This window comes from Macrosteles quadrilineatus, unplaced genomic scaffold (genome assembly GCF_028750875.1).
Source record: "Macrosteles quadrilineatus isolate MER2022 unplaced genomic scaffold, UCM_ALF_1.0 Scaffold_4__1_contigs__length_99947679, whole genome shotgun sequence".
In the NCBI taxonomy this organism is placed as follows: domain Eukaryota; kingdom Metazoa; phylum Arthropoda; class Insecta; order Hemiptera; family Cicadellidae; genus Macrosteles; species Macrosteles quadrilineatus.
In genome coordinates this window covers 82,552,162-82,663,945 of record NW_026542597.1, presented here as the reverse complement: position 1 = coordinate 82,663,945, position 111,784 = coordinate 82,552,162, and the positions used below count along the sequence as shown (strand labels likewise).

The 111,784-nt window shown below is 34.9% G+C and overlaps 3 protein-coding genes across 5 annotated transcripts; 1 reads left to right on the top strand and 2 right to left on the bottom strand.

Annotated features, from left to right (window-relative positions):
• The first annotated feature begins 6,319 nt into the window (after positions 1–6,319).
• LOC128993387 (isocitrate dehydrogenase [NADP], mitochondrial-like) lies at positions 6,320–28,948 on the top strand. The gene is made up of 9 exons (XM_054417262.1): positions 6,320–6,662; positions 13,164–13,276; positions 13,846–13,990; positions 18,234–18,568; positions 19,312–19,415; positions 21,510–21,667; positions 23,097–23,190; positions 23,536–23,646; positions 26,858–28,948. Exons 1-9 carry the CDS (start codon positions 6,560–6,562, stop codon positions 27,045–27,047), a joined length of 1,353 nt encoding a protein of 450 aa, XP_054273237.1. The 5' UTR covers positions 6,320–6,559; the 3' UTR covers positions 27,048–28,948.
• A 1,774-nt stretch (positions 28,949–30,722) lies between these two features.
• On the bottom strand, positions 30,723–41,610 carry LOC128993087 (nuclear receptor subfamily 2 group E member 1). The gene is made up of 6 exons (XM_054416844.1): positions 41,607–41,610; positions 35,548–35,688; positions 34,687–34,782; positions 32,908–33,039; positions 31,994–32,263; positions 30,723–30,916 (listed from the first exon to the last, which is right to left on the bottom strand). The coding sequence occupies exons 1-6, from the start codon at positions 41,608–41,610 to the stop codon at positions 30,723–30,725; spliced, it is 837 nt and encodes a 278-aa protein (XP_054272819.1).
• A 5,856-nt stretch (positions 41,611–47,466) lies between these two features.
• LOC128993389 (GATA-binding factor A) lies at positions 47,467–109,001 on the bottom strand. 3 transcript variants are annotated; one of them, XM_054417266.1, is made up of 6 exons: positions 108,826–109,001; positions 56,000–56,089; positions 52,564–52,803; positions 51,428–51,612; positions 50,396–50,672; positions 47,467–48,231 (listed from the first exon to the last, which is right to left on the bottom strand). In XM_054417266.1, the coding sequence occupies exons 2-6, from the start codon at positions 56,064–56,066 to the stop codon at positions 47,966–47,968; spliced, it is 1,035 nt and encodes a 344-aa protein (XP_054273241.1). In that variant the 5' UTR covers positions 56,067–56,089; positions 108,826–109,001; the 3' UTR covers positions 47,467–47,965. The 3 variants fall into 3 exon arrangements, with proteins under 3 accessions (XP_054273241.1, XP_054273240.1, XP_054273242.1); XM_054417265.1 differs by having other exon boundaries at positions 52,564–52,808; positions 56,005–56,089; XM_054417267.1 differs by having other exon boundaries at positions 50,396–50,669; positions 52,564–52,808; positions 56,005–56,089.
• Positions 109,002–111,784: the final 2,783 nt, after the last annotated feature.

Sequence of the window (111,784 nt, the reverse complement as noted above, 5' to 3'; positions counted from 1 at the left end):
AATTGTTTTTTCTATTACTAAACTTTTGTTACATGACTTCATTATCAGCAAGTTTGGTTAGTTCGGTTAGGTTATGATAGTTTAATTTTATAATTAGAAAATAATAAAATTGAATTTGAGGCATTTATAATTTTATTTTATGAACAGAACTATTTTTGCAATTAGTTCATTGCCAAAGTGCTCTCTCTACTACAGCGCTGTTCACGGAGGAATTTTGAACTAATGCCTCAATCGTACCTCCCCTAAGTCAGACCCGTCTTGCTGGATTAATTTCTAACATAAACCACAAAAAAAAAAAACTTTTTTGTATGTGTAAATTGACAACATGCCTTCATTAATAATTTATAGGCCTATAAGGGTTTTCAGTGTGGTTGCCCGTTGGTGTGTATAACAACCACGCACTGGAAGGGCAGAAGCTCAAAGATCGAATGCCGAGTAGAATTCAAACCGATTCGAGTAGAATTTAATTTATTATGTTAAATTAACAGAATGATTAGTAATAAAGTACTCTCAATTGAAAATATAGCCTATTTAAAAGTGATTTAGGAGCGGACATGCTAACCCCCACGGACACCTGCGGGGGAGGGAATGTTTAGCGCGTAACCGCGGCTCACCGACTCTTCGAGCTCGACTGACTCCTTGTATCGGCGGTCCTACACGTCACACAGAATGATGACACCTCATGTCAGCAGAACAATCAGGCCACGCATTCTATGCCACGATCCAAACAACTGAACGTGATGTAGCAATCTGATGTACTCAATACTTTGTGACACTCAACAAACCCCCAAATAAATTGCAAGACAATGCTGGCTAGCGGAGTTGTGACACGATTGCCAATATTGACGGCAAGAGCCAAAAATTATATCATGAACCAAAACAAGCAAAGCAACAACCCAAACATAGGCCTATAACAGAAAATATGCAAACCGTAACTGCCATGATAATTAACAAAACAAAAAATGGCAGAAGAATATGTGTAATGCTATACTCATTGATGCGTTCATTTACTCGGTAAGAGGATGACAGATTATTTATATATCTATATTTGAAACTGTTTTTCTTTGTCATAGCTATTTTGAGAGAACGGCTGGGTGTAGAAACTCGGTAGAGGTGTCTAAAGAAAGGTCTTGGTCTGTAGATGAGCCATCAAAAGAGAAACATGGTGAATTCCCTTGGGGCTCTGCCCCAGTGGCCTTTCAATTCCCATCCCATGTTATTCTTATGGAGGAAAACGGGGTTTTTGTCACAGTTAATTTGAGAGCACGGTTGGGTGTGGGAACTTGGGTCTCTAAAGAAAGGTCTTGGTCTGTAGATGAGCAATAAAAAGAGGAACGAGGTAAATTCCCTTGGGGCTCTGCCCCAGAAGCCTTTAAAGTTGCCTCTTCAGATTTGTTTACATTACGACCGTCGACCATATGCATAGTTCTACACTACTTTTTAATGAAACAGCTGTTAATATTTAAATTGTGATTTATTGAAATTGTCAAAATGAAGTACAGTATTTGCAATGGGTTTTTCTGATTTTAAATTGGATTTTCTTCTGCACCGTGTCATGTTTTGCAATGTAATGTTCTATTACCAAATCAGTGGAAAATCCTAATATCACAGTAACTCTTAAAATTATTTCTTTTGGAGTTAACTTATATCCAGTGTATGGGTTGGTTTCTGCCTTTTAGCGAATTTCCCTATAGGGAAGTAGCTTTTACCGTATGTGGCACGGTTAGACCTAGACCCGGGACCGATTTACTTTTTCATTTTGAGAGAGGCCAAAAACACCATTCGTTTTTTTATATATGTATATATATATATATTGTTTTGATATATATATATATATATATATATATACGTCCGTGAACGCGATAACTTGAGTAATTTTTGTCAGATTTTGATGAAATTTGGTTTAAAGGTGTAAAGTGGGATAAACTTGAATGAGTTCGCGAACCAGCATGATCGGACCATGGGAACGGGGCTTTATGGGGGGTTTTATGGGGTAAAAATTGGGTTTTCTCACTTTTGACCCTCAAAACACAAAATTTCCCAATTTCTCTTTAGACCTATTTAAAGAGCTTAAAAAAACAAAAAATTCAAAATAACAAATATAACAAAATAACAAATAATAAACAAAAACTTTCTTCAGGATTATATGTTTTTAGGCCAGTGTCGCTAATGTAACCTGGACATTCTAAAATAAAAATATTTTGTCTTATGGTCTGGCAATCTAGGGAGGATCAACTAAAAAGTTTAGATACAGTTCTGAAACTCTAAAAATGCTATAAGAATCATGCTATACTTAGACAAACGATAACTGTAAAAGATCAATTTTCAAAACTACACATTTTTACTGTCTGATCAATAAATATGTACTATAACTAGTGGCCTGTAGGAGCTATAGCCCCTAATCTAGACTACAATAAAAACCATATATAAAAAGACAAATATTAGAAATATGTTTTTATAATAATTATCAATTTTATGTTACTTAAAATTAACAGTGTTTCTTTTTTTATATCTTGGTTTTCCTTCCGTTGGAGTCGTATATTAGATGCTTTTGATGTGTCAATGAAATACAATTGTAAAATAATGATTAAATCAATAACACAACATATTAACAAATGGAAACGTGCACACGGTTTGGCCTGAGCCCGGAGAACGACGAATCAGAGCTGAAATCATACTGCCAAACATTGCACATCTTTTCTAGTTTAAAACTGAAGATTTGTTTTGTAATCTTACGAACCCTGTTACAGTTTCCATTTTGAGAACCAAATGTATGTAAAGGTTAAAATTATTATTAATTATTATGAAGGCAACTCCCCATTTCGCGGTAGTAAGTCAGAAATATATCTATGAATTTGTCCCTAAATTTTAAAACAAAATTTGGAAATTAGAAAAAAAATGTCCATTCATATGATACTAGTAATAAAATTTATATAAATTTATCAATCTTAGCTTCTATGAAAAAACTAAAAAAAGGAATTCTTCATGGGATCAAAATTTTTAAATCATTTTCCTACCAAATTAAAAAGTAAATTAAACCAAAATTATATCATAAATCTAGTGAATCAACTGCTAAAAAAAAGAAAAGAACTATTATTCATTTGAAGAGTTTTTTTTTTCAATTAATGTAACAAAAAAAATGTTGAGATGCTCTGCTGGAAAAAAATAAAAAATACCCCCGCCGCAGCAAACCTGCCGACTAAGCGAATTTCCATTTGTCTTAATTGATTTTCAATTAAATATATTTTAATAACATTAGGTTTAACCAGTACCTAGGTTTGCTGCTACAAGGAAACTAATAAAGTGTGTTTTTTTTGTAAAATATTGATAGCTTAGTACAAAAAAAAAATATTTGATCAAAATACAAAATATATCCATAAACAAGCAAACTACAACATTTGACAATATTCTCCATAAGAATAACATGGGAATTTTAAATTAACAATTTTTTTAATTTTCTCCATTACTATTAACCGAACAAAAATACTTTTATATACTAAATTAATTGTTTTTTTAAGCTCTTTAAAAAGGTCTCAAGAGAAATTGGGAAATTTTGTGTTTTGAGGGTCAAAAGTGAGAAAAACCAATTTTTACCCCATGAAACCCCCCGTAAAGCCCCGTTCCCATGGTCCGATCATGCTGGTTCGCGAACTCATTCAAGTTTATCCCGCTTTACACCTTTAAACCAAATTTCATCAAAATCGGACAAAAATTACTCAAGTTATCGCGTTCACGGACGTATATATATATATATATATATATATATATATAAGTCTATATATATATATATATATACATATATAAAAATTTGAACGAATGGTGTTTTTGGCCTCTGGGAACATCAAAATGAAAAAGTAAATCGGTCCCGGGTCTAGGTCTTACCGTGCCATCTACGGTAATAGCTACTTCCCTATAGGGAAATTCGCTAATAAAAACGACTCGATGACCCAAAGTGCCGCTCCAGAGATTCTTTTAAGATTTGTTCACTGCAACTACTCTACTGGCTGCAAGAATTTGCAATGCTCCTGCAACAAAGTATGGGTTACCTTGTACTACAGCTTGTGGACTTTACCAGCTTGGAGAACAATGTGACAGTTCGTAAATTGATCATAACAGTGTACAACTTGATGAAAATTATGATTTGTATAATGCTCTACTACTAACCACAAGAAAGTGCGACTATATTATACTAATATTATAAATGTGACAGTTTGTTTGTTTGAAGTTCAATCACGCATTAACTACTGGTCGGATTGGGTTGAAATGTGGCTTTATGATAGCTCAGATTCCCGATATTTATTTAAGTAAATAAAATATGTATGTTGAATTTTAGCAAGCTTGTGATCTTTATTTTAAGACCTATTATTGGATTTTTCAAGCAAAAAATAGTCATAAATTAAAATACCCCCGCCGCAGCAAACCTGCACCCTAAGCGAATTTCAATTTGCCTGATTGAATTTACACTAAAATATCACATTTATCCCTATTTAAATAGCAATACTTTAACTAGTACTTCGGTCTGCTGCGACAGGGAGGGTAAAAAGTGTTTTTAGTAAAATGTTAAATAGTTTAGTATAAAACAATTGCATTTTCCAAATTTGATAAAACTATTTTCATATACAGGCTAACTACAACAAGTTTTCTTATTCTCCGTAAGAATAACATAGGGATTTTAAATTTAATTTTTTTTTAATTTTCTCCGTAACTAGGTATTAGCACAGAAAACGTACTACTATACCCAATAGTACGGTTATAGTAGTACGTTTTCTGTGGTATTAGGCCCATGACAACGCTTCAATGTACTAAATTGTTTTTTTTCTGCCCCAAAATGGTTTCGAAATAAATTGCAAAATTTTACGTTTTTAGGGTCAAAAATGGGGAAAACCAATTTTTACCCCATAAAACCCCCCATAAACCCCTGTTCCCATGGTCCGATCATGCTGGTTCGCGAACTCGTTCAAATAAATGTAGGTTTACATGTTTGTACCAAATTTCATCGAATTTGTATCATTTTTGCTTGAGTTATTGTGATACAAGCCGAAACATGTAAACGACCTTCAATTAAAAATGAGCTGTTTGTCGGATTTTTATAAGGTATGTAACCTATTTATTATATTGGTGTTTTTGGCCTCTAGGGACACCAAAACGAAAAAAAATCGGTCCCGGGTCCAGGTCTTACCATGAGTACTACGGTAAGCTTATTCCCTATATGGGAAATTCGCTAAAATGATAGTCATTTTCTGCGGCTAAGCTCTGTTTTACGTAAAAACGTGAAAAACGCTTTTTTGCCCAAAATCCATGTTGTGGGAACTCAAATTGTGCGAAATTTCACGACAAATTTAACAGTATATTTCTCATTATGTTGGCCGTGCACCATCAAAGTTTTCTTCAACCGTAACAGATCACACATTCCATTTGATCACATCATTGCGTTAAGAATACTTACAAACATATTCGACCGGTCACCGGTCCGACTATGAAAAAATATTATGACCCTGTTACCCAGCGCCGTAACCACGGCCGCCTTCGCCTTGTCGTATAACCGGCCTACCATGTCGAATTTCACTGCATTACACGTACACAAACCCTCTAACTAGTGAAATTCAAGTATCCTTTTCCGTATACTCAATCAATATTGCCATACGTGTAATGCTGTCTAATATAAAGTTTGTATCAGGCCGGCGTGGCATCCAGAAGTAGGGGTCGGCAAACTACTAGTTACCCAGCGTGTCGTAACCGTCGACGACCTACCTTGTAAAATTTAACTACATTTTTACACGTACACCAACTCTCCAACTATTGAAATTCAAGTCATTTTGGACGTCGTGACACTGACTATTGAATGCGTATTTTGACGTCGTGCAATCATCGGTGCAAATGCATCCTTGAAAATCCTTTATTTTTGAAGGTTTAAAGCATTTTAAAGGATTTTTCGACACTGTTGTTGGCTAAGTAAGTTTTACACTAAACAGTTTATACTGTTTTTGCATAGACCATAGTGCATGCATTTTCTGCATGATTTGCTTTGTATTACTTTGTGCATGGTCATTTTTAACTATTTTGTACGTTTTTTTTATTGAATCTTACTTGGTTTGATTATTTAACACATGATATTTATTTTATGCTTGTACACTACTTTACATAGACTGTAATAATGTATTGTTGATCGGCCAAATAAAATCATTGTACCATTGTAATGTCGGTCAAAGAATTTAGAAGCATATGCTTTATAATCAATGGCATCGCAGTCATTATCTCCAATCGCCACTTCTTTCGTCACTGGCGGCAGACTAATAAACGAGACTGAACACTGACAGACACCTGACAGTCCTATTCGAACTCGAACAACTGCGGTACTGCTTAGACCAGACCGGCATTCGTGGGATTTTTCATTGTTCGTTCCGTTTTTCTACTACTGTCAGTTGGTGCGTGGGTGATACTTTCTCAAAATATAGTTTACTCGTGTACGCTGTAATATTCGTCTTGATACATTATCCTTCAGTATTGTCACTAAGAAAAATAGTTTAAAACTATTTGTTATTTATTTCACTTGTTCAACATGGCTAGCTCGGTTACAAAAGTTTGCAAAGCAATTTCACAGGCGGCATCAAAATCATCCTCAACTGGCACAGTACCTCTGTTTGTATCAAGCCAACGAAAATGTAAGTATGCATTATTTATGTTCTTATAAAATTGTAAATCAAAGAAAACATTAAGAGAGAGATATAAAAAAAAATTACCAAGCCAATTCAGCCTAGACTTACTCATGATCACTGTTTTACCTGAAAACAATGGTGCAAACATTTTCTGCTGTCACAAAAGCTGAATAAACTACGATCGTTTGAATTTATTTTAATGTTGTAGGCTATTAGAAACGTTCTGCACATCAATATTTACACTCTAACAACTAAGTTAATACACCAAGTCACATTTATTGATTGATTGTAGGCTCTATGCCATTTTAAAGCAATTACCCTCACAACCCGCACTTTTAAACAGATAAATATCCCCGCCGCAGCAAACCTTCCACTTAAGCTAATTTTAATTTGTTTGAATTGATTTTTATTAAAGTCTGTATTTAAATTGCGTAACATTGGCCGGGTTTAACAAGTTACTGGTACCTAGGTTTGGAGCTACAAGGATACCTATTTAACTTTTATTAAAGTTTAATTTTTAAGTTAGTAAAATATTAATTAATAGCTTATTATAAATAAATAAGCTTAAAATAACTGAAATAAATTTGCCAAGTTTGATCAAAATATGTCTATAAACAAGCAAACTAATAAACATTTTAGGCTACAATAGGCTCTCCATAAATATAGCATGGGAATTTTAAATTAACAATTTTTCGAATGTTCTCCGTTAATGTAGGCCTACTAATAAATAGCCTAAGTCATAAGTCATTTATTTGGCCAGATTTACATTAATGCATTGGCTAAGTAAATAAAAATATAGGCTAGGCCTAACTTAAGTTAAATTTAAGTTAACTTAACTTAACCGTACAAAAACACTTTAATATAACTTATAGGCTACTAAAGTATTTTAGAGAGCGATTCATGATGGACTGCTGAATAGGCCATTGCAACTTACGCCTTGCAAGAGTTGGACAATGAACCCCTTTTTGTAACGTGACACGTCCGCCATGAAAAGTTTATATAGATATTTTTTATGGTGTTTAGTAAATATGTAACTTAAATAGAAATAACTTAAAACATGACGCAATCTATCCGACATGTCGGTCAACGATGTAGACGACAAGTATCAAGTAAGTAAGTAGGAATTCTCTAGTTTTTTAAGCTTTTTAAAAAGGTTTACTTAGAGATAAATCGGGAAAATTTGTGTTTTGAGGGCCAAAAATGAGAAAACCCAATTTTTACCCCGTAAAACCCTGTTCCCATGGTCATGTCGGCTCGCAAACTCATTCAAGTTTATCCCGCCTCACACCTCCAAACTAAATTTCTTCTAAAAATCGAACTAAAATTATCCTCCACATGGTTACCTAAGTTAGATAAGTTAACAGATTTTAGCCTTTAATTTGATAGGTTAGGTCAAGTCAAGATTTACACAGACCCCTAAACAAAATAAACTTCACAGAAACCTTCGACTACCTCATTAAATTAATTAGAATCTGCTGTGTTACTACTTCCATTGAATACGGTACCTACGGTACTTTGTTGGAGACGAACAATTCCTTGCCTCTCTAGGTTCCTTTGTGTTGGATAATTATTTTTGCCATTGAGTCATAAAATGACCCTTTTCTCCCTCTTTGGACGTTTCTGGCTGTTGGTTTAGTGGTTAAGTTCTGGCGCACATACTAGCTTAGGCCAGGACACACTTACCGGCGAAACTGCTGGACGCCGGATCCGGTGGAACCACCGGAGGTTGAGATCCAGAATATTTGTGAAAACTATTTTGCCGTAGCCGGCGACAATAGAGTGCAATGAACTCTGAATCAGTTGTACCTATCTTAGAAATAGTAGGCTATTGTCAAGACCTCAAAAGTTGGCCGTGCCGTGTTTGATCCACCACAGAAGGAAGAGGAAACACCGCCGAAGTATTTGTGTTCATCCAATTCGGGAGAACAGACGCCACATACTACACAGACAGCATTTTATACTCTATTTTTACAGTTGAGTAATGACAAAAATAAGTTTATAGGCCTAATCATTTTTGGATGTCTGTCCCCTCATTCGACGAGCTATTATCAAAGATTAGAGTGCAAATACAAGAACAAGACACGTACATGAGACACTGTATTTATCCGCAAGAGATGCAGCACAAATTTGTCTCCATCTGTCCCTCGTATTGTTTTTGTCTTTGTAAATTTCCAAAGCCCAAAAACCAACTTAGGTTTGAATGGTCAATGAGGTAAGGTAAGGTAAATTTCCAAAGATCTAGGCCCCTATCCCAAAGTTCTGGTTTCTCATGAACCTAACTAATAAGTAAATCCATATCAACATCGACCATGATGATGTAGAAAACTAAACACTCTAAAAATAAAAACTAAACTAAATACACCACTTGGACACTGCGCTAAAATCAAAAACAACCACCACCCTTGAGGGTTGAACCACGACTGAGGAGTGGGGGCAGCCGCAGTTCCGGCTGTTTCGCCGGTATGTGTATCTCCATAAGGTAGGCTACTAACCCCCGGGTGTGTGTGCTGGGCCGTTGAAACCGGCGGTCCGGGGAAGTAGAGAATATCCGACGGATTCGCCGGAGCATTTTCCCGCCGGACCGGCGGTTTTGCCGAACCGGAGAAGTGTGGCCTTCCCCATGCATTTCGGTGTATCTCAACTTGCTCCGGCGTCCGGCGGTTTTGCTAGTAAGTGTGTCCCTGGCCTTACCAATAATCTTATCAAGGATTTTTTAAGGTTCAAATCTTGCATTGATCGGTAGCCCCGCATTAAGTTAGTCAAGTGATGTAATCAATAATCCATTTGTTTTCAATTCATTTCATTTTTGTACTATCTTGAGATTCAGATCAACAGACCTAGTGCAAATGAAGCTAAGTTAATCTTACCCTGTTTTAGTTAGACTTGCCAAACACGTTTAAGTTCAAACCTTAGGTTTGATTGGGTAAAAAAAGTAAAATATCAAACCATCTAATTGGGGGGGGGGGGGGGGAATTATGAAATGCTGTTTATTTCAGCATTTTAATGCTGGCTTTGAGGATCTGGATTATTAGGGACAGAAGTTGTAACAATGTATTTGATTGGATTTGGAACAAAGGGGAAACCTTATGTTTTTATTGAAAACTCCTCCAACCTGATCCTGCATCCTGATCCTGATTAACTGATCCCTTATTCCTTCCAGGCTTCTAAGCTATTTACTATGCCAACCTACATTTAATGTTGAAACAGATTGTTTGGATATCTGTAAATTCTGATAAACTTAGCTTAATTTATTTCGTTTTCCGGACTAATTTGTTTTCCAAATGCTATTAATTTTAATGAATACAATTTTGGTTACCATTTAGGAAAAACAACTATAGAAAAAACTAGCGTAACTCATGCTTTTTTGTAAGATTTAGATACCATAGCGATTGTGTCATCTAATTACTACAGTACTGATAAGAGTTTGCAAAGCTGACTGAACGATTGTACTACCGGGGTCACGACGTGATAGTTACACACAGTCCAATGGGCACAGCTTCATTGACTTCCTGTTCCTGTTTTAGCAAACCATCCTAAAAAAGAAATACAAATAAATATATGTTGAGACAGGTAATGCTGTGTAGCCAATTAACACCCCTATGTCATTTAAACATAAACCTATATTTTTTCACTAGAACTGATTTATATTGTTGCACTGGTCCCATGCATATTCAACCATTCTTTTAAATTAGGCTAATATTAGTTACCGCATAATTAAAGTGAACCAACTATTACCTCTTGCCATTTGTATAAACTAAAGTATTAAATCTATGATTTAGAGTTTAAAATAGGTATACTTTAATGAGTGTTTGTTACAAAAATCATAAAAAACGTCAGAACATTATCCATCCAGTAAAACATACAGCCTACACCACTGGCAGGCAATCTTTGAAAAACTCTTAAAAAGGAAGGAAAAAAAGATATAGACCTACCATCTACATGTTTTCTTTTTCAAATAATAAAAAAAAACTTTTAGCCTACATGTTTATTTATTTATTCAAACGAATATCTCCATTTTATATGAAAATCAATTAGTACTGGTATTATTCCAATAAACAGATCATAAAAATTCATTGATTGAAAATGTGGTGGGACTGAAAAACCCTCCAAATAAGTATGTTTTGCTTTTAATTTATTAGGACAATATTGACCCATTTTTCACAAATCTCTTACATTATCAGCAATTATAGGTGATATCTGACATAGCCATGTGCAGGACAAGTGTGATATAATAGCAACAAGGTTTTATCATTTGAAGTCAATGCCATGATAAGAGACTGACCTTGGCTCAGTAATCTAATTTAACTTGGCAACTTTTGTAAATAAGTTCTAAATAACCCAAAAATACCAGTTAGGCAATTTTGTAGATTGGTTTTAAAAATAAAAAAAACTATTTTCATGGGTTGAACAAAGTATTATAACAAAGATGCGCCCTTCTCTTTATATTAGAGATTGGAGTGTCTGTCCTTTATGTGTTACCAAACCGGCCATCCGATCGTGATGAAACTCTTGAAAAAGTTGTTCTATACACCACCAAGAAGGTTTCTGTCCCATTCCCATTCTTAAAAACTCCCTTGGAGCTCCGCCCTAGTGGCTCTGAAGTTTCCATGTTTACCTTATGGGTATTACCTATCCTAAAAATTATTGGGATTACTTTTCCGAGTCAGTTTGGCTCTTCTATCTGACCGATTTTCATAGTTTTGGTCTTAAATTAAAGGTATGCACACATAGATCAAGCATCGTCATTCTATTATCTGACGCATATTTCGAGTTATGAGCAGGAGCAACTTCCTCTCTGTACATTTCTTATGAGAGTTAAATTTTGTTTTTCTTTTCCGAGTTTGTTTGGCTCTTCTACCCGACCGATTTTCATAAAATTTTTGTTTTAAATTTAAGGTATGCATACACAGATTTGCCATCAAGAATCATGATTTATTCATCTATTGTTGTCCATTTTACCGGTACCTACTGTATTAATTGACCAAAAACATTAATTTCATTATTCTTAAATTCTTGATTCAATTAAAGAGGTATTTCACCAGTTTTAATTACCTTATCCTATATGTTTTGGTCCAAGAACAATCAGTGAAATACCAGCTTTCATTTTTCTCTTTTAGCGAATTTCCCATGTAGGGAATAAGCTATTACCGTACTCATGGTAAGACCAGGACCCGGGACCGATTTACTTTTTTGTTTTGAGGTCCCTATAGGCCAAAAACACCATTCGTTCAAATCTATAAGTATAAAAGAGGATGTTTGTATATTTGTTTGGCAGTGATAAACTCAGACACCGCTGAACCGATTGCCACGAAACTTGGTACATACGTGTAGAATTTCATGGAATAGGTTTATACACCATCAATTTCGTGATCCGTCCAATCGGCTCCGCCCCAGTGGCTCTGGAGTTTCCCATGTTAACCTTATGAGAAATGGAATTAATGAATCTTAACAGCTGTAAACAAGTTGGTTCTGTTCTATGATGTTCAATAGCATTAAAGTTACAAGGATTACCAACAGGGTGCAGCACTATTATTTCTTTTACATTTATGACAACAGCTAATTTGCAACCAAAAGGTGAGTGAGCGTAGCGAACGAACTTCAAACTGGAGGCGAGTTAGCGTAGCGAACGAGCTAACCTGAAGGCAAGTGAGCGTAGCGAATGAGCTAATCTGAAGGCAAGTGAGCGCAGCGAACGAGCTCCAACCGAAAGGTGAGTGAGCGTAGCGAACGAGCTCCAACCTAAAGGTGAGTGAGCGTAGCGAACAAACTTCAACCAGGACGTGATTGAGCCATGCGAACGAGATCATCTTGAAAATTAAGAAGTTAAACGGGACAAAGCCCGCGGGTTACAGCTAGTACATATATATATATATATGTCCGTTAGTGCGATAACTCAAGCAAAAATGATCCGATTTTGATAAAATTTGATTCAAACGTTTAAACCTACATTTATTCGAACGAGACACCGAACCAGCATGATCGGACTATGGGAATGGGGGTTTATGGGGGGTTTTATGGGGTAAAAATAGGTTTATCACATTTTTGACCCTAAAACACAAAATTTCACAACTTATTTCCAAACCATTTTGTAGAGCATAAAAAAAACAAATAATTTAGTATATTGGCGCGTTATTATGCGCCTAATGGTTACGGAGAAAATTCCAAACAATTTTAAATTTAAAATTCCCACGTTATTTTATGGAGAATAAGTCAACTGTTGTAGTTTGATTGTTTATGAACACATTTTGACCAAATTTTGAAAATACATTCATTTGTTACTAAACTACAGTATTAACATTTTACAACAAAAAACACTGTTTTACCCTCCCTGTTGCAGCACTCTAAGTACTCGTTAAACTAATTCTATTTAAATAGGGAATAAATGTGATATTTTTAAGGAGACATTTTATTGTAAATCCAATCAGGCAAATGAAAAAATGCTAAGTCTGCAGGTTTGCTGTGGCGGGGGTATTTGGTACTGCAGTAACACCCGATTGTAAATTTCAGATGGAACCGGCCGCATTGAAGCCAAAAAGCCTGTTGTGGAGATGGACGGAGATGAAATGACCAGGATCATTTGGGCGAACATCAAGGAAAACCTCATCTTCCCTTATGTTAAGGTGTGTTACTTGTAGAGTCTAGTGTTTCGGAATTTAATAATTAGATAGAATAAAGAGTAGGCCACTGGCCCTTACCTAAGTACCTTAACGGTGACAATCATATTTTAGACTTCTTAGTTAACTAGATTTAATACATTATAGTTTCATTTTCAAGCCTTGTCCTCTTATACAAATATTTTAATGTATTGTCCCAACTCAAGCAATTTTAATTACGAGATTATGGCTTTGAAATGAAATAACAGTAAAATGTTTTGAAACTAGTCTCCTGAGACTGAAATAGCATTTTAGGCATTAAAAATATATGTCATAAATCAATTCTGGAAACAGTGTTGAATAAAATGGCAATAAATTTACCATAACCATTTAAAGGTTCTCCTTGTTGATTAAAATGTTATTGGTTCTATCTAGTGTTATTCATCCTTTGAAAACGTTTGTAGCCATATTTTACCTTAGAGTGAGTTTGAATACTGCTACAGATTGAAAGCTGAATAGGTTGAGCTCTTCTAAAATTGTAAATATTCAATTAATGAATTACGTTTCTTTTAAATGTTGTACCTTTTTTACTCTAGGTTGACTGTGAGTATTACGACCTGGGACTGCCTTACAGAGACGCCACCGATGATCAAGTTACTATTGATGCGGCCAACGCCATCAAGAAACACAACGTAGGCATCAAGTGTGCAACCATCACACCTGACGAGGCCCGTGTCGAAGGTACGTGTACAAATTTATGGTGAATGATTATGTCAGATGATATAAAAGATTATGTGATCACACGTCTCTAACTTTGATTCAAAATCATGAAAATTCATCCTCACTTGGTACAAGGTGTGGCAAAACTGATTAAGTAGATTCACTCGTAAAGTTCTCTGGCTGTCGAGGTGGTGGTCCATCACAATTTTGGCCTTGTTGTCATCTCATACCACTCATACCATTTAATTCAATATCATGGTTTTAACCAGAATACACAGAGGTTAATCAGCGTGTGCTTATTTCTAAAACTCTAAGTCATACACCAGCTCTTTGCTGGTTGGTTTTTTTGTCCAACGATACTATTTCGTGTGGAAACACAATACAAACATTGAAGAAAATGGTAGCACTCTCAAAACAGACGACGAAGATTAATGAGAACTGCAGAAAATGTTGAGTTAGAGCAGCAGAATTAGTTGAGTAGTCAGCAAGAGGTTGGCCAAATGCTTGTGCAAAATACTCCTGAAGCATATTTCAATACAAATTTCTGTGTTTTTCACAATCGGTCCATATTAGTTCTTGGGCACTTATAGTTTTGAAGGCCATGGATGTGAAGGCAATTAACATTTTAAAATTCTTCTCAAACTATGATCCGACATTCTTACTGCAACAGTATGCAAGATTATGGAAGATCTTGGCTACCGCTTAAACGCTGCTCTAACCAACACTTGCGGTGTTATCACTGATCTTCGTCATCCGTGTTTCTCAGTTTTGAGAGTTTTACCACTTTCTTCCAACTTTCTGACCAATCGTTTTATTTTGTGCACTAAGAACAGTGTCATTGAGCAGAAAAAACTGCTGGCTGAAAGCTTTTTGTGTTGCAATCACTGATGAAATTAAATGAAATGGAATAAAAATGAAATGAAAAATGTCTTTATTTAAGAGGCAAAGTTAGGACTTGTAAGTCCTCTCTACCACTTAACCTCTAAAACATAAATAAAAACTTATTCACTCATATAAGTAAATTTAAATAATCTAAAGTAGGCCTAATCCAAAGTAATACATTAAATGAATAAACATGAAGAAATTAAGTTTTGTTAAGAAAAAAATCCCAGTCACACAAGCCGCCAACAACCTCTCACACTAGCGCCATAGACTCACTCACGCCTGCTGCTCAATATATAATAGATTTAATCTCTGCCCCAAACCACGCACGGTTTCCTATGGATTTGATATGGTCAGGAAGAGAATTCCACATTTGAATTGCAGATACCAAGAAGGATTTGCTAAAAACTGTTGACCGGCGAATTGGTGTAGATAGTGAGAGCTTCTATGAGTGGCACGGGTGCTGATGTCAGAAATAAAATGGAAGTTGTCTAGTAAATAAAAATAATTGAGAATTTTACTATTGATAATGGAGTGTAGAAGACGGAGGGTGTGAAATTCCCGAAGTTCATTTAACTTCATCATCAATGAAAGCAGATTGAAATAGGGAGTTACCATGGTCATATCGCCTAAGGCCAAACATGAATCTGATACAGGAATTCTGCGCTCGCTGAAGTCTACTAGAAACTTCATTTATGTCATTGATCACCACATCACAGTAGTTGAAATAAGTCAAGATGAGAGTTTTTACTAACATGATTTTCAAGTTCAGTGGAAGGTAGTCTGCATAACGTTTGATAGTGTGAATAGCTCCAAAGACCCTGTTACAAGTGGAGATGGCTTGGTCAGACCAATTCAAATGTTTGTTCATTATGAGTCCTAAGTTTATCACTTTGTCGCAGTAGGTGAGATCCTTTCCGTCGAAGCTAAATCGTGGTGCAGTGAGTAAGTTGATTTTAGTCATTAGTCTGGGGTAACCAACAATCATTGCATGTGTTTTGTCAATGTTGAGTTTAAGTCCGTTGTTTGTGGCCCAGTGAGTTATCAATTCAACGTAAAAATTTGCACTGATCTTGAAAATCAAAATTTACACTGATGTGTAGTTTTGGAAATACGCACACGCTGCATAAAGATGATGGCGACTAAAATAGTACAAATTACAATTTAAACATCTTTGCCACCAAGACTGATAATTGAATATAATATAATAGGTTACGTACCTTATTCCGTCTTCAGTCTTAACTTAGTCAATGCTGGATGACTAGTTTCGGGAACAAAGTCCCATTATCAAATCCTTATTTAAAACATCAATTGAATATGGTCAAATATCCGACGTAAGTCTTCATCAATGTATACATGTAGGTTGACGACACATAAAGTTCACACATTTTACATAAATATAGTTACAAAAACAATTACGATAGGCCGGCCACATTGAGTACGGGACAAACCGACGCAGGTTACACGGCGGACACGACAGAACTATCCATTGTCCAGTTGGTGACATTGACCTTGGGGGAGGGGGTACGTCAGCTGATAAAGACGTCTAGTAGCTCTGATGTCAATGTTTTCAATTCTATCAAATAAAATATTTGAACCATAGTTTAGTTTTTCATTCAAAACGTCTTGAGAGGATTTTTTATTGGCTTTATAAATTTCAAGACTTTCTAAGACGTTCATGAGCGGACCTTTACTGCATTTGTGCAAGATTTGTAAATTATCTTGGCAACTGTTTACATTGTGATTGGCATTTACTAGATGTTCTGCAAATTTGGATCGTTGTAATGACAGTTTAGGTTTATGTAGGTGTTCTTTAAATCTGGTATTAAAGGAGCGTCCCGATTGGCCTATGTATAATTTGGAGCAATCATTACAAGATAGTTTGTAAACACCTGTGCCATTTAAATCATTATCATTTTGTTTACGGTTGGACTGGCTCAAATGACGTTCTAGCTTGTTTGATGTTTTACTAGCTAAGGTGATTTGATGTTTTTTCAATTCATTTTTTAACGTATAGTGTAGGTTGGCTCCAAATTCGACGGATACAAAGTTGCTGGGTATATCAATTTGTTTACCAATTTTGCGCTTTTGTTTGTCAACTATCTTATCGATAATACTGCTGGGGTAACCATTGCTAACAGCTATATATTTCAGAATGAGGTACTCTGAGTTGTAGTCTTCTGGGGACAATGGGATTTTTAACATTCTGTTTACAAAACTGTTGTAAGCTGCCATTTTGTGAGCTTGGGGATGATTAGATGAGGCATGAATGGTGTGGTCAGTAGTCGTAGGCTTCCTGTAGATTTTGAATTTTATTATGTCATTATCTTTCGTGAGCGTTAAATCCAGGAAGTTTAAAGATTGGTTCATTTCGATTTCCAGTGTAAACTTTAAGTTAGAGGATATGTTATTTAAATAATTATTCAGAAGCTGCAGTTGTCTGGAGTTGCCTTTAAAAATTAAAAATATGATGTTTTAAAGTTTGATGTTTTAAATAAGGATTTGATAATGGGACTTTGTTCCCGAAACTAGTCATCCAGCATTGACTAAGTTAAGACTGAAGACGGAATAAGGTACGTAACCTATTATATTATATACAAATTACAAGACCAAAAGAGTACCACCTTCACACCTAGAGTAATAATACGTTTTGCCACACCCTGTCCTTATCTTAAAATTGACAAACCTCAATGATGAGTAAGATAAATAAAGTAAAAATGTTAATCGTAAATTAAATTTTGACCTAGAGAATGTTGCCAAAAACAGTAGGAGGATAACTGGGTATTTATGATCCTTCAGATTAATTGATTTGGAGTTTATGATGATGTTTTGATAGAAGCCGATACAGTTCAGTTGAAAGGTACAGTAAACAGTATACAGTTAAAAAGTATAGCCTTTGAGTTGTTAAAAATGTGCAGTTGAAATGAAAGGTATCCAGTTTGTAACAAATTTAAGGTGCATCATATCATATTAAATATCATAACAAACATAAACCAAGATTTAGTTCAATCTCTAGTTTTAAACTTAAGATACAATTCACACTTAACAAGTTGTCATCTACAAAGTAATTACCTCAGTAAATACTTTTTTGGAATTAAATATCATATTCTGCTTTCTCTTTGAGTTCAAAGCAATTTATAAACTTATACTATATTTGTATCCTAGGCCATATTTAGTTCAATGATATACAATAATTGTATTAAAAGTCAAAGGTTCAGTTTAATTCTTTAAAACGGCGACACTAGGGGAGAAAAGGCAAAGTGAATTGTAAAATAAACTAATTCGATAAAGGTATAATATTTTCATATTCCTCTCATATGACCCACTTACTTATACTCAATAAGCATAAAACATATCTTTAACTAACCATTTAATTTTCCAGAATTCAAGTTGAAGAAGATGTGGCTCTCGCCTAACGGTACGATCCGTAACATCCTGGGCGGTACAGTGTTCCGAGAGCCAATCATGTGCAAGACAATCCCGCGGCTGGTGCCGGGTTGGACCAATCCCATCGTGATCGGCCGTCACGCCTTCGGAGACCAGTACAAAGCTACTGACACAGTCATCAGCGGCCCCGGCAAGCTGGAGCTGGTGTTCACTGGCAAAGATGGCAAAACCGTTACCAACACTGTGTATGAGTTCAAGAGTCCGGGCGTGGCTCTGGCTATGTACAACACGGACGAGAGTGTTGCCGCCTTCGCTCACTCCAGCTTCCAGGCGAGTTAATAGTAGCCTATAGTATGTTAGTTTATACATTAGAGGTTAGCAAATCTCATATTTGCAACAAATATGAATTATTTATTGCTTTTAGTTCTTGAGTATGTTTGTACATTATGAGGTTCTGCTCTATGGGGATAAGCAAAACCGGTGGACCACATAGTATTAATTTAAAATCGCAACTGTTTATGTTATTCAAAGACTTTACAAACATTTAGCTATGAATATAGTTGCCCCCGATTATTTTGCTAACTAACCTCTTTCTCTCATTAATTTAAATATTTTTTCACCCTTGAACTTAAGACCTGTATTTGCTTCAGAAAAGAAATTTGTTTTGCAATATTCTACTAAATTTCAAAACCATTTTGAGATATGAGCAATTAAATCTATTAGTATTATCAGTTTTTAGTTCCTTGTTAAGATTGCTTGTAATTATTTGAAGTAATCACTTCGTGCTGATGGTTGGTCAATTATTATAGCAATTATAACTGATAATATCCCTTAATTATCTGAACACTCAATGATTTAAATTGGTCTAGAAATAAATTTATTAGGCCTAGAGGAGATAAACAAAGCTCACTCTTTCAATAAGTAAATCACAAACTATCAAATATAATTTTAAACGATTAGATAATATTACAGTTTTGAGTTTAGTCTGTAGCATTAATTATGTTTGGATAAGCTCATTTCCTGGTGGTGTTAATGCAAATTTGAAGTTTCCTAATTGGTTTTCATCTTTGTAGGTAGCGTTGGGCAAGAAGTGGCCCCTCTATCTGTCAACCAAGAACACCATCTTGAAAAAATACGATGGAAGGTTCAAAGACATTTTTCAGGAAATTTATGAGAAGTAAGTACATGTGTAGGCCTATACTCACCTTTTACTCGTACTCGTTCACTCGTAGTAAAATTATACGTGAAAAAGAACTAAAAAAAACAATCCAAATTAGCGTGTGCATTCCGACGAACTATAAAACCAGTGTTTTAAATTTCAACACCATTTTTGTAGGGCATGTCCAACTTAATTTAAACTTTGTAGAATTGTTTTTCTCTTCTACAGGAAATGTAATGTAGAAGTTGTATGATTTCAATAAACATACATAGAATTGAAAATGTAATTCTACGAGACATAGTCATAAGTGATCCAGATATTGATAGCAAAATCATTTGCAGTTAATGCTAGCTGAATCATTATACTTCGTTCACAAAATATAGGTGGTTTCAGGGGGGAAAAATCTATCCCCTTTACCTTTAAAAGAATAGCTCAACAGTTGGGGTTTGCCAAAACGTCTATCAGCTGCAATATATAGGAAAAAAAAGTACAGTAGACCCCCTCTTAACCGACCCTAATGGGACCGGACCTAGGTCGGATAACTCAAAAGGTCGGTTAAAACGGGCAATCCCTAAAATCATGACATAATGAAGTGCTATTCATTTGGAATTATATTATAATTCCAAATGAATAGCACTTCATAATTATATAATCATTATTTTGAAGTCATACTTAAAATATTTATAGAATAAACTTTTCTTATCTCCTTTTTCGTATTGATAGAAAAGTCACAAATAAAAACAAAACACGGTTAAGTCAAATAGGCTTACTTTCAGTGGAATGTATTATAATACTACACAAGAGTCAATAAAAATTCCTATTTTAATAACTTTAGTACTGTAACGTACTAATTGCTGCTTTCCAAATCCATCGTAAAACAGTACAGAACCGTTTGTCGAATTTAAAGATACAAGTAACCATTTTGTTACAAGACAGGATGTTTATTTATATCCTCTCACTGGGGGCTCGAGGCACAAAAACTATCTTGACCTTGGAGTTGTTAACCCCCCTTCCCTGCCCTCCCTACAAGTTGCGTTGTTTGTTTACTCCAGCGATAAGATAATCAGTTTTCAAAATCGTAACGCACTTTGTGATGTTATAAATTTGCCGTACAGATAACAAATCAGATCAGATGTGCTCGCGCTACGAACCATGATGACAAACACTGACAATAGGCTATGCTATATTTTTTGTGATCAATACAATATAACTTATCTTAGTCATATCCTGTGGAGATTAGTGTAGGTATGGTTCAGTTCTCATCGCCCAGTGTGGGAGCGGAAATGCCGAGATTCCTAGAAAGCGGCGGTTAAACCGAACTGCTCTGAAAGCAAGGTCGGTTAAAACAAACTGTATTATTTTACGATCGAAGGCAGATAATCCGATTATCGGTTAATACGAGGTCGGTTAAGAGGGGGTCTACTGTAGTGGGGAAACTTCCCTCAAATTGCTTAAAGTTTTTGAATGGACTATATTGTATCAGCATGTGTTATAGAATAAGAGTTTTTGCAATCAATGGTTAATAACAGAACCACAAGGGTTGCGGCAAATTGTTAGCAGAATCTTAAGTGTTGTATCGATTACTAGGATCATAAATGTGATGCAATTAACACTGATCACTGATCAACTGATCAATGAATATTTTTTCTGACCGATGAGAATGCATTTTTAATTAATTGTCTGGGTGGCTGTTGGTGCTTGTCTTAAAATCTGAAGGTTTGCTGGTTCGATTCCAAGCGAGATAGTTACTTGACCTAGATGTCATTTGACCTTGAGCTATCAGTTAAGTAATAAGACCAAGGTTTGGACCATTCTCTTACAAAAACATTTACAAATCCCATGCCGTAGATAACATAAACAAGTTTAATTGTGTATCAGCAGTTAACAAAGAAACGCTAGATGCTAAGGCAGTGGCGTTGATAATTTTGCAAAATTAATTGGTGACATATACTGTGCTAGAGCAATAGAGTTTTATCAAACTGTTACTTTAGGCCTTATTTTTCAAAGACTAGAAACCAAGTCTGAACATAACTATATGTTCAGTAATCAAAAACAAATACCCATGTATACGAAAATTACAGTACAAAAATGCTAAGTAAATCCATGTTGCAGGGAGTACAAGGCCAGTTTTGAGAAGATTGGCATCTGGTATGAGCATCGTCTGATTGATGACATGGTGGCTCAGGCGCTCAAGTCTAACGGAGGTTTTGTATGGAGCTGCAAAAACTACGACGGAGACGTACAATCAGACATTGTAGCTCAGGGCTACGGTGAGTGACTATAGACTAACACAAGTAGACTTCTTGTCCCATTGTAAAATCTGGAGCTGGTTTTTAGGCTCGTTTAACATCCAACCCGACTTCTAACCGGCGCCAGCAAGGGTGCACTGTTCACATTTCGCCGACAACGGCACTTTAGCAGTTGTACTCCAGCTTTTGAAACGTGTCCTAGGTATAGAAATGGAACATAATAGAGAAACTGCAATGTTACTTTGAAGTTTAGACGTTAGACTCCCGCAGTCACGGAAACGTCATCGTCGTCATGCTCGATCGTGGCAATAGACATAGACATATTTTATTTGCACATAACATTCTTTACAAGTGTTGGTACATATAGAATAGGTGCATTGTCAGAGTTAAATTATCAGAATATAAAAAATATAATAAAAGATAATGTAAATTAACAAAATTTAATAATAAAACTATTCTAAACTAAAGAGGTATTATGAAAATCTGCAATTAAATAAAAGGCTCTGGCAATAGCGGTTTCCGATCGTGCGATCTTCGTTGAAGTGTTTTTTAAGTGTTTTTATTGTTAGCATTCCAGTAATCCGGCATTTTCACTAATCCGGCAATATCACGGTCCTATATCTGCCAGATTACTGAGAGTACTGTACAAACAACAGAACTAAAAGTACACCTGGTACAGACGACAGGTGCTGGTTGTATGTGAATTGGGCCATTATACCCACTGCTCCAGCCGGCTCGTTTACCCGTCACTGGCAGCCGGCCTTCGCCAAAGGGGACACCCAGCATCCCTCGACTAGTAGCCTACACGGCAGCCGGGTTAGTGAATAACAACCATATATGAACGGTCCGATATACTTCTTCACCCCACTGTCAGTTAAACGGCACTAGACAGCCCGTTAGATGAGAAACAGACCTTATGATTGGTTCATGTTGGTGATGTTGAGAGCTACTGTCGACAAAATTGTGTCCAATAAATATGCATAAATAGGTTCCTACGTTTATATGATTTAGAACATTGCACTAGAGCAACTAGGCCAGTACTTGATGTCTTGTTGGTTCATTTGAAGGTCTTCAACGGTGATTGAATAAATTTATCACATAAAAACACTAAAACGAGAAAAAACGCTGGGGATAGGCAGGGCACGACGTTATCAGACAGAAGTTAACTAGTATGGTAAGTAACTAGTTTGGAGACATCCGATGACTATTGGTAACCTTTGACTGTTAATGGACATTCCATCCCTATGTTAAAATTAACACCGGTTTTTTTAATCATAATGATTGTAGTTGATGTGAGCCACCGACAGAGATTGCTGATGTAAATTACTAATTTCTGTTGATTGTTGAATACACAAACATTTTTACTAAGTACACTGATAGGATGACTTATTAAGCTATAGAGTCTTTTATGCCACATCAACTATCTTTTACTGAGTGATTGTTTTAACAGGATCTCTGGGCCTGATGACCTCGGTACTCATGTGTCCGGATGGTAAGACGATAGAGTCAGAGGCAGCTCACGGCACTGTCACCAGACATTACCGGTAAATATAGTAAATATAAGTTAGTTAACATTCTGAAACAGTACAAGTATCATCAATGTATTAACAGCATCACACTGTTTGTTTTAGATAGCAGGATTTTCTCAAACAATTTTTTTAATTTCTCAAAAGTGAATATGTTAGTCCCGTAAAACTGAGGAAACATTAACTCTACTTAACCTAAACAGACAATAACAGTAACATTTCAGAACCAACGTCATAATAAATTTTTAAAACTATGTAGTATTAATTTGTATTGACCTCTCTGTTAAATCAAGAGTACCAACCAAGGTAATCACAATTCTTGTCAATTAAAAAGTGCCTAATTTGTGTTTTTCCCCTTAACAGTCAACACCAACAAGGCAAGGCCACGTCTACCAACCCGATAGCTTCCATCTTCGCCTGGACAAGAGGCCTAGAGCACCGAGCCAAGCTTGACAGCACTCCAGACCTGGCCAAGTGAGTTCATCTTGTTAGGTTGGCATTGTAATACCAGGCTAGTAGTTGATTAGGTGCCCTAATTGTATACAGGATGGCAAAAAAGTTTCAGAATGGTTAAATATAAAATATATATATATATATTACAGAAAGCTACAAAACTGGCACAAAGTTACTGGGCATAAAAATAATATTAACACATCATTCACTATTCAGTGATACGCTACTCTTCAGGGGGACAGCCCTAAAGGAGTCAGAAGAAAATCTTAAATGTAAGCATAGGTTTATATGCACATCAAATTAGAGGTCTTTGTTAGTAAAATACAATGCTTGTTGTCAACTTTACCACTGAGGGCGCCTCATCATAGAATGTAGAATGTAGACGTAGTTCTCATTGGATGACTGAGAATTCAGTCTTTGTTAGGCCGGGCGCACACCTGATGCGGCACGGCACGGCACGGCGTGACGTTTTGCCTTAAGGCGCCTTATGCGACTAGATTTCTATTATTTCAAATGGGGGTGCCGCACACATCATTGGGCACGGCAAGGCAAGGCAAAAGAACGCCATACGGCGCTTTGTTCTGCCTTTTCAATTTTCGTCTTTTGGGCAAAAGGCTTGAGGCAAAACGATGTGCGCATGCGCGAGTATCGACACCACGTTCAGCGCATTGACAGCCCCTACCAAAATCAGTGTGCACTTTCAACGATTAGTAACTATGATTTTTTCCGGATCTGCTCGTAGTTCTGCAATGAATGGTTTCAAGTTCCTTTTTTGGTTGATGGGATGCACCCACGATTCTCTGTTAGGGAGATCATCCATTACATTCATTAGGTACCATCATCCTACTAATATTATAAATGAGAAAGTTTGGATGTATGGATGTATGTTTGTGACAAGTGAACGCATTAACCACTGGATGGATTTTGCTGAAATTTGGCATGATGATAGCTCACATTCCCGATTAACATATAGGCATATTCTTACCTCAAAAATCCTTTCGGGCTCCGCCCCAGTGGCTCTATAGTTCCCCATGTTAACCTTATGAGTATTCATATTAAAAGGGAATTAAATAATTTAGTCAGTTGTTTCAACTAAAAAGTTGATTCTATGATATGCAAAAGCATTAAAAACTTACAAGGATTACCAACAGGGTGCAGCACTATTATTTTTTTTTATCTATGACAACAGCTAATTTGCAACCAAAAGGTGAGTGAGCGTAGCGAACGAACTTCGTCCTGGAGGCGAGTTAGCGTAGCGAACGAGCTAACCTGAAGGCAAGTGAGCGCAGCGAACGAGCTCTAACCTAAAGGTGAGTGAGCGTAGCGAACGAACTTCAACCAAGACGTGATTGAGCCATGCGAACGAACTTCAACCAGGACGTGATTGAGCCATGCGAACGAGCTCACTTATGAAGTAAAACGGGGCAAAGCCCGCGGGTACAGCTAGTTGACTATATAAACACAACAGTCAATGGTACCATATAGCAGCGATGGCAGCAGCCTCTTCTTCGCCTTCTGCATCCATTCTCACAAAATGTGTGGTACAAAGTGTCACAAAATGTACAAACAACCTCATAACACACAGTATCTCACTTTACTGAAACCATGGGATCGACCATGTGGGTGCTCAAGTCGCCTTGCCGTGCCGTGCCGTATGCATATCAAATCTCCATCGGGCACGGCAAGGCGAGGCAAAGACATCTCGCCTCGCCTTGCCGTGCCGTGCTGTATCAGGTGTGCGGCCGGCCTTATCGTTAAAGTGTACTAAAGCCCCGTTCACACGGGGCGAGTTTACAAGCTACACGCCGGCTTTTTTACACGCAGCTAGTAAAATAGCTCAGTGTGAACGACGTACTCGCTCAAAAGCTGCTTGTAAAAAAGCTCTGGAAAAAGTTGACGGTGCCGCTACTTTACACGCCAACTCGCCAGCTTTTGCGCGAGTAGGCGTGTAAAGTAGCCCAGTGTGAACACAGTTGCTTGTGCTTGTGCGCTTGTTACTCAAAGATGTTGGAGGATTTGGTTCAAGCCAGCTACTGAGCGAGTGGAAAAAGCGTCGTGTGAACGACTACAAGCGCACTCGCCGACTCGCCGGCGTCTTTCTCCACGTCGGCGAGTTGGCGAGTGGACAAGCTCCGTGTGAACGAATACAAGCACACTCGCCAAATCGCCGGCTTCTTACACGCTGGCGTGTAGCTTGTAAACTCGCCCCGTGTGAACGAGGCTTTACTTTAGAGAAGAGGCCGAGACTTTGATTAGACCAAACCATACTTGACTGACTAAAAATCCTTGACCCTTCGACCCCCCCTCACCTTCTAATTGTCTTCTTTTGATTGAAACTGGCTTTAGTTGTCGTCGACATTCTCACAACGCATTTAAGTTTTCTTTCAAATAATTAAGGCTAAAATATTCATTCCCATATTCAGTTTTTTGCCCTTTAAATTACGTAGACTGATAACAACCAGGTCTACGCAGACACCTGCCCATATAGGTCTATCCCATAAGTATGGCAGATTCATCTGACAATGAATTTTGTACAAGTTAATCTTGCTCTCTGTTTTATTTATCTTTCTGTAATGAAATTGGGATAAATAAACGTATTTAATTTTTATTTCCTTTAAAATAAAGAGATAATTTCTAGTTTCTAGTTGGGTCCGTTTTTTAGTTTTGTTAGTTAACTAATGTTTAATACAATTTTACAAATTTTACTTTGTTTTCACTAATATGGCACATCCTCTAGCGACATTGAGAGGTACCATCTGATAATCCGGGATATCAGAGTAATTTGGCATGGGGCCTTGACCGAGCCAGATTATCGGAAGACCACTCTAACAGATACAGACGACAGATAAGTAAGGTACAGAGGAAAGACTCAATGGTGCACTAAGGTTTTCAGCACTAGTTGCTGGTGCCTAGGACAAAGTCCATCACCACCCCCATACAACTGACCCCCCTTGCATCTGCTACAACTTTCACTTTCAGTGGAGGAAGTTCCTGTGGCCTGTATGATAGGCATTTCTGCACAGTGCTCTTCCTCTGGCTCGAGCTCTTTCTTGCTTGTCACAGGTATTCTAGCACTACACACTAGAGGTGAAAGCGTACAATCATCCCTTACACAAGTTTCCTTTGTACCTTACTTCTCTGTGTTCAGACATTACGGGGGCCACTAGCCAATACAGAATCCATCATAGTGTTGTTACAAATACAAAATTTTGATAAAACATTTTATTCGTAGATTCGCCACAGCGCTGGAAGAGTCATGTGTTGAAACTGTAGACTCTGGTAAGATGACCAAAGACTTGGCAGGTTGTATCCATGGACTGCCTAACGTCAAGGAAGGCATGTACCTACACACCGAGGACTTCCTGGCTGCCATCAAGGAGTCACTCGACAAGAAACTGAAGGCCAGAGGCATCGTCAACTAGACATTCCACACGTCTCCTGGGTTGTAAGCGTAACTCACCCCTGTTTAAGTAAGTTGTGAGAATCGTTGAATTAACTTTAGCTTTTGCTTACTTTGTGACTTAGGTCTTTAATTTATTTACTTGCAACATAAATTGTAATTGTATTACTATTCCGTAAAATATTTCTTTACCGGAAGAGTGTAGTTGTTCCCTCCCAAATCGATCGAAGTTGGACAAACACACATTTTGGATGAGTAACATATGATATTTTTCCGTACTGCCCTAACCTGACAATAAAAACTGACAAAATCTGTTATATTTTCCCACCAACTCAAGGACTTAATAATCATCACTCACAACCTCTCTTAGAGGTTATGTTTCCATTGATAACCACTCACTGCCATTAAAATATTATACTATTTACTATAAAACTGCAAAATTGAGTATACAAAGTTAATTAAATAACGACTTAAAAATGTAGTTGTTGTAAATCATTTATCTTATAACTGGTGCAATAATTACAAGGCCATCTTGTTGCCATCCAGAACGTTAGACTGAAAATTAAAAATGTTCAATTAAGTAGAAGATATGGAAACTTATTATTCTTGTAAGTTTGATTGTGATTGTGTTGAACGATTGTGGTGCTATTTTGTGCTAAGTTTCTCAAAATGAAATCATACAATTTGCACAAACAGTATACTGTTTTTTTTAACTGACTGAGGCAGTTTTTTTCAAACTCTCACTCTCATGCCAATGTCCAATTTTGTACAAACTTTGTCAAACCGCATTTAGTGGATAAGTCATGTTAACTGTAAATTTATCTTTAGACAAATTCTTCTAAATGGTAATACAAAATTACCTAAATTTTAAGGGCCTTATTTTAACATTTTTTGGTAGTGGTGTTGTGCCTTATAGCCCAAGGAGCGTGAACTTTATTTAACATGCACTTGTCAGTGATATAATAACTTACATCGGTTTTAAAACCGGTGACTTTGTGTTTAAGGCCAGTAAAAAATCTAGGGGTGGACTATTTTGAAAATAAGTTAAGATTTAACACACAAACCAAGTTAATTGTATATTTGTCCACTTCTAGAAACTATTGTTGAGCTTAGATAAGTAAGTTTTATGTTAATTTAAGTTTAAATGTACTTCAGTCAAGTTGCCAAGAAAGTTTTCTTTTCTTGTGAGACTTATATTTTGTGCAAGAGAAAAGATTAAAATTAATTGTGAATTAATTTTGTGAAGACTGATCATGTTTCTACTTAAAAGCTTGTTGTTCCTGTGTTAGCAAATTTTACTATCGAGTTTTTTCATCCAATATTTATTAAAATTGTTTAGGTAAATGATGGGAATATTTATTCTGGCATCGTTCTTACTTAACCACTGCTTCTTTATTTTCATTTCAAATGAATCAGAGTCAGAACCATTCTAACTTATGTGAAAGAAGTGGAATAATTCATCATCAATATTTTGTATTGATTGCACTCTTTTATACCTGGTATTTAAATTTTTTTATTGAGTTTGTTGAATGTTGAGATGCTGTTTTGTTTTTATTTTTGGCTTTTCGTGTTTGATTCTTGTTTTGCGTTTTCATCAGCTTCATATTATGTTCATACATTATGACTATTTCTGTATATTTTGTCATATCTATATTTTAACTTTGCTCACATTTTTGTTGATTTTTATATATTCTTTATATACATATTTCATATATAAATATTTCTTACCAATTTATCAAGAGTTTTAGAATTATCAAATCATCATTAATTTTGTTTTAACAAATTCTGAAAGTTATGAATTATGAGATTTTGTTGGAGAATAATAGTCTTCTCACACAAATATTTATGACTGATTGTTGTGCCATTGTTGTAAAGAATGTGATTGAATAGACTGATGTGAAATAAAAATTTATTTTAAACAAACTTTTGTATATTTATCAACCCTCTAGGATTTTACCATCCCATCATCATTATATGCATTGTACATTGTAACTTACATGTTTGGTCCCAGATATGTTTCCAGATTGTAGAGTTTTTAATTTTTTTAATTTGTTCAATGCGGCTGCGCATTGGCAGGCCACTGCCAGGCACAAACGAGAGGCATATACTGCGTCCCAGTTGTTGTGGGAGTAGTTTTACAACAAGAACCCAACATATAGCAGCACTAAACAATACTGCTAGCCGGCCCTCAACATTGCCAAATGGAGGGAAAAAGCAAGTGTGAAGTACCTGGATACACCATCAAAAAGTACCGCAAAAAAGCGGTACAATTCAAGCACAATTTTGAGGTTAGGTTCCTTCTACAATGCTTCAGTACATTCATTATCGTTATTTCTATTGCATTTCATTGGATCCAAGCCTAAACCCTAGACTACAATATTTTTTTACAATCCCTACCACCAATAAAATAGTCGGATTTGAAAACGTATCATACCAGATTGAACTATAAAAACTGGCACAACAAGCGGCAAGCGAAACAATGTCTCACGGCAGTGGCTAACCTCACACTGAAAGACTGAAACAATAGTTTGTAAACGGTGCTTTGACGAGTATACTCGTCGCTGGAAAAAGGTAGAGTTGAAGAGATTACTAGTCATCCGCAGTGAACGTGTTATAATTTATAAATTTCAAAAGGGATACTATTTGAATCTACCAAGATAAAATTAATACCAACCAATAAACATTTACTTTATTTAATACCTTCAGTGTAAGCACATTGAAATGGTAAAAACGAAAAATAAGTGTACATTGTTTAGTGATTTTACAAAACATGTTTAAAGTACACAATTTAAAACTGTTGGTTATATAACTCAATTTTTAGGTTATTTTAAAGGAAAGCCAATTGTCTAGTAAAGAATTTTTGAGAAGGAATAGAGTTTATCTGGCTTAAACCTGATTGAGCAAGAGCCCATGACTGCCAGACCTTCGTTATTTTATAAAAGCTGACACTTTCTCAGCACATTCTCAAAATTCAGTTGAGAATTATCAGCAACCATGAAGTTTAGATCTTGGTTAATTTGGCAACAAAAAGGTATCAAAGGTCTGAAATTTGCAAATAAACTTCGTTATCGTATAAAGCTTGGTTCTTTCATATTTTCTTCAGAGGAATGTTAGAAATCATTTCCTCAATTGCCATACACTTTGTGCGGGTTAAACCCTCAGCCAGACAACCCTTAAACTTAGGTATGACGAAGATTAATTTTCGTCATTTTATAAAAGTTGAAATTAATACATGTTTGGGGAGCTATCAAAAGACGTTCACTCAAAAGCCAGACACTTTCTTTAGTTTATTCATCATGCCAGAAACTTTTAAGTCTGCCGTGATAGGCTTAACTGTTACATGTAAACAGTGAATTCAGTTCCAGTTTGGAACAGGTTTCTGTGCTCTTGACTGCTCTTTGAGGAAATTAAAGAGTCTAGGGACTAATAGATACACAATGAAAGAACACAAAACTCTTCAATGAAAGAATAAGGCACTTCCATATCTCTTTCCATCCATTTCTTTTCAATCTATTTTCTGTAGAAGTCCTACATCAGAACGAAATATTGTTGTTTTCTGTTATTTTATTGTGTATCTGTTAGCCCCTGGACCGTAATGTTCTCAGGTTAGCTAGCTGAACTCTATTGCTTTTCAAAAAGTTCCTTAAAACAGTTTAGATATTTGTGGACTTATGTACATTAATGAGGCTATACGGTTTTAAATTATTGCAATAATGTCTTGCATGGCGACATTTCCGATGATGGGGTCGAGTAGTAGGGAGCGCAGTCTGGCAGCATTGATACCCTGAAGAGCTGATAACACTAGTAACAACATAGTGTAGCGGTTAACTCCGGTGTGGTGAGACAGAGCTAGCCGAGCTCGCTCGTAGTGAGTCATCAGCTGGGCTAGGTCTGCGGATGAAACATAAAGAAATTAGGTAACTTATAACATAATAAAAGGTTTTTTTAATTTTTGGCCTCGATACACCAGCAGCTGGTTTCTGTAATCTTTTTAGACAAGGGCGTTTACAGCTGGGACGCGGTATGGTTAAGTCAGCTGGAGTATGGTATACTTACCAATCAGTTTTACAATAGGCACTAAAGTAAGCTAATTTCCACACAAGAAATAGACACGTCCATTGCAACAACGCTAATATTCTTTTGCCTGGAAGATGATCAGTTTATGTGTGAAGTTGTGTGTATTTAACAGTGTTTTAATTTTCTGTATACTTTACTTACCCTGTATATTTATTAATGTTAGTGTGGTGGAATGTATTGTATGCAACTCGTCTGGGAAGTTGTTTACGGTACTTAAATAAAATCCTGCAGTGATGCTCTAATACTTTTAATACTTTTCAATGAAATGGCGACCATACAAAGTAGGTATTTTAAGCCAAGTATATTGTTAACCCCTACTTTCCAGTCATGTATTGTAATATTCTATAACTAGAGTTTCTTTTTATAAATTTAAGTCTTCTATTGAGACCCTGTCGTGACCAAACGAGCTAGTTCAAGTCTAAACTCAGTGTTTTTAAATTTTAACCTCATCCACTATTATTTAGGTTCTCGAAAATTAATTTCGTCGTGGGTGAAAAAAATGAGAGAGTAGCCTAAATTGATTAGGCAACAGAGTTAAGAACCTAGTAAAAATAGATTTGCTTTCTTTTGTCAGAAGTGAAATTATTTTATTTGAGGGATTTTTGGGATTTTCTGCCTTCTTAGGGAAAATCTGTTTTTGATTTTTTATTGTTTTAGATATTTTCTCATTGCCTTGGCGTGCGGCCTTGGGCTGCCTCATGTTAGGGTGGCGAGGACTATAATTGAGATAGGGAAGGTCAATAATCCCTTAATACCATGTGCGTTTTCAGAAAGGAAAAAATGCAATGCTGTTGAAAACCTGTAAAAAATGTGTACAGTTGAAGATTACAAGAATTCCAATAGATATTAAATCATTATTCCTTATTTTGTAGACACAGCCACAAAAGTTACCATTTTTGCAAAGCAGCAGTGTCTCGAGCAAGTTGGTTTCTATTGGGTTTAGTTTGAGATCCTGGCAGGCCATCATCAGGTGACAGACATCAGGACCACAATCAGCTGTTAAAGGAACAGACCAGCTGATGCAATGTAGTAAGAACAGCTGACTCCAGGTGTGGCACAACACCAGGTCCTGTGTGTACCTGGGCAGTGCTGACAACACAATGTTCTGTCTGGCAGAGCGAATACTCAGGAGGAATACCTGGGCTGCGTGTTCGTGCACTCCTATAGAAATAAGGTATCATTAGACGCACACTTTCTCCAAATTTATATAATTTTATTAGGAAATCACAAAATATTTAATAATTGTTACAGTGTGGGGGTTTGTGCCATTTGGTTCAGAGTGAATAGGACTATGGCATACTAAATTTCAATCAAAATTGTTATAACCGTTTTTGTGGAAAATCTGACTTTTCCGTTATTTTATGGGGTTTGCACTTTCAACTGATTGTTTCTTCAATGTATATAAATCTCAGTTTTGACTCCCAACATTGACTTTTGGTTACTGAAGTAGATGTATGTACAACCAGTTCTCGCCAATTTTCAAATAAAAAAACAGTTGAACCAACTACTTACAGTTGTATCACAGTCTAAACTCAAGTTTCTCCTTTAATTTTTGTTTGTAGATGGTTGATGGACTTTAAAAGTACTATAGCTTGCAATAGTTTACCTATGAGCTTGACTTGGTTAAAAAGTTGGGGTATTCAACAGAAATCAGTAATTTACAACAGCGCACTCTGTAGGTGGCTTACATCAACTATGTCCCGTTTGACTAAAAAACTTTAAACAACTTCAACATGAGCTCCCAATTAATTAATTTCACTGACTATATAAACTGCTTGCCAGAAGTAATAATTGAAGTTAAGTACCTGGAGTGAAGTAGTTGAGAATTGTTGATTGTCGAGGACTTCTAACAGATCTGAAGGCACTCCTGCCTGTGCTTCTCAGACTGAGAGTCTTCCTCATAGAAGATCTCCTTGGACCACGCTCCTCCTGAACAGCTGACAAAATAAACATGTTTTTAAGAGCAAAGCCCAATATATGTATTTGTTGTGTCACTCAATATGACACCTTAAACATGTTAAAAGAGTAAAAATGCATGAATGAAAAAAACCTTGTGTTGCAGAATAATTACGTTTTGACAGTGATTTAAATATTGGATCTGAAGTTTTATATTAGTAGTAGTAGACTTAGCATTGACTTTATATCTACACATTATTTTACTTTATATCTTCTACATGTGTGGATATAAAGTCAATGCTTATAGAAAAGCAGTAATAGATATCTAGGATTTGAGGTAATTGAACGGAAATTTACAATAGATGCTATATGACCTCACTTATTCATATTTCACAAATCCTCAAATTCCCTTATTTTCAAATAAAATTGTGTTAAAGCCTAAAAATGTAACACTTGAAACTCTAAAAACACTTTCTCTATAGACATAGATTCTAGAACGTTCCACTGATTTACCTCCCAAACTGAGCTTTGAAATAAGTATCAGTAATTAGAGAACAATGTTTTGTTAACTTGTAAAGAAGGTTTCCTAAAGCTAGCCGCTATTCCTGGTTATTAAATTAAACTAGTACATATGATAGCTGGGAAAAATTTGAAACCTCCTAGATATGTTAGCTGTCAGAAAATTCGAAACATTAAATTTCTCTCATACTTAATAAACTAATAAGTAATCCTTAATATCATCCATAGAGTAACTAAATACAGAAGATAGATTTATGGCTATGTACAATACCATAGCCTCCTTAACAAGGCTCCGTCCAGGTCAGCAATGTGGCAACGCCGCTCTCACAGGCACATGATAATAACAAACGTGGAAGTAGCATAGCACAGACATTCCGTATGAATGAGTGCTACAGGTGGGTTCGGTAGGACGGAACTGCGGCGTTGCCGTATTTGCCTCGCGCTGAATTTTTATTTCAGGATTAGTGTTACCTACAGTATTATTTTGAGGCTTCTGATTGGCTGAGGGAACATCTTCACCGCAACGATACGGATGATGTCAACGGCCTCGGTGGTTTAGTGGATAGAGTGTTGGGCTGATGATCCGAAGGTCCCGGGTTCGAATCCCACCCGTAGCACAATTTTTTATTGGATTTTTTTCATTATCAACAAGTTTGGTTGGTTTGGTTAGGTTATGACGGTTTAATTTTATAATTAAAACATTATGAAATTGAATTTGACCCATTTATAGTTTTATGAACAGAAATATTTTTTTAGGTTAAACCTTCATTTAACTTTTCATTGTTAGCAAGTCTGGTTAGTTTGGTTAGGTTATGATAGTTAAATCTTATAATAAAAAAATTATAAAATAGGATTTGAGGCATTTATAATTTTATTTTATGAACAGAACTATTTTTTCGATTAATAAACCTTCATTAGATTTTTTCATTGTCAGCACGTTTGGTTGGTTAGGTTATGACGGTTTAATTTCATAATAAAAAAAATATAAAATTGAATTTGAGGCATTTATAATTTTATTCTATGAACAAAAATAATTTTTCAATTACTAAACCTTTGTTATAGACAATCAGAAGCCTCCAAATGACACTGTTGGCAAAATTAATCCTGAAAAACAAATTGTGCTTCCCTCGCCGCGGCCTTGTATCAGAGGAGGTTATGACAATGCTTACCATTGCTGTTCATGTGCACCAGGTAACACCTCTGTAGTCTGCAGTGAGGACACCAATTGCGCCGGGCCTTGTCAATCACACATGTTCCTGTCCCGGCTGCATGTACATAACCTCAAACTGTCAACTGCACAAGTCATATTACGCACTATAACCTATAACACTTGAGTAAGCTCTTTACAAAGACACTATCCAATTACTTATCTATCATTAGTGATAGTTTTATAATAAAATCCCTGTTTCTGGTCCGTTCAAAAATATAAACCATTTTCTATTCATGCATGATTCTCAAGCATTATATTTACTGTATTTTCCAATCAAAGCAACGGTAGATAGTACCCTGACTGTCAGTTGAAGTCATATCATCCAAACATCATGAAGCTAATTGTCGATAACTTTTTCTGAAGCCAATAGTCTAAAAACTTTAAAAAAATTGAACTGGTGAAAAGTTTGAAACCGAATATCATTACTTAAGTCTACGATTTAATTTGTTAGCGTCTCAGATTTCTGCGTAAGAAGGGCTGGTTGGATTCTGGATAAATTCACAAAATGGGTTTGGGCTGCTTGCCCTAAAGCGTTCTGGGCTGGGCTACTTCATTTTGAAAATGCAACCAGCGTGGATAATTAAAAATTGAAAACCCGTGGACATTTTATAAAATTACGAAAAGGTGTAAAATTGTTATACTAGACAGTTTTTGATTTGTGGTATTATTGTAAAACAACCTCGGTTGATGACTTATTTTACGTCTGTTAAAGCGAAAGAAAACTTATGTCTCAAATCTTCTGGAAATGCCTCTCCTTAGATCTATCTTCAACAGAATGTAACCCTAGCAACAAGAGACGGGTGAAGTTAAGTCGAAGTACCTATGCAGGAGTAGTTGGTCCCTCGACGTACACTTCTCTTGAAGAAGCACGAACAGCCGTCGCAGCAGTAGACACCATAGTGTTTACCATAAGCTTTATCACCGCAAACTCTGCAAGATACAGGCACTGGCAATGTGCGACCTGTAGACAATATTACATTTTGTAGAACTTGTTACATAGGTACATTAAACATATTCTTTCAGAAATTAGAAGCTGACTTACACTGTCAAAGTAAACTTTCAAAAGACCTGCGAGAACTGCGAGAATATATTATGTTGAATTGGTGGAAATACTGTCCGACCGAAACGTTTTGGATTTTCTCCTCTATAAGTTCTAGCCAGGAATTGTTTTCCACATTACTCCAAGTTAGGCCATTTAGGCTGTAGCATTATTACTTAGATAACATAAATTGGCGATTGGCGGGATTTGAACGCGAGACCTTGGGGAGCGATGTTCAGTGCTCTGCCACTGGACCAGTTCCATCCCCTTGATCAACTAAATAAAGATATTTGACTGAAAGTGTAGACTTATAGACTAAGTGTAGATTTCCCTGAAGATGGTTTTCGGCAGTACATCATTCGTCATTCGTCTATTGGGTCTGATGATGATTGGAGTGTCCAATCGAAATCGATCACCACTTACCATCTTTTTTGTATATTAACCGTCTTGTGAGTAACAGTATAAGCGTAAATATATTTTTTAAGTGTTATAAAACGTTTCTTTTACTTTCCGTAAATTTAATAACACGTACAATGCTGATCAAGAAGTTATCCAACGAATACTCAAACAGAAACTGACAAGATCGTAAACATAAACAAATGATGTTACTGGTCTGAAAGTAAACTTATTTAACATTGCTAAATGGATCTATCTAAACAATAAAAATGTTGATGTTATAGGATGCGGGCCAGCTACGTTATTTGTTTATGTGTATGATCCATACCGCTATCTGTTCTTTGTGATATACAACCGAAACACAAAGACAAATTTAAAGAAAATTTTGAGTTTATTAAATTCGAGAAATTAAATTTAACCTAAATCCAGCTCTGTTATTTTTTTTAAATAAAATTATAATTTTGCCTATACATAGCATAATTAATTTAAAACTAAAATTTCTTTAAATTAAATTACGAGTTTAGTACTACAATACCTACAATGCAATGATAGTATCACAAAATCAAGACCCGGGTAATAATAAATTGAATTTTAGTGAAATAAGATTGCTTAAAGCCTGTAGATTACAGTACCTACCGTTATTATAACGAAAACTAAAATTTTTCATAATGGGTTATTTATCTAGGTTAGTTATGTATTCTTTATTAACGAAGATCCCCATTTAAATTACAATAATAAGTAGACTATTTTGTGTTTTAGGATAAGACAAAGAACTTATTATTCTTGAATAACCAACTAAATATTTCACTTAAAAAGTAAGAATATATAAACATACTACAAGTAACAACATGAACAAAATTATAAAACAATAGGCTATATTACAAAATAATAACAACAATGTCGTATACAACAATTAAACATAATAAGTAACTTAACTTCAAGGTTGTGTGCAAGTGGATCGAACAAAAAAAATAGTGGTGGATATAATAGTATACAGTTAACAATTAATTGTAGCGTATGCAAATGTTGGCTAGTACACTAACCAAAAACCTTTATTCTTAAACAGCTGATTAGCAAGTCATCTACTCGCATGATGTCATAATTTCTTATTGGTGTTGTTTTGTGTCGTTGAAAATTACAACGCATTTTCATGTTGCTTCGCGTTAGTTAGTGTTCGTTTGTGTTTATGTTGTGAGTGTTTGTTAAAAATATTCATTTATCATTCATATTTAGTATCTCGAGAAGTGTTCGTGACTGTATAGTTCACATTTATCTAAAAGGATTAGTGTCAAGTGACTTTTCCGTAATATTATTAAGGCTGATTTTCCTGTGTTGACATGCATCTTTGTTCTGATGATTCATTGCAGTAATTCTGGTTAGTATTTTCATTTAATTATATTATTTCATCAAGCTTACTTTCCGCAGAAACAAAATGGAACAAAATTTAACTATGAAATAGTACTGTAACCCCTTTTGATGTACTCTATACCGATAATATCCTAGTTTACCTTACATCGTGATCACTAAATAATAGTTCATAACAGAGTTATCATACAAATCATAGTGGTATGATTCATATAGGTAGCATATTGTATTCTGTCTTACAAAATCTTTTGTGGCCACAATTTTATTGGAACATGTTTTAGAATTATAATATTTCTATTTTACAATTTGTATTTTGTGTTATAATTTCGAGAATTCAATATGAAATAAACATATAATAAATGCCTTTTGTACACTACATGCTATGTGTAGGCCTACAGACCACATAAAATGTAGGGCTTAATAGCTTTAAGCCCAGAAATAATGAAAACTTTTCTGTTTGCAGGTTAGTGGTTGCAGTCGTACCAAAGGTAAAAATTTAAGTTTGTGTGCATGCCTTGTAGTTTTGGTTTGGACTTTCACATCGTTGGTTTCGGAATTATTCTACCTCAAAGACAGAGTATAGTTAGGGATTTTTACAATTGATTATTAGTTGGTCCTCAGCACTTTTTGCAACTTAATTAATCTTTTTTCTAATATCTGAGATAGTGGTTTAAAATTTACGTAAAATATGTACAATAACATACGTTGTGGAGATGTCTTAAGTTTATAATTTTGTTAACATCGGATCCGTCATTAATGGGACGAAAAAAGTTTTTAGTTGCAAAGTTTAGTTGATATTGAAATATGAAACATACTGGGATGTCATCTACTAAAACAGGTATGTTACATAAGTTTAAATTACTGCACATTTTCTTATTGACATTTAACTAATTATTTGTATAGGTTGGTATCATAGCCTTAGTGATAATTTATATTTAGGCTATACTAAACTTAGTAGGTATTATTATTTTCAAGCATCAAATCTTCGTAAAGCCAAATAGTATTCATGTACAATTGATTTTGTTAGGATGTTAACTCGATGTATTTAATTTAAATTCGAAGTTAAATTAACTTATTTTATTCGTAAAGCTTAAGACCGTAAAAATATGACTTGAATTACTTGATTATTGAACTAAAATACTTTTAATCATTTCGAACTTTAAACTATTTACAGCACCTAAAATAACTGTGTTGTTTTAAAACTAGGGTATTCGACTTATACTTTTGTAAAATTTTATATTATAGAGAGGAGGAATTGAACTAGACTAATTTTTGATGTAGGCTAATACAAAAGTGACTGTTTCGTAAACATTACAGTACTGGGCTATCAGCCAGCTAGTATAACACCAATATTGAAATTTGCTATTTTGAATATTTAAGTCTAAAAAATATTAAGATTAGGCTATATATATTCTATTACTAAAATATGTCACAAATACACACTATACGAAATGAAATTAAATGAATGGTTTATTGTCGTTGAAACTAAAAAGTTCATGACAATCGTCAAAATAAAAATAAAAAATCAAGATGGCTCTAGCATTAAAACTGAAATAGTCTAACTAAAACTCTAACCCAAAGTACTGTACTGTACTCTTCATGTTTGTACAGGCAAGCCTGGAGAGTAGTTTTTAAGACATGTTTGAATTTTAAAACACACCGGTTTTTGATGGAGGCAAGAAATTGTACATTTTAACACCTTGGTACTCAAAACAGTTTTGAGTGGTTGTATACTTATGCCTTAGTTTTGACAGATTATCTTTTGATCTAGTACAATAGTTGTGCACATCAGACATCTTCTTTAAGTGAGAAATGTTTTCTTTAAAAACATATAAAGATGGAAATGTAAGAGTGTTAAGACTCACAAAATGGGGCTTACAATGTGTTCTTCTATTTGCAACACAAATTAACCTCACCGCCTTCTTTTGTAAAGTAAAAAGCACCCTGTTAGCATAAAAACTGTAGGCCCACAGCGAGGTACCATAAGATAAATGGCTATGAATGTGCCCATAATATATACAAATATTACAAATACACCCTATACAATGAAGGTCTAGTTTTCCATTGTTACTTCTAGATTCAAAAGTAGGTCTAGTTCTCCGAAAGACCATACTGCTGATGTACGGTTTAGTTTGCTGACTCTTGATTCAGCAACTAGATCAGCTGTTGAATGTGTACGGTATTTCACTATTGAATCTAGTTTACACTCTTTTGACAGTATGATTGTTTTGCGTGGTTTCGTGGCGTCGCGGGTTTATTGCAACCCTTTTTTATGTGTTGAACAATTGAAATTTGACAATGTCGAATTTCAGGGATGTTTACAAACAATTTGTGTGCGTAAGAAATCCTGTTGACATTCATGTAATATTAGGCACTTTTGCCAATCGTATTTTGTTAATGATTAGAGATTATTGTAGATATTTTCCACAGTTCGCATTTTCCATTACTTAGTTTGACGGTGAAAATAAAATGTTAAGTTGAAATAATTCTTTGCTATTTTTAGAGTCTAAATTTGTACGTTTTGACACGAAAGTGATAGAAGATTTTGGATGTTCGAACCCAACGATATGGTATGTAATTATATATTTTATGTCGTAGAACGGTATGTATCGTAATCTATACTTATCTAATACGCAAGCAGGTTTTTTGTGACAATTACTACTCCGAAACTACTGAACCGATTGACATGTTTTTGGTGTCATTGGAAAGAGCGTAACGTGAAGTTGTGCAGGAAACTTTCTTTTTAGGGAAATAATTAGAGAGTGAGGCCCTGGGGTCCTTTAAAGTTTTGTATTTCTCCATAAGATTAACATGGGAAACAAACATTGTTATGAAACTCCAGCTGATGTCAGAAATGCTGTTCTGCTATTTAATTTAATTTGTTTACAAGGAGAATTGTTTCTTGGTGCCATGTGTTCAATGAATTATTATTTTACATATATTTTAAATGCAATACACTATATAAAGTGATTGTAATACAAAGAGATCTTAATTTAAATAATCAAATAAGCACGATTGAGCCTTTGCCTATATGTTTCCCGGTAAGTGTGTTTTAACTGGTTCTTATAGTATATAATAGTATCTTATAGTAAAACCAAAGTATTCTTTTCTGCATTCTCACCCCGTAGCGAAGCACGGGCACAGCAACTAGTAAGTATTAAAATGTTTAAGTGGGTTTTCTCAATCTCACTATTCTTAAATGGTAACGCAATTTGTATCAGAATACAAATGTTTGATTAGTCCAACTTATCACAAAATGTCGTCATATTTTTTCAATTAATGTTAACAAAGATCTACATAAGAACATAAGTTGTACCTCGAAGTGCCATTAATTGCTGATTGGTTAATCAGGCTATATCTTTTGTATTTAGAATGATGTAAAAGGAAACTAGAATAAGTCAAAATTAGAACACAATCCGGACTTATATTTTAGCTAGTGTTTATAGGGAAGTTAATAGCTCGAGTATTCGGGCTGTGAGTTGGTAGCAGTGTATTTAAGTGAACATTGACAGTTATTTATTTTACATTTCAACGGACAACTCCATTTTTACAGTTTTGAACAATATGAATGAACTCAAGACACCGACGAACATGCGTAAATGTATAAACCAAAATAAAATGCGTGAGGTATAGATGGCAATGACAAATGACAAATTAATTTTAGTGCGTGCAGTTGATGATAAATTTTGTAATGTGTAAATTGTGGGGTCCCCTTCTACCCTTTTCTTTGGCTTTTTTTAGTTTTGATAGCAATATTTATTAAAGGGCAGATAAGGGGATTACAATGGTCCCTAATGGGTTTCATGCAGTTTAATATTTCTCTTTCCCAAATTTTACCTTTTTTATTTAAAGTTTGGCACTTTTTGTTTTCAGCTTTTGTTTCCCGATTTTCCCTGGTTTCTGTACTAATCCAGTTGTACTATAGCCTACGTTTCTCTCCTAAAGATGTCGAAAGTCGTATAAATTTGTGTGGTAATTTTATTAATCAATTAAAATAAATTATTCTCAACTTTTCAAAATACATAGGCTTACTAACCAGAAAAAAGAAACTCACGAAGACATTTAGTAAGTTTACTCACCCATTAGTACTTCCACTGATCTGATCTCTCTGTACCTATAAACAAATAATTTTTGAACATTTTAAAAACAAAAGCCGATGTGTATGATTTTAAAAATCAGTTCAAATAAATTACCTCGCAAAATGTAATAAACTGTAGCCTAACATATGACCTAATGTTTTGACATAATCAGTTTTTCCAGGATATGGGACTGATATGAATATAAATGAAAACTTAACTATACATTTATTGCCGTAATACCATTGACTATAGGTATATTATCGTAATGAAAATACGTTAGAAGTAGATAAACTTCACCACCGTGTTAAAGTATCGGTCAGTAACCGATTTAAGAAGAGCATAGTTTAATTTTTGTTTGATGGCATTTTCTTCACTGAGTATTTTGACTACACAACGTTCCAGTAAGGGGGCTCCCCCCGTTTTCAAGTGACCTAAATGTGTGTATGTGTTATAGGCTATATTTATATCAAATAACCTTTTGGGAGTCCCCTTACCTCCCAAACGTAGTCAAAACACTTAGTAGGAAAGTTCCATCGAACTAGAAATTATATAGATACTTTGGCAAATTTAAGAACCTTCTTGGCTCTATTGAGCCAGGCTGCAAACATTTTAATTTTCATTGTTGTCCAAAAAACCATAGCAAATTGATAGGGAATATACTATTAACTATAGTATATTTTATGTGTCCAATAACTACAATTGTAGAATAAATTAAATGGAAAAATGAATCTTAAATAGTAACATTTTCCATAAGATGCTCTTTCAACTGATGTTTTCTTCGATTAAAACATGACTACAGCCGAACCACTTAAATTAAACAATTTAATTAAAAGGCCAGATTTGTTGATCCAGAATATTTGAATGTACAGTACAGTTAATTGGAATCGAAACTATAATTTGGATTAAATTATTTGCATATTAGCTGTTCATTATTTTAGGTAACAATATGATTAATAACAATAACAAAATTTGAAACCATCTGCCATTAAGCGTTGTTACCTAACATTTAGGCTAAATACTTGATAACTACTTCTGTCAGTGGTGGTTTCCAATAGTTCCTACATTCTATAGTTAAAGATACTTTAGGGAACAGCAAATTCAGTTTTCAGAAGGTTGTATAAAGTAAATTATAGTTTTCTACAACTTGAAACCTTCTTTTACTGATAATAGCAAATTCTCCAAAAAAATCTTTTAAAATCTTAGTTTTGAAAATTCATTTTCTAAAAGAAATATTGGAGAGTTGAGATACCTAGTATATAGCCCTTTGATTATAAGATCAAACCCTGTTTGAGTTTAAGTCGGTCTAACCAACCTACCCTTAAAAAAGCTAAGGCCGCTTATGATAAAAGTTCTCACCTTGTCAATCGCCCAGAAGATAGTGTATACTGTACACTGTTAGAAGGGGTCTGCTCTGAGGGGTGGGAGGGGTTGTTAAGGGTGGAATTGCTGTCTCAAGCTGTCATGATGTTTTGATTCCATTGACACAAGCAAGGCTAGTCGGTGACCAGCGAAGTCGTCAAATATTCATACTCACCTTAGCGCGGCCCTTTCGAGCGCAATTTGGCTTTTGAAGAGAATAACTCGTTAGGGGGAAAACTGTTCAAAGGGTGCTATCTTGCCTTCGTCTAGTACATCAATGAGTGTAAGGGGAAACAAAAATACAGTACTTTGTTGACGAACGACCGCTTCTGAATATACTATTAATAGGGTTTTCTCTACATGAGAATAACATGGTTATATTAAATTTACGGATTTTATAGAATTTTCCTTGTAATTGGAATTAGATATTCAACAATCCTTCATAGTCTTCGTTAACTCAACAATATACGCCTAATCAAGTCAAATTATCGTTGTTTGCTTAAATAAAAATTAATTTTTATATCAAAATGTAAAAGATATTTCAATAATACAAAATCACACTCTCACATAGTCCTGGCTCTATCGTAAAAACGATCTTGTTTATTTTTTCCCATTGATGTTTCAAGTATACCAAAAATTATTGGTTGGCCTGCCCGATTACAGTTTTTAAAAGATTCTTCGTATGAAATACACGTTTTCACCTCATGAACGAAGGTAAGGGTGGACACAACGACGCCTCCTCACCACTCACCACTCGGTGTTTATTCATAATCCCCACAGTTGTAGTTTGTAGAAGGTCTGTGTCAGTATAATGGTCTATGGTACAATACAACTCAATCGTCCCATTCAAATGTCACTGTCTAATGGACTATTCACTTATTCACTCACCGATCAAATAGATCAGCTGATCAGCTTTAAGAATCAGCTGTCTTGAATATTGTATTACGTTTTTGGTTTACTTTATACTAGCGTAATTCTACTTTTTAATGTTGAATTTGCTTTTTTAACTCTATATCTTTCATACACTTTATAAAACAATTGATTAATAATAGGGGGTTGTTTTAAATGTTAAATTTAACTAGAGGTCGTCCAGAGGTCGAAACCCCGACCAAAAATATGTAAATGTACAGACTTCACTATTTTTACCCTAAGCTGAAAATAAAACATATAATGGAATTTCTTTTTTTTCTGTTTATATTGTGTTGTTATTTCGTTACCAGCATGGCAATCCATAAGGTCTACGTTATTTTTTTTTTAAATTTAAAGTCATGTTTTGCTTATTTTTTAGCCTATTTTAATTTATGAAGGGACTCCGCACGTCCACAGGAAAATATCTTTCCAACAGTATGCGTAGATTTTCCCTGCGATGCACAAAAGGTGAGAAAAAGGGGGTTTAAAGAAACATGCTTGCCTATTAATATATAGATTTGGTTAATATACAAATTTTAATAGGGCTATAAATGTTCGCTTTATAAAATGAGTATTCCCAATTTATTTTAAAAATTTCTTCGTTCGGGGTTATTCCAATTATTTTATCTATTTTGGTAATATTTTACTGTACTTAATGATATGACGATCCGTAATTTTATCTTTTATTTTAGTTGATTTTTTACTTTATATAGTTATTTAACTGTTGAATTTTTGTTACATTTCCCTTTTATAATAGGGTTTCTAAGTATTTATAGTCTTTTTATTTCCAAGTTTATTTTAGTAAGAGTTTTTATTTGATCAAAAAAATTATTATTCCCATTTTTTTTTTAATTACTTATATTAGAGTGTCATAGTAATTGTCCAATTTAAAAAAAACAAGGACATACAGGGTGAATAAAAAGTCAAGACCCCCCCCTCTAATATTTTTCCAAGTAAATATACAGAGATATCCTTTTGGTGGTCGAGCAATCTTAGCAGGAAGTTTCATTTTATAATTTTGAAATTTTTGAGTGTCCCCCCAAAAGGGGGGATTTGGGGGGCAACTCAAATATTTTAAATGTAAACCCCCTTCAAGTGACACCTCATTTTGAAGTGTTAACAAAAAACTAAAGAATGGTGAAAACTAGAGGTCGCTATCTCTTCTCTATCCAAAATGGTAGCCCGTCAAATGTTGTGGAAAATCAACGGTAAAATTGTTAATATTGGCTGCCATTTTGGATAGAGAAGGGATAGCGAGCTCTGGTTTTCACCATTCTTTAAGTTTTTGTAAACAATTCAAAATGAGGTGTCACTTGAAGGCGAATTACATTTAAAATTTTTTAGTGTCCCCCAAAAGGGGGGATTCGGGGGACAACTAAAAATGTTTCAATAGAAACCCCCATCAAGTGACACCTCATTTTGAAGTGCTTAAACAAACTTAAAGAATGGTGAAAACCAGAGCTCGCTATCTCTTCTCTAACCAAAATGACAACCAATATTAACAATTTTATCATTGATTTTCCACAACATTTGACGGGCTACCATTTTGGATAGAGAAGAGATAGTGACCTCTAGTTTTCACCATTCTTTAAGTTTTTGTTAACACTTCAAAATGAGGTGTCACTTGAAGGGGGTTTACATTTAAAATATTTGAGTTGCCCCCCAAATCCCCCCTTTTGGGGGGACACTCAAAAATTTCAAAATGATAAAACGAAACTTCCTGCTAAGATTGCTCGACCACCAAAAGAATATCTCTATATATTTACTTGGAAAAATATAAGAGGGGGGGGTCTTGACTTTTTATTCACCCTGTACATGAAATCTGCGTTGGATTTTAATAACCTCTAATAATATAATTGTTTTTTTATCTACATGCATCATTCAGAATTTTTAATGTTGATTGTGTATTATGAAATGTTTTTTTATTATCATCTAAGTGTTACTTAGTGGTTATCATTCTTTGAATAACACTGGTTAAATTTCTGATGTTTCTTTTGCCAATAACACTGGTTAAATAGCTATCAGTTGGATAACAAATTTAGGTAAGCATGGTGAAATAAATCGTGGTTCAACTTTAATATAAGTAATTTAATAAATCTATAAATAAATATACACATAAAATGTTTTACACAAATACGGATAAAAAAGCTCTTGCATACATTTATGTACAATGATAAAACACTGGCATATTTACAACATTATTTACTAATATATACTAACATTATTTTCTAAACAAGGATCTTATTGTAAAGCTGTTCGTAAAATTCAATTACGTGCAAACATATTTACTGTATAAGTACTACTGTATTGATTTATAGACACACCTTTCAGCGTTTTAAAGCTATTAAAACATTGAAAATCCCTTAAGCAATAGGAACTTAAAAATTAAGTACTTGACATATATTTTAAACATTTTACAGTTTTGATTTTTCTTTCGTTATAACTAATGTAGTCAAACTTGTTTTCTATACAAAATATGTTTTTCGTTTCAAATTCAATGTTTTTACGCCTTTTAGCTACCATTTGTATTATAAATATATATTTAATGACTGAATAGACCATGTTTTTGTCGTACAATGGAATAAAGTTATTCCCGTTTCAAAAATTGTTTAGAAAAGTGCAAAAATTATGTGTATATTAAATTATTTCACATTAATAACTAACAAGATTCGATACCTTTACCATTTTCTTGTCAATAAATGGTCAAGCCTTCTTTAAAAATTATAACAATAAAAAGATGTGCATAGACTAGTATTATTGACTATTGGATACTGAAGTAGACTTCCCATCTATATGGACCAGCTGTAGCCATTAAAAAAAAGAACGTAGTTGTGTGAGCCAGTCACAGAATGCGCTAGTGTCAAAAATTCAAAGCTAGCATTTATCAGCTGATCATTACGAATATCTTTTGATAATGAAAAGTACAACAGCCAATTAGAAAACGATTTTACAATGTCCATATGACGTCACCACTGCAGAAGTATATACCTTAGCGTGCTTTTTATTGATTTATATCTGAACATTTTAATCGCAAGCATAATGTATAGCACAGTTTGTAAAGGGATATTTTGTCTTATCTCTTAACTATTTAAATAAAATCACAGAAATCTTGTTTAAACAACGAGCGTGATTTAAGTGCTGGAAATAATCTAAACCTATTCATAAATAAGCACGATTTATTTACTAGATAGGCTACTACAAGTAAATTACACTAGTAGTAACATATATACATTTTGTATCGCTTAGTGCTGTTTGGAAAGTAGAAAACTGATTACACTACATGAAGCAACATGTATAAATAATCAGGAAACACAGTTTGTTCCTTTTGTAGACTACTTTAACTTATTTAAAATGTTTTCAAAAACCTTAATTACAATTAAATAGTAAACTATGGACTATAGAAGAGAGTCAATTGTATAAAAAAATTAATATTTTGCTGTTAGAAAATAGAAATAAACTACTAAATTGTGAAAATAGTTTTTTTTCAAACGTTTGATTTTTAATGAAAATTAAACATTGCAAGACTAAACAATTAAATACAGTTTTTTTTTTCAATTTACTGTGTATTCAATTTTATTGAATTTTTTCTACTGCAATAAGATAAGAATTACTAAAAGGTTTAACAATCCAGTAAAATCATAGTAGTCTATGTATGAAAAGCTATAATACATATAATCGATGAACACGTATATTATCCTCTATTTCTGAAATAAGTTATAATTTCAATTGCTTACTGTTTTCAGAGTTATTTACAATCGTATGCTTTATCATTTAAAAGTACGTAATTTCATTCGTTGTCTCTTGCAAAATCTGCAGTCAACTTTAATAATACTCATGAAGTCTACGTATACTATACGATATACAAGATCGGGAAAGAATCTAAGTATATACTCGACTTTAACCGGGAGATCATCATACTACACATGATAATTTAGCAAACTGTCTTTTATTTTTCACCCATACGATGGATTTTTCACGAATCACCTCTTTTTCATTTCTTAACGACTTGTATCTCGTATAAATTTATACGATCATAATTCCACTAATAGTCTATTGCCGAACACACTTCACTGGCTTTATCACTGCTTAGTTTAGCTGGTGGCCATCAGTTTGTGCACTGTGTTGGCATGGTGATGGTGGTGGTGATGATGATAGTGGTCCGAACCGGATGATCCTCCTGGGAAGCCGAACCCTAGCTGGTGATGGTGCTGTTGCTGGAACGCCGTGTAGGGAGTGAAGTGGTCCTGGGTGTTGGAGTGTTCAGGGTAGGAGGGTTCACTCTTGACCAAGGGTAGTAGACTGGTGTGGCCCAGGTAGGGACGCTCCTCACGGTCCGAGGAGCCCTTGTGGTCTGGAACTAGAAGAGGAGATTAGAAGGGGTGTAATGTTGTGGGGGATAGAGAGGGTGTGAAATGTGAAGAGGAGTTGGTTGTAGAGGATGTAATGGGGAAAATGAATAAGAGTTGGTTGTAGAGGATGTAATGGATGAGGAGGAGGGGAATATAAGTAGAAGAGGAAGTTAGAGGGGGTGTAATGTTGTGGGGGAGGGGATGGGGAATATGAAGAGGAGTTGGTTGTAGAGGATGTAATGGAGGAGGAGGAGGGGAATAAAGGTAGAAGAGGAGGTTAGAGGGGGTGTAATGCTGTGGAGGAGGGGATGGGGAGTATGAAGAGGAGTTGGTTGTAGAGGATGTAATGGAGGAGGAGGAGGGGAATAAAGGTAGAAGAGGAGGTTAGAGGGGGTGTAATGTTGTGGGAGAGGGGATGTGTTGTGGGGGAGGGGATGGGGAATATGAAGAGGAGTTGGTTATGGAGGATGTAATTGATGAGGAGGGGAATAAAAGTAGAAGAGGAGGTTAGAGGGGGTGTAATGCTGTGGGGGAGGGGATGGGGAGTATGAAGAGGAGTTGGTTGTAGAGGATGTAATGGACGAGGAGGAGGGAAATAAAAGTAGAAGAGGAGGTTAGAGGGGGTGTAATGTTGTGGGTGAGGGGATAGGGAATATGAAGAGGAGTTGGTTGTATAGGATGTAATGGATGAGGAGGAGGGGCATAAAAGTAGAGGAGGATTAGAAAGAGGATATATAAGGAGTGGTTTGTGGAGTATGATGTGATTAACGATGCGGGGAGAGGAAGAAATAGTTGTAGATAGTTGTAAAAGGTAAGGAGGAAAGAGGCAAGATAAAGATAAGTTTGTGTTAGGAGGAGAAAGAAAGGTTATGAGGAGATTAGGATGTTGGAGGATGATGTAGTGAATACGAGAGCTTATGAGAAGTTGTACATTGTAGAGAGGAAGCTGTAAAAAATTAGGAATATTGAAGGTGATGAAATTTGTGGATAGTGAAAGAGTTATGGGATGGAAAATAATTTAAGATGAGTTCTATGTTGTAGAGGAAGATAAACTAATGACAGGAAGAAAGGGTTAAAAAGTTAATTTTTCAAAATGTCATCGGTGACGACACTTAAAATAAATAATAAAAAGAGTGGCTGTAAAATGAGGAGGCTGGCTAATGATATTAATGAGGACAAGGAAAAGGTTTAAAGGGAATTTGTGGATTGAAGAGAATAATGTTTTATTTCGCACAATTCTAAATTGTTTGGTAAAATATTGTGAAATGCGGCAAAGAAAATCTTATATTAAAACTTTAAACTCTCAATCAGCTTAACAGTAGTGCCTTCCAATTTAAAACGCAATGCTATACTGAGTAATGTTGTGGAGCTAGTTGCGAGACTATTGCAGGCGCCAGAAAATATACTCCGAGGCTACCAGATAGTGTTTAATAACAATATAATGTTTAAAACTTATATTCATTCGTTCATTATAAGATTTAAAACTGTTATTATTCTCATACAAAATTACAACGTTTTCACGAATAATGTATTAAAATTTTGTTCAACCACTTGATTTTTCCCACGGACGTTTTTATCTCCTTTTAATTAAAATTTACTAAGTAACGTCCAGCTCAATAAACTTGGTACTCTATGAACTCTATTAAACTACAGAAGATGTGCGGTTTTAGACAAAGAGTAGTGTCAGACATCGGGGTTGACTGTTGCTAAAAATTTAAATTGCAAAATGTAATATTACCTTAGGACTATGTTATAGACATAAAATAACAAATAACCTATTAAAAATCGAACTTGAAATATTTATTCATGTAAAATTACTATTCATGCATCAATTATTTACATAAAAGTGACGATTGACGAAAAAAATGTTTATTTTTTCAAATTAACAGAATTAGCTCACAGTACTGTGTCTGGGGATTGACGTAATCGTTTCAGCCCCACTTACTAACAGGGTTGCCACCCGTCCCGATTTGGCCGGGACAGTCCAGATTTTGGTTTCTTATTCCCGTATTTTAAGCCTATGTTAATCCGGGAGGGATGGGGGCAATGACCCTATTTTCCCTGACCTAAGGAGGCAACCCTGCTTACGAATGAAAGCTCCCAAAATTTGACACAACCACAAAAACCTACAAAGAAAACATTTAAGTACCCCTAACATTTATGTTCTCTTACCATTGGTGATGGCCAGTGTGCTACTATTGGAAATGGCCGGTGTACTGGATGTGGAAGTGGAAGGCATCGTCTCACTGCCAGAAGACTTCTTGGGTTTCCTCTTGCGTGTCTGGATGCCGTCCTTTCTCATGGCCAGTGGACGGTTGACGCCGTGCAGTTTGAAGTAGAGGCCACAGGCGTTGCAGACAGGCTCGCCGTCGTTGTTGCGTCGCCACAGCGTCGTCGTCTGGGTGCCACAGTTGGTGCAGCAGAGGCCTAGGCGTCTGGATGCCGTCTGCTGGGAAACAACAGTAGTTGAGTAATTGTACAATAGGAATTAATGCAGTTTCAAAAACTGGTCGTCTATAGAACCGTATTTGGCTTAAATAGCTATAAAAGTTGGAGGAGCTAAAGGTGAAGATAGAAGTGGAGGTAAAGATAGAGATTTAGAAGGAAGGGGATGAGCTAGAGGAAGAGGTAGAGGTAGATTGAGATGAAGCACGTAGAGGTAAAGGTAATGGGACAGCTTTTAGAAGGATTAGGAGGAGTTAAGGGAAGAGATGGAAGTGAATGTAGAGGAGGAGTGAGAGGAAGAGGTAGAGGTAGATATTGAGATGGAGCACGTAGAGGTAAAGGTAATGGGACAGCTTTTAGAAGGATTAGGAATAGGATTTTAGGAGTTAAGAGAAGAGATGGAAGTGAAGGTAGAGGAGAAGGAGGATTGAGAGGAAGAGGTAAAGGTAGATAATGAGATGGCGGTAGAGGCTTTTAGAAGGATTGGGAAGAGTTAGAGGAAGAGATAGAGGTGGAGATAGAGGAGGAGAAGGAGTTAGATGGAGATATAGAGGTATTAGGTATTAGAGGAAGAGGTTGAGTTGGAGGTAAATGGAGGGATTGAAGGGTTGGCCAAAGATATAGCTTTAATGAGGAGGGGATGAGTTAGAGGAAGAGTTCGATGTCGCGGTGAAGAAGAAGTTGTGAGTTGGTATTGTGAACTGGACAGGGTTACATCCTCAAACCAAACACATAGCTTTCTGTCTGAACTATACTCACCCCCAGACTGACTAGTCGCTTGGCAGGTTTGACCAGAGGACGGTTCATTCCGTTCATCTTGTGGTAGAGTCCGCAGGCGTTACACAGGTAGTGTCCGGTGCCGTCGCGGCGCCACAGAGGAGTGGAGATGGCGCCGCAGTTCACACATTCTCTACCTTCACCTAGCTGGAACTGCATCGCGTCATCTACACAGACATAGAGAAGTTAGGTGTGTTGCGAGGGAGTGTAGAGGGTGCAAGAGTGGATGCAGAGTGCAGAGTGCAAGTCTTATGCCAAACTCTAACTCTCCCGTCGTGAAGAAAAGAAGAGTTCAAGCTTTTGGGGGGAGACCTCACCACGTCTTGGCTATAAGTTTATACTTATTGCGATTTTAACCAACAGCCATGCAAAATCTATAATGTCTTTCTTATAAATTTTTCTCATAGAGTCAAGGACTTTCAGTCAAACTAGAATTTGCGTTTTGGAATTCTTCATACAGTATTTCTAAAGTCCTTGGTATGGTATAATCATTCTACGTGGTGTAACATGGAACATTTTACTATGTCGCGGTGCTTTGAATTTGAAGAGGATTTAGACAATTTTATCCTTCTCTGATTATCACGTCATGCAATAGTGGATTTTAAGCATTGATGGTTTCAATACGATGCCGAGTTGTGATGAGAATGTTAAGATTTGTTACTTTTAATATGTTTTCTGTTAATATGACAGCCTTTTTCTCGGTGAAGGACTTGGGGACGTAAATCTTTGGTTGAGGTTGAACAATATACTATCACCATGCTTTTTAAATCATTGTAAAATATGCATTGATGCGATTAAATACGAGATGGTACTTTACTTAAATTTCGGGAATTATTCTGAGTAATTATCCTGAACCAAACAATTGTAATTAACGTGAGGTTGTACGTTTCTTTTAACCATTTTCAATGTGTTTTAGTTACACGATTAAAATTAATCGTGAAGTTACAGTGGAAAATTACATAGTGAACACGTTTTAAGGGCTCAAGTTTCATGGTTAATTTTAGTGAAATTTACATATGAAATGTATTTATGTTGCATTTGAATGGTGTTTTCGGTTAAGTTGCAAAACATTTATTGCCATAGCAATTTAACACATCTAAAGTTACTTCTGCACTCACCGTAGGGCAGCGACCTCTGGAAGCTTGGGTCGTAGGCGCGCCACATCATGGTTGTCTGCGCGGCGTAGAAGCTGTTGGTGAAATGAGACGCCGCAGCCGGCGACTGGGCAGACCCTGGGTAGTGTTCGTGGCCGGTGTTCTGGGGGTGCCATGAGGAGTTCTGGCCTGTCGAGGAGTTGTAGGGGGAGTTCCACTGGAACACGCGGTTGGAGGGCACGTACACTGGCTGCTGGGAGTAACCTGCAGTAGGGAGTTGAAGTTGTAAATATCTAGCGATATGACTATAGATGCAACTATTCCATTCTCTGGATACAGTTGTGGAAAATATAATTGAAAGTAGGGAGTAAATGAACGTACTCGAATTTCACGCGAGAACACTCACTACTCTGTCAACACAATTTGTCTTTAAAAATCACTCCAGGAAACTTTTATAACTGAGTTTTAGCGAACTTCCCTATAGGGAGGTAGCTATTACCGTAGGTCTCATGGTAAACCTAGGCCCGGGACCGATATATTTTCGTTTTGAGGTTCCTAGAGGAAAAAACGGTACTTACGTATTAAACGGAGGCCACCTAACCTACAGATTCGATTCGATTAGTAAACCTTCACCATCAGCAAGTTTGGTTGGTTAGGTTAGGTTAAGATAGTTTAATTTGATAAAAAAAACATATATTTATGATAACCCAACCTAACATAACCGCTGCAGTGCGCTGTAAAATATGTGGCCTCCGTTTAATACGTAAGTACCGAAAAAACCCTATTCGTTCATAATTGTATATATATTATGTGTGTGTGTGTCCGAGAAGATGATAACTTGACTAATTTTCGTCCGGTTTTGGTAAAATTTGGTTTGAAAATGTAAGGCGGGATAAACTTGATTGAGTTCGCGAACCAGCATCGGACCATGGGAACGGGGTTTAGTGGGGGGGGGGGGTAAAAATGGGGGTTTCTCATTTTTTACCCTTAAAACAAAAAATGTATCACATTTTCTCCAGACGTTTTTAAAGAGCTTAAAAAAAATAATTTAGTATATCAAAGTGTTTTGTACGGTTATTGGTTACGGAGAAAAAAAAAAATGCTCATTTAAAATTTCCATGTTTTTCTTAGAGAGAATATCGTAAAATGTCGCAGTTGGCTTGTTTATCGATATTTTTGATCAAACTTTATTTATTCATTTTATACTAAGCTATTAATATTTTAATAATAATACACTTTATTAGTTTCCCTGTAGCAGCAAACCCAGGTATTCGTTAAACATAAATGTTCATTTAAAAGATTAATTGAAAATCAATCCAGGCAAATGATAATCGGCTTAGTCGGCAGGTTTGCTGCAGCGGGGTATTTACTGTAGAAACTATCCAACGTCTAACAAATTGCCAACTGTGTGAGTAATATGGTTATATTACAACTGAATCCTTAACAAATTATTTAAACTAATTTGTTATTTACTTAATATCTTGCATAATGTGATCAGGTACTTAGTAAAGGAATTGTATAATCGTCCGCAATTAAATACTGTTATTTTCATGTAAATGTTGATAGTATGGACTTTGGATAGGTACTGCAAATAATATTTTCGTCCTATTGTAAAACCCTATGCCTGTGTATTTCACACAACATCTCTTACGTGAGGGCTGTTTTTGTGAACACTACTCCTACCTTATTTGTGGACCAATTTCAACGTTTAAGGTGTCAAAAGATTCGGCCCAATTCGTAGTTTTGCATTAAGGTTTTAGAATTTAAAAGTTCCTACCTAATATCTGATCAAATGAATACATGCAAGAAATGTTTACTGAATATTTTAATTAGTTACATAAGCTTTGAGTCTTTTAACTTATTGAAATCGAAAATTATGAAAATTATATTATTACTGCAGTTTTAAATAACGCCTGTATAATAACGGTACTTGACAATTGTTCGATTTTGAGCACTCATAGAAGATGACTGTTATTTTTTATAACTCCTGTATAATACAGGTACTTGACAATTGCTCGATTTCGAGCAACAGGCACACAAGTTTTAATAAATTTCGTGAACGTTGATTTCAAACAAAATTGCATCTTCCGTGTCTTACAACATTTTTTACAATGTGCGCTAAGTTTTTAAGGGATGATTTATATTTCAGCTTCCTATTTTTGATTTAAGAGAGAATACAACAGATTTTACATAGGTATTCTTGGATATTATTCTGTTTACAACATAGTTGACACTCTTAAATCACAATGAAATTATTCAAACCAGCAAAATGGCCACCTCTGGATCTTCAACAGAAGTTTAACCTCTTATGGTAGTTTTTCGTGGGTTGCTACAGGTTTCTTGAATCATCTGGGGTATAACTTGGCAAATTTTGCTATCAGTTTTTCCAACAATGGTCTCGAGAGCGTGTACGATGGTGCGATGTAAGGATTTCAATCGCCCGTATTCGGAAATTATATTTTTTCAATACACCTTACACACCGAGAGTAATTGAAACTTTCTTCATCAAAAAGAAATATTTTTTAAGCACAAACTTTCTGCTGTTTTGACACACATTCTGAATAGAATTTTTACCATACATGATCAGTGGGCTCCAATTTGTTGGATTAAATTAAATTTTGATATGACTTAAGTGCAAATCCTTATGCAACATACGCTAAAGGGGTTCGTACAAAAGGCTAGAGGTCTGGGAAATGACTAATTGATAATTTTGGCTCTTCGTTTACACAACATCAAGATCAATATTCTTGGCTGATCGTACTTCAAAATGAAAACCAGGCCCTTAGTCTATATCTATTGACTCCAGTTTCCTTAGAATAACTTTATTGCGAATAGTTCGCTTCGTAGAATGGTTGAATTTATCACACTCTTCTCTCAAATTTCTATATAGGATTCACACGACTCCTGTAGACAGGCAGATTAGAGGCAGGTTACCTGCCTCTAGAGAACGTAAAGTTACTTGAGGCAGGTAACCTTCCCGCAAACATGCTTCCTATACAATTTTAATAAACTGACTTTTTGGCGTATTAAAAACATGCAACAATGAACAGCTGTTCTATTGTTAGTGTTGCGAAATGAGGAAACTGAAATTGGATCACCATTTACCATCTGACAATAATTGACAATATGCGATCCTAACCTTTGAGCAAGAAATAAAACTGGAGGTAGCACTTCACGTCAACTCTGCTAGAAAATCGAGACAGTTTAGGTTTGTTAGGTTGGTACCAACTAGGGGAATCGGCACATTGCTTCGTGGCTTTATGTATTTACAATCCCACAATCCCCTAGTTCAAATACACTCTACTTCATCCCCTAGTACACATGGTGGCCAACGTATCGCAATTCTCCCAATCTACATTAACCCTTATCTCTAGCTCAATGATCGTTACAGTTTTAAAGGTTTATAAAATTGGAAATGAACAGAATACATTGTTGCTTGAGATGATTCTCTTTGTCTAACCTGAGGTGTTGGATGTGTCTGACGTGTAGTTGGCCGAGGGGGCAGCGCTCGCAGCGCCGTGGAACATGGCTAGACTAGCCGCATAGCCTACTGAAACAAACATAATAACCAATAAAAACAACAAAAACTAAAACGCAACAACGTTGACAAACAAAATATGAGTAAAATACAAAAATTCTTGACAAACACTAAGGTGACAAAAAATGAAAAAAAAACGAATACCAGGGCAGTCAAAATAACGAAATTATAAAACAATAACTAAACAGTGACAAACAAAAAGCTATGAAACAAACAAAAAAATCCAATTAACATGATAACAAAACAGATGGTGACAAAAAACAACGAATCAAGCGAAAACAATAAGACATAAGATCGATTTATTTCCTTTAAAACTTACAATCATAAGTCATTGGAAAACGTCAATTTCTAGTAGGTACATTATAAAACATACATTAAGATTTATGAATAAAACAATTCCTTCAACATCATAATAGAATTACAGGGTGAGTTTCTACTGACGCCCATAACTTCGCCAGTGGATTCTACTGATCAAAATGAACAAAAAAGTTTATAGTCCGATTCCGAACCGTTTGGTCGTAATTGAGAATTTTGTGTTTTCTAAAAATATTGGACTTTGGGGTATCTTAAACAAGAAGTTTATCGGACGCCAGTGGAATCAGCTGAAGAAGTGAGAAACCGAATTGTCACAGCTACTGCACGACTACGCAATACGGTAAACTTGAATGCTACTGTTAAGCTATGGTTCCACAGGATGCGGAATCTCCGCCATGCGGTGCGTAATTTTTCGCAGCGGAAAATTACGCAGCGAAAAATCAGAGGGGTGGTTCTACAGACTGCGAAAATAACGTTGCGGAGATTCAGTTCCGTCCAAACTAGCGACGAGTATGAATAGAAAGAGGAAAGCCCTTTTGGCTTTGATGCTATATGATGACATTGATGATGATGTTGTCGATCTTTTATCTTTGTTAGTGTCAAGTCGCAGTGACCGAATTGACATATTTAAGAATCGGGACAGTGAAGGGGCGTATAACATTCTGGTTCGTAATAATTTAGTTTACAACGAAACTAAGTACTTCCGTGTGTCAAAAGACCAATTATTTTTCTTTTTGGTTGATCTCATCAAAGATGACTTACCCACCAACGCTACTAATCGAGCCAAACAACCATTGAATGCCGAGATGAAACTAGCGGTTACACTAGGGTATGTACCAATACTTAATATTTTTGCTATTTATTTAACGAAACTTAAGGGGTTCCAATCACGATCAGATCCCGTTCAACACTTGATACCCAAATGTCTCAGGATAATTGTTCGTCAGGTCTACCATTTTCGACAGTTTATGTTAAATGTATTATAATAATTTATTTAAGAAGTTAGTTTGTTGAAAGTCGGTGTTGTGATTATAGGTATTACTTTATAATTGGCTCAAATGTTGTGTATAGGTAAACGTGACCTAAAAAAACCATTACTTTTATCATTGAATGTATTCTGGTGTGATTGTGTGCATACGTCTTCGCTAATTTCTCAGAAATCCACTGACATGCGATTTCCACATCATGTTGAGACACCAACTCGGCAAGTTCTTCCTCTTTGGTCGAAGAAAAACGTTCATCCATAACTCTTTTTACAGCACAAGACATAATGAAACTGACGGTCACAATATTTGATGGCTCTTCTCCGCTGGCGGAATCCGCACTGCTACTGCTCTCAGACCAGTATGATTTCTCCGCCATGCGGAACGGAAATTTCGGGATGCGGAATCGCAAGTCAGTGGAACCAGACACATGGGAACTCCATTAAACCAGTGTCGGTTTAATTCCGCAGCGGAAAAAATCGCACCGCACGGCGGAGATTCCGCATCCTGTGGAACCAGGCCTTTTAGAGAGTTGAGAAAACGTGTCCGCATCTGCATAAGACAAAATGGTAGTCATTTCGAAAACTTGCTTAAGTAGCAATCAACATTGATTGTCTATTCTGAACGCTTGTAATTAATTTGTTAATGCCATTGAGTTACTGTATGAAAATGTTGTGTTCATTTGTCTTGCATTATTAAAATAAGAAAACCCTTACTCGTAAACCTGGTTTTTATTTAGTTTCATAGTAGTTTTGTTCATAGTAGACTTGTTTACAAATCATAACAATTGAATCAGCTGATTTGAACCAGTACGATTTCAACCAAGACATGTGTAAATCAGTGAGTTTAATATTAGTAGTTTTGTTACCTTGCTAAAACCAAATCGGTAAACCGTGTTTTACTTTAGTTTGATGGTAGTTTTTCTGTCAATTCTACCAACAACAATTTAAAATTGCATATCAATTTAAAGCTTATTAAATGAGGAAGTTTTTTATCTAGTTGGACATTGCGTGGCACCAGAATAAGGTGTGAAAAATGGGTCTTAAAACTTAAACAAAATAACTATTATACGATATTTTTTACTTTAATTCTGCTAGGAACCGATGTATGTAATGAAATATTTTTTCATGTAACCTTGGTTTTGTAGCAAATTTAATGCCCTTTCGAATTATTTTTGATATAAATCGCTAGAGTAATTGGTTTTATTTTTATAAAGTAAATAGTGACAGAAAGTCCAATATTTTTAGAAAACACAAAATTCCCAATTACGACCAAACGGTTCGGAATTGGACTAGGGTTTATATCAACTTTTTTGTTCATTTTGATCAGTAGAATCCACTGGCGAAGTTATGGGCGTCAGTAGAAACTCACCCTGTATAATACATACATAATGTGACCTGAAACTCACCATGCAAAGAATGAAAAAAAAGAAGAAAAAAAACAGCACACTTGGCAAATTATCGGTCAAAAAAAAGTACTTACATATTCTTTATTTAATTTATAGAATTCATCAATCTCTAACAATGGACTAGGAAGTTGAAATAGAAAAGAAAGAAAACAACTGTTACAATAGACATGAGTGCTATAAATGTAAATTACTAAAACAAACTATAAACTCTGACTAAAAGTATCAATGGGTAATAAAACAGAACTTTTTAAGATCCAAATAAAACGAAAAAGAATGCCAACCAACCAGCTTTAAAATTGAGTCATGTATGGAATAAACAGAAAGCACAGACAAACAAAATGGATTACAGTAATGACAAAAAAAAAACTTTAAAAAGAAAATTCAAGTAAAACACAAAAAACTGACATACATAAAATAATTTTGCAACACAATCTGAAGAAAATACAAAAATGGTGTTTAACAAATAAAGAACCGTAACAAACAACGTTAAAAAGTGCAATTTAGATTTTCAATTTGTGTATTTTAAAGTAAAAAGATCTTTTATGGCACTTAATTACACGATTTATTAGTTTTTACAGTATTAAAATAATCATTAGCTAAATTTTAACCCTACATGACTTTGAGGTTTGGAAAACATTACCGTTTGCTTAGTAACACGTTCAATTGTTTAAACGCCCAAGATTCGAGCTGCTGGGTAAACTATTATACTGTAGAAAAGAAACATTTGTTAAATAACTTCGTGCTAAATAACGATACTGCTGAAAGTCACCCTGAAGTAATATTTTCAAATATATAAAGGTCAATGTGTATGAAAATCTAACCGACCCAATGAAAAATAGCCCATGCGTCACATTAAAAAAATCACTAAATTTGTGTATATATTCATATTACATATGATGTATTTAAGTTGAATACGAGTGATGGAACATTTGTTATAATAAATATGATTAGGCTTTTGATAATTTCAGGTTTTACAGTTTAACTTGCAGTGCGTAAATAATAACTGACCAATTTCTAAAAATAAATTCTCCAGCTAATACTAAATCTAAGTGTAAAACATACTTCGGATCAACTCACAAATTGTCAAGCAAATTACATGAAAATAGTTAATTACACGATTCATTTGTCCACCGCACGTGTGGGGTTGGTATCACTGGTGGCAGATAGCGACCGGAAATGCGGGCGAGGGCTCCCTTATCAGTGATACCAACTGTTATCAGTCATGCAGGCATTGTTTTGTCACTGTTATCAGTCGGTCGTTACCGTAGTCTGATAATGAGTGATAATGAGTTGATTACCTCATGGGACACCTTTGTTGTAGATTAAGAAACCTGTTTATCTATATGTTGTTAACTTGCTGTTTTTTTATCCAAATATAAATGATAATATTGGTGATTTTTATGTGTTAAAACTTAAAAGTCCAGCGCCTTCAACTATTGACGGGCAAAATAGATGCTGTACTCATTTTGCATGTGCATATTTTGAAGGGATTTAAAAGGGAGGATGAGCTAAAAATAATTGAGCCATTCTAGTTTTTAATGCAGATAATTATTAAATGTCATCAGCTTAGAGTTGCCTTGCAAGCTGAGCTCGTTTCTTCAGATGGTAAAATTTATTATTCATAATATTGGCCCCAAGACCGAGTCTTGTGGTACACCGTACCTCACTCACTGATTTGGTTCCGTCTATTGAGACTATCTACTGGTGGTCTAGAGACCAACAGAAGAAAAAGTCGTCCTTGGACACTTTTATCAATTTTTCTACAAAAAATTGTGCGAAACAAACTTGAAAGCCTTACTCAATTCAGCAAGAATCATCGACACTGATCTTTTTCCTTCTCAAATGTCGAAGATATTAGAGACCAATCTTGATACAGAAGATCTAAGAAACTCTATTTGGTGTCTTTGGCGAATTTGTTCTAAATGAGCCGCTGGTATTTTATATTAGTCCCAAAAATCCTTGGCCAGTGCTGGTATAGTATAGATCAGGCTTTATACATATGTTAAGATTTACAAATGTATAGCCCCGAACCCTATAGTTCGACACCTATTTTAAAGTGTAGACTGTAATATGTAGAAAGATAAACAATATTATGTATCTCAGGCAATGAGAACTTTCTATAAATTAGAGAAAAATCTCCATAAGAGCCGTATAATAATTATGAAAGGTTCTGTAGACCCCTGAAAACTACTGTAGACGAAAGTAATACTGCACGTCTATTGAAGTTTTCCAACATAAGAATTGGTGTGATGGAAATGGGTTGAGTTAAAATATGGGGCTTTTTGAATGTATTGAGTTTAGTAGTTCTTCTACTAAACCGTCTGTACTTGAGTACTTGAGTATACAAGAGTTAATCATGACTTACTTCTTGCGTAAAATGTTGTATGGATAATTGAGTCCGGATAACCTTTAGTTTAGCGGTTATAGTAGTATGTTTTCTGTGGTTTAGCCATGCTTACACTTGTTTTTTGGGACTTATTGTTAATTAAATGTGCAAATATCGTACAATCCAGTGGTTTACTAATACATTGGTCGTATGAACTGTGTTTTTCTAATCGTTTTAGCGAACTGACCACTGGTGAACATGTCCTACTTTTTTTATAGTAGCCTGTAAAGTAAAATTCAGCCAATGTTAGTGATGGTTTATACTAGATATGGGCTTAAACCTGTTAGTGTAATTAATTGGCATGCTTTCCAAAACTATAAACTATTTCAATAAGTGGTTGTAATGACGATATTTTAATTAATAAAAACATTTTACATCATAAAAGATTAAACTTCGCCACCTGTCCCATCATAATTAACTAAACCTCATTTATCTTCGTTACCATAAAATACAACAATAAAACTATTTACTGGCCACGAGGTTTATGTACCACTACCCGAAATAAAACGCAAGATGGATCGGTTATTAATTTGGAGAAAGCCGGGCGTTTGACAGCACCCGAACATTAATGTTATTTAGGAGTGCTTCTGGTGTAATAAATAAGCGGGGCGAGCTACTAAATAACGGGAGATAAGTGCAGTGCGTGCGTCAGAGCCGCCATGTTGTCGCCCCGCCCATCAGCCAATCAGAGGCGAGGATAAGATCATTGTTGTCTCCCCGCCAACCGCGATCGATAAGGAGTGCCACAATCGCCGCGTAAAATATCCCGACCATATCTGTCAGAATAATAGACCGCGGTGTGAAAACATTTCTGTGTTTTCGAAAAACGGGCTGTTAGTATGCTAAGTGGAGAACTATGGCACGCGCTGGGGACATGTGTATGCATGTTGGCTATCTTCTAGATGTGTTTAACTTACAAATTTTGGCCGGTGTATTTTTTAGCAAACAGATAAGGGGACGAATTAATTGATATATTCTTGTAGTCTACGGAAACATTAGACATGAATGAGAGATAAAGATGGTGTTAGACAAATTTACAAGTCAAAATAGCCTTTGTAAATACCCGTATAGAAATTATCAGCTCACAAATACAAGCCCGCATAATAGCAAGGGTTAATGTACCTAAAGTGGTAATAAATAGATACTAGTGTTTTGGACACATTTTGTACAAAGTGTTAATATTGTTATCGTTCAATATTCGGGCCTTGAGATGTGTAAATGTTTTAAGTTACAATACCATTTTTAACGCTTGAAAATAACTACGTAAAATATTTTCATTTTCGTGATAAAGTATTTAAAAAAGGTGCATAGCGAAAAGTGTTTAGAAAAATTGTTTTAAGCCTACAGCGCCTTCAACAACCGTCCAGCAAAATAGATACTGTGCTCATTTTGCATAGGCAATTTTGAAGGGATCAACAAGGGTGGACGCTCTGAAAACTATTTATTTATCAACTTACTTATTTGACTCCCAGCGAATATACACAAGACATTGTAAGATATTACATATGTTGCAATCGAACAACTGCAGTAGTAGTGACTATATATGAAATATGACAAGTATACAACGTCAACAAATTAATAGTAAAATCACGAGCTAGATCATAATCCAAAAATAATTTTACAATTAATAAAAAATAAAAATATTTTGCTAACGAAAAAAGAAAATAATGTGATAACAAATATATCTGTAAGACAAACACATGAAAAAACCCTAAGGATAGGAATTTGCAGCTTGTGTTTGAAAAATTAAGTTTGAAGATATAATTAGTGAAAATAATTATAAGTTGCGAATAAACTACTACTAGCATTTACAATGAAATGTTGTGGGTGATATGGTAGATAGGCTACGGTATATACAGTTCTTTTAAAATTACTGAAAAACACAGTTCTGAAAACTGTGTTTCAGCGTAGTAGTCCTTTATATAAAGCGCAATAATACTCAACAACATTGAAATTTCCCGAAAAGATCAATAATAATAATAATAATAATAATAATATATACTTTGAACGCATTTAATTTTGAATTTGCCGGTCCTTCTATTTCTCTGTACGACACGGAAAGTTTGACAAAGAGCAAAAATTACATATTCTTTAAACAAGTAAATTAATTTCTGACACTAGTTCCTAGTTTCTCTATTTCCAAGCAATTATCAAATACTAGCTGCTCTCTGTACCCGTGCTGAGCAACGGGGTGAGGACGCGAAAGAGAAAAATTTGTTCCTTACTATTTGTCGTAACTCCAACAGTACCAATTTTTTGTGTTTATGTCTTTTTATTTAGGTAAGTGTTTGTGGTGAAAACATCCATTTTGGTTTTGATTAATCTTAAATAAGTATAATATCAGAAAATCTTATTTTCGAATGACGTCTTCATATAATTGATTCACCTTCACCTACCTTACAACTTATATTTCTTCTTCATTTTTGACATTTTAAATTATAATCTTGAAGTTTCTACATATTTAGTTTGAATAATCTATTTATGCTATTAGGTGCATTAATCATCTTCAAATCAAATCACAAATCTTTCAATGTCCACTGTTACAAACTTTAGAAATCCTGTTGTGCCTGATCAATAGTATTTTGAAATATTAAAGAAACTACATATATACTATCAAATAAAGTTGTAAATGATTAATTTAGCTTGTATAAGTTGTAATGCCAAAGAGGATTTATATTTGAATGAAATAATATAAAAAAACTGACTTTTTATATCTTTAGTACGTATTATTTCATTTTCAAATTAAATTGAGCATTAAAGATGAAAATACAGAATGTTTCATTACATCTCTGATTCTACCCTACATAAGTAAATGTGAACTGCAAGACTGCAAGCTATTTTAAGAAAAAATAAGAGTATTTACCAACAACAGGACACTCAATTGTCATACATACATGAAACACCATTCAAAAATGTCTTAGATATACAGGGTGTTGAAAATGTCTGGAACCAACATTATATCTGGTGAGTGGTTAAAGAAAAACAACTGATATTTTGTGTATGGATATACTATGGTTTTACCTATCTTTTGGTGCCTTATGAAATTTTTTACCACTTATAGGGAACGCCCTGTGGAGGATGCAGTAAAAAGTTTTAATGGAAGCCTATGGTAAATGATACATGATTTTAAAGGCCATTTTTTTCTGAGTAAGGAGCCACAAGTTTCATCTCAAAAGGACCACCCTAGCGAAAATGGCGACTGTTTGAAATTTAAAAACCCACTTATAGGAAACGTCCTGTGGAGGATGCAGTAAAAAGTTTTAATGAAAAGCCTATGGTAAATGATACATCATTTTAAAGGTCATTTTTTTCTGAGTAAGGAGCCACAAGTTTCATCTCAAAAGGACCACCCTAGCAAAAATGGCGACTGTTTTTTTTTACTGCATCCTCCACAGGACGTTCCCTATAATTGGGTTTTTAAATTTCAAACAGTCGCCATTTTCGCTAGGGTGGTCCTTTTGAGATGAAACTTGTGGCTCCTTACTCAGAAAAAAATGGCCTTTAAAATCATGTATCATTTACCATAGGCTTCCATTAAAACTTTTTACTGCATCCTCCACAGGGCGTTCCCTATAAGTGGTAAAAAATTTCATAAGGCACCAAAAGATAGGTAAAACCATAGTATATCCATACACAAAATATCAGTTGTTTTTCTTTAACCACTCACCAGATATAATGTTGGTTCCAGACATTTTCAACACCCTGTATGTAGACCGAATCTAATACTAATAGTTCAATAGTAATATAATCAGACAAATATAAATTCGATTAGTCTGTAAGTTCGCTGTGGAAGGGGTATTTTATTGCTGTATACACAAAAATATATCCAAAGAATAATTCTCATAACACTCAGGATGAGAACCTAGGTTGATACGGCATTGATTATAGAATGTTAATTAGTTCCTATATCCATGAATATTTTTTTAGGATGACTAAATTCCCTGTAAAATATTATTAACTTTCAGCATTTCACAAATATTAGAACAGACTCGGCATGAACATAAACAAATGACGTAACTGAAAGAATCCTTTACTAATGACATTTATGGTTTGACAGTTCCATTTAATTTAAGTAATGTTAAATCATATTTACATTTGGGTGAGTGATATAATTTATTTATGTTTATGATCTATGCCCTTTCTGTTCTAATATTACAGTATGTAGTATATTTGAAACAGCTGTGTGGACATGTGAAATCAAAATAAATTTTGTCAGTTCTGCTTGATAATATTTTAAACATTCTGGGTTTGTTTTTTATTACCATGGAGACAAATCAATATTTACTTTTAAAACTCTCAACTCAGAACTTTGAAAGCCCGCGGGGCAGAGTGCTAGGTCAATATCGAAGCGGGAATAGTTATATTGTTTCCCCTGAGCTGTAGCTTTATTTTTGTCCAATCAATTTTAGCCCAGTCGGTTCAGTAGTTTTTGAGTTTACCTCATACAAACACAAACACAGACACCCAGACACCTCTTATTTAAGATATATAAGCTTTGACTATTGATGGAGGTAACATTCCTTCCCCTGTTTAAGGAGCTGCCACTTGGTAATTAAAATGGACGTACAGTAGTTGTGCTAAGCTGATAGACCACGCTGATGTTAATTGCTGATTTTTGATGAATACACAAAATGTTTAGCAAAGGCAAACTGCTAAGAATGTTAGTAGGCCTACGCCTTTTTGTGAGACATAGCATCTGTTATGTCACATCAAAATGTCTCAGTAAAACAACCGAAGAGAGAAAATATAGTTTTAAACTGTATTGCATTTTGTGAGTAGCTCATTCTACGGCTGGCCCATTTCAATGTGATGTCGACTTCAGTACAACATTGAATTGTGTAAGCCAAGGCTTTGCCGATCCTTACCATTTATACGCACAAAAATCCTCCCTGGGACGTTCGCATTATTTTTGTGAAAGTTTTTTTCTTGCACTTGTAAGGATTGAATATTTACAAAAAATGCGTTCTAAGTGTCCTTCAAATTCGCTCAAATTGTTCTTAATTTACTACTATATTTCCTGGGTTTCAATTAAACAAAGACTAAACCCATTAATCCACACGTCTTAAGTTATCTAACTACAATAACCACATTTCACTTTCTACCGGCCTCACCCAGTCAGGCTTGCCAAGTATCACAACAGACAAATCAGTGCAAATTTCTACTCTGTACACTGCACAGCCGCCCTTGGTGCAGGTTCACTAACGAGTGACACCGGTAGCCTAATTAGAGTGACGAGTGGCTCTGTTATGTTGGCACCGCTGTCACGTGATGCATGGGTTGGCAACACTGTCAGTGTCATGTGATCTATGAGTTGGCAGCACTGATATATTGTGGCGCGTGCGGTGTCGACTTGCTGACTTATGTCTTGTTCGCACCTCGTTCGTCTTTGAGGTTATGTGTGGTTTGGAGGTTACGTTGGTTTGGTTTTGGAGAAATTAATGCAGTGCAGTGTAATTTATTGTTGTCGGATGAAAATTCGTTTATTGTTGTGGTTTATTGAGTGGGAGAATTCGAAATTGAGGACCAGGAGCATGGCTGATCTTGTTGGACATTTTTGTCCTGGAAGCACGAGCTCAATCTCCAACCTCCAAGGACGATTCGCTGTGTGGTAAAAAGAGTATTTCTCAATGTCTTGGTCTCGGTCTGGTCTAATCGTGTTGATGTCAAGTTGCCCCTCTCGAAAATGAGGATACAGCTTGACGGATACGCAACCGTCAAGCTGTTACCTGTCTTGTCTGTGTCAAGTTGACTCTACGTCGTTTTTCTCGAGGTGTAAGAAAAATTATTAAGCAAAAAGGGTGGGTCTCTGTGGCTGAGGCGGATCTGTCTGTGTATCTAAAATCATCGTATAAGGAATGTCATTGTTCCTTTTTGGTCTTGTACGTGCGCATGGGTATATGGAATCTGGTTTCATGGATGGAAAAACCTATCAAGTTTACATGAACAATCACGAATAATTACGCCAATATAGAAGAACCGTATGTTGATTGGATTTTTCAGGTAAATTTGTGATATAACACAATACACCGGTGATTCATGTAACATATTTAGCCCTAATAATGGAAAAGTTGTATTACCTAAGTTGGATTTGACGCCTAAGTATCATAGTGCTGAATCAATCACGATCTCATACAGAATTCTGTTTCCAACCCATAATTTTAGAACCTTCTTATGTGACCAGGAATTTAATGAGTTTTACCAATAGAAATTGATCCGTGTAGTGGATTTGGGTTATGATAAAGAAATCCAAGATTATTGGTTAAGTTTGCCTCGGAAATACACGCCTTAAGTAGAGAAGAGTGTTTGATTACATGCTTTGTCAGTGTGATGAAGCTAAATAAACCTCTAAAAATGAAACAAACTCGAATCTCCAGAAAATCTTACCGTTAGAAAATGCTCCCCAAGTAAAGAAATAACCTCGTAGAAAAAAACACTGGCTTGTCCTTTCTGGACTGCCACAAAATTTGAAATTTGTTTTTTTACTTTGGTCCATCCCCGAACGGTTCTATGGTTCAGTGCCACAACTCTGTATGAAGATCAACCCAAATTCATGTAGGATCATGCAACAGGAATGATTTAATGGACAACTTTCCAACTACACAATTGATCAGGGTGGATTAGACTATCATTTTGGTTTGAATAAGATGCATAAACACTCATTACATTCTCAAGTGGAAAATCATGTAAATGCCTTGCATTTATGCAATTCAAAAGGTTGCTACGGGGAAACTTCTTTCGACTATCCCAAGTAGTTGTCTTCAGGCTCACCAGGCCTACGGGATATCATAGTTACAATTGGTTGCTACAAAGAACAGTAAACCATTTACAGACACACGACAAGAGAGGATCTTTACAATAAAAGTAAAAGGGACACGAGGTGACCGGGCAGAAATAAAGCATTGACTGACTTTCATAAATGCAGGAATTTATTCCAATTGAGCATTTAAATGTGATCTGGTAGAACAATCATGAATCTTTTAGGTTATGATTGCCGGAGTGTTGAAGATGTGGAATGTAATATTAGCCATGCAATTCTGTAAGTCCACGAATGCTTCAATCATGCAGCTCTTATTTATAATTCTTTTACAACAGCTGATATCCATGAAGGTTCAGTTTTTCAGTGTAAAGATCAAAGGAGGAAGGTGCCGCCGAGGACTGCAGAGGTAAGGACCCCAAGATGGATGGGGTATCTGGTATCAAGTGCTCAGGGCTAGACACACGCCTTCGCCAATTAGTCCAGACAGCTCCCTTAAACCCTTCCCTGGACCTGGGAACTCTTATCTCCTACTGAGGGCTTCCGGTCTACAACCATTAGATCAGCTGGTGGAGTAGGTGGGCAAAAAATGGTTTTTGTGAACTGTGTTACGAAAGTGAGATTCGATGCTGACCTTCCGCATCGAGTAAATGGTGTGATATAAATTGAGCTTTTCTTTTTGATACTCTGGTGGCTAATTGTGAACTTTGCTGTAGCTACCTTTGCCTTATTGTGAACTGCTAATCTTACCTTGAAACTGATTCTTAGCATAGAGTCAACGGTAGCTATATTTATTTTATGGACCGTGATGATTGTGAACTGAGCTATAAAAGTTAGTTTTTCCTTGGTACTAATCTTCTGCATTCATTCAGTGGTTGACGTATTCATTTTGTGGACTGAGCATAGAACCATTTCTGCATAAAGTCGATGGTAGCTATGTTCATTTTTTGAACCGTGCTATAAGTGAGTTTTTCCTTGGTACTAATCTTCTGCATTCATTCAGTGGTAGACGTATTCATTTTGTGGACTGTGCATAGAACGACTTCTGCATAGAGTAAATGGCAGAACAAAGAATAAATAGTGGGAAACGCGTGTATTTATGTGATGGAAGATAATTATGTTCATTTTGTGATACCTACTATAGTGAGTTTGGGGAGCGAGCTGGTCTAGTGGTTAGAGCGCGGGACTTCGGTCCAAGAGGACCCGGGTTCAAATCCTGTCAAATCACCAATAAATTTTATCTAAGTGGTAATGCCGCTACACCTAGGTCTAGCCTGAAGTAATGTGCAAAACAATCCCGGGCTCGTTCCTAGCGTCCTAGGACAAAAAAAAGCTGTAGTGAGTTTGCCTTCATGTCAAACACTAGCCAAAATTATCACACTCAAACACCCGTGTAAAACCTTAGATTTTACAAGCCTCTTTGCAGTATCCGAAGTGGATGCGTATTCACCAGTGCCCAGAGTGCGGCGGCGCGCGGCGCTCGACAGACAGGCCTATAAACTAGCGCCGCTGTCCGGTCTCGGTTTTGGATCAGGCGAAGCTCTTACCGCACTGAACAATTCCCTGTACACGCCACGAGCCGCGCTATTATACAAGGTACAGAACCTTGTAGGCCGACCGCTCTTGTACTATACTAGCCTGATAATGGCCGATCTATGCTACATATTTTCATTATTAGTGGCGTCGAAGAAGAAAGTGCCTACTCAGTGAAGGTAAGTTTAATGGTGGAGTGTGATATTTTTCCTAATGCGCTAGTCACGAGCATGGGATTGTTTTTTTTTCACAGGCTAGAGATAGGGGTTGCGGCAAAATAAAAATTACATTGGTGATTTGGTGGGATTTGAACCCGGGATCTCAGGGACAGAAGTTCCGCACTCTAACCTCTCGCTCCCCGTTTCACAACGAATAGTAAAGAGGGGAAAATCCTTTTGAAATTTTTCAAGCAAACCCCTACCTCGGGAGGTAAAAACAGTTTTCGAATTAATCTGTTGAGCGTATTGAACAAAATTTCGTTAGGTGGATTTGTTGAGTAGTGGGAAGGGTATGGGATGGAGGCCTTGAAATTAGTGTGCGATGGATTGTTATTGTTATATCTTTGATGTATGAAACTCTGCAGAATGTAGGGTTAATTTTTGTACCATCGTTGTCTCCTGTGCTTATTGTGCTGTTATCAATCTGTCCTTTATGTTATATCTCGTTCTTTGTACCTATATTGTTATTTTATATCTTGTATATTAAGGCAGTCTAACGTTTATCTAATTATTTCCCTTAGGCTATATCCCTTTGAAATTAAAAAATATAAATTTACTCTTTTTTACGGGGAGCAAGTTGGTCTAGTGGTGTGGTAGAGTACAGGGCTTCGGTCCCCGAGGTCCCGGGTTCAAATCCCGCCAATCACCAATGGAAATAACAAATGGAAAATGCCGCAACCCCCTCTAGGTCCTGAAATGTGGAAAACAATACCAAAGAGAACCCAGAAGAAATATTTTATTTACGTAAATATTATCATCCACTTTCGAATCCGCAACCAGTTCTGCAATATGACATAAACCAGGGAATAATGTAAACCGGTAATTAAACCGGGTTTGTTTGGTTTATTGGCCTCTAAACCAACCCACGACACACGGCGCGGCGCCTTGGTAAGTGGCGTTCCCACTACGACACTACGGCATTAGCGTTGGACGTTCAGGAGATCGGCTTATCATATGGAGGATATGGAGTTATAAACTTGCATCGAGGAATGTTAACGGCTTTAGTGCATGAGCTGTTTTAGTGGAAAAGCTAATGTGTGGAATAATTGCTAAGTGTTTTGCTGGGTTTTAGAGATTCCATGGTGGTTGGGAAAATTGCAAGTATTGAATGATATAAATTATTTTTTAAGGTAGGATTGGTGAGAAAAATTAACTGCTGTTTGAGTTTTACGTCATGGAAAAATAAATGATTGAAATATTGAGCACAACAATATAAGTATGAATATTTAATAAATTGGTCTTCGATCTTTTAGAAATGAAAATAGTAAATTGTTGTTTATAACAATTTACCGATTTTATACAACCAGGTTTGAATACGAAAATATAACAGATATAACCATTGACTTGTATACTGAGGAAGACATTCCATATGAACCTGCTGTAATTAAAACACCTTCAGACAAGTATTTAATTTTTCTTTAGTTTAAATCTAGTTGTATAGACGTGAAACTGTTTCATCTGTTTTTTGTGTGAAAAGGGTCAAGTTTGGATCTCCCAAACCGTCAAGTCGTATACTTTCTTGTCTGCGTCAAGTTGTGTCTACGAAAATTCGTCAAGTTGCCTAGAGATACAATTTGACGTAGGTAGAACTTGACGACAAAACAACTAGACGTGGTCATGTTAGATTTAAGATGTTATCGGTGATTTATATTTCTTCTGCATGTTAACACAACTATTTAGAGAGTTAATTAGTAATTTAAGAGTTGAATACAGACCAAATTCCCCAGAAGGCACCCATCCTTTATTCCTTTTCAGATTTGCAATTCCTCGAAGATAATGGGAGTTTCCAAGTTTCAAAAATTTAATTACCGCTACAGAGATGCTAATTGCCCATACACGGATTGCCACTTTGGCCCCGTCGTTGTTATTGTGGTTGTCTCTGGAACTGTAATCCTTTACAAGTCTATTCTCTCAAGGACGCCCACGCCTACTCGCGAATCTACATTATCGACACGACGTCTTTTGACCCGCGCCGACGACAACGCTACAGGCGCCGCCGCGCGACATAACTCTTCCACGACACCTTGGAGTGGAGTCGGTAGGCAGGATTTAGAGAACACGAGGAAATAGTACAGACATACTACCTTACCGACTAGGTGTGTTTCGACTAAAGTGTGGATGGACTGTGAAAGTGGAACGGGTGAAAATGTCTTGACAAGTTTGTTAATGTTTCTTTGTAGTCTGAATGGAATCTGTCTCCTCTCTTGGCCTTCCGTCTACCTGGGGACTTGCCATTGATTAATGTTGGGAGACAGGTTACATCATACATACTGTAGTAATGAACATAATTAAATGCCCAAAGAGCAATGACGACTGGTTCTGATTTTGAATAATCTAAAAGCTACTGCCTTTTTCTAATCGGACCAACGACATAGCCAACATAAATCTTACAGGCAAACCTAACAAAATACAAAATTAGGGACATAGGAACACGTTCGTCGGTAGCCATAAGCTTTCAGTAGCAAGTATTTAGGACTTCAGCTAAAATTCAACAATAATTATAATTATCACTATTTCAGTTTTTGCACTCAAACAAAAATATAAATTCCAAAACGGTAAGGTTCCATATTTAAAAGTAATATGATTAATTATTGAAAATCTTTTCAAACAATCAAAAGAACTACGAACTAATTTACCTAATCAAATTACTGATTATGTATATTCTCGGGTATATGATCGTTAAGAAAGTTTTACACTAGTTAAAATTTTATAAGAGAATCGTTGACAAACCGTTAGGGCTATAGTTATTTGTGCAACTAGTGAGCAAAGTGAGCAATTGACTCACTCGAGAGAAATACTTACTCACGAGCCGCAGGCGAGTGAGGAATGGTTTCTCGAGTTAGGCAATAATTGCACTTTGCACTCGAGTTGCACATTATATTTTTCCTACAGATACCATAAAACAAATAAATTGTAAAGAAACGTAACATATTTTTACCCAGAAATGAACTTTTAATATGCCATTTGATGATACGACAGTACAACAGCTGACCAGCTGATTTACAGCCAGTGCTGCCTACGTATTTCGCGCGCATACGACCTTGTCTGCATGTTACGTGCTCACTATTTCGTGCCTTCACGTTTCAAATCTGGAGTGAGACAATGTTAACTGATGAGTGAATTGGCCACTTTGCTTACTCAAATCAGTGCGAGAACATGTACATTGTTAGGTAACTGCAAGAAAAAGATAATGGACGCAATGTTTTACCGAAGGTATCTAAAAACAAAAACGAAAATTACAATTGGGGCTCAATATTTTAATGCCATGCAGACAAATTGGGGTGGTTTTCTAAATAATGAATAACTATTATCAACTTCTATCCGAAAAATAACTTACGTTTCACTCATTAGATTAATTGAATTAAAATATATTATTCTTCCTGTTCAGAAAAAAACCCTTACATATGCTAATTTAGAAGTTTTTCTCGCTACATCTGTCACAAATACAGGACATCTTCCACAGCCATGCAGGTGACTGTTTCACCTGTCTTTTAAGTCGCAATGGCGCAGAGTTTGGGGACAAATGTAGTCTATTTCATGTTCGTATTCGCAGGGAAGAAGGGAATGATGTATTGGAAATATTATGAAATATAAATGGAATAAAATTAGGAATCGCGCTGATTTAACAATAACAAATGGTCTATATGTGGAAAATCCTATAACACTTTTAGAATAATATATCAAGCGTACCGTATTTCAGTTAGTACTAGTATTGCAGATTTTAGGTGGTAATTGATATCATAAACCGAACTAAACAAATCATATTTTATTTGCAAAATGAAAGTATAAGAGAAAGTACAATTTGTATGTGCGATGCAAGGAAACTAAATAAATTAAAATATGATCTATCATAATATTGTTAGACTGAAGCAGATACAAGTTGTAATGAATGAACTTGAACTATTAGTCCACGACAATAAATTTAAAAACGGTTATTTACGAAAAAATGATCAGATATTGGTGTTTGTTATGAGGTAACCCAAGCGAAAATATTTCGTTAAAAAGAATTTAAAACTTGTTTTCGAGGAGAAACTAATGATCTAATGAGGATCTTTACTTTATTCTTTAAGTCCAATTATATTTAATGTTTTATTAGGTATTAGGTTTGATTATTATTTAAGAAAGCTAATTATTGTTTACAAGCCCTACGTATAAAATTTAATTTTAAATACTTTCAGTAAATAATTAATGGCCATTTGAAATTGTTAGTAGTGTGAGTACAATTATTTGCTACGAATAATCTATTAAATTAGTTTATTTTTTAACGTAATTAAACTTTCCCAAGTGTTAACATTTAAAAGATGTGTACTGATTGGCCTCTGTGTGATTATTATGCTCTGGATATATTTGTATGCACTTCATGGTTCACATCAAAAGCTATTCACTCAGTCACGCCACTCTTTTCAACGTTCTGAGTTAATCTGTAAAACATTACTCTGCTTGTATATGCATAACACTGTGAAATATGAAGCATAATTTGATGTCTATGTTACCGGTTGCGTTTGAGTGAGCTAATGCATATTCCTGCTTGTAGTGTATAATTTGACATCATGGTCTTTGGCTAAAATATCAGGTAACAAGCAATTATTTGTTGAGAAAGTTTTTTTTAGCTAGAATGTAAATGGAAGGTTCAGTATTATTCTTGATTAGGTCTTCTTCTCCTTCTTCAATACTTCTATTTAGCATCTTCTCAAAAGAGGTCATGGCTGGAAGTGAAGAGAATCGCTCCCAACCGAGTATGCTGGAGAGGTCTGGTTGCTGCCCATGTTACTCGCAGGAATAACAGGAAATAAGTCTATTAAGTCAAGTAAATGGAAGAAATAAAGCATTATACAGTCGACCTCAACGAAATTTGATAATTTATTGATGGTACAAGCCAATTCTTGATCCTCAAATCCATTTGGCCAATTGAACGTTTGGAGATTGGAAAATATGAGTGGACATAACAATATTCATAAAATTATTTAGATTGGTGTGATGAATAGTCACGTGGAAAGGATGGAAAACAATTACTCGAGAGAGAATTAGTTTAAAAAGAAGAGCTATAATAGATAAATTGCAAGACATCAAAGACGTTATGATAAATAGAAAAACTTATTCAACAAGTGGAAGAAGGAGTTTTATTTAGATGAACTAGGCTGCAAGAGGTTACCTATACACGAGGGATGTTGGAGCTGCTAAAACTATGATGGATTAGGTTCTGTCGTTGACTGTGCTGTAAATCCTTAGAATTTAAAGTCAAGGATCCGATCAACGTGATGACTCACTAGGGTGTGAGCAAGGCTTAGATGAGTGAAGGATTGTTGAATATATGAGAGGACATGTTTCTGTTGTTGCCTAAAATCACTTGTCCCTTGGTTAAAGGGACGTTAATCCATCCTTGACGTTTCTATGTACAAATTTCTGTGAATATCCTCCTTCGTGGAGGAATTGCATTCCACTAACGTAGGTAGAGCTGCGATTATAAGGATCATTCTGAAATTTGGAAGAAATTACCAAATATATTGATTCTGAAGTTGGGTTGAGGAATTGCAAAGCGAAGGAGAGATGTGAACAACGGGTTCCTAATTTATGTAATCTAGGAAAGTTTCAACCCATCGGTTTTGACTTTTTAAAGACCGAACCGACGACCTTTTGATAACTAGGCGACCACTAAATCCACTATACAATGATGGTAAATGACAATTCTTATTGCTCAAGTGTATTAAAAAGATTTAGGTTGATCAATATTCCCGTGTCAGAGGTTTGAAAGATGGAAGGTTCAACTATCAATTAGACATCGACGAACACTTGGGTGAAATGAAAATCCTTCTTTATTAAGCCGAACTTAGGACCTCATGGTTCTTTTTACAGTTAACCTCTAAAAAACTAATAATAACAACAATATATTAACAAAAAAGACAATGCACTTTGTAACAAATTAAGTTTTAAAATAGCATAATTTATTTAATCTTCCCTAAATGATGGATTACATGGATTATACATTCACACACACACACACACATACACCCTCTGCTGCATCTAGGCCTAACGCACGCCATTCCGCCAAGCCACGGCCATCCGGTCAAGGTAATATCCTTTCAGCGCCACCGTCCTTCGGGATCGGTTTTGTATGGATTTAATGGGAAAACGTATGGAGTTCCATAGGCGGCATACTGTTACTAAAAATGATTTTTTATAAACAGTTGATCTGTGATGAGGAATGCGAAGCGTGGACGAGCCAGAGCGGGTATCCCTCGCGCGTCTTTCATTCAAAAATTTAAAAATTCATTGCAAGATAATTTGGAATTCCAAGATTGATAGCTGAATGAGTAATGAAAAGTATTCGTATTTTTCTGATGTCCTCTAATTTCAAAATTGATTCATTAATGTAATAGGTTGTAAGATGGTCATCACGCTGAAGATTGAACAAGAATCGAACACAATAATTTTGTACTCGTTGTAATTTTGTTGCCAAAGCCACAGTCATATCAGTAAACACAGTGTTACAGTAGTTGAAGTGTGGAAAACAAGTGATTTGACCAGTAAAGGCTAGGATTATACTAGGACGCTAGCGTCCGGGAGGCTGGCGTCATTTTTTATTTATACTTCTTTGAATTTTCTCCGTAACTAATAACCGTACAAAAACACTTTAATATACTTAATTATTTGTTTTTAAGCCAATTAAAATTGTCTAGAGAGAAATATGACAAAACCCCCTTTTCACCCCATAAAACCCCGTTACTAAGGAGGCACAAAATCGAGCGTCCGGTGGCTTTTTTAGCATCCGACTCTGGCATCCCTAGTATAATCGCCCCCATTTGATTTAATGCCCCGCTAGCGTCCCGGACGCCGGCCTCCCGGACGCCAGCGTCCTAGCATAATCCTAGCCTAAGACCTTTTACCCTTTTTTAAGGGATTTTTTATTGGTCTACAGTTGGGTGTGTGTGTGTTAAATGTGAAAAGGTAGAAGTCGTTGCATTGCGTTGTTGGGTGCGTATTTTAAGCTGAATATGTATACAAGGAGTGTAGAATGGAGTGAGATTATCTGTGTAGCTTTGTTACCGAGATCAGCTGATTCCTAATGATCAAGGACTGCTGAACCCAGTTTACCCATTCAAGACTTTTAAGAATGAAACCCACAATCCCACCTACCACACCTCCCTTACCTTACTTGTGACTCACCCATTCACAGATCCCATAATGACTTTGTCATGTACACCCGGACCACCAAAAGGCTGCCGCTATTTGTACCTGGATCAAATTAATTTGTGGGGCGCCAGCGCGGCCGGTGCCAACAGGTTTTTTCAATTAAGCCTAATTATGTCACCTGGCCGGACAGGACTCCCCAATTAGTGGGTCTTACACTCTATTCCGTTTAGTGGCCGTGTCCCCCCGGTTTTATGGGTGTTTGCCCGGCGCGCCCGACACTTCTAAGTTTTCCGCGGGACATTTCGAGTTTGTTTATGCTGGGCGTTGAAAGGAGCCGACACCGAGGAGATTCCAACTACCGGGAAATGTGGAGTGGGTTTCGTGAATTGGATTCTCCGAAAATGAGTCGATTGGTGATTTCTGGAAAGTTTGTTTTCAACAAGCTTCTGAGTGGATTATAGTGATGACATAGTATGTTACTGGGTTAATTCTGAGAAAGGTAAGTAGTTTCTCGGTTCCAGCAATTCTTGATTGGACTATTACGATTTTAATCAATGCTCCTTGTTAAATGGCTAGCTGATTTTTTGATAGTAACAAAGCTGTAATGCCATGCTTTCAACACCCACTATGTAAACGCATCTTCACCATCCTCAACCACAGACCATAGACCATTATGGTATTTCTTTTGTCTATGCCTCAACATAATGCTTCACCATCGTATAAGGTTACCATCACGTATACGGTTATACCGTATATCGATGTAATCGGACTAAAGCTCTTCCATCTTCAAGCTACCATTACCTTCTGTGATTTAATCAAATATATTGAGTTTTTAGACGACTGAAATGTAATGGAACAAACCCTTTTTTCTCGGTACGGCTAATTTAACAAATTTAGATCCAATGGTATCCATCCCAGACATGGACGGCTCTTTTTTTAGTTTCCCTTGGTTCATAACTCATTAGTAAACATTAATGCATCCAGAAATCTGCACTGAAAGTTTTCTGTGAATAAGATTACTGTAATTGTATGTAATAAGCACACGTTTATGTATTATCAAGTTTAGAATGTCTAGCGAACAAAGTGATCGTGATATTTCTTTAGTTGGTTGGCGTCTTAAACTTCACTGTGATAAAGAGAAGAAACTATTAATGGGGTATAGCTTGACTTTTATGAGGGTGACGGCTTTGTCAGCTTTCTCTTAAAATGGTTTGGATCCATTTTATTGTCCTAATGTCCTTTCGAGTATTAAATCAAAAGTTTTTAAAAAAGATTTTTGAATATTCGTCAGACAAGACAGAACTATTACGACTAGAAAGAAATAGTTTAATTACCGACCAGCTTGAAACTAACTTAACTAAAAGCTGCATTCACGGCCCAACTACAGTCTGTATAATATAACCTGTCTCATGTCCCTTCATCTATGTGGATGGCTCTGGCCTTAACATTGCCCAGTTCGCTGGTAGACGAAGAGTCAGGAGACAGGTTAGGTTCCACCAAACAGACTGTAGACTGCCGAATGTTGGTCTTTGGGAGATTACCGTGTCTTACGCCCAACTATAGTCTGTATAATACAGGGTGATTTGTACTCAGTGTGACAAAATTTTTTGATGCAAGTACAAAGTAAATGAAGTGTGATGATGCATATCAAATGTTCCAAGTCTCAAAATTAGCGTCCCAAAAAATTATTTTATGTTTTTCAAAAATAACCATGCTTTTAAACTTAATACAGCGATTTCTCAATTACCTGTATATAACCTGTCTCATGTTCCTTCATCTACGTGGATGGCTCTGGCCTTACATTGCCCAGTTCCCTGATAGACGAAGAGTCAGGAGACAGGTTAGGTTCCACCATACAGACTGTAGAAAGCCGAATGTTGGTCTTTGGGAGATTGCCGTGTCGCACGTCTTAACTCGTTACAACAATCCATCTCAGGGACATTTTAACATTCCAATCCCACGGCGTGGTCATCTAAGTTCAGTCGAAAATTGTACAAATTGAGCTCAAGAACCAAAGTCAACAAAGCACAAGTGAAATCCGTATTTGGGTGAAATCGACCCACATTGGCCTCTTTTGCGGACCCATTTCCGGTGGAGTCAGCGTATGAATCGGCTCTGGCAGGTATATAGCTTCCTGCCATCAGCTGGACGAGACAAAGGTAATGTGTCAGCTGTCTAATGAAACTAATGCTGTTTCCGTGTCCGGTCTTGTGCGGTCGTGCGCGTGCGGGAGACGGTCGATATACCGTAAGGTCCGGACTTCAGGTAATGTAGGTACCAGAGTTGAAGACACGAGAAACACTCTCTATTGGGTATGTGAGTACTGGAGTGTATCGGGTGTTAACTTGTGTTTGATTTTGTGTTTTTAGCGAATGTATAGGGAAGAAACTATAACGTGGGTGGCAGAGTTAGACCTAGTCCGGAACCGTTTTACTTTTTCTTTGATGTCTTCAGAGACCGAAAACACTATTCGCCACAATGTATAGATAGAAGTTACAAAAAATATTGACAACACAATCTTGTACCAATCGATTAAACAAATTGCATCATACGAATTGTTTGAAGTATCTTTTCAGTGAGTTATATTGACCTGAACCGCTCTGTAAAAGTTTTGTATTTTGCTCGGAAATAAAGGCATTTTATTTATCAAACAACATAAAGTGACTACCATCAACAATGAACTTAAATAAAGAATCCAATGCCTAATCTCCAATTCCTATAAAGTGATTTTCCAGCATTATTCTGGAATATTACATTCTTGCTATTGATGTCTCGCAAAAGAAATTACAACATTCGATGTAGGCTATATTTTAAAGCCTAGCTGAGTGAATCAAAAGTGATCCGTTACACAACTAAACAAAACATTAAAAATTAAGTATACGGTCTACATACGTGTATGTGAGGTATTGTTCATTTGTAACAATTTTGTGGGCTTCAAGTCATCATTATTATTGTATAGTCTATTTAGACGCAATTACATCACATGCAATCATCCTATGGAACAAGACCAACCAAATCAAGTCTGGAAAGTCAAAGTCAAGTTCGGACAAAGTCCGCGTGAGGAGTAAAAATCTAGTTTTCCTAACCTGAAGAAGTGAAACATTTATAGATTTTTGTGAGACGTCGAAGTTCATACCCAATCGTCATAAATACATCTATGTACCTTGTCTGCAAAACAATAACGTCCTAGTTTTCCAAAACGTAAACAAATCCGCTAGTATGAATCTGCATGACCCTCATTGAAACTCCCACAGTCCAATTTGCAGATTGCACCGACTACAACAAAGAGCAATAATGGCGCATGTGAAAAGCATGATTAATCAGCTGGGTGGTTGTAGCATGATATATACCAGTGCTAATGAAAGCCCGGTACAGTAGCCATCTTGATAAGCTGCATTCTGCTAGCGCCAACCGGTTATGTTGGACAGTTGGATGCATCGCCAACTAACTGGCCTCGACTGCGGCTTAATGTTGGCAGAATTGGCTGATGGGAAGGATCGTGGATGGGCTCAGTGGGGCAAATGGAAAACTTTTCTAGCTTGAGTACCTATGGCGTTTTCTAGGCTTCGCGGTTCGCGTTTGGAGAAAATACGAAGAGGGGTTTCACCCGAGTGACCTTCGGGTGCAATCGGATGTCACCCGTCTTTTGTGTTTTCTTTGTCATCACGAAAAGAAGACAAATATTCAAAGCGATAAGGTTCATTTTTGACCATGTGACGTCCTTTCAAGATGCTGCAAAGCATTTCAATAGATGGACCAAGCTTGCATTGAAGTTTAGGGTACTACTACAGTATTTATTAATCTAGCTGCTGTACCCGTGCTTCGCAACGGGAATGAAAAAAAATCACAATCATTGGCATAGATTTGGAATAAAAAATCTATGATAAAGTTTTAGATAAATCCTAACCATAGTTGTTTGCAATATATTTAACATCTTTGGACCAGCTGTCTGAAATTGTGAAATGAGCGGAACTTCTTTTTGTTTACATTGAAATGTCAAAGCAAAGATAAATTTAATGAGTTTTCTCATCCTGCCATGGAGACCAATCAATATTAACTTTTGAAAATCCCACCTAAAAACTTTGGACATCCACGGGGCGAAGCCCGAGGGTAACTCAAGGAATTGAATAGGCCTACGACGTTCCTAGTTATATGGACCATCTTTTTGGTTAATTTTGGCCATATTGGATTAGTATATTAGTCGTGACATCCCCCCAAACATACAGACAGATACCACCTCAATTTAGTATAAATTAATTTGGAAGGGGTTATAATGAGCTCAATGTATTGTAAGGAATTTTTCCAGTGGCTCTCAAAGGTGTCATGGCAATATTATGGAATAATTATATTAAAATCAGCTGTTCATTTGTTTGTTTTCAATTTGAATTTGAAGTATTGTAACTTATACATGTAATTATCATTCGCTTATTTACTGCTTTAATAATTATTACTGATTAAAAAAAAAATCTTTTAGGTTAAACAGTAAAATGATGAACTCAAGGAGTCAAGGTTACAAGTTGTTGGGGTTGTTATCAAATTAGTTTACTTTAATTTTTGTATTGTGTAACCGTGTATAAGGATTGTATCTGGTAACTAAATAAATCACATAAAAAGACTCATTTTTTAATTAATTAAAATGTTAAACATTGAAAGGATGTTTAGCTATTAAGACCCCGAGAGTGTGAGAGATAAATTGAATGTTACTTATAGGGGGGGAGGTACAATTCCAGCCCGTACAATAGCCAATTTACGTATCCCAGAGAGGGGTACAATTCCTGTATATTGAACACAAATGACCTTTTTAGTTACTATTCGTCTTGCTGGATCAAAAGCTTTAAAATTAGAAAATGACAGCTCAATCGTAAAAATCTGTTAAGTAGGGTGAGTGAAAAGGGATGTAACAGAAAATGTCATTATTGTATTAAACATATAGATGATGGAGTTAAATATTCAGTCCAGTTAGTTCAGTATTTTTGCGTTCACCCAGAACAAACGCAGCTCACTCACAGAAACCCACCATTACCCTATATTTGAAATGATCACTGTATAGATTACTAATTAATCAAAGAATAACAGAATAATGGATACCCACTCAACCCTTCTCATCTCATTACCCTAAGCCTGAGAGACCGAGACAGCCATACCAGCTCACCACAGCTACCAGCTAATAGCTCTCAACTCTTCCAGACGGCTTTTTATGACCACTTGATCCTTTGCGGGGCGCCAGTGGCGTCTGGCACGAAGGTAAAAAGTACCCCACAACATGATATAAAAGTAGTAGATTATCTCACAATCTATATATCTATACTTATTTAATACGCAAGCAGGATTTTTGTGACAATTACTCCTCTGAAACTACTAAACCGATTGACATGTTTTTGGTGTCATTGGAAAGAGCGTAACGTGAAGTTGTGCAGGAACCTTTCTTTTTAGGGAAATAATTAGAGAGTGAGGCCCTGGGGCCCTTTAAAGTTTCGTATTTCCCTATAAGATTAACATGGGAAACAGAAATTGTTTTGAAACTTCAGCTGTTATCAGAAATTAAATATTAAATACCCCCGCCGCAGCAAACCTGCCGACTAAGCGAATTTCCATTTGTCTGAATTGATTTTCAGTTAAATATATTTTAATAACATTAGGTTTAACGAGTACCTAGGTTTGCTGCTACAAGGAAACTAATAAAGTGTGTTTTTGAGTAAAATATTGATAGCTTAGTACAAAATAAATAAATTTGCCAAGTTTGATCAAAATATGTCCATAAACAAGCAAACTACAACATTTGACAATATTCTCCATAAGAATAACATGGGAATTTTAATTTTTTTTTTTATTTTCTCCGTTACTAACAATCGAAAAAAAATACTTTTATATACTAAATTATTTGTTTTTTTAAGCTCTTTAAAAAGGTCTAAAGAGAAATCGGGAAATTTTGTGTTTTAAGGGTCAAAAGTGAGAAAAACCAATTTTTACCCCATAAAACCCCCTGTAAAGCCCCGTTCCCATGGACCGATCGTGCTGGTTCGCGAACTCATTCAAGTTTATCCCGCTTTACACCTTTAAATCAAATTTCATCAAAATCGGACAAAAATTACTCAAGTTATCGCGTTCAAGTCTATATATATATATATACATATATAAAAATGTGAACGAATGGTGTTTTTGGCCTCTGGGGACATCAAAATGAAAAAGTAAATCGGTCCCGGGTCTAGGTCTTACCGTGCCACCTACGGTAATAGCTACTTCCCTATAGGGAAATTCGCTAAAATCTGTCTCCATGGAAGCATGAGAAAATTCACAATGTTTACATTTGCTTTGACATTTAAATGTAAACAACCAGATCTGTCAAATGCCTATTTCACAATTTCAGACAGCTGATCCAAAAAAAACAAAACAACTATGTGGTAGGTTTATTTAATCTTAAACTTTATGATGGATTATTTAATTTATTATAAATCTATTTCAATGATAATGAAACAGATTTTTCCCGTTGCGAACCAAAAATTAAAAGTGAGAAGAAGAACATATGTTAATTGTAAACAGTCAATGTGCAAATTATCTATGTTGTATTACAAAGGGGTATAGTTTTGGATGTTGGTTTGTGTTTAATGATATAAGCTATTAATTCTTGAATTTTTATTTTAATGATTTGGCATGTGAGTATGCTTATGATAAATAACACCATTTCAGAGTTCTGCCAGTTTTTACATAACTCTGTTCTGTAGAGTTTAAAGTAGCCTACACCTTATTGTCTACAAATTGGCTAAATAGCTTAGGTACGGTACATTATGGGAAACGGACAACCTTTCCCAGGGTTAAAATTGACCTGCGAATTTCTGGCCTGTTTTGCAGGGATGGACAACCTTTCCCATCATTTATGAGGGGTCTGGGTGGGACAGGTTGGCCGCCCCTGCTGCCAAGATTATCATGGAGTTTGACGATAGGTGACAGGGGATGCAATGGATTATATTTCTAGCATTTGCACTGCGATGCACGAGAAGATAATATTACTTCCCTTAAAGAATGTTAAGCGTTTGCGGATTTTATTTGTGATATTTATTTATGTGATTAAAAAAAGAAAAAAAACTAACAAAAAATCAAATCAATTATTATCAGAATATACTAGTAGAAACGTGAACTATTAATGACTTTAAACAGTGTTTAAAAATATTTCGTTCCACAATAAAATATGAAGTCTATTTTGTAATTTTGAAAACGTTTGACTGCACTAATGACGTTTAAACTTTAAATTAACATACAAATAATATAAAGCTTGTATAAAAGGGAAATAAGACGATTTATTTTTCTTTGAAAACATTTTATATTAGACGAGTCGTATCATTCATATCATCCTCTTTTATACGGTAGAAATAATACAAGCTTTTTACGTCTTAAAAGTTTTGAAAGGGTATCATGGAAAGTTAAGTATTCTAGCTGTACTTCAACTTTTAAACCTACAAAAATGTAACCCATCTGAACATACAACTAGACATTTCACCTTAAATTTTTCGCCATACGAAAAATTCCCCAAAACGCCAATCGTTTAACTAAATCAAACTGAGAGGAAGACTGAAGACATAGGTATTGTAAGTTATAGCATCTTTTTTTATCACATGAAATATATCACTTCCAATCATAGCACAGTCTGTGAGTGGCTTATTCAATTATGTTCCATATTATATAAAAAAGCTACATTTGGTGCATATTTATAATAATTCTACTTTATTACCAACATACTTGTTATTCTGTAAAATATATATTCACGTATCCTCTATACTCTATTTTTTTCATTTTAGAAACACTAGTATGAATAGTAAGTTAACATAACATCGTGATCTGTTAAAACACCCATGAAATCGTCATACTTATCAATTTTATCAATGCTAAAGGAAATGCTAATGGAATCAACGTCTATTAGTTGTGTCCAATGACATTAAAGTGGCAAAGAAATACCCTCACCGCACTATACCTGCAGACTAAGCGAATTTCCATGTGCCTCTAGGATTTTTTATTAAATCTTAAAACATTAGGATTTACCTATGTTTGCTGATACAAGGAGGGTAACAACGTTTTTTTTTTTGTAAAATATCAATAGCTTAGTAAAACAAATTGTCAAGTTTGATCAAAATATATCTATAAACAAGCAAACTACATCATTTTACAATATTCTCAATAAAAATTGGATAGGAATTTAAAAAATTTAATTGTTTAATTTTCTCCGTAACAAATAACTGTACAAAAACACTTTTAATACTAAATTATAGATTTTTTTTAGCAATTTAACATGGTTTAGAAGAGGCTCATTTTGGGTTTTGAGGGTCAAAAATAAGAAAAACCTATATTTACCCCACAAACCCCTGTTCCCATGGTCCGATCATGCAGTTTCGCGAACTCATTTCAACCCAAATTTCATCGAAATCAGGGGAAAATTACTCAAGTTATCGCGTTTACGGGCAGATATAAATAGTTTTGAACGGACGGACGGTGTTTTTGGCCTCTGGGGACATCAAATTAAAAAAGTAAATCGGTCCCGGGTATGTCTTACCATGAGACCTACGGTAATAGCAACTTCCCTATAGAGAAATTCGCTAATACTGCGGGTCACTATAGTTTAACCTACTATTGTAATGGCAAAGATGAGTGCGGAGAATTTGTTTCTTTAGGCTTTTTTAGGAAATAAACCCTTAAATAATAAACATAAAAATTTGAAAAAAATATTTTAACACTTTCTCGTTTGATTGACGAGTATTTTCTTTACTTTCACATCATGTGTGTTTGAAAGTGTTTGAAAATGCAACCAAAGAGGAAATTAAAAAACCCTATATTCACTAATTTAATATACTTTACCAAGTTTTTCACAATGACTTGATTGTTAAGAAGAGCAAAGAGCACGCTGGCAATTTTCTAGTCCTGCAACATCTTGTGTTCTCCGTGTTTGATCCCGGAAACGTAAAGATATTCCTTAAAAGTGTTGTTACTTGCACTATTCGAAGCTCATGTTGCAGCTTAGAAATATCAATTTTATGTATGCTTCAGTTAAGTACTGGTATCTTATGATTACCTATTTTTCAACCCCTGCCCAAGGTTCTACTAGTCTAGGGTCGGCCATTAAATATTTTGGTTAGGGCGGCCAACCTGTCCCAGCACTAATCCTCATGCACCCTGGGACAGGTTGGCCGCCCCCGCAGAAATATTTTACGACCGACCCTTGGCGAGGAGACCCTGGGAAAGGTTGTCCTACAATCGTACATTATAAAAGCTGACAGCCTTTTTACGTTGACTTAAATTGTAAGCTTACCATTTCCCATCCATGGGCAGTTTGATAGTTAAAGATTAACTCTTTAAACTGGAATAGGACTGTTATGTAAATTGTGAGTATTTCCATTGGTTAATACTCTTTGTCGACTCTTTTAAAATAACCGGAAATTATGACTGTTATTAGTTTTTAAACAAGTCATTTGTTTATAGATAACTCCTGTACTTCTTTGCAATTGCTCGATTTCGAGCAACATGTACACTAGTACCATTGACTAACCAACACAAGTAGACTTTTCATCCCATTGTAAATTTTGAAGCACGTTTTTCGTGTCTAGTTCATGTACGTGACACATGGGCGCTAGTGTCGACGAAACTTTGTTTCTATTATTTTAGGGGTAATTTCTTGATTTGTGCTTTACTGTTTGGTTATATAACTAGGGGACAGGTTATTGTTTATGATTAGATCGTATTATTTGGCTAAACGAGGCTTTAAATGGCTGTAATAACGGGAAACAAATTGTAAACAAAACACGACCTCTACAGAAAACCGTACAGAACTAACAATAAAATTGTCTTCAGCTGTTCCATAAGGATGAGAAATCTACTAAGGGAGTATGTTTTATCTATGCTAGTACTTATTTAATAAGCAAGCAGGATTTTGTGACAATTACTTCTCCGAAACTACTAAACCGATTGACTTGTTTTTGGTATCATTGGAAAGAGCTTAACGTGAAGTTATGCAGGAAATTTCCTTTTTACGGAAATAATTAGGGAGTGAGGCCCTGGGACCCTTTAAAGTTTCGTATTTCTTCATAAGATTAACATGGGAAGAAACATTGTTATGAAACTCCAGCTGTAGTCAGAAATTAAAAGTGAGAAGAAGAACATATGTTAACTACACCTTTTCTAATTCTATTTCAGAACGTGTCAAGTCTATTTCAGAAAGCATCAATTGTATTTCAGAATTATCATTTTCATTTCAGAAAAAATCATTTGCATTTCAGACTAGTAACTTTTATATCAGAAAACATAAATTGAATTTCAGAAGTAGTCATATGTATTTAGAAATTGTCACATATACTTCAGGATTAGTAGAAGTATTTCAGACAAAGTCAATTGTATTTCAGAAATGATCTATTAGACAATTTTACACAGTCGTAGCGGATCTGATTCAAATTTAATTTATAAGAAGCCCAGGGTTAAGTTTAGGTTAGTTAGGTTAGCCTAGAAAAGTTTATCACGTTTTTTTCCTGATTTGACCAGGGCCTAATGAGATATTTTTCCGAGTTGAATCTCATCCTATGATATAAAAATTATACTAACTAAAGGTTTTTTTCTCATAACGAATTCATCGCTAATTCCTAATGCTGATGACAAAGTTGTTAACACAAATTATTTCTGAAATACAATTGATATCTTCTGAAATGCAAATAATCATTTATGGAATATAAATGACCATTTCTGAAATAAAAGTGATGATTTCTGAAATTAAAATTACTATTCTGAAATACAATTGACACTTTCTAAAATTAAAATCTTACATCTGAAATACAAATTGCCATTTCTGAAATACAAATGACTATTCTGAAATACAATTGACCCTTTCTGAAATAAAAGTGGAAAAGGTGTAGTAAACCCGTGCGGCTCAACGCGCCGCAAAATAACATATGGATTTAGGAAACAAAGTCATCGTGTTATTCATTGACTCAAATTCGAAAATAAAATGCAATAATGAAGCCTTAGAAGGAAAATTGACAAACCATTTTCTAGCTGTATAAGTCTTATATTTAGTAAATTAGTAAGTTATCAAGTATAATTTAGTTTAAAACACATGTATCCTAATGAAACATTTCATAAATCCAATATGTAGCATATTTGAAGAACATAAAAATTCTGCATGAAGAAACTACAATGGAAAAAAGCAAGAGAGCCTGGATAAAGTGATGTACTAAAAAGAAAACTGAACTAAGACCGTGCTGTATTTCTTATAGTAATTATTGAAAGAGCCGATTTGCAAACTGTGGAAACATAGGAAAGTCATAGAACACCACCAAGGAGAAGAAATAGAAATAATGTTTTTTAGAATTTATAATCGTTATTATGGACAACCTAATGCGGCTATTAGTAAGGCCATTTGTAGAAAACACTAAAAACCAGATCAGATTTTGAAAAATGAAAAGATATTTACAATAAATGTTGATTATATCGATCTGTTATGTGCATCTTCAGTATTTCCATAATCTTTGAGTCGAATCTTTTAAAGTCATCAGAAATTATGACTGTTATTCGTTTTAAAATAACGCCCGTAATACCAATTGCTCGAATTCGAGCAACCACTAGTATAACATAAAAATACCACAAATGGACGTAAAAATATGTATTTTCCTTCATAGCTATTTTAAGACACCCTTTTTAGCTAATGTTGGTAAAAAGGGTACGTTTAGGTTCAGTTAAGTTTCCTTGAAAGCTATCCCTTACTTTATTTTATCAATAACAAAATTGAAGGAAATAAAAACTCTCTTTTTTAAAAGCGGAACTGGCGCAGGTAATCGACCTGCAAACCTTAGACATCGCCGCTTCGTTTTACTTCACGCTAAATAGGTAGATAGAAGATAGGGTTTGTAATACAAACGTAAGCTACATTTCAAACTATTTTACGCTGTTGTAGACTTGCAATGATTTTGGCGAAACACGTAATATGTCAATGAAAACTCTGCTATTTTCTAATATTTTTGTAGGACGCTAGACTGTAGCTCAAGATCGTTTTTCACACTAGTTCAGGTTAAATCTAGAGGTCGCAGCGTTATCACTGAAACTAAATACATTGGTGAGTTGACGGGATTTGAACCCGGTACCCGTTCTCTACGACTATACCAACTCGCTCCCCTAATGTTGAAATCATTAGATCGCTCTTTAACCTCCCTGACCCTTAAATATATATAACATTATATATATTTAACACTTCACCCAGTGCGCAGTGCGTAGCGCTTATGAGGCTAGGATGCCATTTACCCGCGCAGGCGCATGGGCGCAGATAAGCTAAGTAGAGACTGCGGTGCTGTGCGTCGCTCACGACGTCATAAGTCAACATGCGACCGTACACTACTGTTGAGTGTCGTTTGGTTGGCACCGTGAAATTCAACTACTTCAACTAACCGTTGTTGAAAAATAGTAGAATAATACATAGAAAAGAACTCAATTTTAGGGTGTTTTTTTAGGGGAAGGATAACCATTTATCAATCTATCTATACCCTACTAGTGAGTTTCGCTCAGACACAGTTCAATTTAACTACTTCAACTAACCGTTGTTGAAAAAATAGTAGAATACTCAATAGAATATAGAAAAGCTATTAATTTATCTTCTCGGGTGTGTTTTAGAGGAGGAATGTTCATTTTTGATTACTTTCCGATACATGAATGCGCTTAATATGATTATTAATGCTAGGTAACTCTTCTTCAACAAAATATTTTACTGTTATAGAGCTAGACATTCCCACGTTTAAGCTATGGGCAATTTTATAAAATGGACGCAGTATATTGTTCCAATGAATGACAGATTGCTCTAATGCAAATTAATAATTGCTTTTCTTTACCAAGACTTTTTACCTAAACTGACAACGTACTGTAGAATAGCATCTATCATTTACGCAATTTTAGTACCCAACACTTTTACAGCGGCACACTCAATGACTTTAACCTCATTCAACTATGATCTATTTACATCAAATATTGGTTAAAGCTAGTACATATAGGCCTAGATCGGATGATTACTTCAGTATAAAAAAGTTAATGGTAGAAGGGGAAAGATGATCTGCGTAGCTTGACTTGTTCAGTTTTGTCTTCATCTAAAACCATTCTTCAAAAGTCCAATGGTAATGGAGGGGTGAGCTCAGTATCAAACCATCAAACTATATAGATTTTCCCATGCATGTAAAATTGCAATGTGTATCCGTAGATGAATTACGATTCATTATTTGCCTTGAATTACGATCCATTTTTCAAAGTTGCTACAATATGACTTTCTAATTGCAGTTTTCAACAAGACCCAGAAGAAGTAAAGATTGAGAAAACAGTTTTCCACAGAAAATGTTTTCCAATGCGATGTCATTTTATACATAATTGACCAACCATACCACAATGTGCATTCCCGCTTACATTATCAAATGAAAGGTGTAATTGAATAATCAAAATACCATTTCTCGAAACCGTGAACTCTATTAAACGCCTCCATTTTACCCCCACCTCCATTTCTCAAGCGAGACCCACGGCTGGGCCAACTTAATTATCCATAATTTTATCTTCATCTCACAAATGACCGGATGTACTCCCACTTCATGGTTCGACTCCTACAACTCAACTAACGTGAAACAACGTCTTATGATATACCTTCTATGGTTACAAAGAAGTTGCTAGAAAACATTGTTTTATGATATCAAATACGTTGTGTAGTTGTCTATTGTGTAGGTTATATCCTACAGTATAGTATTTCCTAATACTACTTTTTCCTTCATGCATACATGCATTTTTCCACACACCTATTAAAGAAAATGTGTTCTCAATTGCAATTTATAGTTGGGTGGCTTGTAAGTGAAATACAATTTTAAGCCGATATTTAGCATGGAAAATTGGAACAAGGCAAGATGCATTTGACTATTGTCTGAAATGTGTTATGGAATATCGAATGGTAGAAACACAATGTTTCCATCATCACATTTAGAAACATTTTAAACATTGAGATTAACTTAAGAAAACAAAATAAAGCATCTGCACTATTCAAAATCATCAAAAGGGAAACTTTTAATTGTATATTATAAAAAGGAGATTCGTGTGCAAATTGTGGATTAAAAAGGGTTCAAAACTTAATTCCAAGGTAAAAACAATAACACTATCAGCCCTTTATAAACTTATTTAAAAGGATCAGCTGTTTAATTAAAATTAATAATCGTTATTAAGCAAGTTGATCAGCAACACTGGATGTTGAAAAGTCGATTCTAAAAATAATTAAAATGCAAGGGGCGAAAAGAATGATCGTTTTCGTTATTATTCGCAGAGCGCTGGTATAAACGGAGAGTAGACAACTAAAAAAGGATGTTACAGAGAGAATCTTGATTGTATTAAGTATATAGATTGTATAAACTTAGGATGGTTTTAATATTCTTAAACTGGCGCATATGCAGGCTATTTGGATGAAATCTTCCAGAAAGTTATAGCAGTAACTACAAGTTCCCACCGTGGTCGGAAGTAATTATTCCCAGTTTATGACCCCAGTAACTACTGGTAATTAGGCTATGGTAATCTCCGGCTGAATCTTGTGGTTGTATCATCATAACACTCTATTCAACTAACGTTAATTTGTTGCTAACATATCACCTATGGAGTGAGATTCGTTTTGATCGAAATTTGAATTACTTGTAATTGCTGTAAAGGTGGGGTTATTTTAGTAAATTTAAATACCATTGACTTATACCGTGCACATAAGTTTATTATGAAAAATATGCAGCTTGTTGGCAACTAAAACACCATTGAATTTTTATAACCTTTTTTGAAATACACAGGTTTTACAAGTGCAGTACCAAACGTATAAGCAAATTCAAGTGATACGATAGATAGATATATAATATAAACAGTCGCAGGTTATCAAGACGTAGCAATCATCAATAACTTACAGTTTTAATATTAAAAATGCGATTTTTAAAGGCTGAAATAGGGTGTGTATATAGGCTCAAAATTCAATTGTTGAAAATTATTCTCTAGAATTGTATCATGTTTATTGTGTTTGGGTCATACAATTCTAAACTGAAGCTAAGATAATTAATTACATAGTTAGGTTGATAACAAAGTTCTTAGTAAAATTACCACTATGGATGTTGGTAAATATGAATATGGAATTAAATGAATTAAAATAACGTAAAGTGAAATGAAAAGTTTCACATGCAACGGTAACACACGCACACATCACACACGAACAATAAAATATGCGAACAATGGTGGGATAATATTAATAAATTTAGCTGAAATTTAAATAATCTTCGTGATAATTACTTAAAACTGCCTAGTACTAGGACGTATTGTTTGGGTTCCTTTATTTTATAAAATTATATAGTATTGGCTGTGTTCTCCATAAAAGTTAATATAATTTGGTATAATCTGGTTCAAATTACCTAATTGATTTCAGTAGTTAAATATAACTTGACGAAAGTTTTGTGTGAATTTTATTTGTATATCTAAATTATATCTCTTGACTAATAAACAGTATATGTACATACCTAATCAACCAATATTACTATACCAGACTTCTGTATGTGACCTTGTAAATTTCTATTTATCCATGGTTATATACTGATAAGAATATTTTTAGTAACGGCTATAGGCTTGTGCCTATGAATAAAAATATTTCTGCCTTGGAGGACATCAAAACTTTCGACAAATATTATTATCTTTTTTCACATACCTCATTGATATTATTACATTGGCCTATTATACTGTAAGTGACAATTTAATACAATTAGATCTTGCCAATATGGAAATATTACACAATATCGGTTTAGATTATTACACATTATCTTTAGACTGAATTATACTTATACCTCGTGCAAAGAATACTTCTTTTCCATGTAAAAATATTTAGCCAGTTTTTGAGTAAAAAAGAAAGAACCACAAGCAGAACGTGCTGGTATCAATTAGTATATTCTTTACATATTCACCAAACCGCTTCGATAAAAAAAAACCAGTTTCGTGGATACTAAATAACAGGTGGATCCATACGACGCCGATACATCACTGTGCGTATTTTAAGGGGGTGAGTGATGGGTGTCGTATGTATCAGATGAAAGCGTAGTCACTAAGTCAAATCACATGGTTCTTTATCATAACAATTTATTCACCAACGATAAAGGACAACTACGTCTGTATTTCAAAAACCAAAAATATACTTATTTATACCTTTTTTAATCCGGATAATACCAGTGACCAACTAGGCGAATACTATTCACTCAGAACAACTACTAACGTTACATATTCCATAGAGTTTTGGCGTGAACCTTGACATTGAATGAAGTTAATTTAAAATTCATTGTGTAGCCCCTGAATTTATTAGTAATCATATTATTTAAGGCACCTTTACGTCTAGAGTTCAATGTATGGTCAAGCTCACTACATGTTTCACCTATAGGCATTGTCAAGTGATCCTTCAAGAAAGTTTCATCCATTCTACATTCGTATATGTGTATTTTTTTTAATGTTCTTGACGAGTCTGCAACGGATGAAACGTTCTTGAAGCGTTGAAGGACCACTTGACAATGCCTACAGGCGAAACATGTAGTGGGTTTGACCATACTCTATTTAACTGTGGACTTTATAGTAGTTTACGCAACGATTGCGTAAAGATATATTTAAGGTGCGAGCTTGGTGAGTGCCTTAAAAGCTTCTACAAGTGTCGTTAACACTATTTACAAGAGTTACGTACACTACTTTACCTACGACAGTATTTTATTACTAAAAATCACTACTCATAACTTCTAGGAGAGGTTATATTTTCGTTTATAACCTCTCATTGCCACTGACAATGATGCAGCGAAACATTGTACCAAACACTAATTGCACCACTCAACAATTAAATTGGCCTGAACAGCTGATTAGTTGAATTTCGAATCATTACAATTTTACTTCTCTCTCAATCCTTGAACCTCATTGGTCCGTTACCCGTGTTGTTATGAGTAAAAGTATGCTGTTATGAAACAAAGTAAACAATGCTGTTATGGGACACTTTCAATTCTAAGAACTGAACTGAAACGGCTACTTTAAAAAACGGCTACGACCGAAGGTAAAGGTATTTAACATAATAGTGAAGTTAACTCACAGACGTTTTGCATTTCTTGCTGGGCAAAGTTCGGTAAAATTTAAATCTCACGACGCGGTTGACGCTGAAAACATCAATATTGTGACAACGACCGCGAATGGTCTCAACACTTTTTCAAAAACTTTCTATGCTGATACATTGTAATGTATCAGCACGAAGCACTCAGCAGCCGCGTGTAGCGGGCCGCGCGTGTGTGGGAGTGCGCGTGCGGGGAGGCGATATTGGTCCAGTATTTCACCGCATTGAAGGCCGCTAAGTGAATTCATAACTCAAAGCCGGACAAGAACGCGCCTTTGCCATCTCTGCGGCCTGTGTTGTGTGTACACTCGCGGTCGCGGCTTAAGGAACGGATGATGTGCTATAACAGAGAAACTGGCCTGGCGAGCCTATATAGACCGGGTGGAGTAGAGGAATTGTGAAAGGGAGTAGGTATCTGTATAAATAAAATTAGAGTTTTGTCTGTACATTGCTCAGAATCATAAATTTTTAGGTTATTTTTACGTTTTATACATTAAAGAAGCCGAACAAGTCTCATCTAAATTTCTGTCTGCCTGTCTTCCTGTCTGTCTGTAACACTCAAGATGGCTTTTTACGCAATCTTTTCCAGGAAAACGAGAGTACCTATCAAGATCCAAGTCATTTTAATGCATTCACTGGATTGGCGAGAGTGTCTTTAGCCGTTAAAATATGGCCTCACTACTTTGTAAATAAAATTACGGACGTTCAAAAATGCAGTTTTGTGCGATTTTTGTCAAGTTTTCGTCCAATTTTTATCACATAATCATCTATGAAATAACGAACAGCTGTTCGGATCAAGATTATTTTTCTAGCTGTCACTGATATGTTTACAAATGTTGTTTACAGATACCGCAACCATTTCCGATCACATTTTGAAGGCAAATCCCATCCAAGTGAGATTATTAAAAACATGTTTCTTACATAAAGGATTTAATTAATCGCAAGTGGAATAATATAGTGTAACCGTAAATTAAATTAAACAACTAGGCATCGTCCAGGTCAGGAACCAGAGATTCGTTGTGTATAAAATTGTTCTAGAGTTTTGATAACCAGAAATAAGACCTTGAATCAGTGTTGTACGGCATGGAAACTTAAATTTATTAATGATCGTCGCCAATAGCTTAGAAACAAGGTTCCAGGTCCCACTCATTGACGGCGCTTCAATGGCGGTTGTGTAAAGTGTAAAGTAAAAAATCACAACTGCAGTGGGTGATTGTAACAAAGGTTTACGGATGATAATAAACTCGATTTTCCAATGTGTCACTTTCTGTCCCTACCATTGACTATATGTATAGTCAATAGTTCCAACTCACCGTGTGATGCAATCGTTGGGCCATACAGCCAACGTTGTGTGATTTTTGTCAGATTTCCTTTTAATGTTCATAGATATACGCATTAGTCCTTATTTCTCAGTGTTTCACGGAAAGGACAAGAGCACCTTGATAATGAAAATGTCAACCCGAATAAAGTGTTAAATTGTGAGTTTGAGGTACTACCTTAAATACTTATAACCATTGTGGAAAGTTACTTTCAATTACATGCCTACCTTAGGGCTATGCCACATAGATCTATAAAGCATTTTTTAGTTTAATCATTGGATTTAACATATGGATCCGACCAAAGATCCGAGTGACATTTAATTGCGAAGCATTAGTTTTGGCTTGAAACTGTCAGATACTGTATTTGCGAAGGTTTATATATAATAGTTTTGTCAGCATATCTGAAAGTATGCAAACCAACTGCTGTGCTTAATATAAGAAGGTTTTAACTGACTACGATAAGATCCCCGTGCGTAGAACGGGTACACAGCTAGTTATGATATACAATTGCTATGAGATATACGGGGTGTTCAAAAAGTCTATAGACGCCTTAATATTTTTCTTATTGACTGAAGAACAATGAAACTCTGGAATTAGGTCCTCAATGTTACTGACTTTTAAACTGTATTTCTTCGCTTTAGGGGAAGTCCTGTGGAGGAAGTCTAAAAGATCTTAAATGTGAGCATAGGTTGAATTAAACCTTATTTTAAAGGTATTTATTAGAGAAACGCATTGCCGCAAACACGAGTGGAAAAAACAATTCTTTTGGAAATAGCAACCTCTCGCAGTTTGTTAACTTTTACGTAGCGGAGAAGAGACAGAAGTGAATACACAACCATGTTGGTTATGAAAGTGTTTTAACTTAAACTAGCCGTTACCCACAGTCTTAACCACCAGGTGTATTATCTAGATGCTATAATAGAAGTTAAGTAGTGTCTGCATTTATTTTCGTCATGCAAAAACCCCCACATGGAGCAAGCTGTTATTTTCCAAAAGATAATCTAAGTACACGGGCTTGCTATGGGTTTAGTCCCGTTTTACCCTACCTAAGTTTTGAGGTGGCGTTTTCGGTTTTAGGATGTCAATTTGTATTATACCCTTAGTAAAATTAGAGTGCCCCCGCATCTGACGTCTAGGGTAACTCTCATGTTGCTAAGGGTATAGTCTCCACAACTAAATAAATTGAACAAATTTAAACTCTATAATTGCTTTGGTAAATTGCTCAAGTATTATTTCTATTTCACTTTTATCGTATTGAATGTTTCTAATTTTAAGGGCCATCTTTGTGTGTGAAGAACTTTCTGGGGACCTTGGGAAATTTTCAATAATTAGTTAAAATAATCTAGTGAACTAAATTAAGAAGAGGATACTATTTAAGATTATTATTGCCATTTGTTTGCGATGCTTTTCTTAATGTTTTGTCACATATTCGGAATATTTATAAGTACAGCCCACATTACATGTTACAAATTTTAGAAAACATTAATTTTAGATTAACTTATTAGTATTAGTATTATTTGGCAATAGTTGTTCTGAATATCTAATGTAACAGAGAAACGCTAGCATATGAAAGCAGTTTCATTCATCCGTTCATTCATTCATTCATTCTTCCATTCATTCATTGGTTATGCTTTCAAAAATTAGTTTATGAACCAACTTCTATGGAAACATTAAGATCATTAAAAATTTTAAAACTGCTGGTTTACAGCAAATTAAATAATTTTTAAACTATAAATAAATTTAATAATGATTTACGTTTTTACAGCAGTTAAATAGGTGTAACTTTTATATTCTGTGTTCATTTAGATTTAGATCACACCGTAATAACTGTTCAATTACTTTACAAAGATAATTGCAAATCAGTATTTTAACATGTAAAGTTCCGATTACCTTAGAAAATAAATTGCTGTTAAAATAGTATGTGCTACAAAATAAGCTAGGTTCTTTTAATTTAATTCACAAACTTGTTGGTATATTTTTATTTAGAGTGGTAAAAGGTTCCGGGACAGTTAAATAGCTCAAAAATTAATACAGATAGAGCTACAAAACTTGGCACAAAGTTACTATATTAAATTAATTTTAACACAAATTTAGTGTTACACTACCTCTTCAGGGGGATAGCCCGCTAGGAGTCACAAGAAAATCTTAAATATAAGCATAGGTTATTATGCACACAATACCTTTATTTTGTATTCAATTGCGGGAATAAATATAGCGACTGATCAATAAGTGACGTGATTAAAAATATAATAATTTTATTTGTATAAAGCCAACTTTACAATTTTCTTTAGCTTACATCTTCAGCCTCAACACGATTCAACAGATTGCAATAAAAAAACCCATGTTTAATAGAAATGGCTATTCACTGGATTATGGATTGTAAATTTAAAACCATTTAAATAACTCGTCCGTAAAATTTAATGTGCAATTCAGTAGATGTAGTAAAATAAATTTTTTTTAAATCGAAGAAAAATACAAAAATAGAAAAATACCCTTTTATAATGTTTGTATAATGCGTTACACATTTCGTCACTTCTAGTATAATACAAATCTTTTAATTGTACTGCATTTTCTTTTTAAAATAATTATAATACGTATACCTTAGTGGTCTTTACCAGTACTTTACAATGATAAAGTTTTTGCAAAACAATAGAACGAAATATTAGTCAATATAACCATTAAGTATAAATGTGTATAATCAATTATACAACTAACTAATGCTTGGTTTATAAGGCTAATCTTAAACGCTTGTTGTTTGTATCACGATTACAATTAAGAACGTTAAAGTAAATTCCCATGTTACACTCTAATTTCCTTGATATCCTTAATAAATGATAGTGAAGCACCCTTACTAACATTATTTTTTTGGCACATGTAAAGTCTGTAGACTTTACATTATTTATTTACACTACACACATATATATTTCATTCTATTTCAAAACGAAATACGTATAATCTTATATACTAAAAAACTTTGGCAAACCTTATGACAGCTAGCCTGGCAAACGGTTGGTACCAAATGCAAGACATTTTCCTGTAGATGTGCAGAATCCCTTTATATATTCAAATAGGCTAAAAAATAAGCACAAAAATGAATTTTAACTAAAAAAATAACATGGGCTTTATGGGTTACTATGTTGGTGACGAAACAACAACAAAATATAAACAGAAAATCTAAACCGATTAAAGAAATTACAATCACATGTTTTATTTACAGTGTGGGTTGAAAATAGAGAAGTTTGCACAATACATACTTTTGGTCGGGTTTTCAACCACGGGGTAAGCTCTAGTATATATCTAAAAATATTTAAAATATTCAATTACACTGCACCAAACAATTAACGAAATGAGCACATCAATCCCAAGCGCCGTCAACAAGGTTACACCTTCCTTAAACTAATTAAGCAAATAACCTCCCCTAAGTGAAGGGCGAAGTTCTAAATGCAGTGTTGCACCCTTAACAACCTCGTTACGACTATTTCTGTTTTTGAGGTTGGCAACTGAAGGGTGTCATGTTCACTTTACCCCGGTGTTGACGGTTCTCCCGTTTTTGTCCCTTTTCCCCGATTGTATCAAGCAGCTTCCGGATTATAGAAGGCCATTTGGATGATGGATGGAAAGAGGTAAAAGGGTGTTTACGTCATCAAAGTTGAAGGTGTTAAAGAGATTTTACTATAAGGGGTAAACTTATTTTACAGGTAAAGATGTATAAAGGAAATAATTGTATTGATGTTGTTGTAAGCGTATGGTTAGTTTATATTTTTATGTAAAGAGTGTTGACTTAATAGTGAACATATGCTTACATTTTTAGTCCAATAAATTCCAGATTTGAGCAACCGGTTGGATTTATAACTTTGATTGAATGTGTACAAAAACATGTACAAATATAAAAATGGAAAAAGCTAATAAATTGATGTCTTTAAAAATGGAAATTCGTGCAAACCCTATGAAAATAAATAATACTTATTTTTGTGAATAGAATCCCGTATATGTTTCCATTAGCACGATAAAACAGGAAACAATTATCCGATATTGGTTAAATTTGGTAAAAACCTGTAAACCTATGTTTTGAACGAATTCACGAACCATCATAGTCACCCTATGGAAACGAGGTTTAGGGGGTTTTATGGAATAAACATGGGGGTTTTCCATTTTTGACGCTCAAAACACAAAACTTTGCAATTTCTTTCCCATTTATTTTGTAAGTGATACAAGCAAATAATTAAGTGCATTAAAGCGATGGTGGACGTTAAATGGTTACTGAGAAAAGTTCAAAAAACCTAAATTTCAAATTCTTATGTTATTCTTATGAATAATAAGTTAACTGTTGTAGTTTACTTGTTCATGAATATATTTTGTTCTAACTTATTTATTGTATAGCCTAGTATAAAATTAAAGTTTTACCACAGAAGCACTTTTTTACCTCCATGGAGCAAACCTAAGTGCTCGTAGGGAATATATCTGATTGAGGAAATATTTTAAATAACTTCTTTATCAGAATTGCACGTTTTATAAAATTTATGAAAAGTATTAAAAGATACGTCTAATAACACTTAAAACATATATTTACGCTCATACTGTTAAATCACAAGACGGTAAAAATATACATAAAAGGTTGTTAGATTTCAATTGAACACTCAAATCATCATCACACCCAGTATGCGTATGTTGATTCTTGTATCCATATATTTTGCTGGTAACTTTGCTTGACTAGCTTCACTAAATAACTTCTTTATCAGAATTGTACGTGTTATTAAATTTGCGTAAAGTAAATCAAAGATTCGCCTATTGGGTCTGTTGATGATCGGAGTGTCCAATCAAAATCGATCAACACTTATAATCTTTTATGTATATTTACCGTCTTGTTAGTTAACTGAATAAGCGTAAATGTTTTAATTGCTGTTAGACGTATCTTTTATTAACTTTCCGGAAATATTTTAGTACAATCCAATTAGATGGAGATTCGCTAACGGTACGTTTGCTGCTGGGGTGTAATAATATCCACCTCACCTAACCGTGGAGCGCAAGCCCAGTGGCTAGTGTGTTATAAGTGACAGAGGTGGCTAAGCGGCTAATCCGTTACACGCCGGCCGCGCTTAATGGGGAAGGCGACAACAGACGAGATACCATCAGCCACTGGCCCTACCTTACCCACCACTCTACCGTGAGTAATATGGTTGTGTAACTGGGCGAGCTTCCACATTGACTAGAGATACTCGTTGACTCAATACAAATATTCACCTAGCCGAGCCGTGGAGCGCAAGCCCAGTGGCTAGTGTGTTATAAGTGACAGAGGTGGCTAAGCGGCTAATCCGTTACACGCCGGCCGCGCTTAATGGGGAAGGCGACAACAGACGAGATACCATCAGCCACTGGCCCTACCTTACCCACCACTCTACCGTGAGTAATATGGTTGTGTAACTGGGCGAGCTTCCACATTGACTAGAGATACTCGTTGACTCAATACAAATATTCACCTAGCCGAGCCGTGGAGCGCAAGCCCAGTGGCTAGTGTGTTATAAGTGACAGAGGTGGCTAAGCGCGTAATCCGTTACACGTCGGCCGCGCTTAATGGGGAAGGCGACAACAGACGAGATACCATCAGCCACTGGCCCTACCTTACCCACCACTCTACCGTGAGTAATATGGTTGTGTAACTGGGCGAGCTTCCACATTGACTAGAGATACTCGTTGACTCAATACAAATATTCACCTAGCCGAGCCGTGGAGCGCAAGCCCAGTGGCTAGTGTGTTATAAGTGACAGAGGTGGCTAAGCGGCTAATCCGTTACACGCCGGCCGCGCTTAATGGGGAAGGCGACAACAGACGAGATACCATCAGCCACTGGCCCTACCTTACCCACCACTCTACCGTGAGTAATATGGTTGTGTAACTGGGCGAGCTTCCACATTGACTATAGATACTCGTTGACTCAATACAAATACAAAATTTAACAATTTGTGTTTTCTCTGGTGACATCAAAATAAAATACCCCCGCCGCAGCAAACCTGCCGTCCAAGCGAATTTCCATTTGGCCGAATTGATTTTCAATTGATCTATTTAAATAACATTAGGTTTAACGAGTACCTAGGTTTGCTGCTACAAGGAAACTAATAAAGTAGTGTGTTTTTAGTAAAATATTGATAGCTTACTATAAAATAAATAAATTTGCCAAGTTTGATCAAAATATATCCATAAACAAGCAAACTACAACATTTTACAATATTCTCCATAAGAATAACATGGGAATTTTAAATTTAAATTTTTTTAGTTTTCTCCGTAACCAATAACCGTACAAAAACACTTTGATATACTGAATTGTTTGTTTTTTAAGCTCTTTAAGAAGGTTTAGAGAAAAATTGGGAAATTTTGTGTTTTGAGAGTAAAAAGTGAGAAAACCCAATTTTTACCCCATAAACCCCCCCATAAAACCCTGTTCCCATGGTCCGATCATCCTGGATCGCGAACTCATTCAAGTTTCTCCCGCCTTACACCTTCAAACCAAATTTCATCAAAATCGGATAAAAATTACTCAAGTTATCGTGTTCACGGACACATATATATATATATATATATAAATCTATAAATATATATATATATATATATATATATATATATATATATATATATACATATATAAAAATTTGAACGAATTGTGTTTTTGGCCTCTGGGGACATTAAAATGAAAAAGTAAATCGGTCCCGGGCCTAAGTCTTACCATGAGACCTACGGTAATAGCTACTTCCCTATAGGGAAATTCGCTAAAAGTAAATCGGTCCCGGGTCTAGGTCTTGACGTGCCACCTATATACAATGGCTTCCACTCTGATTGTGTTGCTATTGGGATTTTAAAACTAAAAGTAGGCATTCAAGTTTTCCAACATTGAAAAACTATGCAACGCAAAGAGGATGAGAAAAGATAGGTTAAAATCTTGCTTACACGAATTGGTTGAAGAGACCACTTTGAACATTGCGACATTAATAGCGAGATATTATAAACGTTTAAAGACCTAAATGAAAATAAAATGTTTAAATTAAATTAAAAAAGTATTTACCCAGAAATAAGAGGGTGGAGACGTTTGCAAGATTATCCAGGTGAACTGCTTATTTCGATTAATTAACTATAATCTATAATTTAACTATAATCTCCATAAGAAAAATTGAATTTCCATTTGACCCGATTAACATAAATATTCTCAAAATACAAATAAAACCTGAACATATAGGACCAATCTTTTGGTACAACCCGCGTGCAATTCGGTCCAGTAGTACTTCCAGGTTAGCTATCATAAATTTTGCAAAAATTTTTTAAATATATAAGATATAACAAAATAGCCTGATACTTAGCTACAGACCATAAACATCTATATAAGAGTATATTATTACTATACTATATATTACTAAGCGATACCCTACCTTCCCAGCAAGACGGCTTACATATACAGGGTGAGTTTTAATTGTCCCCCCCCCCAACTTTTTTCTACATTTTTTCAAATATCAATCCCAGACCACTTCCAAACATTGTTGGGTAGTAAGTACTTCATTTTGACAAGGTGGTCATTTCCGGCCGCCATCTTGGATCCGCCATATTGGATGCAAAATATTTTTTTCAGATGTAAAGGTGGGGTTGTGACCCATTATTTCGAACTAGATTTTTACCCTAATTGCAATGCCATAGACCGTTTTTAAAAATATTGATCCATTCCAAAGTTATGAGGCCTTTTTAAAACTTTATTTTTAGCCCATTTTAACATTGTGCATGTACAAACTAAGACCATAATCTCAAAATAGTGCTAGATAAAGATAAGTATACACTACCATTCATTGTCGACTTATTTTCACTTGGTTATGACGGATTTATTTTTTCGGCCGCCATCTTGGATCCGCCATTTTGAAATGTGATCAATTATTTTAAATATGAAGGGGGTGTTGTGACCCATCATTTCGAACTACTTTTTTAAGCTAAACTCAATGCCGCAATCCGTTTTTTGTTATCATGTTTTGATTTTGAAATATTGACATTTTTAACAAAAAAGTTGCAATATTTCATAAATGAAACTTGATAACAAAAAAAGGATTGCGGCATTGAGTTTAGCTTAAAAAGGTAGTTCGAAATGATGGGTCACAACACCCCCTTCATATTTAAAATAATTGATCACATTTAAAAATGGCGGATCCAAGATGGCGGCTGAAAAAAATAAATCCGTCATAACCAAGTGAAAATAGGTCGACAATGAATGGTAGTGTATACTTATCTTTATCTAGCACTATTTTGAGATTATGGTCTTAGTTTGTACAAGCACAATGTTAAAATAGGCTAAAAATAAAGTTTTAAAAAGGCCTTATAACTTTGGAATGGATCAATATTTTTAAAAACGGTCTGTGGCATTGTAATCAGGGTAAAAATCTAGTTCGAAATAATGGGTCACATCCACACCTTTACATTTGAAAAAAATATTTTGCATCCAAAATGGCGGATCCAAGATGGCGGCCGGAAATGACCACATTGTCAAAATGAAGTACTTACTACCCAACAATGTTTGGAAGTGGTCTGGGATTGATATTTGAAAAAATGTAGAAAAAAGTTGGGGGGGGGGACAATTAAAACTCACCCTGTATATTGGCCCGCTGAGAGTTAGAAGAAAATCTTAAATGTAAGCATAGGTTGATATTTACATCAAATTAAATGTCTTAATTAGGGAAATACAATGCCACAAGCCTGAGCTTAAACTGACAAGCTATTAAAAAAAAAAAAACATGAACGGTTAAAAAAAAAATATGAACGGTTTAATATTCGGCTTTGCCGTGGAATAAATAAATGCGTTTATTGTAAACGCCGAAAATACAAATCATTACAAACGTAAAATTTTCTCAAATCAAAACTTCAAATGTTGGTCCTCAAAAGATACAAGTTAAAAGGCCTTACTTAGCATTGAATTTAGCTGGGTCCTTCGTCCGTGAAAATATAAATTTGTATTTCAAATTTAAATATTAACTTTACTAAGTTAAAATTGTATAGTCTTTAATCGATCTATATACTTTTGAATACAACAATAATTTTATGGTAATATTGCCATATTATTTTGTTGACTTGTAATATAAAAACAAAGTAATGACTCTAGATGGAAATTAAATTACAGTTTGATTTTCATTTAAAAAAAATAACAATATTTTTACTTAGTTAGGACGCTTAAATGTATGTGTTCACTCGCAATTTTTTCGTGCCAAAAAAGTTTTCGTAATAACTATTTCTTTAATTTACGGAATGTAAATAAAAGAAACGTCTTATAACACTTAAAACATACAACGTTTTATAACGTGTTTTAAGTGTTATAAGACGTTTCTTTTATTTGCTTTCCGTAAATTTAATAAGACGTTTAATGCTGATCAAGAAGTTATTTTCTTTAATTTACATCCCATTATCTTTCCATTCGGTAACATCCCCCTTTTACAATACATTAATTTTACCTGCCAATGTTAATTGAGAGTTCCAAATGTAACAAATTAGTGGTATAGGAATATACTGTATAGCATTATATGCTTAATGTATTCAGCTCTTTGTAGATATTTTATTATTATTTTACACATTGCACACAAGGTTTTCTAAATTATGTTAAGAAAATATAAGTTATATTACGTTTGTGGTGGTTTGAGTATTTTACTAATTCGTCCTAAAAACCCTTACCGTAGCTGAGGTTTAAAAAGCATAATAAAATTATTTACAATGGTTTAAATTCTAAATTAAGACTAAGGCAACCACTTGGATTACCAATTATACAGGTATTTAAACCACGTGTAGGAAGTTAAGAGATGAGCCAAATGCCTAAATGTTCAGTACTAAAACCTTGGTGAAGTATTTGTAAATACAACCCAAATGTTTATTATTCTCAAATCTTTTAACTGATTGAATTTGCACATAAGTTTTGTTTCCTTGAAAATTTTAATTTAATTTAATGAAATAAAACAGCCACAACTTTTCAGAGTGAAAACCATCTGATAATAATAGAATTGTTCACGAAAAATCCCTCTTATTTAAGTGGTTATCAAGTTCCAAATAAATAAATAAACTCCCTTACAAAAATTTGGTGTGTGTGGTACAACGAAATATATTTTATAATGTTATATGAAACGTTTCCAGTTCTTTGATATGCTAGAAAGACTGCTATCACGCAAGAGTAATTCCAAATGTAAATATTTGGCCTCATGTTTATTCAACTGTTGGATAATTATTCATTTCTGCGCTACAAATATTCATGGTATACTTTTTACGTGAGTTAAACTTAAATATAAAACTCAATAAAAATTGTATTAATAAATATGTATATGCATAATAAGTACGAAATACATTTTAACTGTCACACTTTGAAAAAAATTCATGAAATTTTACATAAAAAAATCCATTTAATTTTCATTAACAGTTTTGGTTTTTGAAAAAAAAAAATAATTTTCATACTCAATTACGTTTTAGGCTATGCTGGACCCTTACTTAAGGGATATTTGAGAAATAATAGTTCTTACATTAACAATGTAAAAATCTCTTTTGTCATTTATAGGCAGAGTAGGCCTATAGATACGGTTTCTAGACGTAGTGAAGGTAGGCCTAATTGAAAAAAATCCTTTTTTAAATTTTTTTAGGCTTCCAACTTATAATACAGTGTCTATACTTATGGGTTTTACAATTTACAAGTAATTCATTTGCTAAAGAGCATATAAGATGAGTTTAAAACTAGCTCATTAATTTTTTATTTACTATGACAAAGTAAGCCTTGTACTTTATGGGTTTTCAAAATATAACTTGATGTCTTAACTGATATTATCGCCAGATCTGTTATCAAAATTGAAGGGTTATTATAGTTCTTTATTTTTAAGCAATATGATATTCATCAGAATATCTCCGGTAAAAGATTGGTGTTAAGCGGTTCGAAAATACTTAAAATGCTGCCTAGTATCATCGTAGAAAATATTATGGAACATAAATCTGATATGGTCAGTTTAGGTTTAAACTTATTGAACCTATTCGTCCGATAGTTTGTATTTAAGGATAAAACGACTTAATTGTAACGTTTTCTTTTTTTTACTTTTAACTATCTAAAAGTGTATACGTAATACAAAGATGTTGCTCAATATCTTAGGACGATACAAAGCGAGAACCAATGAATACACTTGAAAATCATATGTGATCGTGGGGAAATTACTGCACCGATTATTTTGCTATACTTAGTACAAAATAAAATAAAAATTGCCTTATTAAATCTTCTGCATTAATTTATTCATTTATTATTCATTATTTGCTTGTAAGGGGGGGATCTTCCGAGAGAACATTGTTAAAATAAATAAATATATTTTCTTTTAGCTAGTTTGATTTGCTTATATATTCGATTCGCAATGTAAATAATTCTTACATCATATTAATAACAACTTTATACTCTTTTCTTACTATAGTTAAGCAAATCGAGTCATCATCGATGGTATTTAATATCTTACTCTTAAAGAAACTAAACAATTATCCATCCCTTTATCATATGATGTATCAGTTCTATACATTTTATGTAAGAAATGTCGTGCAATGTGTGTGAAATAAACCTTCTTTTTTGTGCGAGGTTATTTTCAACGTTCATAACATTTTACTGTCCTGAGACCGTATTTTTAAATATAAATAGATTTAATACAGCGAGACAAATAATTACGTTCGTGTTAAAGACAGTTATATAGCCATGTGTACACTATTGCTCTATACTATTTTTAGCTGACTAATTAAAAATGCAAAACACAGTTTTAATTATTTTACCTTACTTAACTAATTAAATATCTGTTTGTCCGCACTAGTTTTTCTAATAAAAACGTATAGCTTATTCGATAATGCTGTATAACTTTTAACTTAATATTTTTATGATAAAGCAATCTCTATTAAAATAGATTGTTGTGTTTACTCAAATCTTTTGTTATGTAGGATTTACAAACGGAGAATGTTTAGCGTATCTTTAAAAATTTAAAATTGCAGTTCACTCCTTTTATCCACGACCTACAATAAGTAGTTACACATTAAAGTAACGTTCGATAAAAGAACATTTTAATTTCGTACACAATTTGTAATTTACTGAACCTTGTTATATTTATTATAAAATCGGTCAGCGTAATTTTTTGTTTTAAATACCTTATTGATTGATTGTTTAATTTGTATCGAATCCAGCACATTTAAAAACATATTATAATTTTTTGCATGTTATGGTTTGTTTGTAATTATTAAATTGTGACATCTTTACTTGATTGTAATGATGATTATTCTTATAAACATTCACATAATAGAAGGGTATTTATTCACGGAAATGTTAATTCAATTTTCTTCAATCTTTGTTATCAGATAATTAAGGGGCAATTAATTTATCTATACACAGTAATTAATTTAACTCTTGTATCTTAAAACTATATATATTATCGTTCATTTGATATGGAACATTTGAAACATTACGAGTCACTTCACAATAAAAGTACATAATAGATACGTAATGTAAATCCCAGGTATTTAGGCTATACAGCAAGTTAGATGTATTAAAGTAAACACTACAATTTTCCAAGGATTATTTATCTTATTTTAAAAAAATTGCTTCCAATTCAATAAAACAATAATTGTGTTTTTTAGACTAAGCTAAAGTTTACTCATTAATAAATTTTTTATTATTTTATTGAACAGCTTAAAATTTGCTAAATAAAAAAGAACAATACTTTTCAGTCCCGTATTTTACCGTTTGTATTATTAGTGTACTATTCAATAAGAGTAGGCTCAAACCAAATTTAATAAAATTATATAAGTATCGGCGCTGTTAAAACTAGAGACCTTTATGAGCATACACCCACATACTGATAAAAGGGGAGGACTCTTCCGCAAATAAGGGTAACATTTTTAGTTACACAACACTGTCATTTGGTTAAACTATCTCCGAATGAAAGACCACTACAGATTCTACACGGTATAGTATCGTAAACAATTTATTTTGTCAAGTTATAATAAGCATATCTCATACACACAGACTTATTGTATGTATGTTTCTATTACTCTACCTATTGTCTTTTTATTGTTCTTCATTCTAGTACATTTTTTCATTGCAGTCAATATTCGACCTTGTTAATGTATTGTTGCTTTGGCTTTTTGATTTAAATTGTTATCATAGATTCACTCGTTTTAAATTGTACCTATTTATACAATTCTTTCTTATTTATTCATGTTCTGTATCCATATGTTTGACTTTTGACACACCTTTGTTGTAGGCTACATTGTCTCTTATCGCTGCTTGCTAAAGTTTTAAATAATTTATTGTACATTTGCACATTAAGTATTTTATTAATATTGCCATGTACCCCCGGCAAACTATTGAACAATTAAGATAGTACATTATTCACAACATTATGAACTAAAATCTTACTTTAGTACATATAGTATATATACCCGTCATAAAATGGGTAGGGTATTGGTTGCCGTTTCTTACAATGCAATATCCTTCTTACTCATAACCCAAGATCAACTGTAATCATTATGAACCAACAATCTTTCGACCTATCGCCATACTACTCACCTTTTCAAAATCTCCTGCAATCACAGCCACAGATCGACACTACACACACGACACTCGCGGAGGTCCCTCGTTGACTGAGGAAGGTCCGGGGGCTGCGCACGACGAGGGGCGGAGCCACCGGGTCTGCTCCCATTGGTCGACCACACCTCCGGTTTTTTCAGATGCTCTTAAGATTTGTTGTAACTCCGAGTATTTATGTGGGGCTTTTAGCCGCATTAGCCTGGCGCCTCGCGCCCAGTCTCGGGATTTCGGCTGCAATTAAGCTGGACCTTGACCCCTGCGGCCGCGGGCTTTTAACATTTTTGATTGAGAGGTAAAAATAAAAGTTGGGGCAGTGAGAGTGTTTTGAATATTTGTGGTGTATCCTTTTGCGATTTTTTTGTACGTAGGTGGATTGTTTATGGGGTTTTGTTAGTGAGATGCGGATACATGAGATTTATTACTATCTCTAGTTGAACCTGTTAGAAAGAATAAGTGGATTATTCGTTCACACGTCTAAAGAGTTGTAGAGACGTCAGGTTGAGACATAACTACCACCACTAAACTTAAAAGTATTCTAAAGGAAATAGTGATGTGTTTGACTGGGGTTTTTTTTAAATTAAACATCCTTTTTTATGTAACTGACCATTAAACATTAACAAAAAATAATGGAATTTATGCTCTAGAAAATTTAATAAATAATAGTACAGCAAGCTGTTGTCTGAGATGCATATATTAATTTGTTAATTTATTCATATTAACAGATACACCATTTACAAGCATTACATATTTGGTAGACACGAGAGCAGAGTATAAATAATTAAATATGAATTGCACATAACAATGTCAGAAATTAGCACAGATCACTAACAACATGACAAGAAGAATTATTATAAACAACAAGATGTCAATACCAATTATATCACAAATCCACATAATGACAACAAAGTATTTTAAAGGACGAAAACAATTATAAAAACAATTATACAGTACATATGAAGTAACAAGTGATTTCAATGGCAAAATAACATGCAAAACTCAATACAAAGTTTTTACAGAAAAATATATGATGAAATCCATTGTTTTATGTTGAACAATTGTTATCATGTGTTATCCAATCTTGTGAAAGTTAAAATATTTGCTATTTTCACCAGTCAATATACGAATTTTAAAATTGCATTTCTTATCTCATAGCTTTTTAGACTAGCCACAATGTACGTTGTCTTGGAATTGTATTACATGTCCCCTCGTATGCCTACAAAAAATCATAACCTTTTTGAGGTAATAATATCAAACGAATACAAACAAAAAAAATATGTATTCATTTTCCATCTGGTGAATAAAATTTCATTGGCCAAAACAACAATTTATTGAAACTACGGTTTCATTACAATATTTTGGAAAAAAACTCAGACAAGTTTATTCGTATTTTATTAATCGTTAATTCCCAAATTCCTTAACAAATCACATCTTTGAATAATTATTATATTGTTTAACCTTTTTCTTGTATAAAATATACACGTTTTCATAATTAAAGGGATACTTATATTTTGAATCTAATTATAAATATTTAGGAACTTTGAATTGGAGTCAGAATCTTAATTATCGGCAATCACTTTCACAAATGCAATAACCAGCTTCATAATACAATGTTGTTTCAACACAATAAAATGTGAGGCTCAATAAAAAATGTAAAAATAGCTAACCCAAAAAAATAATCTGCATGAAACAAATACTTTACACACTTAAAAAAGTTGTTAACATGTAAGTAGTAACAACAACAACAACAGTAAAGAGAGAACCACCCAACTTTACAGTTATGCTTTCAATTTTCGTTACAAAATTCATAATATTGATTCATATATTTTTCCCATGCTTAAACCTCTAGTAGAGAAAATATCTGTGATAAGCATAACTATAATTTAAAAGAATCAATATTTATTTAAAAAAAATCAGGTATATATAACAGTTTTAACACTGATACTGTACTCTCCATGTAATTCCTAACATTAAAAACGATACTTCAATACATCCTTGGTATTGACGTATCGAATTGAGTGTTTATTATTCCCTCATACTGTACTTTCTACTCATTCTTTACATAAAACAATAGTAAAATGTAGCTGGTACTCATATTCGGGATGAAAATATTCACGAACAGTTCACATTACATAATTATTCTGGTATTGTAACATAATTGTAAAAAGCCAGATGTAACATTTACCATAAATTAAAAGGAAGTTATTTGGTAAATATCAGTGTACTCACTCAAAAACTGGTCATTAAACATCAATCAAAATGGACTGATTTAATTAATACACGAGTGAGTGGGTTTCGAATGTCAATTATTGTAAGTTGTTCAATTGAACAATATTATCGTGTTGGTAGCCGTATTGTATATTTAATGCTGGATTAAGAATTATGCAGGGTGTTTTTTTACACCATGCAAATTAAAAGTACCAAGAGACACTGTTCGGGGATAAAACGAGTTCGTATGATGGCAGCCCTGCTTCCTTTACTTTATTGTCAATAAGCTTATGCGTTTTCGCATTGTTGACCACACGGTTTAATGTTATGGGAAATGTATTGTGTATTCACAGTATAGATTCCTATAAGTGGGTCTATAAATCTCTATATCGTTTAATAAGTCGAGTCTTATGAGACTTTGTGTTTTCACAAGCTCTAAGTGTGTATTTTAGAAGCATACCGTTATATCAAAAGTGAATCATCCATTTTATCCCAATAGATGCTTGCAAAAAATGTGTTTAGGTGAGTTTCTAGTACTTGATGAATAAACTACAGGTTGTATAAGCTGTAAAAGAAAAAAAAACTATATATATTATTATATTGATTTTACGCAATCCTTGATTTTTTAATACATATTTATAAAAACAAACAGCAATAAGGTACTCATTAAAAAAATGTTATTTAAATAGATTAAATTGAAAATCAAATCAGGCAAATGGAAATTCGCTTAGTC

Bases quoted from the DNA above. Each gene is read 5' to 3' on its own strand.
- LOC128993087 (XM_054416844.1), bottom strand. The intron at 33,040-34,686 runs GTAAGCATTGTC...TTATTTTGTCAG, and splicing joins GGTGCACATGAACAGCAATG to CTGTTCAGGAGGAGCGTGGT. The intron at 30,917-31,993 runs GTAACTTTTGTG...TTTCATCCGCAG, and splicing joins ACTGCTGCTTTGCAAAAATG to ACCTAGCCCAGCTGATGACT.
- LOC128993389 (XM_054417266.1), bottom strand. From the start codon at position 56,066: ATGTTCCACGGCGCTGCGAGCGCTGCCCCCTCGGCCAACTACACGTCA. The intron at 52,804-55,999 runs GTTAGACAAAGA...TCCCTACTGCAG, and splicing joins AGACACATCCAACACCTCAG to GTTACTCCCAGCAGCCAGTG. The intron at 50,673-51,427 runs GTGAGTATAGTT...GTTGTTTCCCAG, and splicing joins AGCGACTAGTCAGTCTGGGG to CAGACGGCATCCAGACGCCT.
- LOC128993387 (XM_054417262.1), top strand. From the start codon at position 6,560: ATGGCTAGCTCGGTTACAAAAGTTTGCAAAGCAATTTCACAGGCGGCA. The intron at 13,991-18,233 runs GTACGTGTACAA...TTAATTTTCCAG, and splicing joins TGACGAGGCCCGTGTCGAAG to AATTCAAGTTGAAGAAGATG. The intron at 19,416-21,509 runs GTAAGTACATGT...TCCATGTTGCAG, and splicing joins TTTCAGGAAATTTATGAGAA to GGAGTACAAGGCCAGTTTTG.